At 40.4% G+C, this 144,179-nt stretch overlaps 2 protein-coding genes and 2 long non-coding RNA genes across 11 annotated transcripts in view; 2 read left to right on the top strand and 2 right to left on the bottom strand.

The window, feature by feature from the left end:
• Positions 1-2,152: 2,152 nt before the first annotated feature.
• On the top strand, positions 2,153-118,141 carry fam110b (family with sequence similarity 110 member B). The gene is made up of 5 exons (XM_044367205.1): positions 2,153-2,253; positions 68,349-68,495; positions 106,118-106,723; positions 108,490-108,899; positions 114,044-118,141. Exons 3-5 carry the CDS (start codon positions 106,601-106,603, stop codon positions 114,939-114,941), a joined length of 1,431 nt encoding a protein of 476 aa, XP_044223140.1. The 5' UTR covers positions 2,153-2,253; positions 68,349-68,495; positions 106,118-106,600; the 3' UTR covers positions 114,942-118,141.
• On the bottom strand, positions 76,734-91,948 carry LOC122993230. Its single transcript, XR_006406360.1, has 4 exons — positions 91,822-91,948; positions 89,348-89,350; positions 77,971-77,978; positions 76,734-76,744 (listed from the first exon to the last, which is right to left on the bottom strand). It is a non-coding gene; the product is annotated as an uncharacterized LOC122993230 (long non-coding RNA).
• A 9,896-nt stretch (positions 118,142-128,037) lies between the features above and the next one.
• The window catches only part of LOC122994251 (hypermethylated in cancer 2 protein-like), an 18,262-nt gene continuing 2,120 nt past the window's right edge, over positions 128,038-144,179 (bottom strand). For 2 of the 5 annotated variants that reach the window (XM_044368842.1, XM_044368840.1), the window contains exons 2-3: positions 142,805-142,980; positions 128,038-129,927 (exon numbers count right to left, since the gene is read on the bottom strand). In XM_044368842.1, the coding sequence (XP_044224777.1) occupies positions 129,116-129,927; positions 142,805-142,955 (963 nt within the window). In that variant the 5' untranslated portion in view covers positions 142,956-142,980 and the 3' untranslated portion in view covers positions 128,038-129,115. Of the gene's footprint in view, positions 129,928-136,218; positions 137,047-137,567; positions 137,666-142,804; positions 142,981-143,124 lie in introns of those variants that run through there. The other 3 variants (XM_044368841.1, XM_044368843.1, XM_044368838.1) reach the window with 3 other exon arrangements.
• On the top strand, positions 134,378-136,479 carry LOC122994252. 4 transcript variants are annotated; one of them, XR_006406537.1, is made up of 3 exons: positions 134,378-135,646; positions 135,963-136,177; positions 136,392-136,479. It is a non-coding gene; the product is annotated as an uncharacterized LOC122994252 (long non-coding RNA). The 4 variants fall into 4 exon arrangements; XR_006406539.1 differs by having other exon boundaries at positions 134,378-135,126; positions 135,449-136,177; XR_006406538.1 differs by having other exon boundaries at positions 134,378-134,913; positions 135,021-136,177.

A 144,179-nucleotide genomic window follows, 5' to 3' on the forward strand; every position in this document is an offset into this window, starting at 1 on the left:
TCAAATAATATTTTTAAATGTAGATATATCTGGAATCCCCTTAATCAATTCATTTTACTTGTGTTCTGCCATAGTCTTTCTTTACCATCATTTCATGCCATATGATCTTGAGTTTTCATTGAACGCTTTTGCCGTGGCGGCAAAGTTTGACGTTTCGCCATGAAACAGGAAGTTGTCATAACTTTAACGCACATCGTCCAATCTGCCCTAATTTTAAAGGTCCCGACCTAAACACATCTATGTGTCCATAATAAGTCATAGTCATAGCGCCACCTACTGGCAACAGGAAGTTACAGGTGCTGTACTTTTACAACCTCTGTCTAGCAGGTTTAACAGATCCACTTTAAATTTGGTCAGCTTTAAGACGTTGGTTATGCCATATTGTGAAGCTTGTGAGTTTTCGTTGAACACTGTTGCCGTGATGATGCAGCAAATTTTGATATTTCGCCATTGCAAAACAAACTCTTGTAACTTGACTCCACATAGTCAGATCTTTTCCAAATTTCACATTTGATAAGAGTCTACAGCTTAAGACATGCACAGTACAATGTTGAATCATAGAAATAGTGCCACCTACTGGCAAAAGGAAGTTATATGCCCCCCACTTTAACTACCCTTGACGTGGCAATGCGTCGAATTTCTCTGTGAAACAGGAAGTTGTTATAACTCAAAAGTACATCATCCAGTCAAATGGGGGTTCAAATAAAAGATGTTATGAAGTTGCATTATTGTAAAACCATTATCTAACCATTTTGGAGCCTCAATATTACTTGGAAGTGCAATAAATGACTGGAACACTCCTTTAATTGGAGCCATGAGGCCTAGCTGAAACCACAAATAGCCCTAGACCAGAAATAGCCCTATGTGGACATTTAGTTTAATTTACACACACATTCGTTTCTTGGTCTTAATCACTGCCTCACACTGAAATGTGCACCCAAACCATGAGATAAAGAGACAAGATGTGCGAAGCATCTTCTTGGTAAAAAAAAAAAAAAAAAAAAAAGGCTAGCTGAAAAAGCTTTATGTAGGTATCCTCTCAGCCTCCAATCTCATTGGAAAGATGTACCCTCTTTTGCAATGATAAAAGAGAAGCTGTTGAGCTGTCATAGACAAGACACTGGCCCTTTAATGACCGGACCACTCCATTCATATTCACAGGGGAGAACTGACAGGCCAACAATGAGATGTACTTAAATCTCACAAAAAATATATAGAGTCATGAGGAAGTCCCAATAGGGAATTCCATTGAGGATTCATATATCAGATTGAGAATGCATGAGGTGCATGTAAAATGCAGTACAGGGACGGTCAGTCTGTCTGCTCTCCCGTTCAGCTGCAACTATCTGTCTCGGTGCAGACTGGCCTGCTGGCAGCTGCGCAAAGCTAGCATGAGTTTGGATGATAACAACCGGAAATAGACACAATCACAAGTATATTACTGTTGTTATGCTTTCATTTACAGCATATTCTTTACACACAGCTGACAACCCTCCCACTTGAGAGCTCTTTTATTTCCATTGTAATATCTCATAAAGATATAAAGAGATAACATATTTGATGAATATAGGAAGTTTTATTTATGAGTGTTTCACTTTTCTTTCATTTTGGAGTGTATTTAGTGGTTAATGTCTAAAAGTTACATAGCACGTGAATATTTTTTTAATTAACGGCATATTTTTATTGTACTGGAGCGTTCATTAGGACTACACAGAACACACACAATTATCAAACAGATACAACAGATAAACAGGCTGCCAGTCTAAAAGTGATTATAGGAGAATCAAACAACCAGAGACACTTAATCAACTGAAGACAGCTCTGTCAACTGGTTCGTTTAAAATGAATATTTATAAATAGATAGATAGACAGACAGACAGACAGACAGACAGACAGTCAGACAGACAGGCAGACAGACAGACAGGGAAATTAAATCTTATGAAAGTAAATGTATGCTTTATATAGTAAAAAACAACCTCTAGCTTACTTACTATTCTGTTGGCCAAATTTTCACGTAAATCTGTGTACCTTTATTTAAATGTCAGCAGAGTTATTGTAAGCAAGATTCAAGGGTATTTCAGACAAATTCGACTGTTATTGTAAACGGTGTGAGCGGAAGCATTTGTCCTCATGCTATACGGCTTGACAGCGGTGCTGCTGGCTGTGAACAGGATGCTGTCAGGCCGAACAGACACCGACCTAACGGATACAAACCGCAGCAGCATCTTTTATTTTCTTCAGCTGGACATTAAGGTAAGAACGGATAATTAGCTCAGGTGTGATGATAACCTTGCTGTCTGCCATATCTACAGTGACTGAAACGTCAACTGCGCGGTTGACGATACGCAGGACTTATCTTTTTGCTTCATTTCCAGTCATGTCGAAAACATGGCTATTGTTCGGCATACTGTCTCAGAGGCAAGAGCAAAGTCACATGTATTCAATGCAGCAGTCGTCGCTTTAGCTAGAGAGGTAATGTGAGTAGTTGGTGTGTGCTGTTGTGCTGTATGAAGAGTTGTTATAGTGTTAGCGTGGCGGGACAGAGCTAGCTTCCAGCTGAGGAACACAGACACATTCTGTGCTGTAATAACGCTGCATCCATGGCTGTCTGCTGTGTCGGTGGGGGTTTGGCATTGCATTGCAGCACCACCAGCGTGCTCACGCACACATGCATAGACGCACGCTGTAATAATTGGTGTTTGTGTCATGTCTATCCTGTACTCATCATGTGGATACTGTGTTTTGGTGGTGTGGTGACTATAGATTGTAGCAGTGGCTTCTCTTGTGTTTTAAACGAAATTTTACATTTTCAGGGGTGTTTTACAAGTGCTTTGTTGACTTTTGTGTTTAGTCTCTTCTATTTTCTAGTTTATCTTCTATGTGGCTGTGACTAGGGCAGGTGACAGTTTCAAGATGTGACATAGTGGTCCCAATAAGGGTAGGAAGTTAACTTTTTTTTTTACAAAAGCTTTTTTGCCCTCATGAAATATGTTTCAGGGGCATTGAGGATAATATCTAGGGCATTTTTTTCAAATGATGGGAAATACCTTAGTTCTATGTTGCATGACAGACCAATATTCAAAAGGTAGCAGCTGAATTTATAATGCAAGAACATTTAATGGGTAAAAATTGTCCCACTGATTTATAATCCCAGTAATAGATAATATCTGTGTGAGTATTTTTACCAATTTAATGCATATTTTATTTGTTTAAGTATACAATGTTACATCACAATTCAGCATCTCAACAATATTGCTGATTGTCTGACATGTTATTTACAGCACTCTATGGCTAAAAATAACATGCTATTGATAACTTTTTTTAGGCTCAGGGCAGACCAGGAGAGGGTCAGCCATTGTTGAGATTTCTAATGTGCTTTGATTTTGAACTGATTGTGACTCAGCTGGACGTGTGACAGGTATGCAAATTTAAAAAATGCCCAATTTTAGTAATGTAAAGGCCAACTCATACTTTTAGCAGCGGCATGGCTGTGAGGGTCTGCGTTGGTCCGCGTGACGTAAATGTTGTCATCCGCCCATGTCCACGAGTGTCTGCGCGGATCCCTCGGTGGATGTCCGCAGGCAGCTCAAAATTTATGACCATGCACTGTATACATTGCAAGCATGCCAACTACACGTGCTAGAAAAGCAAATAGAAATACCTGTCTTGTCTACTGTATGTACTGTATTCCTGTTCTCATTAAGCTGTTGCTTTTCGTTTTTCAACATTTTCTTGTTGTTCAGGAACAAACAGGAACTCCTCAGCTGCACTCAGACTGAAAACAGCCCTGTGTAAAGCAATACAAGAGGCTGTGTTGGTGTGAGCGTTTGTTTTTTAAAGTGCCAGTGAGACATTGAAATGCGATCCAGCAAGTCTTCCAGCAAGTCTTGATGAAGTAAGATTATTGTGTCTAAAGGCTCATCAGAAAAACACTGCACAGCGGTCTGTAATATTCACAGACTGGATTTTACAACTCTGGAAAAAAATCACGCTGCAACTCTGTTTACTAGTGCGCATATGAGGAACGTGTCTGTGTCTGAACGGACTCCCAAAAAGTATGAATGGAACCACATCTGCATGCAAATCCATAGCTGTCCACGGACGTAGAACACAGAAAGCATGACTTTGCCTTTAACATTATTAGATGCCGCGTCTGCTTCACAATAGAGCCCTATGAAATGCGTTTTAATTTTTTCCAGATTCTATTTTATTTTTTCCCAAATCCTGTGTTTTCCATTTAAATTTGCGGAATCCTGTGTTTTACGATGTAAGCACATTTTGTCACCAGAAAGAGTGTCTAATCATATGGTGGATGAATAAAATTTCAACAATTCAATAAGAAAGGTACGTGAGTTCCGGTATGTGAGTCAACCTCTGTGTCGTTGCCTGGGAAACCACTGGTAGCATGGCTCCATTAAGGAGTATGTTTGCGTAGCGAGTGCGAAAGAATGAGGGGCAGAGAAGTGACGGTGGTTGTGAGCGGGCCAGAGGAAAAGGTCAGCAGTAAGTTGTCAGTCTGGCAGTAAATGTACAGTACAGACTACAGTGTGTCAGTAAATAAAAAGTCACGTCTGTTATTTCCCTACATGCTGGAAGAGTAAAGGGGGTTAGCTCCAGAGTTAGCAACAATGGGTTAGCCTAACCTGAAGACAGAACAGAGAAATGTGTGGCTGCCGAGTGTCCTGTGCACTCTGTCCCGTTACATGCTTTCTGCACATGAGCCTCATTTGCACTCCCACAATGAGCCAAAAATTGATGAAAACATGCACTGAACCAGCTGTTTTCATATCAACATGATGCCTGCTCCACCAGTCTGTATAGCTATCAATGAAACAAACTGGAAATAAAAAGTGCAGTTTAGGTTATCCAACAGCAGAACAGCTGTCATTACGTGCGACCATTACACACGGCTGTGTGGCTCTTTTAAAGCATCCATATTGTTAATCCCTCACATGGACTGTAAACCATTGTTGGCAGAGATATCTCAGAAATGTAATCATAGTTTGCTGCGCTCATATCTAAACTGACTTTACAAGATGTGACACAAGTATGGCTAAAATTAAAATAATATTAACAGCAAAATAAAATGTTGACTCCTGTGTAAATTAAAAGATTGATCAAATTAATCACACAGTAGTTAATCAATGTTACCTTAATAAATGTGCCTTTGGCATTTTACAAATCTGTGTTAACACAGAAAACAATCACACAATTAGTGCCGCTGGTTATCAACCTAAACAATGTTTTACTAAACCGTTCTCTCACCTTATATTTCATATATATGCTGCAGAGGTTTAACTGAAGGAGAAGCTTTTCATACAGTATAAGCATATACTTTAAGAATTACCCACATTCATTTACAGATCAACACAGATGCTTTGACCACATTAAATGTTATTTTCCCTGCCAATTTTGGTTGAAGACTGTTTAATTGAAATAAAGTACTTACAGTGCTGCTTGAAAGTTTGTGAACCCTTTAGAATTTGCTCTATTTCTGCATAAATATGACGTAAAATGTGATCAGATTTTCGTGCAAGTCTTAAAACTAGATAAAGAGACCTCAATTAAACAAATAAAATAGAAAACTTAAACTTGTTTATTTATTAAGGAAAATGATCCAATGTTACATATTTGTGTGTGGCAAAAGTATGTGACCCTCTAGGTTTATCAGTTCATTTGAAAGGGAAATTAGAGTTGGGTGTTTCAATCAATGGGATGACAATCAGAGGTGAGTCTGGGAGGCCCTGCCTAACTTAAAGAAGAGAAATCTGGGTCTTCACTATCAAAGTTTGACTTTCACAACACAGGTTTGTGGAAGTGTGTCATGGCCCAAACAAAGGAGATTTCTGAGGACCTTAAAAGAAGTGTTGTTGATGTTCACCAAGCTGGAAAGGGTTACAGAACCATTTCTAAAGAGTTTGGACTCCACCAGTTGACTGTCAGGCAGATCGTGTACAAATGGAAGACATCCAACACCATTGTTAACCTCCCCAGGAGTGGTCTAACAACAAAGATCACACCAAGAGCAAGGCGTGTAATAGTCCAGGAGGCCACAAGGGACCCCAGGGTAACATCTAGGAAACTAAAGGCCTCTCTTGCAGTGGCTACAGTCAGTGTTCATGAGTCCACCCTCAGGAGAACATTGAACATCAATGGTGTACATGGCAGAGTTGCAAGGAAAAAAGCCACTTCTCTGCAAAAAGAATATTGCTGCCGTTTACAGTTTGCTCAGTCACGTGGATGAGCCAGAAGGCAATTGAAACAATGATCTGACTGGATGAGGCGGAAATTTAACTTTTCAGCTTGAATGAAAAGCGTTATGTTTGATGATGAGCAAACACTGCATTCTAGCATAAGAACCTTGTCCCATCTGTGAAACGTGGTGGTGGTGGTGGCAGTATCATGGTTTTGGCCTGCTTTGCTGCCTCTGGACCAGGACGGCTTGCAATCATTGATGGAACTATGAGTTCTGAGTTATACCAGCATATTCTACAGGAAAATGTCAATGTATCTGTCTGTGAACTGAAGCTCAACAGAAAGTGGGTCATGCAGTAAGACAACGACACTAAACGCACAAGTTGCTCTACCAAAGAATGGTTAAAGCAGAAGAAAAATAATGTTTTGGAATGGCTGAGTCAAAGTCCTGACCTTAATCCTGTAGAGATGCTTTGGAAGGACCTGAAGTGGGCAGTTCATGCATAGAAGCCCATCAACATCCCTGAGTTGAGACTGTTCTGTAAGGAGGAATGGGCTAAAATTCCTCCAAGCCTGATAAACAGTTACCGGAAACATTTGGCTGAAGTTATTGCTGCAAAAAGGGGTCATGCCAGTTACTGAAAGCAAGGGCTCATATACTTTTATCTCACACAAATATGTAAGATTGGATAAATTTCCTCAAGAAATGAATGAATAAGTTTAATGTTTTTGTCTCATTTGTTTAATTGGGTTCCCTTTATCTAGTTTTAGGACTTGTGTAAAAATCTGATCATGTTTTAGGTCATATTTATGCAGAAATAGAGCAAATTCTAAAAGGTTCACAAACTTTCAAGCAGCACTGTATATTTCATGCATTAATCTGTTATTGCAGCACATGTAGAGCAATGTATTTAGTTTGCTCTTCTTGATAAAATCACCAAGTGGCAGCGGAGTGACTTTGCTCCAGAAACAGATGTTGCTCTGAGACGTCTAAGACCCATTTTCCACAAAGACCAACAACTCGCTTTGCGCTGCCTATTTTTTGCGTCTCCTGCGCAACACAATACCACACAGACGGGCAAAGCAAATTTCGAGGTCAGGAAAATACCAGATTGTCCCTGTGCTGCTTGCACTGGTCATTGCACTATCATGAAAAATAGGGCCCGATGTTTGTCATGTGGTGGTCAAATTATTTAAACTAGTCTGAACTGGAAGCTATAATAGGCTACTCACAGTCCTCTGTGTTCTGATTACGATTGGACTTATTGTTCCTACTTCTTAGAGTAAGTTTAGACATTATCGCTGTGACCATAATACCTGACTTCAGATGCTACCGCTTTATAACAATAACACCGGAAAGTGGGGAAACAAAAAGTCTCACTGTCCCCCTTACTCTGGAGCCAGTGACTCAGACATTAGCATGAAGACGTGAAGCCCTATGGCCTGAAGTAATCTGTCACATAAAAAATAATAATCACAAAATAACATTGGTAAAACATGGCTTATACTTTGGATATTGCTTTGCTCTAAATTTAGCTGTTAGTGTTGAATTCTTCAGTTTTTGGATGATTTAGCCATGTCAGAGGGCCTCATCAACAAAGCAAATAGCAATGAAATATACTTCACTAAAACCAGTACAACTCAATTCAGTTTTCAATATTAAATCAAGCAAGCATAGCAACATTGGTAAGTGTATGCGTGTGTAACTCATTCCACAGTCAGTCAGAGTTCAATCCACTCGATAAAGAATCCGTTTTGTTTTCCCTACAACCCCAAATCAGTTCAGTTCAATCAAGTTTCTGTTCATTCGGCTTAGGCGCTGTGAAAAAAGCTTAGGTGCTGCAGGGAAAACCCTGATCTTTCTAAATTGCTTTCACATTTTTGCAAATTCCACAATATTCCACATTTTACAGTTGATTCCATTTTTATTATCAAATTCCTCCATTCCATCCTTATCTTCCGCATTGCAGAAGTCGTAGGACCCTACCTCACAACCTCACAATGCTTGATCGAGGGGGCAGGGGTTGTGCAGGTATGGAAAGCTAGCTGTCCCAGCCATTTCCAAGTTGCACTTTGAATACAGAGCAAAATCTGGATACACTTTGAAAAATGTATTAATTGTTTGTTTCATTTTATTTTAGGACCTTTAAAAGCCCCCTTCATCTCAAGTCCAAGGGATATTTGACATTTTTTAGGGGCATTTTGACCCGAGCTCCCGTTAATTTCCGACCCTGGTCCCTATATAATATCTAGTTTTTAAACATCAAAGTAATTTCTTTCAATGATAGATTACTTTGTCAAGTTAATACATGTTTTTTAGGCATTTAACAGTACACAAAATCCATGGTTTGCTGTGCTTACATTGACATTGAAAGGTGCCTCATTGGCCATAATTCTTATTTTTAATTTTTTTGAGGGTTCCAAGACCCGCATATTTTCAAATATAAATGGCATATTATAAATAGAGCTGTCCCAAATACCATTTTTTGGGCTTCGAAGCTTTAGCAGCAATTATTTGAATTTATTTGAAACTCGGGGGGCTTGAGGAAACGGCAGTGGTGGTCCAATAGGAGCGAGGGGTGAGGAGAGCGAAGAGAGTGAAAGAGGGAGAGACGATGGAGGCAGCAGGGGAGAGGTGAGTCATGGTGCAGGTGCCTCCTCCTCCTCTATGCCCCGCTGGCTGCGTCAGTGTTTCTTGTTCTGCTGGTGTTTTGTTAGTCTGTTTCCAGCTAGCACTGAAGCTGCTGCTGCTGCTGCTGCTGCTTCTTCTGGTGGGGAAGGAGCAGCAGCTGTCTCTCTCTCTGTCTGTCTCTGACAGTCTCTGACAGACAGAAAGAGAGACAGTTGTAAGCATCAACACATAGGTGAGAACAGGCAATCAGGAGCGCGGCATGGGGACCCGCCGGAAGAAGCAGCAGCTTCAGCACAAGCTGAATGCAGAACGACAATGTATATGCAACACCACAGCCAGTGGGTTTGAGAGGAGGAGGAGGCACTTGCACCGTGACTCGCTCTCCCCCACTGCGTCCCTTGTCTCTCCTTCTCTCTCTTTGCTCTCCTCCCCCCTCTTTCTATTGGACCACCACCACCAGGGGAAAAAAAAAATATATATATATATATATATATATATATATATATATATATATATATATATATATATATTCACACAAGTATATATGGATGGATACAAATATTCCAATACTGATTTTGCTGTTCAAACACCATTGCAACAAATGGTGAAAGCATTGCTTGAAAGCATTCCGTACAGCCCTAATTATAACTATAAATTACATCATAAAATTCAATTAAGACAGGTTAATCATATTTAATATCAGCCTAATTGAGATTGACCATTTGAGCCAACACAGCAGTTTAAGCATTGCAGCAGCTGATCCTTATATATAGTCAAGACTCATTACTGTTAAGTTTGTATGTGGATAATACTTTTTTTTCTTTGTGTTGTAGATTTAGTTTTAAATGGATGAAATTGTCATTTTGCCCATCAATCTACACCCAATAACCCATAATGACAAAGTGAAAATTTTGTTTTTAGAAACTGAAATCTCACATTTTATTCAGACACTTTGCTGTGGCACTCCAAACTGGGGTCAGGTGCATTCTGTTTGCTTTAAATATCCTTGAGATGAGTGTAGAACTTGTTTGGAGTCCACCTGTGGCAAACTGAATTGACTGGACATGGTTAAAAAAGGAACACACCTGTGTTTATAAAGTCCCACAATTCACACTGCATGTCAGGACAAAAGCTAAAGCTTTGAGTGTTCCCAAGAGCACAGGGGCCTTAATAATTGTCAAATGGAAGAAGTTTGGAACCACCAGAACTCTTCTTAGAGTTGGCCATCAGGCCAAACTGAGTAACCAGGCAAGAAGCGCCTTGGTCAGGGAGCTCCAGAAGTCCTCTGCAGAGATGGGAGAACCTGCTGGAAAGACTACCATCTCAGTAGCACTCCATTCCATCAATCAGGCCTTTATGGCAGAGTGGCTAGACAGAAGTCAATCTCGGCCTGCTTGAAGTTTGCTAAATGGCATTTAAAAGACTCTGAGAGCATGAGGAAATAGATTCTCTGGTCTGATGAGACAAATATTAAACTCTTTGGACAGAATTCCAAGCACTGCTCATCACCTGGCTAATAGCGTCCTTATGGTGAAGAATGGTGGTGGCAGCAGCAGGCTATGGGGTGCTTCTCTGATAATCTGCTATTGAATTGTCAACATAACGTTAGTCATGGTATAAAAATCATACGCACACATAGGCATGGGACAATATGAGAATTTCATGTCATTATTATCCTGGCCAAAATAATTGTGATTCTAGGGATGTAACGGTGCACTAAGTTCACAGTTCGGTATGTACCTTGGTTTTGGCATGATACCTTCCTCTTTCAACATAGTAGTGAATGAAAAAATAGCCTATGTCCACATCATCAAAACTTGATAACTTACAAACATGAACACACGTCTTGTCCTACAGCTTAGTCTGTTGAACGAGCCACCAAACAAACATTCACCGCTAACATCAGTTAGCAGCTAGATAGCTAATTATCTGCTCAGCACATTAAAGGGAAGTTTTTCCTTACCACTGTCACCAAGTGCTTACTCATAGGGGAATTGTTGGGTCTCTGTAAATTAAAGAGTAAGGTCTAGACCTGCTCTATGTGAAAAGTGCCCTGAGATGACTTTTGTTTTGATTTGGCGCTATATAAATAAAATTTGACTGATTGATTGATTGACATAAAAAAGCATGTAAACATACCTGCAGATGTCACTACGGACCCATTAATGCTGGTTTGGTTGTCGCTCTTCAAAATCCCTGTTAGGGACACATTGTCTGTCCATGACTTGCACTTACAACAGTTTGTTTACATTGTCATAAATGAGACATTAAATTTTGCAATTAATCCATGGTTCACATGCGTGCCGAACTGTGGGGGGCGATCCATACGGATTGCGGATCAACTACGATCCATTGCACCACTAGTTGCAATGGTATGAAATTTTCACGGTATGATAACTGTCTCTGCAAATATCATGGTTTCACGGTATCGTGGTACACGATATTTTACAAATATTATTATTATTATTGTCAATTACAATGAACCTTAAAAGTGTGTGTCTGTACCTGTAACTCTCACACACGCTCGCTTATGTCAACCCCCTGAGCCAGGATAGTTTGTGTGCGTTTTTTTATGGGGTCGGTGCAGTGTGTGTTTGTAAATCAGAGGTTACCGAACGGACAGACAATGCAGATGTAGCCGGGATTTGGTAAATTATTTCAACAGCGCATTTTATTATCAACGTTCAAATGTTCACGCTTTTTCATTAGGGATTAAAGTTATAAACAGGACACTGATTGATCTGCATGGAGCAAAGTGTTCCCTCCTTTGGCAGAGCTTTGTGTCCACATTTTTTACAAATTGGTTATCTGTCCTCAAGGACAACCTCATGTTCATTTTTGCGATATCCAAAATATTCCCACGCTGCTGATTTCAACTTCTTTTTGGGGGAATGGAAATTGGTGGCATCAATCTCGCTTCTCCCTGCCATTTGCTCCGCTGCATGTGTGTGTTTGTGGTGCCAGTTGCTGAGTTTGACTTGCAGTTGAGGAGAAAAGGAGATGCACAGCGAGGTTCTCCATTCGGTTGTTTTTTTTTTTTTTTTTTACAAAGCCGGTAATAAGGAAATGTACATGGTATGATAACCGTCAATTTTCATACCATGGTATACTGTGAAACCAGGATACTACTGCAACCCTAATATAAAGTAGTTGAAATTAGCCCTCTGTGTGTGTGTGTGTGTGTGTGTGTGTGTGTGTGTGTGTGTGTGTGTGTGAAGTACTCGACAACAACTACACTCATTAAATTACTGTAAGTGCAATAAAAACTCTGCAAGTAAACAGCCAAGAAGAGTAATTTAATTTAGGCCTAATCCATGCAAAAGATGGACAGACAACAGGGGAGAGGGGGAGTGACCCGGACCAGAAACTATTTAATCATGGGATTTACAGAAAATGTGCTATATCGTGATATATATCGTTATCAGGATATGAATTGACCTATATCGGGATATGAAATTTTGGTCATATTGCACAGCCCCACTGTCAGTACCTTTTTATAGAGAGAGCAGTCAACATAAAGCAAGTAAATCTAGAAATCTAGTGTTAGCAGCTAATGCTAATTTCAATGTGTGGGACTTGTGTCCATACAGTGTTGTAAAAAATGCTTCATTCAGATGACACTGATCTAGGATCTGAGTCAGCTCCACTTGATGGTGGCCTGTTTATCTAGACATGAGTGGAATTGTCTGATAGAGAGATATACACCCCTGATCTACAATGTAGATTGCAACCACCTGAGTGATGATTGTGTATGTATGCATATTGCCTGCTCTGCTCTGTTCTGTTTATTGGACAAAGACTATAGAGAGTTGCTCTGTGAAAATAAAGTTAGAACAAAAAGTAAGGAAATTTGTTTTTGGAAGATTATTTCTTTGTTGTAACAAAGCTTCTTGGTAATAAATCTTATACTGTTGGAAAGCCTGTTATTTCCCTTTTAAATGGTGCCACATTTGTAAGGAACATGCATTTGTGGGATGAGCAGCAGAGCTGAGTATGTGGGTTGCACCCATGAAAAATTTGCCAAATCTTCTCTGCCAATGCCCAACGTTAAAATACACTCATGTTCTGGTCTGTTCAGAACAAGGCTGAATTCACACCAAATCAGGCGGTGCAGTGTTCAGTTGCAGGGTCGAGCAGAGGTGTGTGGGTTTGTGGGCGTGTTTATTTGTGCTCTGCAATGTAACCACTGTGAAACAATCAGAAAATAATGTTTATTGATCTGATTCACCGTCTTGCTACCAGTGCTCCCTCTCTTCATTCACTCTCTAGCTCACTCGACCACAGCTGCTCTCTCTCTCTCGCTCTCTCTCTCTCTTTTTCTCTCGTCTTTTTTAAAATGAGTCGGGAAGCCGACAGCAAAGTCTAACTTTACTAATGAAGCAAAGAGAAATGTCCTCCCCTCGTCCTAGTAAAGTCTTTGTCCTCCCTCATGGCAGAGTTTACAACTCTTGTCAGTCTGATCTCCCGCTGTGATTGGCCACCACAGCCTTCAGCCGCAGTGACGTCAGGATGCCTTTCTCCAAAAGTTGACTCTGGCTCAACTTTCCGGCCACATTCCGGTGCGGCGCTACAGCGGCCAAAACAGCCGCAGCCGAACCGTACTACCCCCATTCAAATGAATGGGACGACTGGCGTTTTCGCCGCACCGCTCGATTTGGTTTGAATGCAGCCTAATGGTAACTATACTGCACAATACTGAGCATGCTCAGAGTCATTATGTAGTCTGTCACAGGCAATGTGCTACCGAAAGAAATATTTAAAAAAAAAAAAAAAAAAACAAGTCAGCAGTCTCTTTCATATAACCATTCTGCCCTTACAACAGTTAATAATTGCACTATTCTAACTTCTATCTGCATTATAGCTACCTTGTATAATGCAACCTGTTATTACTAAGTTATAGTATAACTCCCACACTATGTTGAAACTAAGCTAACATAGCTATACACAAGGCATGGAAGCATATAGATGACTGGTCCTGTTTTAAAGCAGGATTTTTTTAAGCTGATCAAAATCACAAAGATTTCAGAGATACTCTGGTTGTATGGTGGTATCATGCTTGTAAAAATACATTTACATGTTGTTCAGAGAAGCTGGTTAAGTTGTGTTTGTATGTCACACAGCACAGCTCTTTGCTTCTCATGGCCTCTCTCCCCTTAAGTCTTTGGCAGCCTGTAAAATGAATTCAAGGAAAAGTCATGGCATTTTACATCAGGGCCACTGTAATAACTGTGCTGACAACACACTGCTTCTGCCTGCTGTCATGATGAGTAATACTGGATAACTTAGTGGAGGCAGACACAAACAGTCAGGGTTTTTCCTGACTGAACTTCCTGACTTACTGGAGCCTTAGTGTTAGGCCTAGGGCTGTCAATAAACTGTTTTTGTAAAAAATCATAAACAGATTTGTTCAAATTTTCTAGAATCAATTCCATTTTCTAGAAAAGTGATTTGCCTTATTTTGTCTTTTTAGAAGGCACTGATGCTCATTTATGGAGAGAGATTTGTTTCATAATGATTTGTGTAAAAAGATCGACAATCTGTGTGTAAATATGTAATCTGTAATAAAACACCTTCCACAAATACAAAAAAAAAAAGATTTGTAAACTCACAAAAATATTTTGCAAATATAAAAAGTAAGAGCATGCAGTCTTTCCATGAGCTGCTTTTTTTTGTATAGGCTTTTTTTTTTTTTTTTAAATAATCAGCGATAAGTAATGTGCATTCATTGTTTTATGTTAATATCATATAATGAGTATTAGTGTGTGTTAATTTGTTCTATGTATATTATCTAGCACACACTTTCATATACATTTCTTTCTGAGTATGAAACGCACAAGGATGCTTGTGGGCAACATTCAGCTCTCTAAAGTGGTGGCTTGGCTGCTTCTTCAGTTGGCAGTTATCAGCCACCTCATCCTTTATATTTTTTATTTATTCTTTCAGGTGGGAAAAATCATTATTCTGCAGAAGTGTCTTTCTCTCCAAAACCAACAGACCAGGTGATTAAAACCTGTAAAAACAGTGAATAGAGCAGTTTTTCATAAAAAATTATTGTTTTTCCGATGCCGTTTGGTCGATATAGGACGTAAGGAGGGGCTGCAAGCCAACCTGCTGATAACGTTTGCTCAGTTTGTGTCACTGACAATTTAAGATCCAGATGTTCAGGGTTTTTTTACTGGGAGCCGAATTATCTGCAGACGTCTCCTCCTCTCCAAAACAAATGTACACTGGGATTAAAACCGGTAAAAACACTGAATAAAGCAGTTTCATATAAAAAATCAGTGTTTCTCCAACAGTGTTTGGCAGACACAGGACGTAAGGAGGGGCTGTGAGCCAAGCTGAGAGCTGAGCCGCTGCTGTTTGCTCAGCTTTTTTCTCAGATACTAAAATCCTTCATGTGGTTAAAAGATATACTTAAGAATTTCCAAGATCTAAAAAGTTTATTGTAAAAGTGTCACTCAAAACTGAATAAACGTCCATTTATGACAGCGGACAATTTATTCCTGGTGGACAACGTATTATCTTTTATGCGTATACTCTTTGGTAGATGCCATTGTGGTGGACAACCACAATGCTGACTCATTGGTACTCTTTTATAGAGGAGGTAGGAGGATGAACATCACATTGTGGTCTTGTATCAACATTGTGATCAACCAATCACAGCCCTCTGACATCATCAGTGTGCTGCTCCTGTCATTCTCTCAAAATTTCTTTTTGGCCCCAGAGACAGTTGTGCTTCTTTTCTTCAGAGGTAAGCTAAGTTTTCCTAATTGAATTTATTAATTTATTAATAGTCAGAAAACTCAACAAAATCCTTAACTGCATGTCTTTAAGTCATTAATATTTAATATTTATCCTTACAGACTAGTACCTACCTAGAGCTGTGGCTGTATGAGCTACTAGCAAGTTAAGCTAGAATATTGTTCACTAACAATAAAGGGTAAAGATAATAAAAGAGCCTTAATTTTGCTGTGGTCAGAATAATTCATCAATAAAATGAACAGGAACATTGTAGTTTTTCTGGAAACAACTTATGATCTGAACTACCCCTGGTGGCTAGTTAAACCATACTTATTCATAAGAGAAAATGTCTCTGGGGCCAAAAAGAAATTTTGAGAAAATGACAGGAGCAGCACACTGATGATGTCAGAGGGCTGTGATTGGTTGATCGCAATGTTGATCCAGGACCGCAATGTGGATGTTGATCCAGGAACACGTTCTACTTGGCTAAATCATGTGCGGGTATGAGGCCATGGACAGGCGACCAAATTAAATGGACTGGTACCTTGATTAAAATAATGGATTTCTCTGGGTTTGAAAATTGTTGGAAACATTTGAGATGATGTAATGTGTAATGTAAGTACACAACTCAACAAAACATATAACATAGACATTTTAAAATAGACATTTTAATGGGGAATAGTTACATATTATAGCTTTTTGAAAAATTCAGAAGCAACTGAAAAACTAGTGGCTTTGTTTCTTCAAATGTGTGCTGAGGCACATTTCTGAAACTAATGCATAGAAGGACTGGAACAATATTGAGGTTATAATAATACCCTGTATTAGCTATGGAATATGGCTTGTTCACAGGAAAGTTTGAGGCCTGAAAATACCTAGCCTAATACTTCCTTAATACCTCTTGTCAGACCGATTATTTTTAACTCCTTTATATGACGTTTGTCATGTTGTAACTGAGACAGGTCTGGCAGTTAGAAATCCCTCTGAAGCTACTACTCTGCCTGCTCTGTTATTGCTGTTAGCTTTGCAGCAGAGCCTCTGCCTACTGAATTCACACCCTGTTTTCCTCACCAGTTTGTTTTTAGCATTTTTTTTAGCTTATCTGCCATCGGTCAGCACAAGTGTCTGATAATTGTCTTCACAATTGATTGATTCTCTTCCCTCCTGCCCTTACTGTTAATCACAAATCCATATTAGTGGAACTAGTGGTGGGAACATAATTGAAACTAAAAATTTTATGGGAAAACTCTTATAGTCACTTATCTCGCCTTCTGATTTACTCTGTGATGGGAGACATGGTACTTGTGATGCAGGAGTAGTGTTAGCCCCCCTAACACACAAACAAACAGACACATATACAGTCCTTCAGTCCAGACCAGCTGTGTATTCCTGGGAGATACATCCTACAGATGCATTTTTTATTTGTTTTGCAGTTGATTTATATTTAAAGTTGAAGGAAAACCACTGTTAAAAAGAGAAGTTTTTCTTAAAAGTTCAATAAATGCATGATGTTTCCAAAGTCAATGAGCAATCATGTTAAATAATCATGATCTCAGTATTGACCATTGCCATAATTGAGCAGCCCTAGACTGCATTGTATTCATACAAATTTTAAACTGGAATATTATTTAAGGACAACTGTGGTGATAAGTAAAAGCATTTTCTAGTTTGCAAATTTGTGTCAAAGGAGAGGGAAGAGATTCATTGCATAAATTCCTGTAATTGCAGGAAATCTGCAGCTCTGCCTGGCTGAGCTATGATGATTGTCTGGTCTCCAGGTCAAGCCAAGTGTCAAAGCCATCATAAAGACGCTTTGCCTAGGCTGGTGACATGGCATGAGCAGGACTTGAAGCTCTCTGCTGTAAAATTCTTCTTTTCACATTCTGATAACATTTTTGTGAATGAAACCAGCCCACAAATGGAGCAGAACAGGTTGTCTTTATATGTATATTTTAGGGGCAGGAGCATTCACCTCCTCATGAACAAGTATCATTCATCAGGTTGAAACGAGAGATTAATGACAATTTTGTGCAGTTAAAGAGAGTTTGGTGAATCTGACTTGGAACACCCGCATGAACAAACCTTACAGAAAAAAGTCAGAGATTTAGGAGAAGAATACGAAAATGTGAGTGCATGAGGCCCAATGTTCCCACAGACTTTGCCAGTACTTTGTCAGTACTGTCAGCACTGTGGACAGTGTACTGAGCAGCTCCTTTGTGAAAGTGTTGAATAAGCTCAGTTGAAACTGAGATTTAAATGAGCAAACTAAACATCCAGGAAGAAAGAAGGCTTCCCATTGCATGTAAGAAACCAAGTCAGATTCAGCTATGTTAGCCTTCCTCCCACCCTGTCCTTCTCCTCCGCCTCCTCCTCCTCCATGCTCACTTCCCTGGTATCATGAAGAGCTGGAATATCTATTCAGTCAGCTCTATGTCTTTTTTAAGCCTGATAACCCAGATAAACTGTCTGTGCTGCACAACTGTCGGACTGCCATAAAGGACTGGATGTCAAACAACTTCTTACAGCTTAATACTGACAAGAAAGAAGTTCTCATCATTGCCTCTGACAGTATAGCTCCCAAGGTTGCTAAGTGTATTGGATCCCTTTCATCAGCTGTTCAGTCTAAATTAAGAAATCTTGGTGTCATTTTTAACCAAGCTATGCATTTTGATCAGCATATTAAATCATTGACCCGACATGTTTTTTCCATCTACAAAATATCTCAAAACTCAATGCTGCTGCAAAGCTGTTAACCTGGTCCAGCAGGATGACTCACATTACACATATTTTAAGTTCTTTGCATTGGCTTCCCATCCATTTTAGGATTCATTTGAAAGTTATTGTTATCACGTATAGAGCCCTGCATGGACAGCCACCTGAGTACATCATTGATCTTATCCATCCCTATATCGCCAATAGGTCACTTAGGTCTTCTGACCAGGACCTACTGGCTGTCCCTCACCCTCAGCTGATAACTAAAGGTTATCATGCCTTTGCAATTGTGGCTCCAACACTATGGAACTCTCTTCCTTTACATATTAAGTCTGCATTCTCCATAGATGCTTTTAAAAAACAATTGAAGACCCATCTTTTTAAATTGGCTTTTGTGTCATCTTGAGTTGTGTGTGATGTGTAATGAAAGTTTGTCTGTTTGATTCTCCTTGAGGTACCCTGCTGCCTGTGTTTTGTGTTTATGTTAACTTATGGTATATGTTTTTATTGTATGTATGTTTTTATGGTCTTAATTTAATTTTTTTCCTGTGAAGCACTTTGTGAATTTTATTTGGTATATAAGGTGCTATACTAAATAAAATTATTATTACAACTGTGCCCCCTATGTTCATTCTTCACGTATGTGGAAATGCTGTAGCAGACCCGGGCTTGACCTGTGTTGTTTCCATTCATATAAGACACAGGTCCAGCCTGGGTCCGCTGATGAGTGTCCAACAGTCTGATAGGAATGGGTCCAGCGTCGGTTGGACATGCGTTATACATGCTGTTGAAAGTGGTATTAGATTGCTGAATTTATTCATATTTACACTGTAAAACATGACAGCTCCATTTAGTTATGTCCTTTTATTTCTTTTCTTTAACTCAATGCCTAAAAGAAAAATGAAGAAGGAAAGAAAGGAAGGGTGAAGTGGAGGAAACAGACATTGCTGCAATTTTTGAGTAAGAGAAAAACTATTTCTCAAAACCATGACACGATTGACGCATTGGACTAATCAACTAACCTTATCAGCAGAGGATAAGCCCAAGTATTTCAACAGCAATGTATTGACTCAAACAACAGCGGACTACATTGAGAGACAGAGGGAGTTAATGAGCCTGACAATGGACTACAGGTTGAGGTGGAGTGACTTAATGCAAATGCAAAGCGGATGACAATAAATAATTTGTTTCCCGCTGAGATACACAAGGACAGTGAGGTGAGTTTCCATCAATTTCTTTAAGTATTTTCTAATGTTATCTTTCAAGCTAGTGTTTTTGAATTTGTGTTTATAAAGGCCAATAGCATTGTGGCTTTCTGGTGTCCTGAGAAGGCAAAATTGAGCATAGTAGCCATATTAAACTAACCTTTTTTAATGTAATGACCATGGCTGTAGATGTCTCTAACTTACTAAATTGTGTTGTACCAAAGAACACCTTTGGTGTATGCATTCCATTAGCTAGTCATACTTTCAGAAAGAATAAGAAATTGATAAGAAATGAAAGAATAACTAATTAAGATTAGCTTGTTTTGCGAATGTGAGTGTGCAGTGCCAGGGTGTTTTTTTTTTCTTGCTCAACTCATCATGAGACACTGAAATTCTTTGTTGTCTCAGTTACAGGATATTTTAGTCGGTGGGTACATATGTAGATTAATTGTAAAGGTACAGATTCACTAATTGCTTGTATGGGAGTGGAAAAACTGTTAGCCTTTGAGCAACACGTTTGCTTGCAAGCTAGTGTTTGCAAGGTGGTGTCAGCTAGCTAGTTGTTGGCTATCCAGCTGCACAGTAGAGGCTAAGTACTCCCTTCTGTGCCTGGGTGTGCGCACACAAATGTGAGATGCCACCCAAATTTTTTGTTTTCTTTTGCGAATAACTGTCTAGATGTAGATTTTTTTGAGAAACTCAATGTTTAAAAGAGAATAGTTTGTGGTGTGGCTAAACACATGACATCTGCTCTGTAGGGTTTTGGGGCACACTTTTATTTAAACACGACAAAGAACAAAACTGAGCTAAGTTAATACTGTTGCAATACTGGAGTAACACGACCTCTGGGAATTGCTCAGTGAGGTATGTCTGTGTGGCAAACGCGTGTGAGAGAGACGGTGCGACTAAGGAGACCGGTGTGTGGCCCATCAGAGCAGAGTCAGTTTAGCAGCAAGCTGTGAATTTTCAGTATGAGCTACAGTTTGTCACAAAATAAATGATACAGCTCCTCAAGAATCAAGCCGAGTTGCCAAGCAGCCAAAGAGTTAACATTAAATACAACTTAATCCCTGGAGCTGTAAAGGAGTCTCCCCTTTGCTCTCCAACCAGTCAGCCAGTTTTTCAAACTTGAGCAGGTTGTTTCAGACATGGCAGTCTGAAAACAAACAACATAAAACAAATAGAATGTGTTCTTAACCAGTGAAAGTCTTAAATAAATGTTACTCCGAGTCATAATCCAATATTTAGATTAATTGTTCAGTTACGTTACAGATAGTTCCAGGTACACTTTGAGCACAGAGAATGTTGTGTTTTTTTCAAAAAGCTATTGTTTCATTAAATGTTACTGATGTATATGTGACAATTATTATATTGATTTGAAGTTCTAGTACTATTCCTGACGGGGCTCGAACTAATGATTATTTTCATTATCAATTAATCTGTGGGTTATTGAATAAATCATTTGTCTACAAAATGTAGGAAAATAGTTAAATGTCAATCACAATTTTCTAAAGCCCAATGTGACATCCTCAAATGTCTTGTTTGTCCAAGATCCAAAGAGATTCAGTTTGATATCTAGCTGATATCATATCCAAAATCACTGCCTATCCAAGTAAAGACCGTTATGAAAGTGTATCCAAAGCTCTTGTAGCAAAACATTGAAAGGATACTGTAGCTGGGTTTTTAGGTTGAAACTCAAGATGGGGGATTACTGTTAGAGATTGACAGCAGCTGGATAACCTGAAGCTCTTGTAAGTAAGTGAAAGAGGGAACAGACAACAGCAAGACAGTCTAGAAGTCAAATAAGGTAGAAATCCACGAAAAAATGCATTTAAATCAGAGGAGAATCAGAAAACCATGCTTCTAGAGGTGCAGAAGCGGGAACCAGATAAAGTGAAGACAGAAATCACTGATAACGAGCCACTCGTCTCTGTAGTCATGGACAGATGGCCTGCATTGTTTAGTGAGACAGGTAATCAGTGCCAACTGAGACATCCACAGAATGATAGAGAACACCATGGATATGCTGTATTTGCTTACGCTCATGACCCTTTTCACATTTCTGCCTTCTTATGTGTCTATTTCAGATAGGTGAGATAACCAAGATGTGGGATGTAAGAAAATGTATTTACAAGGGCTGTCCCTTAACGTTGATGATTCGATACATCAGTCAAGAAGCCCCTGAGTCGATTTGTGTTTTTTGCCAGTCAAATCAATGCCTCAATACCAACACTCACCCCCACAGAGCGGGGTTTCGTGCCAGAGTGACCAACACAATCACGTTGGCTGACTTGCGAAAAAATGCTGGTTGAAGAATGGGATGCCATTCCACAGCACTGTGTGACCAGGCTGGTGACCAGCATGAGGAGGAGGTGCCAGGCTGTTTTGGCTGTGTGTGGTTCTTCCACACGCTGCTGAGGTGAGCTCCTGTTTGTTAAATGAATAAATTGTTAAATTGCCAATATATCTTCTTTCTTCAAACTTTAATCATCCAATCCACCAAACACCAAACAAGAGTCAATGGCAGAATAAGCTGTTTGGCACTGGCAGAGAAGATTTGACAAATTTTTCATGGGCGCAACCCACATACGCAGCTCTGCTGCTCATCCTACAAATGCATTGCGCATGCATGTGGAACCATTTAAAAGGGAAATAAACAGGCTTTCTAACGGTATAAGATTTATTGCCAAGAAGTATTGTTACAACAAAGAAATAATCTACCAAACACAAATTTCCTTACTTTTTTTGCTAAGTTTTTATATGTGTACACAACAAATTAAAATATCAACTTTGCAAAGCCCTCCATGTTTCTACTCTGTCCCTCAGCACCTGTGATTTTTCATAGAAAATAAACAGGTGGCAGTCCTACCTAGCATGCTTTGTTCAGTCTGGTTTGACCCAACTGAAGGGTAGAAAGAGGAGTTACTATGGCTACAGCATTTGCCTGAGCCAGGGTCACTGCTCCATCCAAAGGGAACAAACAATTCTGTGCAAACTGTACACCCATTGAATACTGTTCAAATGATATGAGAATTGAAGTTAGACATAATGTAGTTCAGTTGAGTGTACTTATTAGAATAGTTTTTTCTGTTAATTTTTACTGCAAAGGATGAATATTAAGCTCTACAATAAATCAAAAGAAAACGTAGGCACTGGTCAATTTCAACTTTTTTCAAAGTAATTTTAGTGTCCATATCTTGACCATTTATTCGAATGGCATAAAATGTAAATTAAGATTAAATTTGTCCATTTGTTTTAGGCTCATGGTGAAAGCCTGGGTGTCGTCATGACAGGAATGCAGGTTGGACTCCTGATTGGACATGAAGGTGTCCTGCATGATGCTTTTCCTCTTGAAATTGTCAATGTGGCTGTGGTGGTAGAGGAGACAATCATCCTTCATGACCTCAGAGATGTGCCACTGGTTTTGCTATGCCAATGGGCACCATCTACTGCCTTAATCTGGAGTACCCTCGCAATATGAAGTACTCCTTTGAATCCCTGCAGAGTTGTCATGAAGATAAAACCTGACCAGTGCTCAGCTAGGATACCTGGTCTTAGAAACAAACTGCTGAGGTATTGTTTATAGAATGATGATATATCAAGCCTTAACTTGGAGGAAACTGGTACTCTGCACTATTTAACACTGCATCCAAAGAGCAAGTAATGTATGGACCAGATGTTGCTGAAATAATTCAAAAGTGAAAAACAATGATCTTACACATCATGTCAAGCATAGACCAAGAGCTACTGAAGTACAAACACAACAATATAGTTTGAACATTGGTAAAATAAAAAGTTAAATGAGCGTGTAAAGCCTATTTCCTGGAAAGAAACTTGTTCATCTGCACTGTTAAACATTGCTCTCGTAGAACAGAGACATGATTACATGGGCTTGTTATTATAACACAGTAGTTTGAATGTGGTAAAGAGTTCCATTAACATCTCAAGCCTTTACTGGGAGGAAACTGTTACTCTGCACTGTTCACATTGCTTCCACAGAGCAGTTGATGAGCAGTTACGAAAAACTGAACTGAACAAAAATGATGGCAGTGTTTTTCTTTTGAATTGTGTTTTAGGATTTAGATTTATAGATAGCTTTTATTAGACATGACAGTGCAGTTAACTATGATTATTAAGCTGTTGTCAGTATCTCACATTTTGTCCCATGGTACACCTCCTACCCTACCGTATCATTCACTCTCTCTCTCTCTCCCTCTCTCCATCTCTTTCACTCACTCTCTATCTCTCCTTCTCTCTCTCACTCTATCAAATTCAGATAGCTTTATTGGTTTGACCATAATGAAATACAGCATTGCCAAAGCACTGTACAAATAATGAATGTTGACAATTAAAATATAAAGAAATGTATACATATACATTTATGTATATATAGATTGGAACAGTGTACGAAGCTTCAACAGCAGATTTAATGTCTTTTCTTTACAAGAACGCCAAAGTGCTTTTCAACCAACAAAAAAGAAACCTGATGTTCTCAGCTCCAGTGTTGAATGCAGCATTGTCATCTCCACTACATTTGATCCAGGGGCTGGTACGGCCTCCTCTACAGTCCAGTGTGATTGACTCCTTGACTGACAGCACTGTCAGCAGCCAGCAGGAGCAACACTCCGTGGTGCACTAGTATTCCTCCACACTGTTGGCACTATTACTTCTCTTTTGGCAGCCATGTTTTCTTATATCTACCTGTTTCTATGGCCAGGCTGTGAGCACTTAGTCTGTACACTCAGTCTGTCACAGTGTCTTTTAGGGACAAATAACACTGCACTTTGTGTGCCATTAAGTAGGGATGCATGATATTATCGGCACGTCATCGGTATTGGCCGATAAAAGCTTGAAAACGAAATATCGGCATTGGCGAATTCTGCTGATTATGAGAGGCGGATATGTCGCCTTCTCCTCCACTGCCTGACTATGCTTCCCTCGACGGACTGTTTCACCCTGACGGTCCCCGTGCTCCCTCCGCAGGCTCCACTTCACTCAGCTGCCCGTCAGACCAGCTGCTTCTTCCCTCTTTAACCTGAATAACAAACCGGGGCTCGATGCTCTGGTTGGATCCACGTAGAGAGCCGGGGCTGATGGGCAGCTGAGTGGAGTGGAGCCTGTGGAGGAAGCACCGGGACCGTCAGTTTGAAACAGTCCGTTGAGGAACTGCTGATCGGCTGCACAGATAGGAAACACGTCGACTGACAGGATGTACCACTCTGTTTGGAAAAAAATAACAACTTCTATTTGGTTTATAATGATGGTTGGCAACTAGCGTATTAGGTGCATTACCGCCACCTTCTGCTCCGGAGTATGGACTAGAGATTAAATGTTACATATTAATCCTGTCTGTCTAATAAACTCAAAGAAAACTCTACTGCTCCGCCCACTTGGCAGGTTCATTAAAGTCTTAATGCTAATCCAGTCTTCCTAAGTTCCTCCTCCATATATTGTCTTTCTTGATCATACTTAGTACAGTCGATGCTTGCATGCATAATAGTTTCCTCAGCCAGCTGGAAAAAAATATGTGTATATATCAGTATCGGCAATCGGCCACAATGAGTTGGAAATATTGGCATGTCGGATATCGGCAAAAAATCCAATATCATGCATCCCTACCATTAAGTAAGGTAGTATTGTTTCTTTTGTGTTATAATTTGGCTGACAGTGCTTGTCTCAGACTGGTCCTGAGGCAGAACACTGCTTTCTGGTTTCGGAACAAAGTGTCAGGACCAGCTGAGTGAGGCAACTTTTGTCATTGCTCATCTCTTGGCACTGTAGGGCTTTGTGTTGGTAGGAGTGGAGGTCCTTTTGTTTTAGATGAAGCCAGTGTTTAAATAATCGTTTTTGGATTTTCAGTAAAATTGGCCTAATTCAGGTCTGCAGGCATTGTTATTTGTCCTGTGCACTTGCTGGATGCTTTTACAAAATTCAGTGTGGGCATTTTCAGTTGGATGCTTCTCCCATTGGTCATAATTGAGGTTATTTTGTAGGCCCCGCACTTTACTACCATAGGTCAGAATGGGTTCCATAATTGATTGAAATAATTTGAGCCAAATTAAAATTGGAATTTGAATGTGAATTTGTCTTCTGATTGCATAAAATGGCCCGCCTGCTAACTTTTTCAGTTGACTGACTGCTGGATTGAAACTTCAAGTGAAACTTATTTTCAGGCCTAAATAATTACATTCCAAACAGTTTTCTATTTTATTTGTTCCGATTGTAAAGTGATGTGGTTTTCTTGACATCTGGATCTCTTTTTGAAATATAATTGTTTTGGTCTTTTTTGTTGTTATTGCCAGGTCCCAGGTCTGACAGTAACATTCAAGTTCAAACTCTGTTGAAGTCCATCTTTTGTCAAACATGACAGGATCATCTGCGTATAGCAGGAATTTGATCTCTGAGTTGAAGCATGTGACCAGGTGCTGTGGACTATCTCAATATGGTGGCCAAGTTGTTAAAATAGATGTTGAACAGGGAGGTGAAAAACAGCAGCCTTGTCTCACCCCACACTCTTGAGAAATAAATGTTGTTCTCTTGTGTTCAATCTTGATACCACACATGTTGTCTGTGTATATGGATTTTATGAAGTCATATGTTTTACCCGCTACATCACGTTGAAGTAGTTTGTAAAATAAACCAATGTGCCAAATTGAATCAAATGCTTTTTTGATATCAGTGAAACATGTAAATATTTTGTTTTTATTTTGATTAACATATTTGTCGACTCAGGTTATGTAGGATGTAAATGTAGTCTGATCTGTGATGATTTGGTATGAATCCAAATTTTTGATTAAAGATAATGAAATGTAGTTTGTAGTCCCTTAATGCTACTCACAAAAACAAAAATGATAAAAATGGATTAATAAATAATGAATCATAAAAGTAAAACTATTTTTTATATTGGAATACAGAGGATGAATTTAGGAGTCTCACAGCCTGAGGAAAGAGGCTGCTCTGTAGTCTGGTGGTACGACAGCAGATACTTCTGTATCGCTTGCTAGACGGCAGCAGGGAGAACAGCGTGTGGTTGGGGTGCGTATTGTCTTTTATTATACTTTGGGCTCTGTGCAGGGACCTTACCTCACCATTATCACAGATGTTCGGTAGATGGGTACTGATGATGCTCTGAGCAGTTTTAATAACCCGCTGCAGAGCCTTCCTTTCTTGGGCCGTGCACATACCATGCCAATTTGTTATGTTTCCAGTCAGGATGCTTTCTATTGCTCCTCTGTAAAAGTTTACAAGAACTTGGGACGGAATTTTGCCTTCTTAAGTTTCCTTAAGACGTACAGTCGTTTCTGAGCTTTTTTTTACTAGGGTGGAGTTGTGTGATGTCCATGACAGGTTCTCTGTGATGCTGATATGCAGGAACTAAAACTGTTCACCTGCTCAACTTTAGCTCCACTGATGTAGACAGGGCTGTGTGTCTTTTTCTAAAATCAACAATCAGCTTTTTGGTTTTGTTGACATTGAGCAGTAGGTTGTTCTCTGTGCATCATTCTGCAAGATTGTTGATGTCCTCCCAATATGAACTCATCATTGTTTGAAATCTGGCCGATGATGATGGTGTCGTCCACAAACTTCACAACAGAGTTCTCTCCATGTCAGGGGTTGCAGTCATGGGTGTGCAGCATGAACAAGAGGGGGCTGAGCACACAATCCTGGGGGGTCCAGTGTTGAGCACAAGAGTGGAGGAGGCATGACCACCAATCCGAACTGTTGGGGGTCTGTTTGTGAGGAAGCCCAATATCCAGTTGCAGAGTGTGGTACTCAAGCCCAGAGTGCTAAGTTTTCTAATCAGCGTCATGGGGGAGATTGTGTTAAATGCTCAGCTGAAATCAACAAACAGCATTCAGGTGTTGTTATTTTCAAGGTATGTAAAAACTGAGTGGAGGACAGTGGAGATGGCATCCTCTGTGGATCTGTTGGTTCTGTATGCAAACTGGTGAGGGTCCAAGCTATTGGATGTTGGAATGAGGTTTTGAAGTCTCTTTTTATCTGGCAGAGCTGATCTTTAATCTGCTATAAAGACTCATTGAATGGTGGTTGAGAGAGCATTTCCTTAAGTTCCAACAGCTCTACCTCCTGTAGAAACAAACTAGTCTTCAGGGTGCTGCTCCTGCTCCTCTGTTTGTCACTCCTCTGACAGTGCTGCTGTTGCTGCTAGCTTTGTCTTGACTTTGTGTCTCTGTCTCTGTCAGTGCCATAATAGCACTGATATCCTGTTGGACTGAGGTCAGACTGGTGTGTCTCCTTTGGAACATGATGGTTCCATTGTGGTAAATCTTAAGTGTTGTCACAGTCTTCCTCTCCAATTATCACCTGTCTGCCATTGCAGATTGGTGACAATAGTGCGGTTGGCTCATTCGACCTGACCAGAGGACTGGGCGTTGTACATAATGTGGAACTTGGCATCCACACCTAACATTTCCCACATTGTTTTCATCACAGCAGCAGTGAAGTGAGTGCCTCTGTCTGAGTCAATGGAAAGGGGTAGCCCCCAGTGGCTGAACAGGTGGTTCATCAGCATGAGGACTGTTGTTTCAACTGTGTCGTGTGTCGTCTCAGCCCACTTTGTGAAAGCACATGTGACAGTGAGGAGGGGACTGGTGCGATCCAATCCACCTGAAATTGGACCAGGGGAATGTGATTCCCTTGACCTGCAGAGGAGCCCGATTCAGTGGTTCGGATGACCAGAACTGGCAGCAGATCAGGCATCATTTTACATATGCCCTGGTGTCTTTGAGCATGAATTGCCAATATGTTACCTGTTAGAGGGTTTGGTAGGTAGCTTTGTAGCTCCTGCCGGTGACCTCTAGCAGGAGCATCATGGGTATATAACAGCCTTATCACTGGGTCTCACTCCTGCATGGTGATTAGGTCTGCATCACCCGGTTGTTGGCCCAGATGTTGGCCAGTGAAGTTGGGCGTGGTTGGAATCAGAGCAAACCACCAATTGGGCAAATGCCGACCTGGTGGCTTGTTACATCATGAGTACTGTCGTGATTTCCGCGTACTGGCTAGTCTTTGTGCCAAGTTTGTTTGGTTCACTGAAGGAGTAACTGACCCAAACAGTACCCACTCCTGCCCGGACCTGGCTCTCATGGTGAAATGAGCAGTCATCCACATAGACCTTTGGGAGGTCCTGGCAGACATTCTCATCACAGTAATGATGATTGGAGGGAAGTGAAGGAGTGGTAACAAAGAGGGACGGGGAGCTTGGCTATCCTTCACAGTCACATTGTTGATACTTGGCTAGACCCTGGCCCAGAGCCATCTTATGGTTCTGAGTGTACTTGACATCTGTTTCGTAACCTTGCTGTGCCATCATCCAGGAGACTGGTTGATGGCAAGTCTCAATGATTACCTTCTGGCCTCCAATGTAGCTATGGAAGTGCTCCACAGCCCAGACGGTGGCCAGAAGGGTTTCTCACGGTCAGAGAATGTCAGTCCTACGCTGCTTAAGGGTTGGCTAGCATAAGCGACAACCTGGTTTTCTTTGTTGTACCTCTGTGACAGGGCAGCACTGAGACGATGGGAGGAGAAGCTTGCTTTCAAGTGAAATGCTTTGTCCTAGTCAGGGTAAGCAAGGCAAGGTGCAGAGCAGAGCTTTTGTTTCAATTCGTGGAAAGTCCATGGTTGAGGTTCTTCCCACTGAAAGGGTCTGTCTTTTTGGAGGAGGGGCCTTTTCTATAAGGGGCCTGGCTATCTCTGTGCAGTCCTTGATGAACTGTCTGGAGTAGTTACAGAAACTCGGTGCCATCGGCACCAACAAGCCCATGTAGTCAACTTTGGTGCGACCCCACTGACTTGAATATCTGAATGGGCTACAGTTCCATGTGAACTGGCAGTTGCAGGCAGAGAAAGCCAGCTTGTATTGATCAACAAGGTCAACCTTTATTGTCCAAAAACCATTGGACATGTCCATGAATGAAAAGAAGCAAGCTTCTTTCACTTTTGCAAGCTCTTGATCCAAGTGGATTATAGGCCAGCAGGAGAGTGGGACCTGTTTGTTCAGCTGACGATGGTCAAGCACCACTTGCCATCCGGTTTCAGCACTGGCCACAACAGTGAGTTGTAAATGGTAGATGGACTGTACTTGTGTAGGGCCTTTCTAGTCTTTCCAACCACTCAAAGCGCTTTTTACAGTACGAGTCACATTCACCCATTCTACACATTCATACGCTGAATGAGTACAAGGGCTACCATGGTAGGTCCCAACCTGCCCATCAGAGCAATCTAACCATTCACACACATTCACACACTGATTGCACAGCCATCAGGAGCAATTTGGGGTTCAGTATCTTTCCCAAGGACACTTTGGCATGCAGACTGGAGACGCGGGAATTGAACCACAGATCTTCTGATTAGTAGATGGCCTGCTCTTCCTCTTGAGCCACAGCAGCATTGTACATGGAGTTACACTTCTGAATTATTTGCCTCTTCAACAATGTGTGAAGCATCTCTTGGATTGACTCATAAGCGGCCAACTGGATTTGTACTGGTGTGCAAATGTCGGCGGCATGTTTGGATCAATGCAAACTGTATGGAGGTTGGTGCCTTCATAAAGTCATGAAAGTAGCTGTTGACCAACAGCCCGAGTGGCTGACGTGCCGTCACAAGAGCTGTGGTCTTCATCAGATTTTGTACCAACAAGTAAGCTGAATGGTTGTTCAGTTCAAGCATGGGTGTACCACAGACTTATTGATATTGATGATTTTGAGCTCCAAGAAGTATGGCAAGGGTTAGAAGAATGCCTGTGAAACGAATATTTTCTGTCCCTTGAGGATCATGAGGCGGATAGGAACGCCTACTGTCCTGGCAGCAATAGTCAGGTCAAACTGGCTTGCTACCTGACATGCCTGAGGGATGGTTATACCTGACAGCATGTGTTCCAGGTCAGCAGTCAAACTGTAGTTATCAATGTTTGCCCTAGACCACAGGACCTGATTGACTGTGTCCAGGGGAGCGCTTAGCCTGGCAAGTATGTTGGCCCCCACAAAGAGTGAGGGTCAAGCTCCTTTAGTTTTTCCACCTGTTCTGCTGGTGTGGTTCAGAGGTGCAGCTCCGCTGCTCACTCTAGGTGGAGGCATTTCACAACCTTCTTGTCTTAACTCTGTCTTCTCAGAAGATTGGATGCCCAGGACTCTGAAATCGTCTTCCTGTTTATCAGTTGGGCCCACAACTGTTTCCCACGTCATCTGGGCCATCTTCCTAACCTCTTCCTAACCTACCTGCATGGTAGGTCTACCCTTTTTACACATCAGTGTAACGTAAGAGTAAGCGTCCCTCAAGCACCTGTAACACTCTCTAGGAGGCTCTAATCACCTCTGATTGATTTGGATGGCGCTGATGGTGGCTTATGTCTCATCAGTGTATGGTGAGTACTCCTCATGCAAGACCCTGCAAAGTCTTGAATAACTGTCTTGGACACGTGACGGTTGCGTTTCCATGAAAGTGTGCATGCTCCTGGATGTTGTTTTCTAGATGAGTTTTAACTTCTCACGCGATGAGGTTGTTGAAGAAAATTCACTCAAGTCCTTGTTCAAAGTTTGCTGTGGTGGAAGTGTTTTAATAGCATTCCGGAAATGCGGTGAGCATACTGACACAGAGCTGGTCTGATACAGTAGAATGACCCAGAGCAGAAGAAGTGGAGAGACTTTATACAGTAAAGATCAAAGCACCAAATGGTGAACAAAAGCTACAGTATGGATCACAGTAGTGATCAACAATTGGTGAACCAAAGATAGGGGGTGAGGGCATTTACATACAAGATCATGGTTTGCCAGGGGCACGTCGGGAGGGGTCAGATCAGTAGAGGTCAGGAGGGTGACTAACAAATGGTAAACAAAGAGGTAGAAAGGGAGGGCATTTACATACAAGATCAAGGCAAATCCAGGGGCAATACAGGAGAGGTCACATCAGCAGGGGTCAGGAGGTGGAAAGGACACAAACTTGGCATATGTTTGATCAAAGAGTTGTCTCAGACGTTATTTGATTATCAGGTCTCCAAACTAAATGTGTTCTCCTTTGATGATTGAGTCTGCTCCCAAAGGGTATTCTTCTTCAAGGTATAAGGCAAGTTGGCAAGACCGTGTTCGTTTTCCCGAAGGTAGTCATTGACATTAGAGTGTCAACTCCCTGGGTCAAAGCGATCTACATCCTTTGTGAAGGAATTGAGCTGCTGCATACGCAGACTGGTGGGACAGTCTTTCTTTGACTGGTGTAACCGTGGATGTCTGCTGCTGTCAGAGCTGTCAGAGGAAGTGGCTTTGCATGAGCACTGAGACAGCTGAGGTGTGGCCTCACCCCTCATCCTAAATTTTGGTATCCCAATTAATAATTAGATTATTAAAATAAAGGGTGAAATCTGGTTTAATACCCAAATTCAGTCATAACATTTTTATGGTTGAGTTTATAGCATCAATGAAATAACAATGCAATGAAGGGGATTTGGGGTACTTTGTGAAGCAGAGGTTGACTTCTACAACATTCAGGCAAAAACCACCCATGTTACTTCTTGTTATGATATAACAGGGTTTATTCTACTTCAACAATAACTACGGCCGATACTACTCAAGTACAAAAACCGTCAATATAATTGGAAATCCTGCCTAGTGTTATAATTATATACAGTTTGTATGTGCATGTGTGTATGTGTTTGTTTGTGTGTCGTGTAAGATGAAGGGGAGCTACACAGCAATATGGCTGACTCAACCACATGGGGTGGGTGAAGTCACGTGTGTATAGTGAGAAGACGCACAAAGCAATATGGCTGACTCAACCACCTAAGGTTAAGTCTCTCTGTCCATCTCCCTCTCCCACTCTCTCCCTCTCTTTTGTTTTCTATATCTCTATACATTTCCCTCTTTATCTCCCTTTCTTTACAACATTACGTGGGAAAACTGAGATCATTTTGACCAACAACAGGCAGTTTTATCCTTAAACAACTTTCTTAGAAAGAAAGATCCTGCCAGGACTGCTTTTACAAGTGGTATTGAACTGTTAATATTTTTGGTCCATCTTTCAAATTGTAACAACTCTCATCCCATCATCTTACACCCCCATTATCATCATTAGGTGGGGGACGCTATTTGTAAAAAATTACCAAAAACCAATATTAAAGCTTGTGCAACATTGGTCTTGTTCAAATAAAATATCTCAACAGATGAGTTGTAAGTTGATTCAGTGTAAAGTTTAAGAAAAAACAAACAAACTTGCCATTATTAATCAAAATAAGAAACAAATCTAGAAACAAATTAAAAACATACAAACAGACAGGGTAGTCTTCTTAACTTAAAATGGCAATTGATATGAAAATAGGTTTAGGTAAGTTATTTTGACTTGAAATTGTGAGTTGAAATAGTTCAGAAATGTATGTTAAAATAATGCGAGTTTTCTTGCATTGATAGTGTAACATAGTTCATTGATTGATTCAGAGTATCAAGTTGAAACAAAAAATAATCATTAGTTCAATGAACTTTTACAACCTAAAAACAATGTTGAGACAATGAACATGTTTTAGTTAGATCAACTTCTATAACTTAACTTTTTAGAGTTCATACAAAGGTAATCTTCAATTTGAGTTTACTTTTTTTAAAGCAGCAGGGGATGTTTTTTTAAGTTTAACCAACTTGAAATGTCTTTCAGTGTAGATTTGATCAGTTCAACACTGCGTGTATCAATCTACAATCAATTGTGAAATGATTTATAGCAATAAATCCTGATCAGGTTCCACAGTTCACATCATTACTGTTATGAACCAGGGGCCATGCTCACAAAGTTTCTTATCCTAACACTAGAAGTCCTCCTAAGTGGCACTAAAGGTTCCTAGCTAAGAGTTTCCTAGCTAAGAGCAATTCACCAAGAGTTGCTGAGAGCAACTTTAGTAAGAAACTGAGAGAATTCCTAAGCTAAGAGAATGAGGCGGGATTGGCCCTGTTGCTATGGATGACATCATGCTTCACCAATGAACACTATCACTATGTTTAAGGAGGGTTGAATTGAGGGCACCTGAACTTGGTTGTAGATACTTTCGCTTCTCATCCAAGGGGCTTCTTCAGTTCTATCTGACTGGCAGAGAGTCCCAGGTATTTAACCAAGTGACCTAGTGACAGTCATTTAGACTTGGCCTCAGGTGAGTCCAGCAACTCTAATGACTCGTAACAACAGCCAGGAGCACTAACAAACCATTACCTTTATAATGACCTCACAGACTCCCTGCCAGTCAGTTAGAACTGAAGAAGCCCCTTGGATGAGAGGCAAAAGGTATTCAAGTATCTGCAACCAAGTCCAGTTACCCTCAATTCAACCCTCCTTGGATAACTTGTCAAGTAGATTATATCTAGCATAAAATACCACCTGCTTGTTGATATGGTGTGATTTTTTTTTTTTTTTTTTTTTGATCGAGCAGGTCTTCATCCTTTTGATGAGTTAAGTGAGTTAACACTTTATAGCACCAGTTTTACTGGGTAATGCAGCAATGGCCATAAAATCAGCTTTATATATTGATTGCAGTCACAGATTAATGTACACTTAAAGAAATTACAAACAATGCTCTGAAGAGCATTCTCGGTTTAATAAATAATTCTGGCAGATGGAGATTTTCCAAGATTTCATAAATGCATTTATGTGTATATCCAACTCGACTTCATGGATTGTATTTCATTGTCTCACTGGTGCCTTAAACAACCAAGGCAGCCCCTTGTATTGTTTTAACACAGGGTTGATTTAAGTGTGAATGCAGCCTTAGTGACTTAGTCTGAGACTAACTTCTCTCAAACTATAAGTGATAAAATATTTTTTGAATTACTCTTTGACCAAAAATTCCTACAGTTATCAATTTCAATTCAATTTATTAATTTATATAGTGCCAAATTATAACAAAAGTTATCTCAGGGCACTCTTCATATAGAGCAAGTCAAGACCATACTCTTTAATTTACAGAGACCCAATATTCTCTCATGAGCAAGTATTTGGTGACAGCAGCAAGGAAAAACTCCCCTTTAACAGGAAGAAACCTCAAGCAGAATCAGGCTTTAGGTGGGCGGCCATCTGCCTTGATAGGTTGGGTTGAGAGAGTAAGAAGCAGTGAGGGGGAGAGAGAGACACAGAGAAGCATAATAACAACAATAATAACAATAGCAATAATAAGAATAGAAATATGAGTAGTCACAATGATAGCAGGAGTGGGTGTCAAGGTGAATCATATAGATGAAGAGGAGGAGAGAGGAGCTCAGTGCATCATGGGAAGTCCCCCGGCAGTCAAGGCCTATAGCAGCATAACTAGGGGCTGGTCGAAGGCAAGCCGGCTATAAGCTTTATCAAAAAGGAAAGCTTTAAGCCCACTCTTAAACATAGAGAGGGTGTCTGCCCCCCAGACTGAATCTGGAAGATGTTTCCACAGGAGAGGAGCCTGATAACTGAAGGCTCTGCCTCCCATTCGAGACTCTAGGAACCACGAGTAAGCCAGCATTCTGAGAGCACAGTATTCTAGTGGGATAATAGGGTACTATGAGCTCTCTAAGATATGATGGTTCCTGACCAGGAAGGGCTTTGTAGGTGAGAAGGATTTTAAATTCTTTTCTATCCCAACTCAGCCAGTTAGGAGCTAATTTTAGCCTCTGGATGTTTTGTGAATATGGCCCCAGAGTGAGCTTTGTTGGGCTCTAGTGTCTGAGAGGTAATGAGTTGTGTATGGGACAGCTGATCTAATGCTTTAGCAGGTTGGTGTTGTGTGTGCTTTGCTATGTAATGTTTCATTTGTGATCAGTGAGTGTGGCGATGTGTTCAAGTCAGCATGGATAATGGATAATGGATAATGAATAATGCGCAGACTAAACTACACCAAGTGGTGACACAGCTTCAGTGTCAAGCTAATTCCAGACCTGTATATGGGTTTCCCCAAGAAACTGATCAGCAGAGGTGATTCTGGGGGACCTTTTCTACTGCTGCTGCCACTGCTCCTACTATTACTGCTATTGCTGTTGTAACTTAATTTCTCTCTTAAGATTTTCCATCGTCATCATTCTAAAATAAGTTGTCTAGTTTGACAGCCCTGTATGGAAACAGTTTTGTCTGGCAATATTTTTATCGCCCATTTATTTAATGATGGAAGTTTGAGGTAACAGTTGCTGAACTGTGAATTACAATAACAAATGCAGGGATAAGGTGTGGTTGGGTGTGGGTGGGTGGGTGGTTGAGGGGTGTCTTCCAGATGGCTGCCCCAGTCAGATAAGAGATGTTAAACCTTTCTTCTTTGCCACCCCTGAGAACAAAGGCTGAGTGTTCACATCATTCTGTTGTACAGAGCACTACACTAGAACACCAGATTTTTAGTGTAATCATCTTTCCTGGAGATAAATGCAACAGTTGTCATTATTCCTTCATAAGAAAAGCTATTCCCCTCTCAGTCTTCAGGGCCAGTGGCCTACATTACACAGGTCAACTGCAGCTGTGCTCCTGTGCTGATTGTGGCTGAACTTCCATGTCACTGACTTTAAAGCCAGACTATGTAACTTTGGTAAGAAGAAATAACTTAGTTTTTCTCAAAAAATAAAAAAATGAATTGATTAATTCATAGGCAATAAAACATACTGTCTGCCCATAAGTATAATATGGTCACAGGAAGTATTTGTTAGTTCAGTTTATTACATATATTTATCAGGGACCATGTACAAAAGAAAACATTCATCTCACACAAGGAGAAGAGATGTGTTGTACCAGATTTACAAGCAAATTCTCAAACAGCCTTATTTGGTGTGGCATGACCAATAGACTAATTCTTAAAAATAAGGGGCTTGTCAGTCCTAACTTCAGAGGCTGTATTCACAAACATTCTGAGAATACTCTCAAAGCTGCTAACATAGCCGAAACATTTCTAGCAAGGAGTCCTAGCATAGGAGTGATATAGGAAAATTCTCAAGAGCAACTTTGAGCAAGGGAGGGACAGAAACTTTTACCTTAGTGAGGAGGTGTGGTTGACCCCATTGCCAGGTATGACACATTTTTTTAAAATTTGTGATTGGTTGATCAAAAAGAAAAAGAAAAATTTAAAGAAAAGAAAAAGAAATAAAAAATCATTATTAGTGATAATGGGCATTGAATGGACAGGAAAATCAATAGGCCTAATCATAGTCTCTTAAGACATGGTGTAATTATGAATACTATTTTATGTAATGAACATCTCTGTTGAATAAATTGTGAGCCATATTTTAAAAGTAGCTTTCAAAATGTTTGAAAACACAGGCCTACCTTTGCAGTAGCTTAGCTGATAGTTGTTATATTTATTCGCTTATGCTGGTAATTTTAGCACTTCATCTGTTTGATATTAACAGGGGTAGAAATGGCTTTCATAATTTTCTGTGAATGCTAGCCAGTCTATATAAGTAGCAGCATTGGTTGTATATCTTTTTTTCCAGTTGCCAGCAAATTCTTAAGCCTCTTAAAAGTCTTCCTCCCTATTCCTAACAGTTTTTCACCTTGGGAGCTCTCTTAAGGGTACTTTGTGAATATCTTTTATCTTTACCAGGATCTAGTCTTAACCGTAAGGAGAAATTTTAAGAATTTTCTTAGAATTTCGTCACAAGGAGCAACTCTTTATACTAGGAAGCTTTATGAATACGGCCTCAGCACTCCTATATTTTGGGGCTAAGAGTAATTCACAAAGCATTTTAGTGCTAAAAGTAGCACCTTAGTCTGAGAGAAGTTAGAATAACTCCTAAGACCTACTCACAAGGTGTAGGTAGTGTGTCTCGTTGGATCGGGATATTGGAAAATTCAGCAATAATGAGCTTTGTAAAGCATATTTTGATGGCAGCTGAGATAATAAGGACCCCAACCAATGTACCAAACTATTAACACAATAGAATAACACCAGAAATAATGGTTTACATAATTCTCCACCAGAAATTAGTTGCAGTGTAGAGTACTGGTGAACTTATAACAGAATATAACTGCTGTTTGTCAGGATTACCAGTACCAGTTGCACCACAACACCCATTGCCTTTCCATTGGAGGAAGCTTTGCTTTCTCTGGGAACCAGTTTACTAAAGGAGGTAACCCTGTGCATGTTTACTTTTTCCCCACCGACTGGAAAATTCTCCAGCTGAGACTTCGCCCTGTGTTCACATGAACACAATCACTGGATACAAGAGACAGACCGCTGCTGCAACCCAGGGCTGTCAATTTGCCTGCAGAAGGAAATGGATTTCTTCATGAAGACCCGGATAACTTCTATACCCTGCTCGTCTTCAACTAAGTTGACTCCACTGTTTTCTCCGCCACACTGCCAAGGATTAACTTGCTGTGAAACCTGCCAACAGAGCGCGAGAATGACCCCGTCAGCATCCGAGCCGGACCCAAATATGGACTGAAACACACCCTACTTGCTTTCTTAAGTGACACAATTTAAGAGGCTTAAGTCTGGGCAGAAATAAGTTATGAAAGTGTTTTTTCAGCTTCAGTGTTGTTTGTTGTGAATTGACAGACCGCCAAGTCCCTTTGTTCTGCTATACTGTGAGGAGTGGTTTAAGTTTGGTGCCTGTTAAGTTGTGTTCACCATGCTAGACTGTCTTGTGTTTGTCCCACTCAGGACTGCTGTGCTTGTGCCACTGTGAATGAGAAAGTAAGTTGTTTGTCGATCAAAAGTCAGACAACGTGCGTTACTGACTGCCATCTCTAGGCACACTCTCTGTGGACAAAGAAACTACTTCTCTCCCCCCCACGGTCACTTTCCCTCCTCTTTCTTACCTCTCTTGCTACTAACCCACACACATATACACAACACACACACCTCTCTTACACATCTGACACTCCCGCTTGCATGTGTTTTCACTTTACATAGCTGTTGTTATTGCTTAGGTAGAATTAGATTTTAGGATAGTGATTTATTGATCAAAGCATCAGCTAACTTTGTTAACTTTGCTATTGTTTAATGAGCACTGTTATATCTTTTAAAGAGAAGTCTTTTGTGAGCATTGTGCTCATTTATTGTGAAAAGTGGCTGATTGAGAGAGTCAGAGCTCAAACTCAAACCTTCTTTGTTCACCTATGAATGTTGATATCCCTCAAATATTAGCATTCTAGGTGAAGTCTTTTATGATACTACCTCACTGCCTGGTTAATGGTCCCAGTTTCCGGTGGTGCCCCGTTGTTGTTAATTCAATAATTTTCTCTGATAATGATTAATTATTGTAACCAGATGTGCACCTCCCAGATCCAGCAAAACCAAAAGTACACTCTTCAGGCCTCATTTTGTTTGACAGTTGAAGTAAACATTAACTAATCACCAACTGCATCAAATAAGTGATTAAAACTGATTTCATGGCCGTCGCTTGATCACCTGTTAAAATAGGTCCTACCAGAGTTATCCATCAGAGTGAATATCATTTTCAGTCAACTGGAAAGAAAATACATCTCAGTATCAGCATGTAGATAGTGTTTGATGTCAGATACAATCTAATGGATAAGTCAGTATTTTACTTTGTTGCATAGATTAAATTTGTGACCATTTATAAACTACTCAAAATATTGGTTGATGAAATCTGTCCTTGTGTATTGATGAATATTTTCTTAAACATTAACTGACACGGTCACCTGTCTGCAAATCACTGTGGAGGTTAAGTTCATTGATGAAACATGATGTCATCATTAGCGACAGGGTCAACCCCGCCCATTCTCTTAGCTCAGAGGCTCTCTCAGGTCGTAACTTAAAGTTGACCTCAGCAGCTCTGTGAATTAGTCTTAAGAGCAAACTCTTAGCTAAGAACTTTTAGCGCCATTTAGGAGAACTAGTGGTAAGATAAGACTTTATGAATATGACCCCTGAAATGCCCCTAAAATGAATGATCTCAGTGCAGACGGATGCTGCTGGATCATCCACAGGCTGGGACTGGAACAGGGATCACTTAAATGGATGTGTTCATCAGTGCATGTTACTGCCTTTCATGTCATGAGTTAATAATGTTACGTAAACCAGATTTTTCTCAGAAGCATGAACATCTGCATTTTAGACTGCTGCTGTTCACAATATCATCCATAGTTAATTTAAGCAGCTGTGCTTAGGCTTTAGTCTCCTCCTGGATGATTTGAGGAGGCAGTCCATCATTGTACATCAGCATTTAACCATATGTATTATCACACAGATGGATACATGGCCTACATGGCATGGAACCGTTTTAGATTTGAAAATAAATAATTATATTACTATGAAAAATATAATTGCGTATTTTCTTTAACTGTCATGTAGCAAGAATATGGCTGTATATGTATGTATGCAGCTACAGGGAACCCTATATTTTGTATTAATATAGTAGACCTACTTTATTTATAAAAACTTTTGTTAATACTGTGGCTCAGCGAAGTAGCATGTAGGAGAACAACAGTGCCGACGCAAAAAAGTGAAAGGCCCTATCTAGAGCCAGTGTTTTCTTTGTCTGTTCTGGGCTACTGCAAATGCTAATGAGTCTACAAGCCCGAACATGAATAGAATTCAGAATGTTTTGGTTTGATTTTATGATGATGAGCTTGGAACAGTTATAACGCAGCATCTAGCCAGCAGGAAAGTAAATATTGCTGATGCATCAGCCCTTATGCTGGAACTAAGAGATATCCTAGAATCTAATGGTCTGTGTTGGAAGCAAGTCATCAGTATTCTGCTGGACAACTGTGTAGTGATGAGGGGCAAGAAGACTGGAGTGGAGACACAAACAAGGCCTCACCTGCTCAACATCAGTGGAGCCACCATTCATATGGTTTCCAATGCCTCCAAGGCCGGTTATGCTCTGATGTCTATCACCCAATAGCTTGATCAGACCCATACCAAGCAGACTTCTTCAGACGCTGGATGCGTGCAACAGGACACATGAGCTCATGGATCCGTTGGTTGTGCACTACTACAGTCTATTGGGCCTGTCTGAGCACCATAAATACAGGTAATGCAAATTATTGTATAGGCTAGTTAAATTCATAATTTTGGTTTCACCTCTGATCATGTGATTTATATGATGTATGTGTGTGTCTGTTTTTGTGGTGCAGATCGCTTCTTGACCAAGTGCTTGAAAGGCATGCGCTAACATCTGAAGAAAAGGCCAAGGTATCGGTTCTGCAACAACAACCAGCAGCATCCAAAATGGGAACAGCAGTTAACCAAAATCTGAGGGTACAGATCTCTGTACTGTTCTCAGAGTTTGATGAGTTGACTGCCTTGATCGACACATTCTGAGGTATATTTATTAAAACTGTATTAAAACTAGTAACTTGTAACAACATCTCCTGTAAATGTAGAATAGGTCATAAGTTCAGGGCACTTCATGCACATACTTGGCAGAATAATAAAGCTAAAATAAGTTAAAAGTTAGTGTGATTGCTGGCTGTTACCTGTTTGAGTAGAGCGTGACATCTTTCTGTGTTATGTAGTGTTTGCTTTTTTATATAGCATAAAAAGCATTACTAATGTGTTAATGTGTTTTACAGGTATCCTTCCAAACCTTCAGGGATTCCTGAAAAAGCTTCAGCACGAAAAACCCCTAGTACACTTGCTGCGATGGAGATGGTGGTCCTGGTCAGAGTTACTATCAAAATTCATGAAGCCTGAGGCCATCCCACTGTGTGCTAAGGAGTTACTGACGGTGAATGTCTGGAAGAGAAACCTGCAGCTCCCTGAAAAAAGGCTGTTTGTGTTTGCTACCGTGCAATGAACAAGGCCCATGTTGAGAGGAAGACATGGGTAGAAAATGTGTACACCTCGCTCAGAGAAGTATACACGAAGGCAGCGGAATTTCTTATGAAAAACCTTCCTCTTGATAACCTCATCATTACTTCCATGTCTGCATTGACCCCATCCTTGATTCAAGATCAATCTATCAGCGGAGCTTTCATCACATTAGACAAGGCTTTTGCCTTATGTTGTGCAACCAGAAGAGATTGGTCTGCTGGAGGAAGAGGTGCAGGCGCACCAAATAGATGTGGACCCGATAGCTTGTGCCCAGACCTATACTGAAGAAGAAGTCTGATTTGATGTTGACTGGTTGGAGTGGAATTGTATCCATGAAAAACAGAGAGGGAAATTACAGATTTCTTATTCTGGGTAAGCTGATAAAAGCACTTCTCAATGTCTTGAGGGGCCCCTTGGTTGAGGGATCATTTAATTTGATGGATGACATCCTTGAAGCAGACAGATCCAGCATGACTGAGGAGACTTACAAGGGCCTTGCTATTGTGAAATCCACAATTAAAGCAAGGGGATGGACAGCCTCCACAATGGCAATAGACCAGCCATTGAGGTGGTCCTGCATGTCTTAATATGGAGTGGCTTAGATTGGCTCAAGGATTACATTTACAATCCCAGACGAATCAGGAAATTTTTTGAGGGAACACTCTAGGCTTTCATTGATGCATATCCCTGTGGCACAGAGGTTTGTATCATAGCCTCAGTAACTGTAACAAGCACAAACCTTAATTCACAACTGACTAACTCAATCATGAAAAGCCCTGAGTTGGTTGCTCAAGGTTAGACCAAACAAACTGACATTCGGGGCTCTATCTCTGTGTTAGCACACAGCACAGAGTACAGCTCATATTTCTGGTACGCACTGAGGTTATCTCCTCAACTGCGCTGGTTTGGTGTCTTGGTAACTTGCCATATGCACAGTCTTCTGTGCAGTCTTGTGCCAAGAATGAGTGCATCTTGCGCTGTCCACCGCCTGCCTTCTCAAAGCAGGTCGAAAGCTTATGTTCCTTTAGTATTTTGTCACTTTATTTGGTGAAGGCCAATATTTATAAACCTCTCTGAAATCACACAAACACCTTTATTCATGTTGGGCTTGTCTTTCCACTTTCATTCTACCTTCTTTTTCTTCTACCCTCTACCAGCTTACATGTGATCACACAGAAAAAATACATTTTATTCTAATCATGGTACTAATGCCAATCATTCACAACAGCTAGCCTCCTATACTGACAGTCTTTCGATTACTCTGGCGACACTCTTTACAGCTGTCTGAAGGTGGCAGACATCTGTTCCATCTGTAGTCTCTATGGGAATGATGTTCCACATTTGTCAAGGCACAATTACACAAGCTAGGATACATTTTGTGCAACCAACATGAGACTGTTTCAAAAATAACCACAGAAACCTCCATGCTTATGTGCACATCAAAGTTTTTTGTTTTGATTAATTATTCATCATAGCTTCTACTGCTACTAGATTCTGTCATAAAAAATAAAAAATCCTAGATCAATAAAAAGTTCTCTCCGCTAATAACTCCATTCAAATCAATCCTCTCTCGTTGTCTCTGTCCAAAACACAGAATAACCGGGGACAGCCACACTTCTTTTTAAGAAGTCTGACCAAAGTGTCCCCTGGCAGCTATTTCATACCTAGATAGATGTATGCAAAACTGTAAAGTCTAACTGATCTAAACTTAAAAATAACGTCAGAAATAAAAAATATTACAGGGGCTCCAGGTGAGCCAAGTACTAAAAGTGCACTTGGTATGCCCCTGACACACCAGGCAGGGAGCCTGAGTTTATGAAAAGAGTGGTGTGACAGACCATACAGTTTATACAAAGGGCATTTAAAAATATATTTTTTGCAAAAAAAATACAAAATTTCAGCTATTATGACTTACTAGATACTAATGTTAAATTAAGAAAAATAAATTATGGTTAATTTCTTGCTACTCGATCAGGGTTGTTTAGACTGTACTGTGTTTACGATGTTGCCTGTAGTTACATCCATCACAGTCGAATTGTATTTAACCTTTCTTGTATGGGGTGTGTGTGTGTGTTTGTTTTAGATTAGTGTGCTACTGTAGTAGCTGCAGATAGTTCTCTCTCTGTGTTTCAGTAGTGTTATCCATCTCTGAGTAGAGTTGTTTAATTAATTACATATTTATAGAGGATTTGATTAGTATGACACTGACCATTCTCAAAACATGAAAAGATGGCATGCGAGCCTGATAAAGATATCAAAAGTAGCAGAATTTGTTCCTCCCTTCCACATTTTAGCAGTTGATTTGAGTCACAAAATATTGACTGAATAGGTGAAGGGAATCGGTCCAGTTAATAGAAGATCCTCACCAATGTGTGTTGTGACTGTATTGAGGCTAGCAGACAGCATGTCTATCTGTGGCATTCAAAACCTTGCCAGGATTGACCTTTGTGTTTTGTCTGATCAATATACTGACTGACTCCTTGCAAGAAATAGAAACTGTTTCGGTAATAGTTATGACCAATTCAGCCATTGTTGGACACAGTATTTCAGCCATTATTGGACATTTACATTTTTCAAAATAAAGGACCAAAATGTTATTTTCTACCTTTCTTTGTTTTTCAGCTGTACCAATAATGTACCGAACCATGACCCCAAAACTGAGGTACATACTTAGATCGAAAAGGGTATGTTTTAGAAGAAATTTTGTCCCCTCTGCTATGGCAGCTTTAAATTGCATTGCCCACTAATCACGAGACCAGCTATGTATTACTCTTTTTGTCTGCATGTATGTAATGACTGTAATTTATTGTTCTTGTATGCAATGTTTTTTGTATGTATCTATTTATGTTCTGGAGGAATGTACAACACATAACATACTGTGGAAACAAATTTCCCCTTGGGGATAATAAATATCTATCTGTCTAATCTGTAGCCTAACTGGACTTTCTGGATCGTGTTTCATTGTCATACTGGTACCTTAAACATAACCTCCTCACCAGCACAGCCCCTTGCATTGTTTGAACACAGGGCTGTTTTTGGTCTGAATGCAGCTGAACACCCACCTTATATGTTATACCTGCTGATTGACAGAAAAATTCTCTCTCAGATCAGGTTAGAAGATCACTGTCAGAAAACTGCAGTGTGGTGCAGTGATGCCCAGTTTTCTTATTATGCAGACTGTCATCACCAAAAAAAAACTCTAGGATTGGTCATTTGTCCAAACACTATACATACAGACCGTGGTTCATGTCATGCTGCGTACCAACAGTCATCGTTGGTTTTCTTTCTGCTAACCATGATGCTGATGTTTCCCTGACAAGCCTTGAGTAATTTTAGTTGCCTAAAGTTAACAAAACCTTAAAATTCATATGTTAACCTGAACACCCATACAAGACTGTCCTATGGGTTGTTTTAAAAGGTATTGACAGGCAGCCTATTATGTTGTTTATCTATCTGTATGAGGATTTGACACTTTTGTTTTGAGTTTGACAGGTGGTGACATCACCTTGCACCTGCCAGTTGCTTTTGCTTTTCATCAATGCATATCAAGCTTCACACAGATTTTCAGTAGGAGTGTGGTTACTCTCTGGAGTCATCATAAAGTTATTGTACATATAGTGTGTATGCATGTATTTGTGATTGCTTCTTCTCAAAAATCTGTTGTTGAAAAGAACAAAGCTTTTACCTTACTTTATACTGGTAAATGTAGTCTGGGCATTTTCTTACTTCTTACCTTTCATTGTTTTTCCTAGTATTGCCTTGGAGTGGTGTCCTGCCAACAGGAACCCTGCCCTTCCTGAAAGAAACAAATAAAAATAAATGTAACTTATACTAGCAGGATATCAGGAGTGTGATAGGCTTGCATGTGACAGGCACCAAAACCTGATGTTAATATTTATTTACCTAATTTATGTGCACTCGTTTCAGTTTAGCTCAGTTTAGGGAAATACACCACTGAACAACCACCTTATTACGCATGTCTATGACAACACTGTTGACAACATGCATTCGTATCCATGACTCATCTGCCCTGCGACAGAAAAAAAAAACATGCTGAGAGTTCACTACTGCATTTTGCGGTTGCACTAGCTTCTCTGTCCTCTCCTCTGCGCTCTGTGTCGATGTTTGACAGAGGGTGGGGATCAGCTCCTCCACACACACACACGCACAGTAGAGCAGAGAGGTCGTGGTGGAGACAGTGAACCAGGTGAAGTGAAGGATAACGTTTTACTCGAGTTGACGACAATTACACTCATCACTGTAAGTGCAATAAAAGCTTTGCAAGTGAAAAGCCAATAAGAGTAATCTATCACTGGTTCAACAAGCATAAACATGTAGAAAAAAGATGTTTCCATATGCTTTGCCTGTAGTCTCCCAACCACTGCCGGTATGGTTTACACAACCACAGCACACTGGTTAATAGGCTAATAAAACAAAAGCTGTCTGTATGTAGCCAAAGTGTTTAGCTTGGTTTGTACCATATATGAAAACTAGTCAAATTCTTTAGACGGCAGCCCCCTCCCAAACCAGTCCCTCCTTTCTACCAGCAGTACCTGCTGGCAGTGAATCACATCAGCAGCAGAGGGAGGAGCACAGATTTTGAATTTATTTCCAGTTAGATATTATTGAGCTCATATAGTGACTTTGCTGTGGTAAACATTACTGTTGCTGTAAAGTCAATTCTAATCCTGTTCAGCTCAAAGACAAGTCATGTGATGATATCGGTGTGCTGGGCAAAGTAGGAGTCAAGTTGCAGATGATAATTGGACCTAAATTGTGCTTTAACCAAACCCTAAAGTCTCCAAAACTAATCGCCGTCAATTTGGTAAACTACATAGTTGCATCTGTGCTTAAATGAGTGGCAAAGAACATTTAACTTAAACAATGGAGATCCACCAAACAGTCGGGATATGATGGACAAAAAGAGTTGCCTAGCAATGTTGGTGACATGGATGATACCCCTTATTGGGCTTGATAGACTAACTTATCAGTGTTAACTTGAATGCTGCAGTTTTGGACAAATTTGTGCAGAGATGTTCATGATACTAACCATGAATAATCTCTGGATTGATTTGGCCAGCCGTCTTCTCTGTGGGGAAAAGTTGGTAAAAGCCAACAACCGTATATACACCTCTCCTCTTCATCTTCTTTAGTTATACTGGTGGACTACAAACCAACATTTAAGTTGCATGCCACCTCCACAAATCAATATGTGATATAATGTTGATATTGTGGTGGGCCGCCACAAATAAATGAATGTATGGGAAACCCTGGTGTCTGTCAAAGGCAAGCTGACATGAGGAGCAAAAGAACTTCACTTGTTCCAGGACTTCCCAATGGAGCTGCAGCATCAGTGTGACTCATATAGAGCTGCGGATCATACTGTGCAAAGAGAACTTACCATATGGCATCTTATATCGTATATCATCATGACTATCGGCCAGGAGACCCTAATTTTCAGAGACCACAAGGAAGCTGTTCAGTTTCTTAAGAAAAAGACCTGACCTATTTGGAGACTGACAATATCATAGGAAAAGAAAATACGCCCCCTGTAATTACCTGGTCAATCATGAGGAAAATATTCTTTATAGCCTACTCTTTGTAGATATGAATATTTCATTATATATAATATAATATTTCATTACCTTGATCTATTTCAAAGCTACTATGATCACCAGGGTTGTGTATGACTGCTTTAAATATTATTTCATTGAGTTTTTGAATTACCATTCTATTTTTGTTAAAATACTAGGCATGTGTAATGGCCATTAGAAGAGCAATATTCCTGTTAATATTGTGGTTATGGGGGTTGCGGCCTACTTATGAATCCATAAAGAATTGCTACAAAACTTGGTTAAACAAGATAATTGGATTTGACATTTTGATTGGTTGGATTACTTTTCTGCAACTGAGCATTGGCTCCTCTTCTTTTTTTCTTCACGGATGGATATGGACCCACTTATAATTCAATGTACTTTTTGTCGCTTTGCCTTTTGGCAATGTCTTTTTTTGTCGCATTGTATGTATTCACTCCCTTTTATTTTTCTTTGTTTTCTTTTAACCTTTCACTCTTTTAACCTAACCTTCACCCTTAAAAGCACTGATAAGAATATTGTACAGGCTAGCTCTTTATGCTTCTCTTTCATCCATTATTTAATCATGCCTTTTATATCCCTTAGTAACCAAGTCTCACATCAAAATGTGTAATAGCTATGTTGGTCCACAGTTCAAAAAGTATTAGTTTCACAGATGCCTACATTTTTTTGGCTTGTTCTTTTCTTATGGCCTATGTCCAAGTCACGTCATGGCCACGTCAAGTTTCTGTCTGCGAAAACAAACAAAATGGCTGACATTCCTTTTGTTCTCAGTGGAAAATGCAACATTTTAAGACCGTTTCAACATTAAACTGTGAGTTTGATTTTTTCTGGCGAGAAATCTGCATTTTGCTTTTATAATCTTTGTTCAGTGAATGTATATGATGTTTAGTTTGTTAGTTATTACAAAGATTGTTTCAGGTCTCGGCAGAAAATTGTTGGAATGCACCGTTTTCTGTCGTTGCTGTGGAGGTTGCTATGGACACAGCTATCGCTTGACCCACGTAGCTTGCTTGTTTTTTGAATCATTGTCTTTGCGTTGTGTAGTTATCTGAGCTGTTATGTTATTTGTGTTATTTTATCTGTTTGATGATGTTCTTTCAATAAAAAACAAAGATTTTACATTGCCCCAGGGATAACTTATTTCTTCTTCTTTGGATTTCCCCATTTCCCCATTCACACACACAAAACATTGGCTAAACTAACATTTTGAATCCATAACAAACAAGCTCCTTAAATACAGTTTGAAGTGCTGCATAGCTCCCGCTGACAATGAACACCAACCCAAAGCCCCATGTCTAGAAACTAGCTAAAATATCTGAAATAAACCAACATCTTAACTTTTCTTAACAATGGATCATCTAGATGCAGTGTAATTACTAGCTCAGCTGTACTAGCTATTTGATATATTCAGTAGATAGCCTATAACTTTTCATGACCCACCCTACTTTGAAGACTGGAAGAACTACAACTGTGGTGCTGATTTGTATCAAGCTGTATGGCATGGGTCTAGGGAATTAGGGACTAGGGAAAAATTTGTGTTTTTCCTAGAATTTGAAGTTGTTAATACTGAATTGAGAGTACAATGTGCAGTTTAAGGGGATTTGTGTAGATTTTAAATATCTAATTGTTAAATGGGTGAAAATTTTAACCATATTTTACCCATATTTGACAACACCCCCAATGATAGCAAAGTTCAAGAGCTCTCTATAACAGTCAGTCCCATGTCCGTAGCCCCTTTTGCTGCTGAATTATAAGCCCTCAAACATGCACTAAGGTCAGGGTTCAAAGGTCAGTATTTCAAAGCAGGAGTCATGTAGAATCTTCATACTGACATATGTTACTCTCAAGGTTGAAACCTTTCCAACAGTGTATTTGGTTTAAGTTAAAATACATTGTAACTTAAAGTTTTAATTTTCTCATTTCATGGACACAAGCCATCCCAGGCCTAGTTTCAGAGAACACTTTGAAGGCCCAATTTATAAAATGAGTCCCCTTCAGAGATTGAAATATTGCTGACAATCTAGGGCATTACAACAGGCTTGGAGGAAAGTCTGGTTAGGTTAGGCTATAGTAAAATTCAATTGAAATTTTAAAATGTACAGAATGGAATAGTAATAGTTTTGAAATGGGATATAGAACTTGAAATTAAATATTGAATGTGCAAAGGAAATATGGACTGTCAGTGGCACCAGAATAAGTTTTAAAGTCTGGGGACATCCAGCTTTAGATGACGTAATAGTCGCTATTTCAGCCATAACCAGCCATAATGTAACCTATCTCACATCATAAATGGTCACATAGTTTAATAACTAATGTTACACAACAGCGTTTGCATGGCAATGTGTCTCAAGAATAAAACATGAAATGCTACTTTTGCTGAAAAGAAAGTTGGAAAAGAGGCTATGATGAGCCCTGCTAACCCAACATCTCATTCATAAAAAGGTTATAACCGATGGGTCTGATGTGTGTAGAGGTGTGTGTGGTTATTCTGCGGAAGCCTGGGGCCAGATGCATAAAACTCTGCATAGATTCATGAAATTGTCTATGCACAAAGTCAGAAATATGCATACACATTCTTTTAGTCAGATTTATAAAGCCCTTCGTACACATGGTTCTGTTTTATAAATCTCAGTCACTGAGGAACTGGGCACACGTGCACATGCTGTCTGCACACGAACCTCATTTCCACTCCCACAATGAGCCATAAATGGATGAAGACATGCACTGAACCAGCTGTTTTCATATCAACATGATGCCTGTTCCACCACTCTGTACAGCCATCAATGAAACAAACTGAAAATAAAAAGTGCAGTTTAGGTCCTCCAGCAGCAGAATAGCTGTCATTATGCTCGACGCAGCTCTTTATAGCATCCATATCGTTAATTAATCATATGAACTGTAAACCATCGTCGGCAGATATATCTCAGATATGTAATCACAGTTTGCAGTGCTCATATCTAAACCGACTTTAAAGATGTGACACAAGCAAGGATAAAATAAGAAATTATCATATACTAACCCCTGTGTAAATTAAAAGAATGATAAAATTAATCACACAAAGTAGTTAATCATTGTTACCTTGTTAATCATTGCGCCTTTGATTGGCATTTTACAAATCTGTGTTAACGCAAAAAACAATCACACAATCAGTGCAGCTGATTATCAACCTAAACAATGTTTTACCAAAAGATTTAGTTTCTCACCTTATATTTCATCTCCACCTCATCACATCAGCCTCAGATAGCTTTAGAAAAACGTGTACACCTGGTCTGAAGAATGCGTGAGGTGCGCACATTTTCAGCCTACAGAATGAAGATAAACACAGTGAATGAACGTGCTTAACAGCACTGCCCTCTGTTGCAGCATCTCAGATGTTGCAGATTTATCAACATATCAGTGCTGCTGTTTTCAGATGCTGCAAGAGAGGCTTTTCATACAGTATAAAGCATATACTGTAAGAATCACCCACATTCATTTGCAGATCAATACAGATGCTTTAACCACATTAAATGTTATTTTCCCTGCCAATTTTGGTTGGAGGGTGTTTAATTGAAATAACGTATTTATATTTCGTGTATTAATCCATTATTGCAGCACATGTAGAGCAAGTATTTAGTTTTCTCTTCTTGATAAAATCACAAAGTGGCAGCAGAGTGACTTTGCTCCAGAAACAGACGTGGTTTTGAGACGTCTAAGACCTGTTTTCCACAAAGACACCAACAACTCGCTTTGCACTGCCTATTTTCACGTCTCAGTTCACTGTGCATGCAGCACTGTGCAACAAAATACCACACACACTGGCAAAGCAAATTTTAAGGTCAGGAAAATACCAAACTGTCCGTGTGCTACTTGCACTGGTCATTGCACTATCATGAAAAATAGGGCCCAAATATGATTGGACTTATCGGTCCAACATCTTAGAGTTGGCTTAGACGTTATCGCTGTGACTACCTGGCTTTAGATGTTACCAATCAATCAGTTTTATTTCTATAGCGCCAAATCACAGCAAAAGTCATCTGAGGGCACTTTTCACATAGAGCAGGTCTGGACCATGCTCTTTAATTTACAGAGACCTAACAATTCCCCCATGAGCAAGCACTTGGCCAGAGCGGTAAGGAAAAACTCCCCTTTAACGGGTAGAAACCTCAAGTGAGTAAGTATGCTCCACTGGTTCACCACCCTCCCATCTGCAGTGCATTGATCTTGCTGTCTCTGACCATCACTCCATTCTCTTCACCATTCCTGTCTCCCCGGCCAGACTCCGTCCTAAACGAACCATCATGTTCAGGAACATCAAGTCCATCACCACACCGGCCCTATTAGACCTGATAGCAGCCCACTTGGTCCCTGACCGTTCCAACACCACGGTGGATGGTCTGGTGGCTCTCTACAACTCAGTCCTGTCCTCAGCCTGGACACTCTTGCCCCCCACAAAACCAAGTCTGTTTCCTTCACAGGCCCCGCCTCCTGGTACACCTCTGAACTCCGAGCCATGAAGGCTAGGGGTTGTTAACTGGAGAGGCTCCATAAACGGACCGGCCTCATGGTCCACCTGCTGGCCCTCAAGGATCACGTTGCTTCCTACAAGGAAGCATTCTCCCGGACCAAGACACAGTACTTCTCCACCCTGATTGGCTCTCAGGAAAACCACCACAAAACTCTGTTTACCACCATCAACAGGCTATTTCGCCCCCCTCGTGGATCCCGTACCCTCAGACGCCAGCGACTTCTGCTCCAGGTTCCTGGATTACTTCCAGGCAAAAGTGGCTTCTATCCACCAGCAGCTCCTGACGCCTGTCCCTCCTCCCTCACACCCAACCCAGTCGCACGATGCCCCCCCTCTTCCCCTCTTGCCCCAGCCACTACCCGCTGCCCCGCCCACAACTCGCCCTCCCCAATCTCGCTTCTCCTCCTTTTCCCCTGTGGATGTTCTCTTTGTTACCAAACTGATCACCAAAGCCAAATCTTCCACCTGCTGCCTTGACCCCATGCCCGCACCTCTTGTTAAAGCCTGCCTGCCCACATGCCGCCCCCTCATGGCCCTCATGGTTGATATCATCAGTCTCTCCATGGAATCTGGCTATGTACCCACCTGTTTCAAAACCGCCTCAGTCACTCCTGCCCTCAAAAAGCATGGTCTGGACCCTGATGTCTACGATAACTTCCGGCCAATCTCAAACCCTCCTTTCTTCAGTAAGCTCCAGGAAAGAGTGGTCGCCGACCAACTCCATCAGCACATGTCTAACAATATGCTCTTTGAGACCCTACAGTCCGCCTACAGGAAACATCACAGCACAGAGATTGCACTCACCAAGATCACAAACGACCTCCTCATCGCTGCTGACTCTGGCTATATCAGTCCACTCATCCTCATCGACCTCTCAGCCGCTTTGTTATACCAAACCACATGCTTGAGAATGTCATCAGCTGTTAAATTCAGAACCTACTTTTTCCATCAATGAGATGTACATGGAAGTTTAACAACTCTCCTCTCGCAGATGAGGAGTTTGTGTCTGTTATTAAAAATAGGATTTCTGAATTTATGACTTTAAATGTATATTCAGTTTCGTCTATACAAACAGTGTTGGAAGCATTTAAGGCAACTAGCAGAAGATGTTTAATCAGTTACCCAACAGCCAAAAAGAAACAAAGTATATATAAGAAATACAAACTGCAGTTATCACTTAAAGATCTCGTAAGTAAACTGATGATGTGAGTCTGAAAACAGAGTTATTTATAGTGAAATATGAACTTCAAACCATTATTCACAAGTCAACGGCTTATGCGTTATATAGGTTGCTGAGGAGAATCCTTGAACCAGGCAATAAAGCAGGCAAAATGTTAGCCTTAAAACTGGAACAATTAGAGAATAGTCAGGCTATATCATCAATTAGAAAGAATGATGGGTCAGTCGGGACCCAGAGGTATTCTAAATTATTTGCTTCAGAATGTGAGTCGAATACTTCAGAAATGAAAGAGTTCTTCACTGATTTTCTTCCCGCTATAAAGGGGCATGAAATATCAGTTTCAGAAGCTCCCATTTCAGAAAGCGAGATACAGCAAGCCTTAAAGGAATTATCTTCAGGAAAATCTCCTGGCGAAGATAGTTGTAAGTTTGAATTTTACAAACATTTTCAAAGTGCACTGTCTCCTCTTCTTTGTAAAGAAAATAATGACATAGTTAATTAACATGTAAAGACTGTACCCATTATCTATAAAGCAAGCTCTCTCTGTGGCTCAGCTGAAGCTGTGTCACTGGATACAGAGAGAGCCTTTGACAGGATAGAATGGCCTCACCTATTCTTTGTGCTGTCTGAAATTGGTGCACATATTTTAAAAGGGGACAAAAGGGCGGCTGTGGCTCAGGAGGTAGAGTGGGTCGTCCACTAATGGTAAAATCGGTGGTTTGATTCCCGGCTCCTCCAGTCTGCATGTTGAGCAAGATACTGAACCCTGAATTTCTCCTGATGGCTGTGCCATCAGTGTATGAATGTGTGTGAATGGTTAGTTCCCTCTGATGGGCAGGTTGAAACCTAAATGTGTGTGAATGGGTGAATGTGACTCATAGCGTGAAAGCACTTTGAGTGGTCAGAAGACTAGAAAGGCGCTATACAAGTACAGTCCATTTACCATTTACAAATCATTATATAATGGCACCATGTCTTCTGTGAAAACTAATGGTAATAATTTTGTCTAAACCGTTTTGGCTTACTCACTCTACTTGCCAGGGTTGTCCAGTCTCACCAATACTCTTTGTTTTAGCCTTGGAACCTCTGGCATGTGCCATGAGCAACCAAAAAACAGAGGGCATTAAAATAGGAGGTTATGACTTAAAATCTAGTTTATACATAGACAACATTTTGTTAACATTAAGTAAACCTATGCAGTCTATTTCATCAGTGCTAAGGCTTATCAATACATTAGTCAGTAGGTTTTCTGGATACAAAATAAACTTGGGTAAATGTGAGGCAATACCTCTTACTTGTAATACTTTTGCTGACTTGGGTAATGCACCATTCATGTTGAAACCTAATGGAATTAAATACTTGAGTATCATTATCATCGCGCCTATTTCCAAAATCTGTGAATTGAATGCCCCAGCTTTATTGAGGAAAGAAATAGATGACATAAAGAGATGGTCTTCTATGCCAATGTCTCTTTGGGGGAGGGCTGAGGTGCTGAAGATGAATATTCTCCCAAGATTGTAATCATATCAACCTTACCCATGCAGTTTCCATCAAGCTGGTTCAAGGAGTTAAAATCTTTGTTCTCACTCTTTTTGTGGTGCAATAAGGAAGCTAAAATAAGCCTAAAGAAACTTTCACTGTCTAGACATAAGGGTAGTCTGGCTGTGCCAGACATTTACCAATATTATTTACCTCATAAAACTAGATATGCTACCATATGGGGTTATGGTAACCTTAATTCCATAAGCAGTTGGGAATGGCTGGAAGGACAAATTATTGGTAATCTTAACAACAAAGTATTTTTGGCTTCTTTGTTGTTTTATCCAAATCATCTGGCAGAACTTGATAATCCAGTTCTTAATTTCTCTTGTAGAATTGCTAAATTAGTCTAGAGGCTCTTGCCCTCTTTGGCACAATCCTTTATTTTCAACAGGAGGCAAACCATTAGTCAGTGCCAGGTGGCAGTGTTCTATCATTAAGTTTCTGGGAGATATAGTCGGTGATAGAAAATGGATTCATATAGTAATCTAAAAGAATAGTATAACCTAAGTGATTCCTCCTTCTTGCCTTCTCAACAAATATACTCCATAATTAAATCCAAAATACATAAAAGGGTGCCAATGGTGACAGAGAAGAGTATAGACAATAAATTATGGGATGTTGTTGCCAGGAAAGGATTTGTCTCTTGTATATATAAACTTGTGAGTCTCTGTACAGCTCAGAGTAACCTACCAACACAACTTTGCTGAGAGAAAGACATAAGAGATCCCTATTCCACAGGCAGCTGGCAAAGAATATGGAATACTTCAATAAAATCAAACGGTTTCCGATATAGAGTCGTTCAAATGAAAATTTTGCATAGGGCGTATATTACCCCAGAAAAATGTAATAAATGAAAACTGTGGTCTCAGACAAATGCAGGCATGGCAGCAGTAAAAGAGGCACCCTGATACATTGTCTGTGAGAATGCCCTGCAGTGAACTCCCTCTGGTCAGTGGTAACAAATGCCCTCACAGAGATCTTCTAGGTTGATATTCCTAAATGTCCTATACTAGGATATACTAGGAGAAAAAATAGATGGGTTATGATGAGATTTGAAACATCAGGTTGTCTTGCTGCTAAACAGAAAATTTTTATGAATTGGAAGATGATCAACCTGTTTTAATTTGAGCAGTTGGTTGGAAGAGTTAAAGGACTTAATAGGGATGGAAAGAGTTGCTGCCACACTAATGCACCTTGATCTGGGCCTAGAGGGATTTGTGGGATACAATAAGGTCATATTTGAACTCCTTACCGGATTATGTGTAATATATATAATAGGGATGCACGATATTGGATTTTTTGCTGATATCCGATATGCCGATATTTCCAACTCACTTGCCGATTGCCGATACCGATTTATGCACTAATACCGATATGCACATATTTTTTTTCCAGATGGCTGAGGAGACTATTATGCATGCAAGCATAGATTGCACTAAGTATGATCAAGAAAGACAATATATGAAGGAAGAATTTAGGAAGCCTTAAAACTTTAATGAACCTGCCAAGTGGGTGGAGCAGTAGAGTTTTCATTGAGTTCATTAGACAGATAAGATTAATGTGTAGGATTTAATCTCTGGTCCACACTCCAGAGCAGAAGGTGGCGGTAATCCACCTAACACACTGGTTGCAAACTGCCATGATAAGCCAAAAAGTTTTTTTTTTCCAAACAGAGTGATACATCCTGTCAGCCGAGGTTTCCTACCTGTGCAGCCAAACTTAAAAGCTCCTCGACGGACTGTTTCTCCCTGACAGTCCCGGTGCTTCCTCCGCAGGCTCTGCTTCACTCAGGCTGCCCGTCAGACCCGCTGCTTCTTCCCACTTTAACCTGAATAACAAACCGGGGCTTAGTGCTCTGGTTGGATCCACATGGAGAGCCGGGGGTAACGTTAGCTGAGAGGCTAGCGGAGCGTTAGCCGCAGCATGACCATAGGGAAGCACAGCCAGCTAGCTTCTGCTTGCCTCCCAGCTAACGTCATCCCCGGTTCCGCATGTGGATCCAATCAGAGCATCGAGCCCCGGTTTGTTATTCAAGTTAAAGTGGGAAGAAGCAGCAGGTCTGACGGGCAGCTTGAGTGAAGTGGAGACTGCGGAGGAAGCACCGGGACCATCAGGATGAAACAGTCTGTGGAGGGAAGCACAGTCAGGTGGCGGAGGGGATGGCAACAAATCGGCCTCTCATAATCGGCAGAAATTGCCAATGCAGATATTTCATTTTAGAGCTTTTATCGGCTGATACCGCTGACGTGCCGATATTATCGTGCATCCCTAATATATAATATGATGAGCTACAACAAAGTTCCTTTGTTTGCTTTTGTGCACATATGTCAGTCTGTGTTTTTTATATGTCATTTGTGTATGTACAGTATGTAATATATGTATTTAATGTCCAGCCTGTAAAATAAAAAAATTAATAAAATTTTTAAAAATCTAGTCCTGTTCTGAAGGAGCGGGCTACAGAGGTCTGATAACTTCACTTCTTTCTAACTCCACATCCCCAGATTGTATTTTATTTACAAACTTATAGTCTTCAGGCCCAACCTACACTGACTCAAGTGACATAACTTGAGGCAATTTATCAGATTTCACACAGCTCCCTCTGGAGCCAAAAAGGATTTATACTACTTTTTAAACATATGCAGTAGTACTCCACAACACCTGCAAACAGACTCCAACACCCCCTTTATTAATTTAGTCTATTCACTGTCTGAAAATAATAAAAAATGCCCACCAATTTTTTCCAGAACCCAATCATCAGTTTGCTTGTTTGCCATTTTTGCAAGAATAAATTACTTTAAAAAATTAAGTATTTTCAGTCAATCAACTAATGATTATGAATAGTTACATTAGTTACATTAACATTAGCACTGCTTCAAAAATAAAACACAGCCCCTTCATCTATCTACTAAAGGAAGGAATCTCTGTATGTCCTTCATGTGTCTCTTGAACCGTTCATCAGATCAACTCCACACTTTGCGGGTGTATGGGCGGGGAACAAAGGGATTGCAATGTCAAATTTGGTGTAATTTGGACTGACTCCTGCATGTCAGGGAAAGACCTGAGACGAGGCATGACACAAGTCAGAGAAATATAAACATTGAAAGCAGAGCTTTTAATCAAGAATGGACCCTCTGACCCCATATCTAGAGAGACATTTAGCAGATCAGCAGCGAGTGACTACACAGAAGGTGTTCAGGTACATTGTTGAGCATAGGTCACCCGAGTTTTGGCTTGGTCGGCACGGCTTGGTCATCTGACAAAACCCTGGATCAACTTTTGCTGCAAAGCAATGAAACATCATCCAACAAGGCACTGTGATGCCCAGTGAAATACACGATCAAGCAAGCACAATTTCCTGGTAGGTTACAAAAACATAAACTCTACTGTTTAGCCTGCAGTTATTATGACATCATCATGAAATGATTGTCACTGTAGGCTAGACAGAGGGCTAACTGAGAGTTGTTTTAGTTGCCGAGATCTATGTTAGAGGTGTTACATACGACATATGATCTTAACATATCCCCCCTTGACCATCGATCTCAAACATTTTTTTTTCATGGCCAAGGTATAATGCTTCACATGGAAACAATATGTTGCCTTCCAACTGAGCAGATCCTCCTTTAAGAAACCTTTCTCTATTTTTCATTTGTGTAGAATCTTCCAGCCCTGGAGCAGATCAGGGAAATGAACAGACTCTATGAACTTGTTTGAAACGTTTTTAAAAGTATTTTTACAATATTGTCCCTTCCTTGTTTCCTTGTTTGCTCCTCATAGGGATTAGTCCCTGAACTGATCTTGGTACTGCTTCCTCTGGCATTCCAGCTAGCATCTCATAGCCCTGAAGCACATAACAGGTCTAAATACCAAGCTGCTTCTGTAGGCCTACTCTTCTCTCTTGCTCATCCCTTTTTCTAGGGATATCAGCCTCTGTCTTTTTTCTGGTTAAAAAGAAGAAGCAAGTGCCAACATCAGCTCAGAAATTAATCCCTTGGAGGAGTAAACAAGAAGTGAGGAACAGACAGTCTTGTCAAAATACCTCTAAAGTGGTTTCAAGGATGTGTACTGAGACTATTTATTTCAGAGCAGTGATTTTATTTGACAGTTCCTCAAGGGGGGCTGGTAAATAAGCCAAGGAAAAAAACTTTCCTTGGCTAGTATGGTGATTAAGGCAGTAGTGTACTGTAGTGTAAGTCTGTCTGTAACATCTGATCTGTAGCTCTGTGGTAAACTCATTAGCATGGGCAGACATGAGTTTAGCTCTTGAGCTTCTTAACTTCAGGACTTCGTCATTGCTCCACTGCTCCCTTGGGTTGCTCTCTGAATTTTCCGACAATCTTCTGGCACATTATTTCTTGATATTCATTTATACAGCTCTGCAGGCACATTTTTTGCACAGAATATGATGGCAATGGTGCGCTAACTTTTAGTTTATTGAAGGTACACCGTCTGTTGCCATGGGCAACAATGTGTACTGTAGTCATGTGCTTACTCATTCGGCAGGTTATCAAATGTTTGATAACTGTGTGGAATTCCAGGAACTTCTCTTGTGGTAAGTCCACCTGTTTGACTGTAGTATGAAGGAGAATAACCTTAACTTCAGTTTTCTTTTATTTGTAAAGATTTTCTTTACTACACATGTCTAAGAAGTGAAAGAATAGTCAAACTAATAGCTTTGGAATCAGTCCGTTTAAGAAGCAATGATCCAGAGTTAGATTGTACCATGAGAGGCTTAGTATGAAGGTTTCTCACGCAACACAAGCACTCTATAAGATGATTTCACTGATCAAGAAATGGGTCAACATCATTGCCCTGCCATGGTTTATTTCAATAGTTAATTGATTGATTCTGTCATTTAACTAGACTAGTTAAATAAGAATCCATTTCTGTTTACAGTCAAGACCTGTGAGAATGGTGGTTAAAGGATTCCTCTGGTGTTTGTGGAAGTTAGCCCCGTATACACACACACACACACATATATATTGCTGTCAGTAAATCTAAATGCAAAGGTATGTCTCTTTTTGTCTATGTCTAGTACCTTTGTGAGACATTCTGATAAGCCAAAAACAACCATTCTCATGTAGTATTTTTATCTAAAGAGTTTCTCAATTGATATATATACAGCATATCTGTATCGTGACAAAGATTACATGAACATTTGAAGAGGATTTTACACATATTGCCTACTCTTAGTTGGTCATTAATGAAATCAAATCCAAATCTCAGATACTTCCACAGATAATATATATATGTATAAAATGTAATGGTTAGATATGTTATTGTCAATCAGTAGTATCAAAGCATACTGATGCTTACTGACTGACTTGCACAAAGCTTTAGCTGGCAAGTTGATATTGTTTATGTCAGATATCCAGACACAGATTCATCAAGCTGTTCAGCTGTAAATGTGTGTTTATTCAAATGAAATAATCTCTCTTTATCATCCCATACTAGAAAGAATTAATCATTTTCCAGTATTATGCTGTTTTCCAGAGACAGTTCAGACACATATAATGTAGACTGTGTAAATCACTTGTATTGGTTTGTCTATTTCTGTTGAAGACACATTACATTTCTTGTGTCTTCCTATTTGGATGTCCAGACAGGGCAGAGATACTTATATAGAGGGTTGGCTTTCCATGAGTTATTGTATATGTGTATTACTGCAGGATAGGAGAAAGTTGTGCCATGTCCTTCTCTTGTCAGTAAATCCAGTAATCTGAACAGATGGTGTCTCTTCTTGCACCACAGAAGTAAGCTGAAAGGCTAAAAGCGCTGGGCAGACAATTCAGCTGTGACACATGGACACAGTTAATATTACTAATTAGAGATTCACACCCAGTCATGCTACAGTACCCCATTCCCTTTCTTTTTAGCTAAGCCTTTTGTTTTTCATGTAGCAGTCACTTGTGTCACTCTAACATGTTCTACTATTAGCCATTTAGTTGCTACTCACTGGGTGCATAGCTGCTCAGAGTGTAACTTTAAACTTACTGCTGCGTTCTGTCAGTGGACTGGCTTTCAGTCATTGAGTAGATGTGGGTTGCCCCACTTGTCCTTTGTGTGGTCAACTTCACTGTACTGTTTGGCATTGCAGTATTATGTTTGGGCCTGCATTCAGAGGTAGGGTGCTCATATGAACACCTGTGTCTGGTGCTTGTGTGAACATGTTTGAGGTGAGAATTTCCTTCTTTCTGAGGCTTTCTGGATTTAGAATGAAAATATATTACATAGAGCAGACTCATAACAATGTTCTCCCTGTATGCTTTCAACAGCAGCGCAGCACCGCTGCTAAATGATGAGGGCTTACGAAAACTTAAGGACTGGCGAAAATTGCAAAGTTCTGTAGTGATTGGGCTCAGGCATGGCCAGCAGGCTCCATAGCACCCCCACACACAGGGCCATTTTGGAACAGAAGTTTCTTTGATGTTCATGAGATTTGGTGGATTCATTCTCTCATCATTCTCAACATAATACATATTTTTGTTCAACACCCAATCCTTAGAGTCATATCAGATATCAATTTTCACTACTTCTGTTCCATGTGCAAGGTTTTGTGAGTTTTCCAGCATCCCTAGCACCACTAAAATATGACTGAATGCATCAAAAAATAATAACAATAATAATTATTATGATAATAATAATAACAATAAAAATAATTCTTCCAACTAGAATTAAAGCTGCAAGCAGTGATGAACAGGCCCTTGCACCTGACGTGTGTCAGACGGAGCGGCAGCCGTGGTATCACTTTTGGAGGTCTTTTGACGTGGCTCTGAATTGTCAGGATTATCAGACACTGTGTGAATGGGTAAAATACTTCCTGTGTGCACTATGTGGGGCTGGAGATAAATGCAAATGACAGGAATATACATTTTCATGAATATTGGACATTGCATGTAGGAGATAATTATCACTTCTTGTGTCCACTATGTGGCGCTAGGAAACACCCACTAATTATATGTCATGTTGCTGTATATCATGGATAAATTACACCAAGTAAATTTCATGTATATCGGATTATGTTTGTCATATATAGGCCCTAATTAAACCTGCAAGCAGTGATGATTGGGCCCCCGCAATTCCATGCACATCAGCACATGCCGCAGTTAAAGGGCTTTTACTGTGGGCATGTAGAGTTAAATCTCACTTCCTGTGTCCACTACGTGGCGCTAGACAACACCCGCTAATTATACATCATGTTGCTGTATGTCATATGTCGACCACACCATGTGAATTCCATGTAAATCGGATGATGTTTATCATATAAGAATGAATTCCTGTTGTCAGTAGGTGGCGCTATGACTCAATATTGACGTGGATGTGTTCAGGCTGAGACTCTTACAAACATGAAATTTGAGGCAGATTAGGAAAAGTCTAGTGGAGTAACAACAACTTCCTGTTTCATGGCGAAACAAGCAAATTTACTGGCACACCACACCAAAGCTGTTCTGTGAAAAGTCAAGATTTTGATAACTTTTCATCATAAAAGTCCTAAGATGACACTGACCAAATCTCAGGCAAATCAAATCTCTAGGAGGAATTTGTTAAAATACGACTGCAAAATTTCTCTGGGTGTCCTCTGATTTTAAATGGGTGGTGATGTCACAGCTGTGTCATCATGACGCTCCTCTGTGCAGGAGCTGTTTCAACTGTTTGTTGAGACTATTTCCTGTTAAGCACCTTGGTGCGAAATTGGTGCATGTTGGGATATGGAGTCCGAAATGGACTCTCATTGTTCTCAACTGGCCGCCCTTTCTTGTTATCAGGCATTGTGACTTGCATGCAGGCCTGCCTTTGTGTGACCCCATGGTTGAGGCCCAACAATGTCTTACAACTTAGCTGACCAAATTTTAGGTGGTTCTGGTTAACCTGCTGGGAGTAGGTAATAAAAGTATGGGGCGTATAACTTCCTTTTGCCAGTAGGTGGCACTGTTACTATGATTCAACATTGTACTGTACATGTCTTCAGACCAGGACTTTTATCAAACGTGAAATTTAGGAAAGATCTGACCATGTGGAGTTGAGTTACAACAATCTGTTTTGCAATGGCAAAACATTAGAATTTGCCATGTCGCCACGGCAATAGCGTTCAATGAAAACTCACAATAGTCATGAATCATCAAGGTCTTTCTCACCAAATTTGAAGTGGATCTGTTCAACCTGGTAGGAGTAGTAAGTACAAGTATGGGGCCTTTAACTTCCTGTTGTCGGTAGGTGGCGCTATTATTATGGTACAATACTGTCCTCTACATGTCTTAAGACCGGGACTCTTATGAAATATGTCAAATTTAGGAAAGATCTGATGATGTGCAGTGGCGTAACAACAGTTGCTTTTAATGGGCGAAACATTGAAATTCACTGCATTGCCACAGCAACAGTGTGACATGAAAACTCACAATCTTCACAGTATAGCATCATCAAGGTATTTTGGCTTTTCCAACCAAATTTGAAGTGGATGTGTGCAACCAGGTAGGCAGAGGTTGTAAAAATACAGTACCTGTAACTTGCTGTTGCCTGTAGGTGGCGCTATGACTGTGAGTCAATGTTGACATGTAGATGTGTTCAGGCTGGGACCCCCATCAAGCATGAGAAATTGGGGGCAGATTAGACGATATACATCTAAGTTACAGCAAGTTTTGTTTCATGGTGAAACAACAAAATTCGCTGCATCACCACGGCAAGGGTGTTCAATGAAAACTTTTCATTGCAAAGGTCTTAAGATGACACTCACCAAATTTGTAGTCAGTTGGGTTAAATCTCTGGCAGGAGCTCATTGAAGTAAAACGCCTGGAAGTTGCAAAAACTGCACAAAAATTGCACAGTAAATTCAAAATGGCCAACTTCCTGTTGTGGCTTCAAGAGGCTTTTTTGTGCATCTGGCCCTGATACATGTGCCTCCCAAATTTTGTTCAATTTTGTTGTCAAATTTAAAGGAGGGACTTCAAATTTGAAATTTTCTAGGGGGCACTCTCGAGCCATTTTGGCACACCCATGTCCAAGACCCATAAAATATTAATTTTTTCACCACTTCTGACGCATGTGCAAAGTTTCCTCAGTTTTCATGCACGTTTAGGCCCGCAAAAATGCGTTTCTTTCAGACAAAAAATAATAAATAAAGTTGCATGCAGTGATGATCGGGCCCTTGCACCTTTGTGCACATCGAGGTGCGGTGCAGTCGAAGGACTTTTATTGCAGGCATGCAGATGTGTTCAGGAAGTTCAGGAGTTAAATATCATTTCCTTTGTCCACTATGTGGTCCAAGAGAACACCCATTAATTATACATCATGTTGCTGTATATGAACTGTAGACCACACCTTGAAAATTTCACATGAATCAGATGATGTTTGTCATAAAAGGCTGGCTTCCTGTTGTCAGTAGGTGGTGCTATGATTATCACACAATACTGATATGTAGATGTATTCAGGCCTGGATTCTTAATAAGCATGAGAAATTTGGGGCAAATTGGACAATGTACTTAGGATTTATAAGGACTTCCTGTTTTATGGCGAAACATCGAAACTGGCACAGCGCAACGGCAAGGGCATTCAGTGAAAACTCTTGATTTTAATAACACTTGAACAATGATCAAATCAAATCAGTTGGGGCGTCAAGACATTTTTACGCACCTCATAACGCTTTTAGTGTGTGTTCGGCCATTAATAACAATAGATTACTTCAAAACACGTGCGTCAGACACTTCCAGTACATTTAGGCCTTTAGGGTATGGCTCCAAGAGGCTTTTTTTTAAGTCTGGAGATGGTACATCTACCTACCAAATTTTGTACATCTACATCAAATTTAAAGGTGGGGGCTTTTACTTTGAAATTTTCTAGGGGGTGCATTCAAGCCATTTTTCCATACCCAAACCCAAGACCCATATCGGATATCAAGTTACACCACTTCTGATGCATGTGCACTGGAAGCAACACTTTCGTGCTTGGGCCCTAATAATAATCTTTACAAAAATAATAGACTCCTCGCACTTTCAGTGCCAGGGACTGTTTGGGCCCCTGGCACTTTCATGCTTGTGCCATGATAATAATAATAATATTTCAAAAAACAATAAGGCCTGCGCACTACTTGGTGCTTGGGTCCTAATAATAATTAAAGCTGCAAGCAGCATTGATCAGGCCCTCGCACCTTCGCGCATGTTGGGGTGTGCTGGAGATGTGCTGTGATGTGTGCACTACATGGAGTCAGAGATTGCATGTTGTGTATACATTTGATGAACTATGTGTCATTTACGCTTCACTTCCTGTTCCCTGTAGGCAATACTACATAAGAGAAATGTTAATGCAGCAATACATTTACCAAAGGGAAACTGACATGGATATACATTTTCATGAATATTGGACAGTGCATGAGGCAATTAATATCAGTACCTGGGCCGTATTTTCGTGGAGATGCAATGACCAGAGCAAGCAGCACTCTGACTGGTATTTTCCTGACCTTGGAAGCGCAAAGACAGTTCTTGTATTTTGGTCTAGACGTTGCCCTGAAAATTAGTGGTGTGTCTGAATACAAATGTTATTTGTCAAAACACAAATTGTGGGGTTTTTACGAATATTTGTATTATTTTTTTATTATTTTAAATCATTTGTTTTTCGGGAAGAAGAAAAAAAACATCAACTACTAGCATGTAGGTCAGTTACATTGCTATCTCAGTCTCTCTCTTCTGCTCTGCTGTTATGTCTATCAGCAGGTCTCAACGAGGGGAGACACACCTGCTATGTGATGCACATTTCCTAATTTGGACAGCGATAAAGCTGAGTACTGACACACACAAAGTGCTCACAAGGGACTCTCCATAACCTGTTGTTCCCTTTCTCCTTTCCAGTTAGGTTGTAAAAAATAGGCAATAAATGAAAAGAGCAAAGCAATTGCCTTTGAAGTTCTTCCCTACATGATACATGGTGTGCTGTCTCTGTGTTATGGGTGTATAAATAGGTAGAGGTCAGTCTGCAATGAGGTGATGAGGAAAGTTTTAGCTCAATTGTCTGCGCAGTCGTCTTTGATCTGGGAGACTCCAGTTCGAGACCCAGTGTTGGGACCTCTTTTGTAAGGTAGTTTATTCATGAACACTTATTGTAACACTTGAATTTTCTAAAATTAAAAGCGTAACAAAAAGAAAAACAGGATTTTTAAGCCTCTCTCCACTTTTATTCAAATTCAAATACAAATAATTGCTGCCTCAACAAACACAGATACAAATACAATTAAAGCTGCAAGCAGCAATGATCAGGCCCTTGCTCCTTTGTGCATTTCGGGGTGCACCGCAGTCGGAGGTCTTTTATTGCTGGCATGCAGATGTGTTCAGGACCAGACTCCTATCGGACGTTGCATGAACGTCTTACATATCACTTTCTGTGTGTACTATGTGGTGCTAGAAAACGATCCCCTAATTATACAACATGTTGCTGTATATCATGTGTAGACCACACCATATACATTCCATGTTAATCAGATGATGTTTGTCCTGTAAGGTTGACTTCCTGTTGTCAGTAGGTGGCGCTATGACTATCACCCAATAATGACATGTAGACGTGTTCAGGCCGGGAGACTTTTCAAGCATGTGAAATTTGGGGCAGATTGGACAAAGTCTAGTGGACTTACAACAACTTTAGGTGTTTAGATGACACTGACCAAATTTGAAGTCACTCTGGTTAAATCCCTAGTAGGAGTTCGTTAAAATATAACGCCCACAAAGGGCAAAAACTGTTCAAAATTGGGGACTGTTGGGCTTAAGGTATGGCTCCAAGAGGCTTTTCTGTGCGTCTGGACATGATACATGTGCCTACCAAATTTTGTTCATCTACATCAAATTTAAAGGTTGGGGCCTTTAATTTGAAATTTTCTAGGGGGCACTCTTGAGCCATTTTGGAACATGCAAGACATATTATAGACATATATAGACATAAAAGCCATATTCGATATCAAGTTTCGCCACATGTGCAATGTTTCATGAGTTTTCGAGCATTCCTAGCACCTCAAAAATGCCAAAAGTAATTAGAGGACACTATAGAGCTGCTGTGCCACGCCCGAGTTTATTTGTAATATCAAATCGAACTACTTATTAATTTGAGCAAAAAATTTTGTGAGTTTTTGAGCATGTTTAGCCCCTCAAAATGCGTTCCATTGCAGATAAATAATAATAATAATAATAATAATAATAATAATAATAATCACTACGGATTCAATAGGGCCTTCAATAGGGCCGCATCGCTAGGTGCTTGGCCCTAAAATACTGGGCCCTCTGTACATCCCTACTGAAAACAGACATAGGTGACTATAGGTCTCCATGCGATGTTGTGCCTAAGTGGATGCATATGTTAGTTGAACAGGAGTGGGCCAATGATTGAGCACTGTGTGACCCCACAGGTCACGGTGACTTTATCAGATGCAAAGTTTTCAATGGAGACAAAGAAATTCCTGTCAAGTACATAGGTTCTGAACCAATTTAGAACAGGAACAGACAATCCCACCCAGTTTTGTAGTCTAGAAAAATCCCATGATTAATGGTGTTGAACGTGGCACTGAGATCTAAGAGTATGAAGACTGAGAGTTTACCAGAGTCCGTGTTTATGAGGAGATCGTTTACAACTTAAACAAGGGCAGTTTCTGTGTTGTGGTGGGATCTAAAACTAGACTGAAAAAATAAAAACGGGTCATTTGTCATTAGGTTGATCATATGTCATTCAGTTGATTATACACATTTTTTTCAAGGATCTTACTGAGAAATGATAGATTTGAGATTGGTCTGTAGTTACCCATTTTTGTGAGTAGGTAACACACCTTCTTTGCCACACACACACACACACACACACACACACACACACAAACACACATTTCTCTATACACATACATACACCACATTTAAACATCCATAGCTACACATACAACTCATTGAAGCTGTAATACACTTGGCAGCAGTATCCATAATAGAGAATTAATGCCCCTTGTGGAAACAAGAAAAATAGCATGCATTTGGCACAAAGGGTTAAAAAAGAGGAAATGGCTCAATCTGATGGAAAATGTAAAAAATTGCAATTTTTGAGGAAATTCTCCAGCTTGAAAGCTTGATATAATGGTAAATGGGGTGGCTGTGGCTCAGGAAGTAGAGCGGGTCATCCACTAATCAGAAGACCGGCGGTTTGATTCCCAGCTCCTCCTGTCTGCATGTCGAAGTGTCCTTGGGCAAGATACTGAACCCCAAACTGCTCCTGATGGCTGTTATATCAGTGTATGAATGTGTGTGAATGGTTAGTTCCCTTTGATGGGCAGGTTGGGACCTTATATGGTAGCCCCTGTACCCATTCAGTGTGTGAATGGGTGAATGGGACACGTAGTGTAAAAGCGCTTTGAGTGGTCGGAAGACTAGAAAGGCGCTATACAAGTACAGTCCATTTACCATGTTACATATACCTTTCAAAGGATAATTTTCATGATACATAAACTGTAAATCCAGTAAGAAATTCAACCTGCAACTTGCTTTTTAAATTAGAAGATGATATTTCCTGCTTATCACTAGACTTGAGAAGAGTCAAAAGCTATACCAGCGGCTCTGTGAGTCTGTACTTAGGCACAGCAGATGTACTTTGTGCTAAAAGTTAAAATGCTACTATGCTCACACTGACCATGTTACTATGTTGATGTTTAGCACGTAAAATGTTCATCACCTTAGTGTATAGTGTTAGCATGCTAACACATGTGTCATGCTATGTGTCAGCACATAAACGTAAGCCAAAATGGGTTATGGGACCTTGAATATCTACACAAAATGTAACAGTAATTCATCCAGTTGTTGAGATATTTCATTTTGGACCAAAATGGTGGATCAAGAGACGAGGGATTAATCTGGGATGTTTGGCAGCTCATATGACGAATTCCAAAGCTCAAGCACAGGTTCAGCTCATGTTTATCAAATATCTGAGAAAGAATGTGGCACTAAATTGTTTGAAATTACCATGTTTGGTCCTGTAGTAGTATAAAATATATATACATACATATAATATATACATTTTTGATGAGCAATTGATGAACTTTCTCTGACTCTTTTCCTGTAGCTTCTTTACTGCTTGCCTCTCAGATGTTTCTTGTGCTTCTGGTTTCTACAGTTACCAGATATTTAATTGTGAAGTCATTATGTTTCTCTAAGACATATGCTAAATTGTCTTTTTTCATCAGCTACTGGTTGTAATTTGACCATAAAACAACCATCTTCATCCAGAGCAGAGTCTTGGCAAGGTTAATGTACCACTGACAGACCGACTTACTTTGGATCATCCTTTGTTAATGTTTTTCCATTTTTGATTCTTTGACAGCTGTGACACCCACTGACAACCTGCAGCACCTGGAGGAGGAGGGGGAGGTGTCTAGTTCCAACAGCTAATAACAAAGCTTGGAACACAGAAGTAGCCAATAGGCTGAATCCAGACTGCTGTGCTAGCCCATGGGAGAGCTCCAAACCAGTAAGACCTATTACCTATTATTATTTATTGGACGTAAGGAGGTATGACGTCACCCATTGTTTTACATTGGTGCCGGTTTGAAGCCCAGAGTTTCAGTTTATGGTCAGCGCCATCTTTTCCATTCGGAGCCAGGACCTTCCAAATAAGATGTTGCCTTTTCCCACTATGGAAACACATCCCACTACCTTGGAAACACTGAGCAGTGCACACTTGGGCCAATGTTACCTAACTAACACAGCGGGTATCATTATCAAGTAACATTAAACTTACAGAAATATTGCAACAATAGTCCAACTCAGTGGGATTCCCGGAGCTGTGGAGAGCAGCAGGTTAGTGAACTGTCAATCAACGCCCATATGGCAGACATCAAAACTACTATACGTCATCAAATCTTATTAATGGAGCAATAATTTCAAAGTGATCACCAGCACACTTATTACAGGGCCAAAATGTAGTGATTGAGACCATAATGACTTGTTGAAAAAAATGACTGACTTGATATCTCTAGAGAGTTGATGCTTTTTGAATGGCAGTCTATTGGAGCTGGGGATATTTTGGAGCCAGTATTTAGCGGCTCTCGGTGGCATTGCACTTTAAGGGACTTCCGCAATGGCTTCAGCCTCAAGTCAAGGTACTTGGTCTTAACTAATAGGGAAAAGAGTAGTTTTGCTTCCCAGAAGATACCGTACATGTAAACTTCTCTGTGAACCTACGTAGTATAGGACGTTAACCAGTGTTGGCTGGTGACTAAAAAAATTGGGGAGGACAGGAGGAAAACCAACATGGAATCTTACAACAAACCCCATCATACTATATCATTGTCCCCCACCTGATAAAATCAGAGGGGTGGGGGACAATTTTATATGCCAATAAAACATTTTGCTTTCAAAAACAAAAACCCTGAGTGGTGAAAAGACTGCTTCTTTAAAGACATTTAGCATATACATATTGTTTCTAAACAAAGAAGTGCTCATTTTAGCTGTGGAGTGGTTCAGAATGTGTCATTTTACCAACAAAGTTCAATTCAATTCAATTCAATTTTATTTATATAGCGCCACATCACAACAAAAGTCATCTCAAGAGAGAGAAGGTAACATGTAACATGCAATAATAGTATATGAATACATTGGCCCTAACTGTGAGCTTTATCAAAAAGGAAATTTTTAAGCCTACTCTTAAACATAAAGAGGGTGTCTGCCCCCTGGACTGAATCTGGAAGATGGTTCCACAGGAGAGGAGCCTGATAGCTGAAGGTTCTGCCTCCCATTCTACTTTTTGAGACTGTAGGAACCACAAGTAAGCCTGCATTCTGGGAGCGCTGTGTTCCAGTGGGGTAATAGGGTACTACGAGCTCTTTAAGATATGATGGTGCCTGACCATTAAGAACTTTGTAGGCGAGTAGGATTTTAAATTCAATTCAAATTTATAGTGTTGTTCTATTGTGACAACAGATTTAAATTGTCATCAAAAACAGCCAACATATCACATGATTTACATGTGTTTCCTATATATGATCTTAGTATACAGAAATATATAAAGTACACACAAAGTTTATAATCTGATACAGGTACAGATCAGTGCTGAACACTAGAAAGACTGAACACTAAAAACATTCACAGATCTAAAAGTGTAGGTTCACATCAAAAAGTACTAATGCATGTATCAAATACATGACTTACACACTCTTATCTATATGCACAACATACAAAATATAGCCTACAAAGCTGTTATATAACACTTGTTATTCTAGTTACTTTAAGCTTGTTACTCAATAACAACTCAGCTAAAAAACGAACTGAAGAACTTGTCACAAGCAAGCAGCCAGACCTCCTGTACACTCATATCAACAGGTGACTGAACAACTACTCAATTAAAAACTGGATCAATTCCAAATGAATGAGTGAGTCCAGACAGCTCACTGGAACTTCAACAAGCAAACTACCAACTGCACATGATATGATCTCTTTGCTGCATTCTTGTTAAGGAGATAAATTCACACAACAGCCACAGAGAGACATCTAACCATCAGAGATGAAATTGGCGACCAATGAGACATAGAGAGAGAATATGTATCTGATTCATGTTATTTGACATCTTCTTTCTTTCATGGGGATGAAGTATCCATGTCATAACGTCCATTTGTGGCTGTTGGTCATCTTGTTTGTTAGTTAACAGAATTTTGTTGCTGCTGGTTAACCAGCCTGATATCATTAGCAACAATGACAAACAAGCTAACTCTCCCGGTTGTTTCATTTAAATTATGTTGTTAACTTTCCATTGTTATTGAGAGGTGTTCACTTCAGAGCAGTGGTATGTCGTGCCACAGCACATCACTGTAGTCCCGCTGAAGGTCCAGCCCAGACAGCTGAAGCAGCGAGGCCCTAGGCTGTGCCAGCAGAGCGGAGCTCTCCAGCCACTCCCTGGCAGTGTCCTGCCACTGCTGCGCCGCCCAGTCCAAATCCATTCTCCTGTTAGCTTAACAACAGTCTTTAACAGTGCTTCAGGGCTGCTAGAACAAGCCAACTGTTGTGTTAGCAAGCAGAAGCAGCTATCTACTGCTCGATAAAAGTGAATCATAACCTAAATCTGAAAAAAGGAAATTTGGTTGTTGAAAGGGCCTAAATAAGATGTAATGTTTTACCAATGTGTTTAAAAATATACTATATTTTCTCTAATAGTGGCCTGGGCCTTTATTTACCTCAACTGCAGCGGGTACCAGGCCTTTATTGGAAGCAGGCTTATATTAGAGAGAGGCCTTTATTCCTAATTCCCTCTGTTTGATAAGTGTATTTGTTCATATTTTAGTACGAAGCCTCCCTGTTTCCCGATCTGCTTCCGTTTGCTTTGTTAAATTTCTGTTACTGCATTATGCTATTAATAAAATTAAAAGCAGTCATTTCCCGACTTTTATTGTGAAACGTTATACAAACATTTCAATGTAACTTGTGTGAAGTATGACCGGTCAAGTACGGGAGGGGAAATATGGCCAGTGTTAGTTAAAAACTAAACAAATCTGAGGTAACATTATGCTGGATATAAACATTAATAGCCAGTTAACAGCACAGTCAAATATCAAATATCAATCAGCTGTCTCTCTAGCTCCAAGCTAACTTTCTTCCTCCCACCTCCAGCTAGCCGTGCTCTCCTCTTGTCAGCTAACAGCAGCTCACGCTTCTGTTTTTTTCAGTATCTGATTCTTTTCAGGTCAGTGTCAAAAGGTCTTGCAGCTTTCGCTCCTTAATTTTCCTCCGCATATTGCAAAACTCTCTCTTTGAATTTGACGTCAAACTTCCGTCTAGTGGGTGCCATGTTCACTCTCTAGTGTTGTGGCATTGGTGTTATGGAAAATCTAGTCACTGACACTTGCACAGGACCTATATGGTACTTCAATTATAGCTACCACCATCTTGTGGCACTTGTACATTACTACAAACCACAGTCACATTATAACAGGCACCAAGAGGAGGGGGGTGGACATGTCTTTTCATTTGATTACGTTAAAAGTAAAGTTAGGCTTTGCTGTAGGTTTCCCAACTCATTTTAAAAAAAGACGAGAGAAAAAGAGGAAGAGGGGGCTAGAGAGTGAATGAAGAGATGGAGCTGGTAAGAAAGCAGTGAATCAGATCAATAAAAAAAATATCTAATTGTTTCACAGCGGTTATTCTCTAGAGCACAAATAAACACATCCACACCCCCACACACCACTGTACAACCCTGCAGTGGTGCGCAGCAACACCTGATTTGGTCTGAATATGGCCTCAATCCATCCTTGTTTTTTCCCTCCCCAGCCTGCATTTGGGGCCGGCCTTTATTTGTTCGTGTCGACCACACCCCCGGCCATTACTGGAGACCTGGCTGGAGACCGGCCACTATTAGAGAAAATACAGTAGTTCGAAATTTGCAAGTTATAAATTGTTTTCTAATATGCTACTCTATCAATTTATCTATATCTTACCGGTCTTCTTCTCTTGCCAGTTCGTCACACTTATGTATGTTACAGTGGTTGAGAATTGAAGATGAAATCTGGAAACTATCATTGAACCAACGTGATGTCAGTATTGCGTTCTGGTTGTTGACTGGTTACGAAGGATGTCTTCCCTTGGAGCATCATTTTATGTGTCTTGGCCAATCATAGATTAGCATGAAAAAATGAAATACATTAAATTTATGTAAGAGATCCTGCCCTGAGGAGGACAGCAGGAGCCCATCTTCCTCTGCTCCCTACGGTCCCCCACCACCACTGCACACAGACTGCCCTTTCGTCTCCTGCCCTGCAGGTGTCGCTGTTGAAACATTTTAATCAGAATTTAAATAATGGATTTTTTCCAAAGACGAGAGAAAAGATATGTTAAAAATGAGATTTGGTAATGGTTTATTTCAACCAAATATTCTTTTTTATATTTTGATCTTGTGTATATATATATATATATATATATATATGTATATATATATATATATATGGTATTATTTGAGGTTCTCGTGTTCCTTCTTCCAGATGTTGCTGTCGCTTGGGACTGCTACATCTATCACCACTGCCTTCTTCTGTTGTTTGTCAGTCAACACGATGTCGGGTTGGTTAGCCATCACCAGTTTGTCAGTCTGGATCTGGAAGTCCCACAGGATCCTAGCTTGGTCATTCTCAACCACCTTAGGAGGTGTCTTCCATTCTGACCTTGGGACTTCCAGCCCATATTCAGTGCAGATGTTCCTGTAATCTATGCCAGCCACTTGGTTATGGCGTTCCATGTACGATGTTCCTGCCTGCATCCTACACCCTGCTATTATGTGCTGAACTGTCCTAGGAGCATCTTTGCACAGCCCGCACCTGGGGTCCTGTCTGGTGTCCCTTCCTGATGTATTCCTGGATCTTGGTTGTTTCATCCTGGACAGTGGCTCTAATGCTCACCAGTCCTCGGCCTCTCTTGTTCGGCTTAGTGTACATTCTCAGGGTGCTGGGCTTGATATGAAACCCTCCATACATTGTGAGGAGCTTCCTTGTCTTGATATCAGTGGCCTCTATCTCCTCCTTTGGCCAGCTTATTATGCCAGCAGGGTATCTGATGACTGGCAGGGCATACGTGTTGATGGCTCGTACCTTGTTCTTCCCATTCAGCTGACTTTTCGGGACCTGCCTTACTCTGTGTAGGTATTTGGCTGTGGCTGACTTCCTTGCAGCCTCCTCATGGTTTCCATTTGCCTGCGGGATCCGAAGGTGTTTGTAGCTGTCCTGAACTACTGCAATGCTGCCTTCTGGTAGTTCAACCCCCTCAGTTCTGATCATCTTCCCTCTCTTGGATACCATCCAACCACACCTATCTAGTCCGAATGACATTCCAACGTTGTTGCTGTAGATCCTGGTGATGTTGATCAGTAAGTCAATGTCTCACTCATTCCTGGAATACAGCTTGATGTCATCCATGTAGAGGAGGTGACTGATAGTTGTTCCACTTCAGAACTGGTATCAGTAGCCACTCTTTCTGATGATCTGGCTGAGGGGGTTCAGGCTTATGCAGAACAGCAGTGGGGATAGTGCATCACCTTGGTATATGCCGCAGTTGGCTTTGAGTTGGCCACCAGAGTTGTTTTTCACAGCCCCACTGTGCTCTTGATGAAGGCTCTTAGTGTCCTGTTGATGTTGTACATTTCCAAGCATTCCAGTATCCGTGTGTGTGGCATTGAATCGTAGGCTTTCTTGTAGTCAATCCAGGCAGTGCACAGGTTGGTCTGCCTGGTCTTGCAGTCTTGGGTGACTCCTCTATCGGCCAGTAGCTGGTGCTTGGCTCCCCTGGTATTACTACCAATTCCTTTCTGGGCCCTGTTCATGTACTGGGCCATGTGTCTATTCATCTTCGCTGCTATGATGCCTGACAGGAGCTTTCACGTTGCACAGAGGCAGGTAATTGGCCGGTAGTTGGATGGAATTGCACCCTTCTGGGGATCCTTCATGATCAGGACTGTCTGCCCTTGGGTTAACCACTCTAGGTGGATGCCATCTGTCAGCAGTTGGTTCATTCGTGCTGCCAGGTGTTCATGGAGTGCAGTCAGTTTCTTTAGCCAGTAGGTGTGGCCCAGTGCTGTCCAGCTCTTCATATCTGACACTTTTTCTTGGATGTCTGCCATTGTAATGGTTAATGGATCTTGCTCTGGGAGATTGCTGTGGTCTGCTCTTAGCTCCACTAGCCACTGAGCATTGGAGTTATGTGATGCCTCCTTCTCCCATATGCTCTTCCAGTATTGAAGCAGTACATATATATATATATATATATATATATATATATATATATATACATATATATACATGTAGTCAAAACATCATCAAAACTATATATATATATATATATAGTTTTGATGATGTTTCGATGATGGTGGTGGAGAGCGTTGTCTAACGTGTCAGACCAAATTCTCACATAGGTGTTCAATTGGATTGAGATCTGGTGACTGCGAAGGCCATAGCATATGATTCACATCATTTTCACACTCATCAAACCACTCAGTGACCCCTCATGCCCTGTGAACTGGGGCATTGTCATCCTGGAAGAGACCACTTCCATCAGGATAGAAATGTTTCATCATAGGAAAGGTAATGACTCAGAACAACTTTGTATTGATTTGCAGTGACCCATCCCTCTAAGGGGACAAGTGGACCCAAACCATACCAGCAAAATGCCCCCCACAGCATAACAGAACCACCAGATCCACTCACTGTAGGGGTCAAGCATTCCAACCTGTACCGGTCCATAATGTCCCAGAATCTGAACTTCCACCAGGAAAATTATAACAATTAATGCTGATCTTTATTCGATGTTTTCTGTTACTTAAAAGGCTTTGTGCAGTACATCACATGTACTCCTATACATAGATATGGGAGAAATGCAATTCTAAACCAAGTTTCCTGTAACTTTAGTAATGAACCAGTAACAGGGCCGCGGTTTGTGTAACCTGGTTTATTGGAATGGAATGGAACAGAGCCTCATTAATGTTATTAGTAACACCTGTGTTTTTCCTGCCATAACAAGTAAAGATGTTTGCCATGAAAAAGGTCTATAACCTTAAAGACCTTATACTGTGAATATTCATACACAAAGAGACCACGTCGTTCAGTAGAATGAACTACATCAACAGATTCATGTCAGTATATTCTTCCCCTCAGTACGTCTATTTGTAATAATATAATAGTATAATAGCATGTTGTTCAAGCTTGTGTTAATCAGTATTTGTGCTCATTATAAATGGAAAATTCAGCCTTTGAAAGGGAAGACTGAAGTATGAAGGAGGGGTTGGGAATGTGGAATGCATTGGCTCCTGCCTGCTGAGAGCATGGTTGGTTTCACAGCAGTACTCTGCTGCCTCTGCTCAGCATGCTGCTAACACAGGAAATAGAAAGCTAGAGGGAGTGAGTGTGTGTGTGTGTGTGCGTGCATGCAAGTGTGCGTGTGTGTTACCTTGTGGAGACCGTTTCTGGTATAAACACTGACCTTGTTGGGACCAATAGTCCTCATGGGGACCAAAGCCCAGTCCTAATGCGGTGTGTTGCAGTGTATTGTTTCTGTCTCTATGCCCAGAGGTGATACATGGGAGAGAGACCTAAAACAAGAGGAAATAGAGGAGGTGGAGAGTCGAGGAGAAACACTAAAATGGCATTGTACACACTGTCTACACTTGTAGATTAACCAGAAACAACTCACCAAAAACAGTGAAGATGTATGAAAACAGTAAATGCCTCAGCTCTTGAAAAGAGAGTAATGCAAGGCTCATGAGAGTTTTAGGTCATTTTGATACATAATCCCAAACAATTACCATGAACACAAACTAAGGGTGTTTTCAAATCTATACCTACCCACAGCAAATTAACTATTTGCTGTTGTCTGAAACAGTGGATGACTTGGTTCGTTCAGTTCTATTTTGTACATGTTATGCCATCTAATAGGCTCCACTATTGGTATATCCCTGTGAGGCTTTGCCTCTTCACCCTGAGCCAGATCCTTCAAGCACTCACCACCCAATCAGGAAGTAGCAGCCACTTGCTATAAAGCACCAGCACACCTGCTGTTCTCCTTTTTTCACTCAGCCACCTTGAATACAGTGCACAACACTCAGCAAAAACTTCATCACCCAAACCTTGCTCTGCCTCACTCACCTCCCTGTGCATGATTCATATCACTATTTCACATGGATATGAATCAGCGATTCACCTTCTCCCTGCAGAATGCTGTGGAGGGAAGATAATCTATTATTTTGCTACCAAATTTCTACATTTTGTGGCATTATACCTTTCCAGCTCCACTAGGATGGTGACACTGGAGGAGAAATTGGGGAAAGGACCCATATCACTATAAACTAAGTTTCCTCACATTAGGACCTTTGGACAGCTATGTCATGAAACAACTTATCCCTGTAGCATATCCTGATACATTCACTTGTGACTAGATGATTTCCACAAGTAACAGACATATCTCTACTTCTGCTTCATCACAGGAAATGCTAGTTTTCCTCCTGGGAGGTTTTCAGCACTTCTGCCTCCTTTTTTTGGCTATATGCACATGTTTTTCCAAATGTGTGGAAAATGTGCCTAACCCTCTCAGAGACAGGGTCAAGAGTTCTGCCGTACATTGACCACATTGGCTGATTCTGCCACCACATTGAAAGCGCCTCTCCAGCCAAGCCAGTGAATTCTGTCTTTTGGATTCCATCAAAATAAGACCACAAAGCATTTCCAAGTGGCATTCAGTGCATTATGATGTGAAGCATGAGTTAGACTAAACAGGCAAATCCAGGTCAAAACTTCTTTTAAGTTCCTTCATTGATTTCACATAACAAACCCACCTCAGCCTTTAAGGGTGATTTCAAACAAACTTTTGTGTGTTTGCCTGTTTGGTTTGCCTGATGATATTTGTGTGGTGTGAAAGCAGACCAGACCAACCACAACACATTGTGATAGTAGATATGGGATTTTAACATGAATACAAAAGCAGAATTTATTGAATCCATCTGGTGGTCATGGGAACTGTCAAGCAAGTGACCTTTTGATTTGTATAAACAGTTTACATATTTATGCAAAATAATTCGGTAAACATAGTAATTTGTATGTGCACCAGATGAAAAGGAGTTCAAACAGGGATTTTTTGTTCTTTTGTTTAACTCCATGGATTTTTTTGGCAGTTCTTTAATAAAAAGTGTATGAAATATAGGCAACCGCATAGTAATCATCCCACAATAATTTTACAGTACAAAGTGCCCCTTTTTCAATGCCACTTGTTTGTACCTGTTCATCATCATTTATCACACATGAACTGCAGATGCAGTCTGGTCTAATAATGCTCATGATCAGTTATGTCTTGGTGAGCTCTTCATGACACCAAAGACAATAAATAAACTAATCAGGTTCAGTAAAGTGCTTCATAACTTACTGTAAGTCACCGGAATTTGATTTTCCCCTGTGGGTCCATGTAGTACTGATGAGGCATGATGACTTTACCCTGGATTCTAGAAGTCGCCCCTCTGTCAGCTCAGCTAAATTTGTGCAGTTCTGTGAACTTTTTATGAATAATATTGGACATTATTGGACAATGATAACATATGAGTATGAGTCACTCATCAGGACAGGGAAATGGTCAGCTCACCCTCCTGCCAACCTGCTACCTGACCAGTCGAGGTTTTCAAATGCAAACATTGGAATAAACATCAAGGAAAAGGTGGGGAGGATAAACACCAGCGGCAAACCTGACCACATGGACAAGCAAGACCACTTCTACATCCATCCATCCATCTCAACATCAAAAGAAACACCAGGGTAAACATGGGGGGATTAAAACATGGTAGACATTTTAACATCAGAAGCATTACTGCAAAGAGCAATCAGCTAACTCATCTTCTGTCTGACTCAAATCTGGACTTTCTCTGTCTGACTGAAACATGGTTGAAACAAACAACCCCTGCCAATATGTTCACACACCAATGTTTTAGAAGAAAGGACCTGATGGAAGAGGAGGAGGGGTGCTTTTTTATGTGAGAGACAACATCAAATATGAACGTATGGTTTACAATGCGGATAACATGTTGGAATATCTTGGGATAAAAATAATCTTGTCATAACAAATGTCTTTTGACATCATAGGTGTCTATAGGCCCCCCTCTACAGATGACACTTTCTATGATCAACTCACAGAAGCCTTGAAATAGTGCATTCTCAACAAAGAATTATTACTTATGGGGAAAAACTAAAAGAAATTCCAACTAGAACATCTAGTAAAAGGCCCAACTGGGATTGCAAAATGCTACAGTGCACAAATTTTATATTTACTATAAAACCAGAAAGAATAACTAAAAGTAATAATTTAATCACTGGCGTATCAGATCATAACCTAACCCTATGTGCAAGAAGACTGACTAAAAATAGATTTAGGACCACAGCAACTAAGCCAATGATGCTTCAATGCATACCCAGAGCTTACTTCTCCTTTATCAAGTCTTGCTTTAATTTGCAATTTAAAGTGAAAGGTAGTTGTTTCAGTGGAATGATTTGCTGTAAGCCAAATTGCATGCGATGTACACCAAAATTGCTTGTATTAAGAAATGTTGTTAGTTGTTCAGTGACAACTTTCTAAGCAACCTTTGAGAGTACTGGCAGTATACTTACTGGTCTGTAGTTACTGGCTTCAAGGCAATATCCAGATTTAAAAATAGGCGTGACAATGGCACATTTCCAGTCATCAGGAAAGGAGCTGTATTTAAAAGACAAGTAAATTAAATGAGAAATGGGGGAGTTAAAATATCTTTGTGTGGTTTAACAAACATGGTATCAAATTGGAAAGCATTGCTACTTTTGGAGATTTTTTTCCTAGCTCATACACAGACTCAAGAAAAAATTATTAAAGACAGAAGCAACAGCAAGATGATCTTCAATTAACTTTCCCTGTACTTTGAGTTTAAAATCTCCTAAAAATTTTGGCTCCATTATGAGATTATTGATGTTTTTCCAGATCAATTTACCGTTGCTTTTTGTCTCTTTTTATCTCAATATATTGAATATTGAGATAAAAAACAATGCTAGATTTCATTAGTTTCCACAAATTTTCATTAAATTAAATTGTTTTCATTTTTAGATTTTATCTGTATCCTCATATTAAACCTTTCCTTCACAGAGTTGATTCTGTGAGTAAAGGTATTACAGCCATAGTCCAGATCATCAGAGGACAATACATCATCCCAGTTCAAGCTGTTAATTTCACTGACAAATTCTTCTTACTTAGCTCTGGGTATGCATTGAAGCATCATTGGCTTAGTTGCTGTGGTCCTAAATCTATTTTTAGTCAGTCTTCTTGCACATAGGGTTAGGTTATGATCTGATACGCCAGTGATTAAATTATTACTTTTAGTTATTCTTTCTGGTTTTATAGTAAATATAAAATTTGTGCACTGTAGCATTTTGCAATCCCAGTTGGGCCTTTTACTAGATGTTCTAGTTGGAATTTCTTTTAGTTTTTCCCCATAAGTAATAATTCTTTGTTGAGAATGCACTATTTCAAGGCTTCTGTGAGTTGATCATAGAAAGTGTCATCTGTAGAGGGGGGCCTATAGACACCTATGATGTCAAAAGACATTTGTTATGACAAGATTATTTTTATCCCAAGATATTCCAACATGTTATCCGCATTGTAAACCATACGTTCATATTTGATGTTGTCTCTCACATAAAAAAGCACCCCTCCTCCTCTTCCATCAGGTCCTTTCTTCTAAAACATTGGTGTGTGAACATATTGGCAGGGGTTGTTTGTTTCAACCATGTTTCAGTCAGACAGAGAAAGTCCAGATTTGAGTCAGACAGAAGATGAGTTAGCTGATTGCTCTTTGCAGTAATGCTTCTGATGTTAAAATGTCTACCATGTTTTAATCCCCCCATGTTTACCCTGGTGTTTCTTTTGATGTTGAGATGGATGGATGGATGTAGAAGTGGTCTTGCTTGTCCATGTGGTCAGGTTTGCCGCTGGTGTTTATCCTCCCCACCTTTTCCTTGATGTTTATTCCAATGTTTGCATTTGAAAACCTCGACTGGTCAGGTAGCAGGTTGGCAGGAGGGTGAGCTGACCATTTCCCTGTCCTGATGAGTGACTCATACTCATATGTTATCATTGTCCAATAATGTCCAATATTATTCATAAAAAGTTCACAGAACTGCACAAATTTAGCTGAGCTGACAGAGGGGCGACTTCTAGAATCCAGGGTAAAGTCATCATGCCTCATCAGTACTACATGGACCCACAGGGGAAAATCAAATTCCGGTGACTTACAGTAAGTTATGAAGCACTTTACTGAACCTGATTAGTTTATTTATTGTCTTTGGTGTCATGAAGAGCTCACCAAGACATAACTGATCATGAGCATTATTAGACCAGACTTCATCTGCAGTTCATGTGTGATAAATGATGATGAACAGGTACAAACAAGTGGCATTGAAAAAGGGGCACTTTGTACTGTAAAATTATTGTGGGATGATTACTATGCGGTTGCCTATATTTCATACACTTTTTATTAAAGAACTGCCAAAAAAATCCATGGAGTTAAACAAAAGAACAAAAAATCCCTGTTTGAACTCCTTTTCATCTGGTGCACATACAAATTACTATGTTTACCGAATTATTTTGCATAAATATGTAAACTGTTTATACAAATCAAAAGGTCACTTGCTTGACAGTTCCCATGACCACCAGATGGATTCAATAAATTCTGCTTTTGTATTCATGTTAAAATCCCATATCTACTATCACAATGTGTTGTGGTTGGTCTGGTCTGCTTTCACACCACACAAATATCATCAGGCAAACCAAACAGGCAAACACACAAAAGTTTGTTTGAAATCACCCTTAAAGGCTGAGGTGGGTTTGTTATGTGAAATCAATGAAGGAACTTAAAAGAAGTTTTGACCTGGATTTGCCTGTTTAGTCTAACTCATGCTTCACATCATAATGCACTGAATGCCACTTGGAAATGCTTTGTGGTCTTATTTTGATGGAATCCAAAAGACAGAATTCACTGGCTTGGCTGGAGAGGCGCTTTCAATGTGGTGGCAGAATCAGCCAATGTGGTCAATGTACGGCAGAACTCTTGACCCTGTCTCTGAGAGGGTTAGGCACATTTTCCACACATTTGGAAAAACATGTGCATATAGCCAAAAAAAGGAGGCAGAAGTGCTGAAAACCTCCCAGGAGGAAAACTAGCATTTCCTGTGATGAAGCAGAAGTAGAGATATGTCTGTTACTTGTGGAAATCATCTAGTCACAAGTGAATGTATCAGGATATGCTACAGGGATAAGTTGTTTCATGACATAGCTGTCCAAAGGTCCTAATGTGAGGAAACTTAGTTTATAGTGATATGGGTCCTTTCCCCAATTTCTCCTCCAGTGTCACCATCCTAGTGGAGCTGGAAAGGTATAATGCCACAAAATGTAGAAATTTGGTAGCAAAATAATAGATTATCTTCCCTCCACAGCATTCTGCAGGGAGAAGGTGAATCGCTGATTCATATCCATGTGAAATAGTGATATGAATCATGCACAGGGAGGTGAGTGAGGCAGAGCAAGGTTTGGGTGATGAAGTTTTTGCTGAGTGTTGTGCACTGTATTCAAGGTGGCTGAGTGAAAAAAGGAGAACAGCAGGTGTGCTGGTGCTTTATAGCAAGTGGCTGCTACTTCCTGATTGGGTGGTGAGTGCTTGAAGGATCTGTCAATCATGATGTTTTAATATCGAAATTCTCTAAAATTAACTTCTCTGCTAGAGCACTAGCATCTGTGTCTTCATATTTATCTAATAGGAGACAATGTGTTAAAGTTTGTGACACACTGTCCAGTAACATGAAGTGCACCATGGTTGTTCCAGAAGGGTCAGTGTTAGGTCCCCTATTATTTAGCCTATATATTAATGATCTCCCTCAACAGTGTCATGATGTAGAACTGCAAATGTATGCAGATGACACATGCAAAAACAGCTGAGTTAGCAGTTGCTAAGCTAACAATTGTGTTGGAAATGATCACACATTGGCTTGATCAATCATGTCTGAGTCTAAATGTAAACAAGACAAAAGGTATGTTTTTCTCTAAAACCATGGTACAATGTCCTAAAGCTTTCATCAAAGGTGAAAGGATTGAAATAGTCACTGATTTTAAATATTTTGGTCTGACACTGGACCCAAATTTGCACTTTAAATAACATGTTTAAAAAACAGTTAAAACCTAAACATAAAGTACAACTTAGCAAACTTTAGACATATTAGAAACTCTTTCTTATATGTCTTATTGCATTACATGTTGGGCACAGGCTGGAGAAATGGTCATAAGACCTCTTGAGTACTTTTACAAACAAACTCTAAAAACTCTAGACAAAAAGCCATCACTGTAGGGTACTAGAGAAATACAATTTACTGAGCTTTGAGAATTTTAGATTATTTTCAAATTCGTGCCTTGTTTATAAAATTTTAAATGGTTTGGCCCCTCCACCACCACCATGCCATTTTATCATACTGCATTCGGGCAGTCAGCATTCTCTGTAAAAGTCACAACTCAGTGGAATGTCCTGCCTGACGATATTAAGAGCTGCAGTTCCATAAGTACCTTTAAAACCAAATTAAAAAGTCTGCTAAAAGTTACTCAGCTCTGTAACCAATTTTATATCATGGTCTTCTCATGAACACAAATAATCTTGCTTTTAATTTGACAAGCTTACATTATTGCTTGTTGACACCGTGGGTGCATGTGATGTGGTGCTTTTATGTGTAGCTTTGTATTTTGTATTATGTGTCCTGTGTGTTTTTTGCTGTGTACTGTTTGTTATTCTTTTGTTACATGTTTTAATTATGACCTGCCAAAGGGACTGCAGATGAAAATTACCAATAAGCTAACTCTAGTACAGTACATCAAATGGTAACATTTACGTTTAACACTGTACGTGGCCCCAATAAATCAGAAAAAAAATAAAATCAGATCAAAACTGTCCAATGAATGAGTTACCTATCAGTCCATATGATATGGACTGATAGGAATTTTTGGGATGGGGGATAGGAATGTCAATGCCCATAGTGATTGCATCACTATAGACACAATCACTTTGACTAAGGTGGTCAGAGATATTGAGATTGAGGCTGGAAAGTTAATGTATTCTAAGACCAGTGGTGAAGACCAGATCCAGGATGTGACTGTGGCTGTGAGTGGGAAGTTGTTGTATGTTGTGTGAAGTTGAAGCATTCTAGCAGTTCCAGGAATACTGTCAGATTTACAGTCAGTATCATCAGTGTGTATATTAAAGTCACCCAGGAGGAGAGCGGAGGGTGAAATGGCACATAGCTGGGTCAGAAAATTAGAGAAGTCAGAGAGAAAGAAGGGGTTCAGCTTGGGGGGTTGGTAGATAACAGTGACCAAAGGGGTGGGACCAGAGAGTTTGACAATAAGTGTAAGGAATGGAAATGATGATTGTTTTAATGTCCTTCCTGTAAACAGCAGAAACACCACCTCCCCACCCCTCAAGACGAGGTTTATCAATGTATTCCTGTGGGTGTGTTTTGTTTTAATGAGAAATTATACAGGGGTTTATGTCAGGTTTCGGTGAGGCAGAGGAAATGTAGGTTGTTCTCAGTTATAAATTCATTCAGAATGAGGCTTTTATTGTTGAGTATTGAACAAAGCCAGATTGTGATTGGTTGTGAGGACTGAGGAAAGATTGGAAGGATTCACATAATGTTTGTTGTGGTGATGTAATGAGGAAGTTGGGGAGTGACAGAACCATAGGGATGGGATGGAATTAGAGGACGTGAAGTTGTAAGTAAACATGGCCAGAGCCCCTGTGTAGAGGACAGCCTCAGCAAAGTATTCCAGTTTCTTTGAGAGTCCATCCAGTCCAGATGCAGATGGTTATTGAGATTTTGAAGATCTGAGGTGGACAGTGGTAGCATGGTCCAGTTGAAGAACACTAGTACAGAGCTAGTGTTACCTTATGACCAGGATCTGGGTGTCCAGGGAAGGAGTAGCATTATGCACCCCAGGAGAATCCACTGGATAATCCACACCATAACAGCGGAGGAGCTACCAGCCTGTTAGCCTTACGATCCTGTTCGGAGAGTGAAGGTCAACCTGGGGCAGTGGTGGCTAGCAGAGAAGAACAACCCAAGCCTGACAAGGCTGACCACACTGGGACAGAAAGGATAAACAGGAGGGCTCCTGCTAGCTAGTGATGTGGCAGGCAGAGCCTGAAAGGTTGACCACTCTGGTAGCAGGATGATGAAGTAAAGCTGTGAATCGGTCCTGGGAGTCCTGAAGTTGGCAAGAGAGAGAATCTCTTGGCAGGTAAGATGGTGAGCTGAGCTGGAGATGCTAATCCAGTGAATGTGCTTGTCTGGATTGGAGGACAGTTGGTAGCATGTAGCCAGAAACACGCAGGACAAATTTATCGGAAAAGTTTAGATTGACAGAGGCAACGATTAAACAGTGGAACTTAGGTAGAACTTACGTTAGGAAACAGAACGGCAGCCAAAGTGCCAAAGTGTGCCACCCAAAGTGTGCCAGCATCCACCAGTGTTCACCATCTTAGTTATGAAAACAATGACCTATACTTAGTGACCAGAAAAATAGAAACCCCTGTACAGTGTAATGTAATTCAATATACTGGCCCTACAGTAAATACTATGTCAGAGATGTGTTGATTCAACTCTCTGGTCACTTTTGAGGCTGCAGGTAGAGGTGGTTTTGTTGCTTTATATTGAAAAGTGAGGTTGGAGGAGTTTATGTTTGGCTGCATTATTTACATCCAGCACTGGTTTTTTTCCTTAGTCTAGTCCTTGACTGATGACCTCTTATAAATTTAAATGCCTGCTAAGAACACATGGTCACATTATTATTTACTGACTTTATGAATTGATGATGACCTCCTGAACAGTTGTTGAACTTGGACCCAACCAGACTCCTGTCTTTGCAGACACAGCTGACACATGAGCCAATTTACTTATCTCACCCATACTCAAGCAAAGAACAGAGCCGACTGAAAAACAAAAAGAAAATAATTACCACAGTTAAAGCAGGTAAAGAAGTTACAAAACAGTGTTAGAAACGGCACAAGTTGAAAAACAATAGAGCCAATTTTGTTATGTTGCAAATATGTGATAATTCAGTCACAATCTCAAGAAAAAGGGATTATGATATTTTTGTTAAAGCTGTGTAGAATTGGAAATGTCCTTTTTGGTGCCCCCAGTATCATTATCAAAACAGTGGTAAAGTGCACCACTACTCTCCAGACAGGCCATATGTTTGGTGGCCCTGAGGTGCAAAACACAACAACGTTTCAGGAAAATGTAAAATGTCATTGTGTCAGAAATGTTGTGTTTTGCACCTCAGGGCCACGATACATATACATCATGTAGACTGCACCAATTCCCATCTGGATTGTCTCATCTTTCTATTGCCAAAACTGCCATTAGAATGTAAGCATTTTACACATTCTGTAGATGTTTTAAGGATTAATAAAACATGCAGTCTAATTGTACCCAGTGTGAGTACTGTAGGTGACCTCCAGCCTTCATCTGATTCTTGGTAAACAGAATAAGACATAACCAGTTACAAAGCCATATATGAACAACAGCCAAATAATATATGGGAAAGAATGAGCCTGCAGGCATCTAGGACTGGAACCCACTCTCTCTCATGACTATTGTGTGTGTGCGTATTTTTGTGTGTGTGTGTGTGTGTGTGTGTGTGTGTGTGTGTGTGTGTGTGTGTGTGTGTGTGTTTGTGTGTGTGTGTGTGTGTGTGTGTGTGTGTGTGTTTGTGTGTACAGGTAAGGAAATAGATGAGATAGAAAATTGTTGTAGGATATTGCCAGTAAATTGAGACTTTTCACTTTCTCTCCTTTTTCTCTCATATTGTGTTCTACAATGAGCAAGATGCATGTTCCTAATCAAAAGGAAATCAGCCTTTCAGAATGTGTATGTCTCTGTGTGTGTGTGTGTGTGTGTGTGTGTGTGTGTGTGTGTGTGTGTGTGTGTGTGTGTGTGTGTGTGTGTTTATCTATGCTCATGCTCATGCTAAACCAGAAACATTTGGCTCACAACTGGGATCACAATGTAATCAAATAAAACTTATTCACAGATCCTTAAAAACCCTACATCTAAACTTTAAAAACTGTAGACAGTTTATTATATAGTTCATTTCTGACTATGTTTCAACAAAAACACAACAAAATATAGTTACAGCATGGTTATTGGTTAATTTGTAGGACACCTTCCTTTCCACAAAAAGAATAAAGCACCTATGAAAAATGTGTTTCAATGCTAACCCCAAAGAGAAAAAAGAATAAAATTGGGGTTATTTCAGGATGGGTGCACACACTGGTGAAATGCATTCTCATTCCTTCACTGTTTGTATGTTTACATGCACATGAGTAGCCCACTTTGTATTAGGTTGTGGAGTATCCTGTTTGGTTTTGAGAATCCTGAATGTGCCATCTTGGTTATTCTGAAAGAAATGGCACTGGCAAGTACTGTGGCTTGAGTCCACATATCTTCTGATCACTGTGTGCTAATGTATCTTCACAAATGCTTCTTCAACTCAAAGGCATTCAAGAAAACATAAAACAATACACATACATCTGCACTCTGAAGTGGATGTGAAAGAGTGACACTGGTGAAAAAGAGGTGTAAATGAAGCAAAGCCTGCAAGCTAGCTCAGGCAGTTTGAGGCTGCTCCATTCACACTTTGCTGTGGCATATCTATACTGATACTAACACCTTTGGTTTGCTGAGGAATGGAGAGAGGAGATGTTCTGTGCACTTGCGTATTAACTTTATTGACATGCGCTAATCTGCATGTGAGCTTGCATGTGAAAACTGTCACAGTCAAGACTGACCTACACCACAGCTGCCACACAGCTCACACAGGCTATGCTGCTACTATGGCTGCTGCTGTTCATAACGCGTTTCAAAAGCCCCACCTCGGCCTTATAGGGCAAGTTAGTGTCGCTCTCCACTCCCTTTTGTGCTGAGCTCAGTGTTTCCTTAGGGGGAGTGATGAGGTCAGAGCCTAGATGGCAAAGATTAATGCTGTATTGCTGCTGCTGTTGTCTTGTATTAATATATGAAATAAGATACAGAAAGCCCATCCAGCACTCCATATTAAAATACAGCAGCCAGAAGCCAAAGTTGGATAATCCTCAGCACCTGTACAGGTGCAGACAAACATAGACACAGTAATGTGTCATGCAGTGTTCATACAGGGAGATGATAAACTAGGTTACACTATACTATGGGGCGGCTGTGGCTCAGGAGGTACAGCGGGTCGTCCACTAATCGGAAGATCGGCGGTTCGATTCCCGGCTCCCCCAGTCCACATGCCAATGTGTCCTTGGGCAAGATACTTAACCCCAAATTACTCCTGATGGCTGTGCCATCAGTGTATGAATGTGTGTGAATGGTTAGTTTCCTCTGATGGGCAGGTTGGGACCTTGCATGGTAGCCCCTGTACCCATTCAGCGTATGAATGTGTGTAAATGGGTGAATGAGATTTGTAGTGTAAAAGCGCTTTGAGTGGTTGGAAGACTAGAAAGGCGCTATACAAGTACAGTCCATTTACCATTTACTATTATGTTCTATGTACATAGCATATTCAGAATCAAAATCAGGCTACTATTGCTATAACTTGGATACTAATGTGCACATAAACTACCAACATAGGCTGTGTGACTGACTGTGTTTTGCCTTTTTATTTTGCCATGTTCAAACTTTTTTTGTGACATATATTTGACCTTGGTATACAGAGTAGGCCTTTAAATAAGAGCAGTGATTTTTTTTTGCTCCTCTCATTCTTAATAAATAAATCAAATCAAACTACCTTGTTGAGCCATAGGACGTTTGTTAAATCCTCATCACATTTCAAACTGAAAATTTGATTACAAATGTCACCAATCACTGTGCGCTTCCACATATAATGATCAAATTAGGAACCACTATTACAAATCTGGGTCAAGTAAAATTAAAGTCCAATTTTGGCCTCGCAAAACTAACTTCCCTCCAAAAGTATGAAGGTTGTAGTTTCTCTCTACTCTTCTTTCCTGTTTGCTTTTGAGTCAGATTTATGTTTCTCAAGAGAGGCACAACTGTGTGTGTGTTTGTGTGTTTGTGTGTGTGTTTGTGTGTGTGTGTGTAAGCCACCTCTGCAGGGGATGGATTTGAATCACCGATTAGAGAAGATCTCAATTAGTCCAACACACTCATACACACAATGTGGATTATGTGTAGTCTTTTCTAATCTGGGAATATGAAGCTGCTGATATTGGATCAAAAAATCTGGGTGGAATATTAATTATGAATATGAATGGCTGATGGTCCGTTTGTGTGTGTGTGTGAAGCTGTGGCATAACTTCAATAAGGATGATCTCTTCCCTTGCTTTCTGCCTTTACTCCACTATGGGTCTGCCATTTCTTCCTGTTCTATTTCCCTCTGTCACTTTCACTTTCCCACAGAATTCTGACGTCACCATACCTGACTAATGATCTTTCTGCCCGCGTCCCTCAAGCCAATTAGTCCCTAGGAACTGCGACATTATTTTCTTTAAATTTCATTCTGCTGCAATACATCAGCTTCTGTGAGGGCTGCAGTATACCACATGCACCAAGGTGATTTACAACAATGACAAACCCTAATTCATAGCTAAGTTCATATGGCTAAGGTTGAAAAAGGAAGAGGTGTTCACGAGTGAGGGCAGGGCTAAGTTTATCACCTGCCAATTTTTTATGTTTCTAGGTCTTGCAGACAAGACATTTAGAAGAGAAAAATAATAAGAAATTTTCATGAGGTCATAATAGACAACCTTCGACTTAATACGACCTCAGTAAGCACAACATACCACATGCATGAATTAATACATTGATGGAAAGTAGGACTTGGCTACCTGGGGATTTGAGCCCTGGACCTTTGTATTCACAGAGAAGGTGACTTATGGCTTGATTCCAGTAGGTGCGGCTGTGCCACATTCCAGCTGCAACACGGCTGCCGGCGCTTAATCGCAGCTACTCTAGTGAATGCTTTTGATCCCACCAGACGTGCCACAGCACATTTCAGATGTGTCCCAAAAGCAGCTTGTCCACTCTGCTCCGCTAAACATACATGCCTTATCTATTTTTGATGCGAGCTGCATCAATCAGAGGATATTTGTCACTATGGATGATGAGAGGTTCATCTTGGAAGTGGAAAATCACAAGATTTTATGACACCACTGCTGCCATGACTGCCCAGGTCCCTGGCTTCCTCTCCAGGTAGAGGGGTGGCTCTCTTCTCTCTGGCACTGCTGGAGCAAAACACTCCACTTCTGAAATGCTTCCAGTGGGGTATGATGCTGTGCCGAGGATTGAACAAAACCATGTTACAGCTGTAAGGTGACGCAGCCATGAGCAGTGGAATCAAGGTGACTGCACCACTGGGGAGAACACTTACAATAGTCAAAATGTTGGTGAAAAAATTCAGAAAAAACCATGCATCATTGTGCAATATTTTGGTGAAATTCAAAAATTCAATGAAATAGAAAAAAATTGGATGAAATAGAAAAATGTTGTGCTTATGGTACAAATTACAGCAAGATATTGGATATAACAAACACATAATTTGACATACATGCATTGGACAACATTTAAACCACAAGAGTTCACAACAGATTGGCAGAAACCAGGAGATACACACACCTTGGTGCTAGACTGGGTTGGAACAGGTAACCTTACCCTTACAAGGTCTGTGCTTAAACCACTAGACCATCAGGACAACACATGATATGATAACAGTTGACACTAAATATTAACTTATTTCTGCATACAGTTAGTAAATTACTGCATTGAGGTCAATGAGAGTGAATAACTTGAATGAATAACGTGTTTGTGTGATGCATGCAACCACAACACAAAATCCTAACCCATCTAGCTGGTGGATGCTTGGGAGGAAGAGAAGAAAAAGAGGTAAACAAGGACCTGGGCCTAAACCAACCAGGTGTAGCTAGTTTCCTGACACCTTCTCCAACCCCGTCCACCAGCTCCTGAGCAACAATTTAACTGTTGGGAATACAATTTGCATCAACTTACTTTTCTCAAGTGTGTTGTCAAATATTTTGGTAAAATTAGTTTAAAAATTAGAAGAAATAAAAAATGTGCATTCAGTGAAAATTACAGCAAGATACTGGATATCACTCCAGACTCATTGTTTGACTGAAGTGAACACCATTTGAAACACTTAAATATAAGTACCATCTAGAGAATGTCTGTGTCAATTTTGGTAGCATATGAATGAAGAGATATAGATGTTAATTGATTTCTGCATATTTTGAAAAATAGTAGGGATGCACGATATTGGATTTTTTGCCGATATGCTGATATTTTCCAACTCATTGCAGATCGCTAATGCTGATACTGATATATGCACATATTTTTTTCCCTGGCTGAGGAGACTATTATGCATGCAATCATAGACTGTACTAAGTATGATCAAGAAAGACAATATATTAAGGAAGAACTTCAGAAGACTGGAGTTCAGGAGCCTGTCAAGTGGTTGGAGCAGTAGAGTTTTCTTTGAGTTTATTAGATAGACAGGATTAATTGGTAGAATTTAATCTCTGGTCCACACTCAGGAGCAGAAGGTGGCAGTAATGTACCTAATACGCTGGTTGCCAACTGCCATTACAAACCAAAAAGTTTTTTCAAACGGAGTGGCACATCCTGTTGAGGTGTTTTCTATCTATGCAGCCAAACACAAGCAGGTCCTCCTGTTTCACCTGGTGCTTCCTCCATAGGCTACACTTCACTCAGCTGCCCGCCAGACTCACTGCTTCTTCCTACTTTAACCTGAATAACAAACTGGGGTTCGGTTCTCCAGTTGGCTAGCCTAGCACCGAGCCCCAGTTTATTATTCAAGTTCAAGTGGGTAGAAGCAGTGAGTCTGTCGGGCAGCTGAGTGAAGTGCAGCCTACGGAGGAAGCATCGGGACTGTCAGGGTGAAACAGTCTGCAGAAGGAAGCACAGCCAGGCGGCGGAGAAGAAGCCTGTCATATCGGCAGAAATGTTTTGGGCTGATGCTGATTTTAACACCTTTATCAGCTGATACCGATGATGTGCAGATATTATCGTGCATCCCTAAAAAATATAGAGTGACGGACTTCTGAACTGACCATAGGCTCAGTGGATGTGCTGTAAAAATTTTAGCTCTGTAGGATGTACGGGTGATGTATTTAGATTTTTTGATGTTGGGAATGTGAAATGTCTATAAATGTAGATATGTTGTGATAAGCCATGCACACTTTAATCAATCATTACTTCAACTGAGTCATGACCCTAGATTGTGTGAACCAAATTTCATACAAATCCATGTAGCTGATTGTGAGATATGAAATTTTCACATTTATGACACCCCCTACTGGCAGTATATCCCAAGGCTGCATAGTGAAGTTCGGACCTAGCATCCAAACCCATGAACCAAGTCTGGTTACAATTGCCTAAGCCAGTTTTTATTTATGAGCGTTTATTGTTGGGTTTGGCAGGAGAGTGTTTGGTTATTAGTGATAATTAATAATTATCAGAGATAATTATTAATTAATAATTATTATTATTATTATTATTAATTAATAATTATTATCTAATTATTAATTATCTCTAATTATCTCTTATCTCTAATTAATAATTATCAGAGATAATTATTAATTAGACAATAAAGAAATTATTAATATTAATTAATAGTACAGGGCACCAACCCTCAGAGAGCCTCACACTGGGACACCAACTGTTAGAGAGTTGCAATAATTAATAACTATCAGAGTTAATTATTAATTATAAAATTAATCAAATTATCAATATGAATTAATAATTATGGGGCACCACCTCAAAACTGGGACCATTAACCAAACAATAAGGTAATCTCATGAAAGAGTTAACCTAGAATGCTAATATCTGAGGGATCAACATTCACAGATGAATGAAGGTTTGAATTTGAGCTCTGACTCTCTCAATCAGCCACTTTTCACAATATATAAACACAAAAAAGACTTCTCCTTAAAGAAAATAGCATAATAAATTTATTAAACAATAGCAGAGTTAACAAAGTTAGCAGATGCTTTGATCAATAAACCACTGTCCTGAAATCTAACTCTAAGCAATAACATATGTTGGGACTACATGTGGACCACATGTTTCAAGACTCCAAGAAACCTGAGCCCTGGGGGTTCACACCCAAAGCGTGAAGCTCCACCCATGGATCCAGGTTATCAAAACTAGAGATTCCCCCTTATCTTTCTCTTGTCCCCCCGAGCTGCAGCAGGAGCAGCTCCTTGCTCTCTTTCTCCTTCAGCTGCAGGTGCAGCTGCTTGCTCTTTCACACCTCCAGCAGCTGCTGGAGCAGCTCTCTGCTCTCTTGTGTGGCCTGCTCACAGCAGACACACACAGTCTTCTTTATGGCAAAAGATGTGAGAGCCTGCCTAAGACTCAGAAACTAAGTTTCCTTGTGCCAGCAGCTAACACACAAGTCTGCTGGCCAGTTTAACAAGTACAGGAGCCGCGAAATGGAGTTAGTTTGCCTTCTCAGCCTGACTCACCCACGGATTCATCAGCTACAAAGCAGAACGCCACAAAGCATCTCTTCCTTCATGGACTGGTAACAACTGGGCATAGCCTAGCAACACAGTGATGCATAGTACGGCTAAGCAAGAATGTTTAACTCAAACAATGTACTGTACGTCTATTGATTTGGTTAAGGTTATACATTGAACTGTTGTTGTGATGTCCTTGTTGCTTATAGTCAGGTTACTGCATAGCCACACCGCTAGGTTAATGTTAGCATGCTTAACACATGTTACATCCAGTAACTAGGCCTTGCATGCAACCTCATTTTAACCTTTAACTTTTAGCATACACGAATTGGCCTTGAATAGAGAACCACACAGTTAAAAGGTTAAAACCTAGTTTGGCAAACTTTGGTTCAGGCAGCACATGTGGTTCAAGACACCACATGGTCTGGCCTTTTATCTCTGTAGTTCCCTTTATCAGCCAAATTCTCGGCATGCCATGTGCTCAGTCACCAGGTGACTGCAGCCATCTTGCTATTGTCTTCCCTACACACATACACACACACACACACACACACACTTGTATATAGGTACACTTAGCTAGATTAGTATTGTGTGTTTTGTTAAATAAATGCTTTTGGATATACATGTTGTCTGTTTTAATGTTGCACAAGAATGAGTTTTGCCAACCCCTGCTCTGTAAAGAACTCCAAATCCTTTAACCATAACTAATTACTGATATGGTGATTTTGTTTATAGTTATTAAATTAATTTTTAATCAAAGTGCCAAAGTCATAGATTAGTACACTTTGAGACTGAATTGGCTATCTTTTTCCCTGAGTCCAGGGTGGTGCTCCGTTATTATTAAATCTTATTAATAATTTTATTGATTTTAATAATTAACGATTATCTTCGATAATTATCTTTGATAATCGTTAATTATTGCTGAAAGCCAAACTCTTGGCCACGGCCCAACACATACATAAAACAGCTATGTACATTGAAAACACATGCAAGCGGGAGAGTGTGTGTGTGTGTGTGTTTGTGTGTGTGTACGTGTGGGCGGCAAGATGGCAACGTGATCTGGCACTCTCATCGCACGAGAGTTTAGATGCAGATGTGACTATGGGAGGAAGTCACGTCACACGAGAACCAAATGGCGGAAGTGACCGCGGTGTCTTGGTTAGAACAATAGCCAGATGGCAGATAAGGAGGGCAGAGTGGCGCTGTGTCCCATGTTATCTGACCGTCAGATGTGTAAGAAGATGTCTGTGCATGTGTATGTGCACATGTGTGTGGGTTAGTAATGAGAGGGAAGAGAGAGGAAGGAAACCGGAGTGGAGAGAAGCACTTACTTTGTCCACAGAGAGTGCGCATATGGACGGCAGTCTGTGATGCACGTTGTCTGATTTCCGATTGATAAAGCAACTTAATTTCTCTCTCACAGTGGCACAAACACAGCAATCCTGAGTGGGACAAACACAAACAGTCTAGCGTGGTAAACACAACGACAAACAGGCAGCAAACTTTAAATACTCCTCAAAGTAAAGCAGCACAAAGGGACTCGGCGGTTCGTCAATTAACAAAACAAAAACAACAGCACTGAATCTGAAAATAATATACAATATAACCTACCTCTGCCTAGTCTTAAGTCTCTTGCTTGGTCACTTCAGAAAGCAAGCAGGGTCAAATTTAAAGGTGGGGGCTTTGAATTAGAAATTTTCTAGGGGTGCCCTCGAGCCATTTTAACACATCCATACCCAAGGCCCATGAAATATTACATTTTTCACGACTTTTGACGCATGTGCAAAGTTTTGTAAATTTTCGAGCACGTTTAGCCCCTCAAAATTGTGTTTCTTTTGGAAGAAGAATAATAGAGAATCAAAGCTGCAAGCAGCAATGATTGGGCCCTCGCACCCTTATGCACATGGAGGCGTGGCGCAGTCAAAGGGCTTTTATTGCAAGCATGCAGATATGTTCAGGACGGGGCTCTTATCAAACATTGCACGTAGGAGTTAAATATTATATAAATATATATATACACGCACTAATTATACATCTGGTTGCTACATATCAACTGTAGACCACACCTTGTAAATTCCACGTGAATCAGATGATGTTTGTTATATAAGGCTTACTTGTTGACAGTAGGTGGCGCTATGACTATGACCTGATATTTACATGTAGTCTTTTCAAGCATGTGAAATTTGGGGCAGATTGGACAAAGTCTTGTGGAGTTACAACAACTTCCTGTTTCATGGGGAAACATCGAAATTCATCGAATCACCACATCAAGGGCATTCAATTAAAACTCAAGATTTTGATAACTTTTCATCACAAATGTGTTAAGTTGCCACTAACCAAATTTGAAGTCACTCGGGTGAAATTTGTAGGAAGAGTTCGTTAAAATACAACGCCTGCAAAGGGCAAAAACTGCGCAAAAATTACACAATTTATTGAAAATGGCCAACTTCCTGTTGGACTTAGGGTGTGGCTCCAAGCTTTTTTGTGTGTCTGAACATGATATATGTGCCTACCAAGTTTTGTTCATCTACATCAAATTTCAAGGTGGGGGCTTTTAATTTGAAATTTTGTCAAATCACCAAATTTCATGAACATCAAAGAAACTTTTTCAAAAATGGACCTGCATTTGGGGGTGCTATGGAGCCCACTGGACACGTCCATGCCCAATTACTATTCCCCCTACTTCTGATGCATGTGCAAAGTTTCATGAGTTTTTGAGCACATTTAGCCCATCAAAAATGCATTTCATTGTGGATAAAAAAGAATAATAATAATTAAAGCTGCAAGTAGCGATGATCGGGCCCTCGCATTTCCGTGCACTTTGGGCTGCGGCGCAATCGAAGGGCTTCTGTCACGGGCATGTAGATGTCTTCAGACCCGGGCTGTTTTCAGACATTGCAAGAAGGAGATAAACATCACTTCCTTTGTACACTATTTTGCCTGCTGCTGGGGCTGCTTCATTGAAATTTTGTAGGTGGCGCTATTGAGCCAGTTTGCCTCAGTGACTGCATATTGGCATGCAGATGTGTTCAGGCCTGGGAGTTTGGTGCAGATTGGAGCATTTACACTAAAGTTATAGCAATTTCCTGTGTCATGGCGAAACATCAAAATTCAACGCCACATCTAGGCCACATGCTTCAATGATAGCTGAATCTTTTAATAACTGTTGATCACAAACTAGTCTAGATGATACACACTGTTTTGAAGTCGTTATGATGAATTCTGTAGGAGGAGTTCGTTAAAATACAAGGCATGCAAAATCACCAAAATTGACCACTAAATTCAAAATGGCCGACTTCCTGTTGGGTTTAAGCTATGGGTCCAGGGGACTTTTTTGTGTGCCCTGGCATGATACATGTGTGTACCAATTTTCGTACATGTAGGTTTAACGTGGCGCAGGGCTGCTTCATCAAAATATTGTAGGGGGCGCTGTCAAGTCATTCTGCCACACCCATGCCCACCACCTGTACAATATTACAGACTTTAAAACCTGTCATATGTGTGCAAAGTTTTGTGAGTTTTCAAGCGTGTCTCGCCGCTGAAAAACAGCTTTGCACTTTGTGGCGAAGAATGTGTCACCATGGCAACGGCATTTGATTATGGGTCATGAGCTGCAGAATGTAGCCATGGCCATTTCAATTTTCATGGCAAAGGATCAAAATTCAACACCCAGCCACACCCCCCTGGGAATGTCAAAAACTCACCATTTTGAGAACTTTTCATCTCCAAGGTCTGAAGATGATACTGACTGAATTTGAAGTTGCTGAGGTCAAACCTCTAGGAGGAGTTCGTGTGCGGGCTGGAAATGGCAAAATCGGCATCAAAATCACAACTTCAATCCAAAATGGCTGACCTCCTGTTGGACTTAGGTTATGGCTCCAAGAGACTTTTTGGTGCGTCTGGTCATGATACATGTGCATACTGAATTTCATTCTTCTACGACAATTTGTATTGAGGGGCTCAATTTTCTTAATTTTCTAAGGGGTGCTATTGAATCATTTTGCCACGCCCATGTTTGGGACCGATAAAATATTAAATTTTTCACCACTTCTGATGTATGTGCAAAGTTTAACAACTTTTCGTGCACGTTTAGGCCCTCAAAAATGCAGCGACGATCAGGCCCTCTCACCCCTGCGCACATCGGGGTGCAGCGCAGTCAAAGGATTCATCAAACATTGCATGAAAGAGTTAAATATCATTTCCTGTGTCCACTATGTGGTGCTAGAGAACACCTATTAAGTATACATCATGTTACTGTTTATGAACTGTAGACCACACCTTGAAAATATCATGTGAATCAGATGATGTTTGTCATACAAGGCTGACTTCCTGTTGTCAGAAGGTGGCACTATGACTATGCTTCAATATTAACATTTAGATGTGTTCAGGACAGGATTTTTATCAAGCATGAGAAATTTGGTGTGTGACAGGTGTGCCAGGTTTCGCAAGTTTCCAAGCATCCCTAGCCCCTAAAAAACAGCTTCGAGTTTCATGGCGAATAATGTGTCACCATGGCAACAGCTTTTGATTATATCTCAAAAGCTTCACTATTTAGCATCATCAAGGTCTTACAACTTAGCTGACCAAATATTAGGTTGATCTGGTCAACCTGCTGGCATAGGTCATGAAAATACAGCACTTTAATTTCCTGTTGTCAGTAGGTGGCGCTATGAGTATGAGTCAATATTGACATGCAGATGTGTTCAGACCTGGACTCTTCTCAAGCATGAGAGATTTGGGGTAGATTGGATGATGTACAATTACCTCTTCCATGGCGAAACATCAAAATTTGCCACATCACCACAGCAACAGCGTTCCGCAAAAACTATATGTCCCACTAATTATACAGAATTTTGCTGTATATCATGTGGAGACCACATCATGTAAATTTCATGTAAATCGGATGATGTTTGTCAATCAATCAATCAATTTTTATTTATATAGCCCCAAATTGCAACAAAAGTCATCTCAGGACACTTTTCACATAGAGCAGGTCAAGACCGTACCCTTTAATTTACAGAAGCATTTACAGGAAGCCAGTGAAGCGAAGCTAAAATGGGAGAAATGTGATCTCTTTTCCTAGTTTTAGTCAGTACACATGCAGCTGCATTCTGGACCAGCTGGAGTCTTTAGAGACTTGTTAGAGCAGCCTGATAATAAGGAATTGCAATAATCCAGCCTAGAAGTAACAAATGCGTGGACTAGTTTTTCTGCATCTTTTTGGGACAGGATGTGCCTGATTTTTGTGATATTACGTAAGTGAAAAAAGGCATTCTTTGAAATTTGATTTATGTGGGAGTTAAAGGACATATCCTGATCAAAGATAACTCCCAGATTCCTTACAGTGGTGCTGGAGGCCAGGGTAATGCCATCCAGAGTAGCTATATCATTAGATAATGTGTTTCTAAGGTGTTTAGGGCCAAGCACAATAACTTCAGTTTTATCTGAGTTTAGTAGTAGAAAATTGCAGGTCATCCAGGTCTTTATGTCCTTAAGGCATGCTTGGAGTTTGTTTAACTGATTGGTTTATTATCAGTTGATTTATTATTAATTTATGGAGTGTTTCCTAATAATATTACCTAAAGGAAGCATATACAAGGTGAATAGAATTGGTCCAAGTACAGAACCTTGTGGAACTCCGTGCCTTCACGGACGATTCATCATTAACATGTACAAACTGAAATCGGTCTGATAAGTAGGCCTGAAACCAGCTTAATGCAGTTCCTTTAATGCCAATTAAAAGTTCCAGTCTCTGCAAAAGGATTTGATGGTCAATTGTGTCGAATGCGGCACTAAGATCTAACAGGACAAGTATGGGCCCCTGGCACTTTTGTGCTCGGACCCTGATGATAATAATAATAATAATAATAATAATAATAATAATAATAATAATAATAATAATAATCTTTACAAAAACAATATGTTCCTCACACTGTCAGTGCCAGGGACTGTTGGACCCCTGGCACTTGTGTGCTTGCTTGGCCCCTAATAATAATGATCCCAACAATAGGTTCCTCGCACTTTCATAAATGGCGCTGATATCCTGTTATCAGTAGGTGGCACTATAACTATGACTCAATATTGACATGTAGATCTGTTCAGGCCTGGACTCTTATCAAACATGAGAAATTTGGTGCAGATTGGAAAATGTCAAGCCGAGTTACAACAACTTTCTGTTTAATGCCCCAAACATGTTTTGGGCAAAATTGTCCGGCACACCACACCAAGGGTGGCAAAATAGATTCAAAATGGCTGACCATTTTCATAATGCCCATTGAAGAATGGTGTTCCTCAGCCTTGGCATTGATTCTACATGTCTCCAGAACTCTTCTGGAGGGATGAACACCATTCTTCAAAAGACCATCATCAAAACACCAGATGATCCTTCATTTGGTGTTTTGATGATGGTGGTGGAGAGTACCATCTAACACGTCAGTCCAAAATCTCCCCTAGGTGTTCAACTCATCAAACCATTGAGTGACCCCTTGTGCCCTATGAATTGGAGCATTGTCATCCTGGAAGAGACCACTCCCATCAGGATAGAAATGTTTCATCATAGGATAAAGGTGATCACTCAGAACAACTACTTTTCATAACTGTTACATCCAACAATGAGGGAGTCATCAGAGAACTTTTGGAAGTGGCAGGTTCCTGAGTTGAATTGGAAAACTGAGGTGTAGAATGTGAACCAAAATGTTGCTAGTATGGTTCCTTGGGGTGCACCAGTGCTGCCCATCACCACCTCCGAGTGGCAGCTAAGGGTTGGGGAGCTCTTCCTTGTCACTTGCCATAAACTCCCTCTTCTTTCTGTTGAGAAAGTTCTTGTCTTTGTTTGTCCATGGTTTATTGTTGGGGAAACAGCGGACCTTTGTTGGTACAACGCTCTTCTCACAGAAGCAAATGTAGTCAGTTACACAGTGAGAGAGACCTTTAATGTCCTCACCACAGTCCTCCAGAAACAGATCCCAGTCTGTAACATGGAAACATTCCTGCAGGGCCTCCACAGCATCCTTAGACACAACCTTAACACACCTGTTGGTATATAAAGTTAAATAATATAAAAATAATTATATAAAGTTAGTTTGGTATTATAAAGTTGTGGTCTGATCCATCCAGTGGGGGGAGGGCAGTGGAGCTGTATGCCCCCTTCATGTTGGCATAAAGGAGGTGCAGGACCTTTATAATCCCTTGTTGCACAGTCCACATATTGCTTGAAGTTGGTCAGGAGTCCAGAAAGAGAGACATGATTGAAGTCACCACTGATTATTATGAGGGCGCTGGGATGTTTGGTCTGAAGTGCCACGATGACTGAGTGGATGACATCACACATGCTCTGTGCTGCAGCTGACAGTAGAATTTACACAACAATGGCGTGTGAGAACTCCTGTGGCAGCTCGTACGGTCTCAGTCCCACTGCCATCAGCTTGATGTCGAGAATGCAGATGCGTTCCTTCACTGTTAGCAAAGACAGTGAGACCACCTCCTCTCTTCTTATGTCTTTGTTTTCCCCTGTCTGCCCACACTAGTGTGAAGCTGGCTAGTTCAGTGGAGCAGTCCAGTATATTCCCATTCAGCCATGCCTCAGTGAACCAGAGCAGACTGCACTCCTTGTACTCCCCCTGACTGTTCACTAAAGCATGTCTGCCTACAGAGCTCCAGCTCTACACCAGCATTCCAGTAGCTCATCATGGGTGTATTTATTCATCGTCTCTATGTAACTTCTTAGGATAGAACACTTAGCAAGAACTTACCCACGTGGCTTCAAATGCACCAGGTGAAATTTACAAATAAACACAGCGTTTCTGGTAGAGGAAATAGGAAGAAAAAGTCAAAACTAGGGTGAAAAAGAAGGGGTTGCTGCAACAGGCTGCCGCCAGGTCAGTGCCATCTTGGTAATGGGCAAGACTCCGAGGTATATTTCACATATCAGTTGCCACACCAGGTAGAGCTATCACAACACTAGCTAACTGTTGCCTCAGAATGTGCCTCGCACACAGAGCTGCTAGTAGCATTAATAAGGCTGATAAGAGACGGCAGAGAGGCATCATTGTGCTACTCAGAGAACTATGGTTATACAAATAACCCAAAGATTTATTCCTCTTCTGTGGCGGTAAACAAAACACATGGGCCCACTAATAACTAATTGTACTATATTCAGAGCTTTACAAGATATTCAGGACTGACAACAGTAAAGCTAACCATAATAAATGGCAGGGCTATGGCTAAGTACTGACACTCCCCCACACACTGGAGAGCCTCTCGTAGTAGAGTTGCAAGCTCAGCTTACAATGCAGATACCACACAGTAACTTTTACAAAGGGCCATGAATTTGCTTCTAGTGACTGTCAAAGCTCCAGCGGACTCTCTGTGTTTCCAGCATGGACACAGAGAGTCTGACAGCAGATGCTCATGGTTGGTTAGCTCAGACTATCTGCTAGTGCTAGCATAATCCAAAATGCAAATCCAAAGTGCCAATCCAATTCATTTGTGAGTTCAATACATATCAGGTCTGTACCATGGATGTATAAGAACTGGATACTGAACTTAAGGATGGTGCATATTCTGTGAAATGAGAATTGCTCACCTGGTGCATGAGCCAAAAAAGTTTTTAGCTTCCGGGTTTACTTCCGGGGATATGTGGCTCACTGAATATGTGCAGTAGTGTTTCTCCCGCTGGCCTGCCCGCAAGTTCCCACATGGCCCATAGACTGCATTGGGATGACGGATTAAAATCACTTTTATAGGCTCAAGGAAAGTTTAACAAATATAAAACCTTCATGGATCAAATATTCTCAATAGAAAGAGTCATAACTGACCTTATTTGCATTTGGCGGTGTCCTGTCAACAGTTTTACTGACAAATGCTTTTTGGGCCACAGGGGATTTTTTTCATTGCAATGCCACGAGTGGCCGCTGGGCAAAATTTGCAGCAGGGCTGAGCGGTGGCTCCGTATCCAGGTCTTATAATACGTCCATGGTCTGTACTGGTATGTTGTGCCTCCAAGAAGTAGCCATATACTCACAATCTAAAGTCTGACACTAACAAAAGGCCTCACTTTCGCTCCCATTCTTTGTTTTATATGTCACCAGACTAGCTTCCAGCAATAAAAATAGAAGCATTACAACCTTAAACTGTGTTAAAAACTAACTTGAGTACTGTGTGATAATGTTTAGCTTGCTTTAAGCAGTGCAGATTTTGACTGACTGACACGTTTGTCCCTCTGGATTTACCATAGCTGTATGCACTCAACTTGCTGCTGTGCTGAGACCGTTTAGTACTAGCGGTACACTATAACAGGCCTGTAATTAAGTCATTTTTAGGGCAAGGCTACTTTGGCCTTTGATAAATACAAATTTATTGGGGCATCATGGCCAAAATGTAGGGCACCAAAGCCAAAACCAATGGTGCAAAAACAATAAGTGAAAATTACATTGTATGAAGACAAAACAGTATACAATCAACAATTAGTAGACAGTGTACTGAAAAACAGCACTGAGTTTATAAAGACTGTACACTGAATGTTTGACTTTTCCGCAAAATGCTGTCTGAAAAAACGTGAACAATTCATTATATTAATTGTTATTGTTATATTTTAATGATGAAGTCTATAAATGGGTAACGGTGATCAAAATTAATCTGAACAAGTTTCAATACTTGTGCAATTATTAGCATTTGAGTCTGAGATCGCGCATGCATGTGTGTGTCTGTTGACATTGCATTGCGCTGAAAAAGTAGCAACCCATCAGGTCTCACAGCAAGTTATAAACACTATGTACATTTGTAGTTAGCAATATCCTGGTTTGGATGTCAACAGTTAACTGTGAGAATATTTTGACGGGTTACACGTCGGTCTACAGGTTAATTTGCGCACACACTCCACTAACGGCTTGTTAACAACATCAGATCTTCTTTTTCAATGGATGAAGTCCCAATGTGAAACTGCCTTCAACATGGAGTTTTGAATTATGGGTTGTTTGGAGCATTAATGTTGCTAGGCTAGCGAGTGTCATAAAGTTTGTCTATAGTGAGTGTGTTAGAGTCAATCAGCACTAAAAGTGTTTTGTTAGTCTAGTTTAATCTGCAGCAGTTTCTGAAGGATCGTATAACATGTTTTTTGCCACGGAGGAAATAAATTCATGACGAGTGAAAAGGAGTCCAAAGTGTCTTCCAACGTCTCTACTGTAGAAACGGATTACATCAAGCTGCCAGATGAGTTATCACTGTCACAGACAGGTGACACAGGCAGTCTACTACGTTAACTGCCAGAGAAAATAATTTTTGACTGCTTCCGAGGCCGGTTAGGAGAGTGTGTGACCGTACTTTAAAACACAACGTGTATTAATACACTGTACAATGATTAGCTGCCTGTGCTTATCACATAATTTTAATTGTTAGCTAATGTAAGCTAGCAGGCTAGCTGTTAATGTGTATGTTAACGTTACACATATATTTGCGGGAGAAATCTTGCGCTACTGTTGATGCTCAGCGTGATGACGCTGGGAAACGTTCAGTCTGTTAATTTGCTTTGTCACGTGTAGTTTTAAATGAGGAAATGCGCAACTTTCTTTTAGGGGCACCACAGCCAGTTCAAAACATTCCAAACTGGCTGTTTGTGTAGTTAATTTTTGAAGGGCATTATGGCCACACTCCGGGGCATCCATGGCACTGGCCGTTTGGCTGTGGTATAATTCCTGCCCTGCTAAAACAAATAGAATTGGCTGTTAAGTTTTCAAGGCTTTCGAATGAGTTAGAATTAAATATAGGTCTAGGGTTGATAATTAGGCTTGAGTTGAAAATGGCTGCAACTCCACCTCCTTAGCTGGGACCTTGAGGAATGTGAGAATTAATATGACTGGATGAGTGGATTAATTTAGGCTGACATATTCTTCATGACACAGCCAGGTTTCAGTAAGACAAAATAAATTAATATAATAATCTGAGATTAGATGATTTACAAATACGGCTTTAGGTGACAGAGATCCAATGTTTAAGAGTCCACATTTAATTCTCCCCTTTTTTGTTGTACTATTGCAGTGGTGGTGTTAATTTTTATTTGATTTTTATGAATGAATCGTCTTCTATTTACTTTGGATTTAATTGATTTAAGTGGTTGGGGGACTGACACAGTTTCTATGTGGTTTTGGGTGGGTAACTGCTCTAATGGAAGCACAAAGAAGCGTGGTAGGACTGCAGCTCTGCCTCCTGTTCTCAACTTTGAGTTTTCATGGTTTTGGTCTACTAATAAAGTGGGAAGTATGCCATCTCTCCTAATCAGACCAGGTCTTCCCCAGAAAGTCCGCCAATTGTCTATGAAGCCCATGTCGTTTTCCCTACTGCTGATACCAGTACCTGCACTCGTACAGACTCACTGCCCTAGACACATCCCATACATGCTGATCTACTACCTGTATGCCAAAGAATACTGAACACCAACTGAGGCTCAGGGGCTCACCAGATTCGTTCATGTGCCAGAATCAGACACAGTTTGTTAGCCTTTTAGCCTGGTAGTAGACTCAGTACTTGTTAGCCTGTTAGCTTGTTAGCCTTTGGAGAGTAGACTCAGTGGTTGTTAGCTTGTTAGCCTGGATTCAGTAGACTCAGGCCCTGTTTACACCTGGTATTAATATACGTCTCGGGTGATCTGATCACAAGTGGACTGCTTTAAGTGTGTCTGTTTACACCTGGCATTAACATGCGTCTCCACATGCATCCTGAGTGACCACATGTGATCGGATCTCACGTCCCCGCTCTATATGCAAATAAACACAGACATCATTTCCGTTTTCAAAGACCAAATTTGTTCGTTATTCGTCTAAAGCTGTGTTCAACTTGTTTGATAACAGGATAAATATTCAGGATATATATAAATATTCCATGTCGGGAGATAGAGAGAGAGAGAGAGATGCAGCGATCTCCCCACAGCTGTATTTCTCCATTATTTAAATCTCCGACGTGCCGACAGGATCAGTCAGGATCTAATGTTAATTAATGTTCTGTGTTCTTCTACACATCCAATAGGTCAGCTGTTTCATACGCAGTCCAGGTTCATACAGTGAAACTATTTGGAATAAAGCAGTCGTCCTCCTGATTGTGCTCCATTATGGTGAGCAGCACAGCGAAACTAAAAATCAATATCAGTTTGACAGGACAGAGGAAACTATCCAGCTAGGTTTAGCTTCTGAAATATTTTTTTAGACAGACAAGCGAAAAATTAATAGTTAAATTTCTATTCTAATTTTCAATATGAGGAGGGAAACCGGTCAGGGGATCGGGAAAAACAGGAAAAAATGGGAGGTGGATTACATTTTTAATTCACATGAAAAACAAAATAATTTGTTTATCCTGTTATTAAACAAGTTGAGCAGCTTTGGACAGAGGGTCCTGTGCCTAGTACGCCCGAAAATTGAGGACGTCAGTTGAGTAGGCGGTCCTTCAATGTGGCCCAGGAGGCATAGTGTTTACACCACTAAATGAATATGACCACATGCAGCTTAGACTACCTCCGAATGTGGTCTGAGTGATCAGATCTTAATCCATCCTCAGTGTGTCTTGGGTGCGTTTACACCTGTTTTTAGAGCTGACCACTTATGATTGGATCACCCAAGAAGGGTTTTAATACCAGGTGTAAACAGGGCCTCAGTGCTTGTTAGCCTGTTAGCTTCTTAACCTGTAGAGTATTTGTTAGCTTGTGGACACTTCATTGCTTGCGGACTTTGCCATTTGGTTGATACGATAGTTAATTAATAATTATTTTGTTTTTTGATTGAAATGTCTTTTCTCCAGGTCATTTCTTATTTTGTCATTATGCAAATATGAGCCCATATTTTTCTTTATACACACATTTATATATGCATATATAGATATATATGTATGTATATGTATGTGTGTGTGTTTGTGTGTATATGTATATGTATTCTTTGTAATGTATGTGTGTGTGTGTGTGTGTCTCCTGCAAGCTATTCCTGCTATTGTTGCTGGGTGCATGATGTCACAGCCTAACTCTAACCCAATTGGTTGTTTCTTTTTCTCTATTTCAGATAGTGTGGCAAGCTGAAATGAGAGCTGAAGCGAGGGTGGAGAAGCAGTGCGGGTTGATCTTTCCTTTCCCCACATCCTCTGCTTTTCCTTCAGTCCTGTGGAAGCACTCATCCACACCACTGCACTGAAACACTCTTGTCACTCTTTTCCATTCTGTCACTGCACTGGTTCTTTAATTTTCCATCCATCTATCTTCCTCTTGCTTAGTTCAGTAGACCATCACAAACCAGAAGAGACCTCCCAGTAAATACCTCCTAGTATTATTTGACTATAGTTATCAGCCCCAGCCCCTGGCCAGTGTCAGACTCAGTCTCACAGGGTCCCTCAGACGATGTGGAGGGCCAGGGGGTTTCTCTCTTTCTAGGCTTTCTCCTCTCCACCTTGTGTCTTCATGTTTTGGGGGTCCTCCAGTGCCCCCACCCTCTGTCGACCCCCCCACACCTTCTGCCACCACGGCCGGCCACCCCAATCGCCTCGTTGCCATGCCGACAGAGACACTGGCCCCAGCCCTGCCAGATAGCAAGGCCGCTGGCCCTGCAACACCCTTCAGTTCCACTGTACCCCTCCGCATCCTTAACAAGGGCCCTGACTACTTCAGAAGACAGGTACCATTTGATCCCTCTGTGCAAAGCTGTGTCTGCGTGTGTGTGTATGTGTGTGTGTGTGTGTGTGTGTGTGTGTGTGTGTAATGAACTGTTTACTGTATATACACATTCTCATGGAACTTGAACTGATACAATTAGGGCTGTAAATGAGTGAGAATGTTTTGAGTCTTCAGGGACTGTCTGCAGTCAGGATGAAGAACTAACTTTGTAACACTTCAGAGCTTGCATTCCTGTGATATTAAGTGTACTATGATGCAGCAAGAAAGTCAGATGATTTGACAAACACCATTTTTAAGTAGAAATTAGGTGTTTGAGCACTACACAAACCAGACTAGATAAGGATACAGAAAAGAGAGCAAAGTAAAGGTAAATAAGTAAAACTACACCATCAAATTGAATAGTTATATACTAATATAAATTAGAATAGAACAGTAAACAATAAATAGAAGAAAACTATACAATAACTTGAAATTGAATAAATTGAAAAACTATAGAATAACTTGAAAATAGAATGCTTTATACAGTATAATATTTATTTATCAATAGATAGATAGATATCTGAAATATAAAGTGAAATTAGACGGTTATATGCCTTCTCCAACCAGACAAGTTGCACTTTACATACATGTCTGTCCAGACTCATATAATATTTGTAGTGAAGACTTTGAAGGAATTTAATAAAAGGTATTAAGTGTATTTTCCTTGTATGTGTACACATGCTTGGCCAATAAAGCTGACTCTGATAGAACACAAAGTTGTAGCATGACAGCTCAGACATGCTTCAGATATGGATGTTGCTGCAAAGAAGCTACAAATTCTAAAACGTGCATGCTTTACACACATCTTCAACATGGCAGCACAGGTGATCTACACAATCACCACAGTTGCAAGGTGGGCATCCAAGATTAGTGTCACCAATTCAATATCCGACCAAATGAGTGAGTTATGGCATTGAATAATGACCAGCAAAGTGTTTTGCATAACATTATGATGTCACAGAAAAATTCACCTTTGACCTTTTGGATATAAATTGTCATCACTTCATCATTTTATCTTATAAGACATTTGTGTGAAACTTGGCCAAATACCATTTTGTGAGGTCACAATGATCTTGACCTTTGACCACCAAATTCTAATCAGTTCATCCTTGAGTCTAAGTGGATGTTTGTGCCAAATGTAATGAATTCCCTCCTGGAGTTCCTGACATATCATGTTCACTAGAATGAGATGGACATGAGGTCACAGTGACCTTGACCTTTGACCTTAGACCACCAAAGAAATCCCCTCAAGTGTTTCCTGAGATATCACATTCACAAAAATGGGACAGACGGACAGACAGACAATCTGAAAACATAAGACGACTCGAAGGATAATAGAATAGTTTACGATAGAATAGTAGAGTACTAATAGGATAAGTGTACTGTAGTATCGGAATGACAGAAATAACAGATATTCAATGTGAACATTGCTTGACTTTACCCATTTAGCAATGCAGCATGTGCAGGAATATCTGTGGTTTGTTTTTAGGATAAATTATTGTTTAAATCAGGTAGTGGAGACCCTTTCAAATAGTCACAAGATAAACCAGAGGAGTTGTAAGATAATTAACAGGATAAAAAAGACATTTCTGCTACACAAAATCATATATGTTTTCTGACTCGCTAAACTAGCTAAGAGTAGTTCTCTAAAAGTGGATGTGAGCAAAGAATGAGAGGAAGTGTAATAGTGAAGATATTTCACATAATTTTGAACTGTGTTTGTTTCAGGTTGAACCTAACCCAAAGCGCCTCAGTGCTGTTGAGAGACTAGAAGCTGACAAGGCAAAGTATGTCAAGAGCCAGGAGGTAATCAACGCCAAGCAAGAGCCAATCAAACCACCTGTTCTGGCCAAGCCTCCCGTAGGCCATACCCTTCTGTCCAAGATGGGCTCTGGGATTGGTGGAGGAGGAAATGGAGGGGGGATGCCTTTCAAACCGTCCAATAACAACGCCAAGTCAGACACGTGTGCAGCAAGCAGCAGTAGCAAACGGGAAAATTTAAACCTGGAGATCCTAAAAAACCTCCTGAACTCATCTTCCTCTTCAGGAGCAGGTTCTGAAGGGCTTGGGGGTGGAGCTAAGAGTGCTGTGCTGATGAGGTCATCAGGGGGCATGGCCAGGAGTTGGACACCATCAGGGTAAACTGTCACACCATGCTCAAGTCTCATGTAAATTAATCTGTGAATTGGATAAATGATTATGTACAGTACCAGTCAAAAGTTTGTGCACACTTCCTCATTCGAGTGAATGGGAAGGTGGATCCAAACGTTTGACTGGTACTGTACATGCGATGGACAGATATTAGGGCTGCACAATTAATCAAAATATGATCACATAGTTCTGAATCATAATCTAAATTCAGGCCTCTGTGTGATTTAATTTGTATGTATAACATTGATGCCGTCAAGATCCAGTGCATCAGGATGAACGCACCTAATTTCTCCCTAAGCAGCATCACTAAATGAGTGCATGTTACTGCACATGACAAACTGTGTGGAAGTGGGGGCAGGATATAGATGTAAATAAATCTTAACAAATGTGAGAGAGTGGTGTAAAATGTGAAAGAAAAAGTTCCTTAGGAACAACAAAAATGAGTGATTGTGGAAACCTGGCAATGGGGAGGAAGAACAAATGCACTTATCCACCCCCAGTTCTGACAAAAGTGCAGTGCTTGTACTGTAAACAGTTGTGCAGTCTACTGTGTGGAACTTGAACTGATGACGACCATCAAAGGCACCTACATTACTTTGCAACCAAAATTAATATTGTGAATTCATACAACCACTTGAAATGTCAGCAGAAAATCCTCATGACCCGACAACTCAAACATCCAGCCGAGATTAAAAAGACTATGGAAGCTATGCTGTATTACCTAATGTATTGTAATGACTGGTCACCACAGCAAAACAAGTGATTAATGCTTTGGTAAAGAAATGTTACTCAATGATTTCCCACCACTGTTCTTCATGTTGTGCCACCTGCTCTAACTTCACACTAATGTTAAGTGTCCAGCAGCAGTCAAGGCAGAAATGTGGAAAATGCATCACTTATGATCAAGCTGAACTATGGAATCATACATGAGCCTGATTAGGGATGCAAGCCACGTTAACAATCAATAGTTGGTTAATCATTAACAATTTATCAAATACAGTGGATGTTTTTTCATAATAAAACCACTGATGTACAGTACTGTGCAAAAGTTTTAGGCACCCTAAATGTTTAGATTCCATCATGCACTACCATCAAGGAGGTGTCTGATCGGTCCCAAATTTATTCATGACATGACAATAACCCCAAGCATACAGCTAGAGTCATAAATAACTATTTTCAGCAACATGAAGAATGATGAGCCCTGCAACAGATGATATGGTATGTCCCCCACAGAGCCCTGATCTCAACATCATGGAGTCAATCTGGGATTACATGAAGAAGCACCTGAGATGGCGTAAATAATAAATCCAGAGAAGAACATTCTTTCTCCAGGATGGTTACAACAAGTTACCATTCAAGTTACCATGAAAAACTGTGTTAAAGTGTACCAAGGAGAACTGCTGCTGTTTTAAAGGAAAAGCTGCTCACAGCAAATATTGATTTCATTTAGGTTTCTGCTGTTTTCTCAACTTTGTAAGCAGTTAATTTATAGATTAAAATAATTTATAGCAATATTTTTGTAAGCATTCTCACTTTACTTTTAGTGCCTAAAACTTTTGCACAGTACTGTACTTTGTTCACCACAAGATAAATTAGGAATTTAAAAAATAGGTTAAATAAATACTAAGTTACTTGACTTATAATTTAAATAACACAAAATAAAGATTTAATTTAAATTAGCGGATTGGCACCACAAAATCCAAAGTATTAAAGCTAAAATATGTAACTATTCTGCATTAAAATGTCTAAAAACAACAAGACCTATGTTATATGTTTTGTTGAGTTGTGTACTTACATTATCCCAAATGTTTCCAACAATTTTCAAACCCAGAGGAATCAGTCATTTTAATCAAGATAATGGTCCGTTTCATTTGGTCGCCTGTCAATGGCATCATACCCCCTCTACCAAAGTGTATACGCATACAAGATAATACATCGGTGTTGTGGTTGCCCACCAGAAATGGTCATAAATTAACTTCTTCAGTTTTAAGCCACATTTTTATGATAATCTTTTTAGATTTTGGTCGTTTTTAACCGTATCTTTTCAACTGGATGAAGGATTTTAGTCATGGATGTCTGGATCCTAAGTTATCAGAGAAACGAGCTGACCAAACGTTAGCACCAGCTCGGCTAGCAGCCCCTCCCGGACATCGTCTTTCCGCTGAACAGTGTCAGAGAAACACCGATTTTTAACGTTAAACTGCTTTACTCACTGTTGTACAGTTTTATTCCCTATGTACATTTGTTTTGGAGAGGAAGAGACCTTTGCGGATAATTTGGTTCACAGTAAACAGAGAAACAAGCAAAGCAAACGTTACCAGACTTACTGTGTCCACCGAACAGACTTGGAGAAACACTGATTTTTAACGTGAAATGAAGCTGGACGTGCAGCTGTTTGCTGTGTTTAAACGCACAATATGTAATTTCTGCCACTGGGGGTCTCTCAGTCAAAACAACAACAGACAAATATCTCAGATAGTTGCACATATCTAACAATTCAAACGAAGTCTGACCCATTTTTCCTTTATCAAAAGTGCTGCAGCCTTCAACAGGAAACAACTTGTAACGTTATTGAATAAACATAAAACAACTTTATGCTACAGTGTTCATAAACATGACTGCCACAGCAAGCAGAGAGAGGCATGCTGCGACTTATATATTCCTTGGATGGAAAGGAGGTGCGTTCATTCGTTGTGTGGCCTTTACAGCAAACATGTGTAACTTCATCTCATTAAACAGTGTAAGTGATTTTAAATATCTTGGTGTGATACTGGATCCAAATTTGAACTTTAAGAAACATGTTAAAAAAATGGTTAAAAACCATAAGGTACAACTTTAGCAAATTTTAGACATATTAGAAACTGTCTCTCTTTGGACGCAGCCGAGATATTTATGCATGCTATGATTCTTTCCCATATGTCTTATTGCATCACATATTGGGGACAGGCTGGAGAAACAGCCATAAGACCTCTTGAGTTCTTATACAAACAAAGTCTAAAAACTGTGGACAAAAAGCCAATGCATTTGCATCACTGCAGGGTACTGGAGAAGCACAATTTACTGAGCTTTGAGAATTTTAGATTACTCTCAAATTTGTGCCTAGTTTATAAAATTTTAAATGGTTTGGCCCCTCCTCCACTGTGTGACTCTCATTAAGTTCTATTAGATCCTTCAGAATATCTTCTATACAAGATGGTACCATACCATTTTGTCACACTGCATTTGGGTAATCAGCTTTCTCTGTGAAAGCTACAACTCAGTGGAATGCCCTAACTGATGATATGAACTCAGCTCTATTCAGCAACATAACCACTGACTCTAAATTTCATCTCATAGTCTTCTCATGAACACAAATAATTTTTAATTTGACAAGCTTACATTGTTCATTTCTAGCTGACATTGTAGGTGTATGTGATGTGCTATTGTGTGTACCTTTGTATTTTGTATTGTGTGTCCTGTGTGTTTTTTTACTTTTAACTGTTTGTTATTGTGCTGTTTTATCTGTTTTAATTGTGACCTGCCTAAGGGACTGCAGATGAAAATTAGCTAAAAGCTAAAAGGTACCACCTAGTGGTGTAACTGGGCACTACAGTATATATACAGTTCATTTTCTGCATGTCCCTTGTCAGTTAATATATTTTTAAATTATTAATGGCAATTAATTGACAATCAATTAATCATTGATATCCCTAAGCATGACAGTTTGTTTTAATCAATAACGTTTTCATCATGAACGGTCTGACTGTATTTCCCTTGAGGATCACACAGGACTGAAGTAGCTCTTACCTGGTGGAGGTTGGAGGTGGAAAAATTGTTTGCTAACAACAGATCAAACATTGGGAAAACAGTCTCCCCTCATAACTGGACTAGATTGTGTTTCTTATTTTGACCAGAATCCTAACATATACCCAATTACACAGTTACAAGGAGTTATTGCACAATACCTGTGCATACACACTTGCACAAAAATGAAAATGGCTCATATTTTAGCTTTAATGGCTCAATATTTGGCTGCTGAGCATTTTAGACTCTGATGTTGTATTGCATTCTGCAATTCAACCTGTTCTATTAATTTGGAATACTCCTTGTTAGTGCTGTTACCACAAAAATGTCCATGTCATGTAATAGCCATATTTACAGGATGTACTGTATGCTATTTTGTTTAATACGTATTTTAAATCCAAATAAAAATGACCAGTAATATGGAGTATGCAAGATAAAAATATAAAATTTATTCCCATGAAACACAATGTATTAATATGACAGTATGAAACAACAAATACTGTAGGTTACTGCACCTTACCGTGGCATAGTTAAGTTTTGAGACACAGTTTTCCTTGTTAGAAGGATCCTTTCTTGTGGACCAAACCATAAAAAAACTGAAAGAATATTACGCCACTGACTTGGGGAAATTTTTGAGTTATCATCTTTATTCGAACTTGCACAGCTCCTTTGTCATATGACATACTTCTCATATAGTCTATGGCAGAATCCAAGTGTTCATCCTTTAGACTTGCTTACTTAGGCCTCATGGAGCTTGGTCATGCACAACTTCAGCACATGAAGTCTGCAAGGGCAGAGTCCACATGATTGCCACTTGATAAATTTGGGATTTGGACAGCCCAAGGCCCCTGCAGACTTTCAGTTGCTTCATCAGAACTAGTTTGTATTATGTTGTCTGACAATGTTGCAATAGTGTTTGTAGTTGTCGTGAGCGGCTACACTCAAAGGGTGGAGTGAAAAGTCGCTCAGCAGCGACATCTCTCATAGACATCCATAGTGTTGCACTCACATGAAAAGTGAGAGAAATAGTTGTCAAGAATAAAAAAGAGAGCTAGAGAGAGAAGTTCAAACTATGGATCCTTTCTCACCTCCACACAGCTGGCCAATCATGGCATGAAGTGGATGTCGATGTTGGATTGTCTGTTTCAGAAAGATACAGAAATGATCTAAACAACTCCTTAATCCTATGTCAGAAAGATGCAAGGGTGTCTTGATGTTTGGATTCAGCTTAATATTGTTTCTCCATAGTCTCTGAATCAGTCATCATCCCATACTTAATTGTTCAGTCTTCCTGCTTTGTGGAACTTCACAATGTTCATGTATTTATCTTTTTATTTTCTGCTCCTAGGATGCCATTAACCTATCGATCCACAATGACACTCAATGAGCAACCACCAGACTCTGCTCAGAGTCCAAGCACATCACACTCCCTGCGATCCTTCTCCCATTCCTTGAAGGTCCCTCCAGTCAACAGCGGGGGACGTCGCAGTCCGCAGTCAGGAGGAAATCTCAACCTCAGCAGACGGGTGCTGGATGAGAGAGGAGGTGAAGGAGGAGCTATGGATCCCTCCCACTCCCCACTCTTGCCTCTGCTCACCTCCCACTCCTCTTCTGACCTCCTGCGACTCTGCAATGGCAAGCCGCTGCGTACGGCCCGATCCAGCAGTTCCTCAGCTCCTCCTCTACCCCCAAAACCAAACCCTGCTTCCCTTCCTCCTCCTGCCCTCTCATTGGCGCTGCATCCTCCTTGTCCAACTCTGTCCCCCGCAGCCTGTGACAACACCACCCCTCAGTCACTATCATGTGATTTTGGAGATCCTTCAACTGATCCCAACCTTGAGCTAGAGCTTGGATCATCGGTGGCTCGCCGCTCCTCGCTACATAGGTCTAAATCGGACCTGTCAGACCGGTATGCCCGGGCAGGAGCTGACGTGGAACGCTTCTTTAATTACTGCGGCCTTGACCCAGAGGAGCTGGAGGCAGTTGGCCCAGAGAACTTTGCACGGGCCAACTCCGACATTGTCAGCCTGAACTTCCGATCAGCTTCCATGATCTCCTCTGACTGCGACCGATCACGGCGATCCTCCAATGATGGGCTATCAGACGGGGAAGAGGGTGAGGATGAGGAGGAGGCCGGGGAGCGAGTTCCATATGGCATTTCGGCTGTGGAGCGGAATGCAAGAGTCATCAAGTGGCTGTACAGCATCAAACAGGCGAGAGAGACACAAAAAGTCTCACATGTTTAGGAGAGGCACTACAGTAGATTGGATGTACTATAAATTACAGACAAACTGCCCCATGTTTCAGAATTGATAGATGGACCAGAATTTCAAACAGGTTTAGAGACTGAGATCTTGAAATCTTTAATTTTGTCAAAATGTGTAGATGGATGGAAGAGAAAGTATGACAAGGGTTAGGGTTAGGGTTAGGCTGACATGAATTCGATAAGAAAACAGACATACATCCTCCTAGGTTTATAACAAATAGAACACAAAGAACAGAAAGGAATAAAATGTGTACAGTCATGAACAAAATGTTTATCAAAATCAGTCTGGACAGACAAACAAACACAGGACGTATGAAAACTAACTAGTTGATAAAAAAATTTCTCTATGGGCACTGTATAAACCAACAGACAAAGTCTGCCCATTTGCTTGAGCAACAGGAACAAGAGCAAAATGCACTATGATTGTCCAAGGACCCATGATGTGGCTGCTCCACTACAAGGGGGCCTTTCTCATAGAGGACATTTTCATTTGTCAAAAATACATTTGACTAGCATTCCATTTAGGTATAGCTTGGTTAGGTATAGCTTTGATTCACCTCCCACTTCTCTGATTACTCCAACAATTCAGATAGGTCTGATGGGCTCATTGATGGCTAATTCCCCAGTTTGAGAAACAGTCAACCAATCAGAGCTATGTTGGTGGGATTAAAAATGTGGGCACCATAGCTACTTCTGTGAAAAAAATAGCAACATAAAAATCACAACAAAAATGGCAACAGGTGACTTCAGATTTGTTGTTGTGGAAATGTAAGCCTGTTTAAAGCATTATTTTTTTCTCCATCTATGGTGTTGAATCCAAAATGTTTCCTCACATTACTTCTCAGGTGATTCGTTCAACACGGCTTGCTAGTTTCCTACGTTTCATGAAGAACTTTACTAAAGTTTCAACTTTACTAATAGGACAACAGGCCAGCAATCAATCAAAGTGAACACCCCCCGCTGGAGTACTAGTAAATAGAAATTGCTAACATGAATATGATGTCAGACTGAAACTGAATAAATGAAGTGAAACAAAATGTTATTTCAATCTGAGTATTAGGCTAATTTAGGTGTCCTAGGTTCATACTTTTAGTATTGTTCATGCTGGCTCACTGGCATGGCTTACTAGCTTACGTGAAATGAAACACAGCCATCACTGACATCATTAGTTCTGCCTGTGCTTTTCCTGCTATTACAAGTGAAAATGTCCACTTTGACAAAAGCCAATGTCACAGTGTTGATGTCTCCATTTAAAAAAAACTTTGGTTTGGTCCTGACATTGTTACAAAACAGATACTGAACTCTGTCGAAATTTAGAATTCACTCTGGAAAGTCAAAGATGCTGGTACACTGTGCAACCATAATTAGTTACTTGATATTTGTTATAGGTGACTGTTAGGAGGAATAATAGATCAATTCAGCACCAACTTAATGGGCTACAAATACTCATTAGGTTGATAATGAATCAAATAGTTCACTATGACATTTGAAAATGTTAAGAAACTCATGAAACACAGATTGTGGTCAACTAGCTTTCACTAAGCTTCAGTTAAACTAGATTTTGTAATCACTTAATAAAGGCCTTGGAGTGTGTGATGACTGAGTGAAACGGAGGACACAGAGTGGTTCGGACAGATGCACACATAAAATAAAATATATTCTCTCTAGCTTACTCATCCACACAACATTAAGGTTACATTGGCATACCATTTAGCTGATATATTAGGTCAATGTCGGCCTTTTATGAAGAAATATATCAACAAACTGTTCATGTCAGCAAATATTTCACAGCAGAATTTCTGTGCTCTGTATTTTTTTTTGTTTAATTCAGAGGCTGTTCCACCCAGACCAGAATTTTTCAAGAATATTCAAAGTATATTCAAATATCAAATACATGTCAATTTTTGGCATTAAAATAGTCAAATTTGGGAAAATGTTCAAAGTTACAAAATATTGTCATAGAATATTAGATATCATTAAAGGTGCTGTCTGATGGTGCTTTACACCTAACATGTTTTGTATGGTTCAACTGAACTGAACAACTTAATTTGTTCAGGCTGTTGTGAATGCTGTCATTAGAACACTGCTGCTTCCAAGATTTGATATGAATTTAGAAGCTAAATTAATTTACACAATACATACCTTTTCAGGTCCACACAGCTTTAAGCTGTATAAGCAAGTAAGCTGTCTGTTCCTTTACAACATTCAACATTTGGAAGGACCCTTTGCTGTTAAGTTTGTATGCCACTCGCTAACTTTAGCATTTATTCCCACTAGACATTACTAGTCATTCATGTTTTTCAACACCTGAGTCATTGGCAGCTCCTGCACACTTAGTTCTGTGTTTGTCCTGCACTATAGAAAGGAAGGGGTCTAACTAACATTAGTGTAAGCTGGATTTGTGGTTTACCTTAAGACACATGTAAATGTCTCTGTGAACCTGTGCAGAGAAGGGTGTTATGGGTAACCATTAAATTGCAAAGGAACACGAATGTCCAAATCCCAAAAATGCATAGTCCAGGCCTGCGCGTCATGCTAGCTGGTTGCTGGATTCAGTTGTTGTCAGGAGGCAGGACCGAAAGGGGCTGCAAACAAGTATGAAAGACACGGCCAAACAAATGTCTCAGAGCAACCCCGTGCACTTTCATTTATGTGCAGCCAGGAGAAACATAATTCCACCTTTAGTCCCACTCATAACCTCAGAACTCTGTATGTTATTCTGTGATTTGGTCACAGCGTTCCCTATGCAAACTTCAGGGGAAAACATTGTATCATTACACTCAGACAATAGATATTTGTGAGATCACAAAAATACATTTTAAAATTTAACTTACTGCTGGATAACATGTAAAATGTGAAGTTTTTACCATACCCCCAAAGTTTGCCTTAGGAACATTTATTTGACAAAATCATTTAGTGTGGAGTAGTGGATGGAGTGCAGTCACAAATGGGGATAGCATCGACCATCTCTCTTAAATGGGTCCAAATGTGGTGATTGCAAATGACTAGAATGTCAAAACTCATGACAACGGTTAGTTTATCCCAGATAATTTGGCATGGGAACACATACAGACTTCAGCACTTGAGTGTATGATACATCAGAAAAGGGGTTTAAGCAGTGTGCTTGTGCCCTACTCTATGTATTTTAGCAGTTCATTATTAAAAAGCTTGTGAAATGTAGCGACCACTCAGTAACTTCCTCCACATACGATTACAGTACAAGACAGTTTTCTACTTGTCCATTATGATTTATGACAGTCTTTACTATATGTAATACTGCAGACTATCAACTAGATATACTTGTGCTCACCTTTACGCACTGCATCGGCTCTGGAACCAAACACCTTGATTGGGGCTGGACTCTCTTCTTTTCTGTGTGTGTAGGGATACTCACAAGCCCCCCCAGCTGAGCCCTGCTGTGTTGAAGTGGAAAGGCCTGCCTGATCTGAACCTGCTGCTGTGCTTTGTTATGTGACTTCTTGTGCTAGTCATGGCCATAATGACATGTTCATAAGTGTACCTGGTACCAGAACACCTCAGGCCAAAGATTGATGAACGACTTGTAGTTATATCATCAGATCTTTGGCCATATGTCTTGGACACTCAGTCAACTGATCACCATGTGGTGGTGAGTTGGATCAGGTGGCAGGGGAGTCTGCTGGACAGACCTGGTAAACCCAAACGTGTAGTAAGGGTGAATTGGGAATGTCTAGTGAATTCCCCTGTCTGCTGGGTTTTAAACTCCCACTTCCAGAGGGATATTTCCTATCTATACCTTACAGCAGGTGCTCTGCATTCTCAGCAGGAAGTCATACATGTGTGTGGGTGAACCCAGCCGCTTCTTTGTTTCGAAAGGAGCTGGCTGAGGTGGTTTGGGCATCTGGTTAGGATGCCTCCTAGATGGGATTATATATCTAATCTGGTCTGGGAACGCCTCGGGATCCCTGGAGGAAGTTGCTGTGGAAAAGGATGTTGCCTTACTCAGTGTGCTGCCATTGTCACCCAATCCCGGATAAACGGTGGAGAAAAAAATATTTTCCCACCTGAGGGTTTAGGTAACCTGATAATACAGGATTACCTTGCGAGGCAGCTGGATTCGCGAGATCACAAAATTTACAGGATCACGTTAGAATCCATCTTGTCTGGCTTCAAATTATATGCTTGTGGACTGGTGGTTTGGACACAAGCTGTGGTTGGTTTATTGGCTGATTGGTCCGAACTACTGGTGGTTCCACAACAGGTGTGCTGTTGTGCAACCACCAGTGGTTTGGACCAATCAGCATCCTATGAAGATTCTTGTATGATCTCACAATCTCACAAATCCAGCTTCTTTGCAAGGTAAGATGATGATAGACGGTGATAGACAGATGGTTCATCCAATCACCTGCCAAGTATTTTTTCAAAGTGCCTGCCCTTTTCCAGACAGTTTCCAAGGACAACTTCTCAGATGAGTATGTGTAACAAACTATCTGACACGTCAGGTTCAATGTATGGATTGCAAGTTACCAAAACTATCCAATGAATGAATTACCTGTCAGTCCATATATCTCATCTATCCATACATGTATACACCTGGACGTCATGAGTTTTTTCAAGTACATGGATGACAATGTTAGTGAAAGTCTGTGATTTTAGACCACCAGACACTTATAAACATACACTGAAAGCAATACTAATGAAGTTGTCTGTTCACTATTACAGTACATGTTACAGTGCAATAGAGGATAGGAACATGAAAGGGAGATTGTGGTCATGTTTATGGTGTTCTCTCCAAATGCCACTTATAGTTTAGGGTGTTTATGGTTGCTTATACTGTATATGACATCCTACAACCACACGCACACATACACACAGAATGAACCCCAGCAGTGCTTCTGCATTATGTCAAAGAACACCATAGACTGCATTTAAGATGAATACCTTGTTGATGCCCTCAGCTCTTACTTTTTCCATGCAGCTCTGCTTTCTCTCTCAACCTCTTTCTCTCTGAGTCAGTCCCAGGAAGAAGCCTGTTGCTTTCCCTGTGATGTGTTTTCTCTACAGAGTTCAGCTCCACCCTCACCCTCGCTCTATGTCTACATGTCTGCACGTTGCTGACATAACTCAAGGCCCGAAGCCATATTTACAATAGGTGTGAATGCAGCGCCTCAGTCAGCATTCAACTGTCAGTGTCTGTGTGCCCTACCACCAGCCTTCTCCTCAGCTTAAATCTATGGTGCAGGTCTACTTCAGTGTGAAAAAACAACACCACAGCTGGGCTTACTTCGCTTTCACTTCCTTGCACAATAGGATAGGTCAGACAAGACACAACTTAAAAAATGTGTCCATATGTCCAAATGTCTACTTGTTACCAAAATGCTGATGATGGCATGAATAACATCAACATTATCTGAGTCAACTTTGTATATGGGGGAGTTTGGTAATATGAGCCACTTTTTAGTCAAAATATCCTTAGATACAGGTGTGCTGTTGTTAGCTATCTGATTTCAAGCTGCAACCAAGCTGTAGAACTTCGAACTTTTGTCTCACTAGTAGTCCACCCATACGAGTCATTTCTATATTTGGGTCGATGGAGTTGGTGGATAGTTGTTAGCTAGCAAGCTAAACTGTTTTATGCACTCTAAATCATCTTCATATGTGGCAATCTCCAGGGCTGAAAAATGAAGCCAATGCGGAAGTGCCAAAAACTGCAGTTCCTTGAATGGCCACTTGAGGCTGGCTCCAAGACGCCCATGTTAAAATGCCCAACCTAACAGCAGAAATAAACATGTTTACAGCCTGGTACAAAAAATGGTTTTAGTCTCAATAGCTAATTCCCCCTTTCATGACAACTGTACGGGGGTGAATTTTTTTTATAACTCACATATTTAAATTTTATGAAGCTGTAATGTTATGTATAACTAAGGACATGGCCACTTTGAGTGACAGGTTGCTAGCCACTGGGTAGATTGTTTTAGCAACCAGGCTTCATTCAGCCTGCCTCAGCTCCACCTCTTTGCCCATTTTGCATTAGCCTGGAGTTAGGCAGAGTCAGGCACTGCCGAAATGGCAACGGCAAGAGACGCCCACTTTGAGCTTTAAAACCACTCTTCAGAAACCAATGGGTGATGTCAAGGTGGCTACGTCGCAAGACAGACACAATCATCAGTCTGTGTGTTTCTTCACAAATGGATTTATGATCTTACTAATGTAGACAGGTATACGTGGATATGTGTATTAAATAGTGCATTAAATAACACCTTTTTTGAGGGGGATATGACACATTTAAAATAACAAGTATAAATCGGGCCTTATACAAAAAATGAAATGTAACTGCTCAAATGAGGAGGTGCCTTACTGTCCAGCACAATAGTAGATACATTTAGTTTAGAATATGGCCAGAAAACTCCAGCACCAATGGAGAAAAATTAACCAGTTCCTAAACTTAGCTCTGGGCTGTTAGACTAGTTTACCCCAAAGCCACCATTTTTAAAAACTGTTAATTAACTAACGTTTAGTGTGTTATGTAGCTTTAGGTAATTTGTTGTACAAGCACTTCAACATACTGTAGCTACAAATATATAGACAACATCTTTTCCTAAGCAGCTGGTTGCATTACAGGTTTTTCATGGTCACATGACACAAATTTGACATCACTGTCAACACTGACTGGCTCATCTTTCACCACTCTCCCCTATATGGTACAGGTTTATAGTTAGATTTAAAAACTCAAAAAGAAGAACAACCAAAACAAAACTCAAGCCCACAGAGAAGTTGACATCAGAGGGGACCTGATTATTTTGAGGAAATAATGAGTGTCACTCAGAGGAACTGCAGTTCCACTGCTGCTACTTCCAAGAATGAATTTTCACACTGAAGCCTTGAAATGTCTTGAATGCACAGTGATCTCAGACCTGCCACATTTGTTTGGAAACAAGGTAACTTGCTTTGGTGAAGGGAAAATCTTTCTTCTTTCAGCTTAACAGCTTTCTTAGACATGTAGGAAGTTTCAGTTTTTGTGATTTGATGCAATTGTTCCCCCTAAATTTGAATAAAGTGGAAGTGAAGGCAGTGAGATCTTCCTCCATCTTCCTGCTCTGAGCTCAGGGCCGTGCTAGCATGTTCCTGTCCAGTACCCTGATCTGTCATTCCCATGTGTCTTTCCAGTGAACTCCCAGAAAACCCTGCTGCTTCTCACTGTCAGCATTAATAAAGACAATATTGTATTGTTCTGACATTGTCGCCATGCTTCGAATTCAGTTCTGTCTACATGGTGTTTTTTTATTTTATTTATTTATTTTTTATTTTAATCTTTGGATTGACAGAGTTCTTCTGTGGTATTTGCTTTGTTTTGTTTTTCTAAGTGTAAATGCTGTAAGACAAAAGTGTATATATTTGATTTGAAGAAGCAAGTCTGTTTTGGACTTCTGTTTTTCTCTGTCTGAAGGTTTGTGTGTTACAAAAGATTCAGAACAAAAAAAAACAACAAAAAAACCCCCACTGTTTTGCTAATTGCCCACGGTACAGAGCTGTCTGATCAAACTCGGGCGGGATTGTTTCCGAGATTTAGTGTTGACTGTGTTTTTTGATGTAGAAACCGTTTTGCTTGATTGAAAAAAAAAGACAAAAAAAACATGTCCATGTTTAGTTTCTTTTGCATTATTTCAATAAATGGCTTCTTTTGCCATTTCTTGCCACTGTTTTTTGAATGTTAATGTGGCCACACTCACTCCCTTGTTCACTCATTCACCATTCCCATAGACACTATTCCCATAGACAATTGATAATAATAATAATGATAGATTTTATTTATAGAGTGCTTTTCAAGGTACTCAAAGATGCTTTACATAACTTAAAAGGATCATAAATTTAAAAAAAAACAAGAAAAATAACACACTTAAAGAAGGTAGCACACAACATTAATCACACATTAAAAGCAGTTCTAAAAAGGTGATTTTTGATTAGTGTTTTGAACATAGATCGGTGCAGTTGCGGATGTGTCTGGGGAGAAAGTTCCAGAGGGAGTGGGCAGCTATGGAGAAAACTCTGTCACCCCAGGTCTGGTGCTGGGTCCTGAATGGTGGAGACAGGAGGTTGGTGTCAGAGCAGCGTAGGCTGCGGGAAGGAGTGTGGCTGTGGAGCAGGTCAGTAAGGTAGGAGGGGGTCTGGTTATGGAGGGCTTTGTGAGTAAAAAGACCTTTCAATTGTATCAATTATGGGACAGGGAGCCAGTGTAGGACAGGGCTGATGTTGCCACGGGAGCGGGGGACAGAATTTTGGATGTACTGGAGTTTATTTAGTACTTAAGTATGCTGTTACAGTAGTCAATTCTGAATGTGATGAAAGCACGGATCAAAGGGTCGGGCGGTGACAAGCTGTTTTTCAGTGGAAAAAGGCAGTTCCAGTGATTAGATTGACATGTTTAAAAGAGAGGTTGCTACCGAAAATGACTTGCGGATGTGTGGGGAAGGAGACAGGGTGGAGTTGTCGATGGTGTTGTTGTGAATGGTTTTGGAGAGGGATTTGGGACCGATCATTACCCTGTCAGATTTACCAGTTTAGTTTGAGAAAGTTGGCTTTTATCCATGATGCAATACAGCTGTCTACATAGCCTGTTTAACAGCTTGCATTTGACTAGTATAGTCATATGAATTCAAAAGTTATGAAGTAATGGTCTGATAAAATAGGATTTTGTGGAAAGACTAGTAAATTGCAATGTCATATCAGAACAAGGTCCAGGGTGTGGTTAAAACAGTGAGTGGGTTTATTTACACTCTGAGAGAAGCCAATTGAGTCTAACAATGAGATGAACGCAGTGCTAAGGCTGTCATTATCATCATCCACATGAATATTAAAGTCACCTACTATAATTATTTTTTTCTGTAGGAAGGACTAAACTTGATGAAAACTCTGAGAATTCAGATAAAAATTCAGAGCACGGGCCAGTACACTTACAAGTAGAATTAGCTGTAAAGTTTTCCAGGTTGGGTGTGAAAGACGAAGAACAAGGCTTTCAAATGAGTTATGATTAAGTTTAGGTCTAGGGTTGATTAATAGGCTTGAGTTGAAAATGGCTGCAACTCTACCTGCTCGGCTGGTGCCTCAAGGGAAGTCAGTATTAATATGACTGGGGGGAGTGAATTTATTTAAGCTAACATGTTCTTCATGACACAGCCAGGTTTGAGTACAACAAAACCAATATGATAATCTGATATTAGATCATTTACTAATACAACTGTAGATGACAGAGTGTAGATCTAATGTGTGAGAGTCCACATTTAATTCTCCTATTATGTTGTACTATTACAGTGTTGGTGGGTTTCACAAACCATACCAGTTCCCAGATAGGTTTGAAATCTCATCCATTACTCAGACAAAACAAAAAAGTTATGTAATTATGTAACTGTAATTGCAGAAATAAGATTCTTTTTTTCCTGGATTCTGTGGGTCCAGATGAATCTGTCCATATAAGCTACATCCATTTGTGCCTAGATATATTTTCCACCATTTTGAATTTTGTCCAAATTTGTTTTTTTGCTGCTATCACTCCTAAAAATGTTGAGCAATTGTCACCAAATTTGGCACATAGCATATCTGGGCCAAACTGGGAAAAGGTGCTTTTGTGGATTTTTTATATTCCATACGTTTTTGTAATTGTACATTTTTAAATCTGTCTCTAAGTTCAATTTTACATAAACACTCATAAATCAAAATTGGCTTAAGCTATTATAACCAAACTTGGTGCACGTTTGGTTAGGTCCAAGCTTGGCTGCACAGTCCTGGGACATTCTGCCACTAGGGGGCACCACAAATGTGAAAAGTTTATATCTCATAATTAGCTGCACAGATTTGAGTGAAAAATGTTCCACATTCTACGGTAATTTTCAATTCATTGTAAAAAGTTTGGTCATGACTGGCGAAAAGGGGAGTTGTTTATAAGTGTCTAACTGCAACCTATGGTCAATTCAGAAGTCTGTCACTATATTATACAATATTTACAATATTTTTTAAAATATGCAAAATCGATTAACAGTCTTCATTCAAATGCTACCAAAACTGACACAGACATTCTCTAGATCAAGTGTTTCAAATGGTGTTCAGATTGGTCAAACGGTGAGTCCACAGTGACATTTAGTGTCTCACTGTAATTTGTAATGTATGCACATTTTTTATTTCGCCAAATGTTTGATCAAACTTCACCAAAGTCTTTGACAATACACCTGAAACCAGCAGAATGATGTGTGTTTTCTTTCAGAATTTTATCAAAAACATTTTGACTGTTGTAAGCATTTTAAGTTTAAATAGACAAAAATACCAGTTTTGCATTACCTCAAGTTGTGAGATGTGTGGAAACCATGTCTCCCCAGTAGCACAGTCAGTAAGTCACCTTTTCTGGGGATACAAAGATCCCTAGTTTGAGTCCTGGGATATCCAATTCAGACTTGCCAACCTGCATGTGACATGTTTTCAAATTCTTCTGAAGGTCATATTAAGTCAAAGATTGTTCATTGTGCTTGGACCCCATTCATTGCTGCTTGGAGCATTTTTTTTATTAGATTTTTATGTATAACTCCTCTTGTATTTACTTTTGATTCAATTGATTTAAGTGGTCAGGAGACAGACCAGCCCATTCTCATTCCAAGGGCGTCAAATAGAGATGTTTGTAACACCCCTCGGCCTCTGATACCGGCGCACAAGATGCCCTTTAGCATCTGTATGAGACCCACTGGGCTTTCAAGTAACTCCAATGTAAACCCATATGCGTCATTATTTGGCGGGGCGGCTGTGGCTCAGGTAGAGCGGGTTGGCCACTAATCGGAAGATCAGCGGTTTGATTCTCGGCTCCTCCAGTCCGCATGTTAAAGTGTCCTTGGACAAGATACTGAATCCCAAATTGCTCCTTATGGCTGTGCCATCAGTATGTGAATGGTTAGTTCCCTCTGATGGGCAGGTTGAGACCTTGTATGGTAGCCCCTATATCCATTCAGCGTATGAATGAGTGAATGTGACTCATAGTGTAAAAGTGCTTTGAGTAGTTGGAAGACTAGAAGGGCACTATACAAGTACAGTCCATTTACCATGAGACTGATGATTTTCCCCTCTCAGGATGAGGTGGGTTGGGTAGATGGCTAGATAGTAAAGTGGACTTTGCTGCGGGAGACAACTGCTCATCTCCCGCTTCTAACCATGAGAGTAACGTTTCCAACTGCAACTCCGGACAGTTTTTTGTCATGGTGTTTACTGTTGCCATTACAATGTTTCAAGTGATCATTTTAATACACACCATGTTCTTTCCCTAACCAGACCATACCAGCTCTGAGTGTGTAATATTGGCACAGATGGGACTACATTGGATTTAGTTGAAAGCTATGAAGACACCAAAGAGTATCTTGTGCGTCTGCATGAGACGCCAGAGGGGCTTGACAAAGCCTCTGTATTTTACGACCTGGAATGAGAAAGTGTTGTTACAGTTTCTTTGGGGTTCTGAGTGAGTGACTGTTCTAATGGAAACGCAGAGAAGTGTGTAGGACTGCAACTCTGCCCCCTGGTCTCAACTCTGGGTCGTCTTGGTTTTGGTCTACTAATAAAATTGGCCCAACTTCTAGATATGAGAGCTGCTCCATCAAACGTGGGATGTAGCCGCCTCTCCTAATAGTAAATGGACTGCACTTATATAGTGCCTTTCTAGTCTTCCAACAATTCAAAGTACTTAACACTGTATGCCAATATTCACCCATTGACACACACGTACACTGATGGCAGGGGCTACCATGCAAGGTGCCAACCTGCTCATCGGGAGGGGAACCAAACACATTCACACACCGATGGCTGTGTCATCGGTGTGTGAAGCGTCATTTGCTGGACACCACCCCAACAGCCAGCAGCTATGATGACATGCAGCTAAACATGTTATCACTAGTCAGATTTGACAGGGGCATAGAGAAAACTATGGAATCCAACATTGTCTTTGCATATGTACAGACAGACTCAACATTAATTTTAGTGACCACCGAATGGCATAATCTGGAATTGTTACTGCCGACATGAATAACAATTGTACTATATTTACGCTTATCTATGTTGCCCGCTCTGGCCCCAGGAATATATTTGTATTTGTATTTATCAGCTCACACCACACTGGGGGCTGGCTAATTACAGTGGTTAACAATTGGGTTTCCATGATACAGAGCCGCGCTTCCAATTCACCGAGCCTTGCCTCCAACATGGTACCATTATCATTAAAGGAGGCAGAGGAATAGCACATATGACACACCGAGCAAGAGAGAGCAGGAGAGAGAGAGAGGGAGACAGATAAGCCATCGCTAATAAGTAGTAATGAAGAATACAACAAATTAATTGGGTTGAGATGCAGAAACACTACCAGTAACACAGAAACTCCAGCAACTACGAATGAGACAATATGCTTACCACAGCACATCAGCAACACGTCTGCGTGCTTGCGTGTGTGTGTGAGTATGTGTGAGTGTGGGCGTGTGAGAGAGAGAGTATGTTCGTGTGAGAGTATGTGGTAGAATATGTGTGTGTGTGTGTGTGTGTGTGTATGTGTGTGAGGGAGGGAAATCATTTGGTGTTCAATTTAATTTTTATTTATATAGTGCCAAATCATAAAAACTTATCTCAGGGCACTCTTCACATAGAGCAGGTCAAGACTGTACTCTTTAATTTACAGAGACCCAACAATTCCCCCATGAGCAAAGACTTGGCGACAGCGACAAGGAAAAACTCCCCTTTCACGGGAAAAAACCTGAGAGAAAGAGGGAGGAGGAGAGGGGGGGGGAGAGACACAGAGAAGCATAATAACAACACTAATAACAATAACAACATCAATAATAATAGAAATATGACTAGTAATAATAATAGCAATAGTACAGTTTTCCTGTGAGACAAGAAAGCACAAAGACTCCGGGGAAGAAGTTAGTAACAGTAATGGTACATGAATGTGTTCACTTTTTCTAGTTTTTGTCAGTACACATGCAGCTGCATTCTGGACCAGCTGGAGAGACTTCAGAGACTTGTTAGGGCAGCTTGATAACAAGGAATTGCAATAATCCAGCCTAGAAGTAAAATGTGTGGACTAGTTTTTCTGCATCTTTTTGAGACAGGATGTGCCTGATTTTTGCAATATTACCTGAGTGAAAAAAGGCAGTCTTTGAAATTTCTTTTGGGGAGTGTAAGGACATATCCTGATCAAAGATAACTCCCAGATCTGGAAGGAGCTGGAAGCCAGGGTGATGCTATCCAGAGTGGCTATATCATTAGATAATGTGTTTCAAAGGGTGTTTAGGGCCAAGCATAATAACTATAATAGCACAATAGCTAGTTGATGAACGGCATCTGCATGTATGTGTTCCCCTTGTCCAGGTGGGACAGAGTGGTGTGGGGGGTCAGGGCAATTATGTCATCTGTGGATCTGTTTGATTTGTAGGCAAATTGTAGGGAGTCTAAATGAGCTGGAAGAGATGAGGTGATGTGCTTATTAACTAGCTGCACAAAACACTTGATGACCACTGAGGTCAAATTGATGGGGCAGTAGTCATTGTGGCAGTTGACAGTGGACTTCTTTGGCATTAGAATAGAGGTGTGATCAGTTTCCCCAAAAGCAGGGCATGAGAGGGGTTTATAACGGTCCTTAATGGTGGTGTAGCAGTGGTAAGTGTGTGCTGTCCTCTTGTGATACTGATACTGATGTGCTAGTAGTATTTTGGTATTTTGGTAGTCAGCAGTTTGGAGACAGGAGAGCAATGTGATGTTAATTTGCCTCTCATTCACCCATTCACACACCAATGGCAGCGAGGTACAATGTAAGGTGCTGTCCTGACCAACAGGAGCAAATTGAGGTTCAGTGTCTTGCCCATGGGCACTTCATGTGGACAGAAGCCAGGGATCAAACTGCCCTGTGATTACTGGATGACCAGCACTACCTCCTGAGCCACAGATGCATGTCTATGCTGTTACTACCTCAGCTATTTGAATGCCCTGATTTGGATGGTAGGAAATTCCAAGTGAGAAGTTAACTCCTTCACTACTATTGAAAACTTTACTTAGTTTCAATGGCAACTTTATTTACTGCTGTCATTGTTTTTTGACATACACTCCACTGAATCTCTTGATATTAATGCAATTCGGTCTTCTCTGAATCCCTTTGTCAATTTCTCACCAACAAAGTTTTTCCCTTGTGTGGACAGTCATGTGTTGTGTCAGATTTCCTCTCTGTGCAAATCTTTCACCACAAACAGAACAACTACATGGTTTCTCCCTTGTGTGGACTGACAGGTGTTTTGTGAGATTGCCCTTCTGAGTAAATCTTTTTCCACATAGTGAACAACTAAAGGGTTTCTCCCCAGTATGACATCTCATGTGTGTCTGCAGATGGTGCTTTTGGCCAAAACTTCTACCACATTTAGAGCAGCTCAATAATTTATTGCCAGTATTACATCCTATATTGTTTACAGTAACTTTATTTTTCATAGTATTTAAGTCTGTCTGAGGTTTCTTGGTCTCCTTCCAATCACCATCATTATCTTCAGTTTCAACTTCAGAAGAGTGTGAAGTCTTGTCATCAGATCCAGATAGCCATTTAAAACAAGATACTGATATCCTGGCTGTTTCTGGTCCTCCACAGCCCTCTCCATCAACCTCTGTTCTTCTCATCTGTTCAGTTGAGCTGCTGGCTGGAGGTTCTGACTCTCTGTTTTCCTCAGTTTGTCTTTGATGAAGCTGTGGCAACTGAGCTTTCTCTTCATCATCATTCTGCACAGGGACATGAGTAAATAGGAACTTGGTCATATCATCTTTCTGCAGTCCTTGCAGCTTCTCATCCTCCTGACGGGTCCAGAAACCTTCCTTCTCCTCTTTAATGTGTGGGTGCTCCTGGTGCTCTTGGATCAGGCTGGGGCTCCACTTCTGATGTTCACAGGAAATCTCTTCTTTAATCACCAAATGCTGCTGGACATCTGCAGAGTATACTGAAATACAGACACATAATCAAGTTAAAGTTAAAACCTTTAATTATTTTAATGAGGTGAGTGAGGAAAGAACTGAATGCCAGGTGGTTCTGTACAACTATTTACTGCAATAAAGACATAATTCTAAGCTTGGGTGAGTTTAACATACTGTACATGTTGATGTTGCAACAGATCACATGCCTTTGGAACTGCATAGTCTTTTATATTACATGGGTTTCAGTCAGTGTTCCTACTAATAAGTACAGGCACACACTTGATCTTATCACTAGAGAAGTCTCTAATCACAAATTGGTCACTGGTGTTGCTGTCTGATTATTTTTGTGTATTCTTCTCTGTGTCATCACACTCAAGAGTAGTCTGACCTTGCAACAACTCTGATGCATACAGATTGCTTTATGTCCATTTTTAATAAGAATCATACTCCTCCCATGACCTCTGTTCCTCCATCATCATTTTAGTTATGTCCCTTAAAATCAGAAAAGACTGGGTCAAAGATCAAAGTCTGGGTCAATTCATTACACTTGTAATTGTTGCACGTGTCTCGGTTCACTATTAATTATTTATTATTATTTGTCCATTGTCAGCTGACAAAGTGGATGTCAGACCCTTTTCAGCATACTCGGAAAGCAGGATTGAAAGGGTGTGCTCACTTAAAGGTATAGTCAGTGATTCTAATCCAATATGTATTCAAATATCTCCTCAGGTTCTGCTAACTGTCTGTTCTGTGTGCACGCTGAAAAAAAATCTGGTGCTCATACACTGCCCAGGCTCTGTAAATGGGTATGTAAACACAGTGGGTCGGAGCGAGCCACACCACACTTCTCCAGCCAATCAGCAACAAGGAGTGTTCGTGCCCACGCACAGGACGGGGAGAGGGAGAGGAGATGGGGTAGAGGAGGCTGTAGGAGTAAGACGGACAGTAAATCTGCTACTGGCGTAGTCTAGAAGGAGAGATGGCTGAGAAACAGCCAAAGAGGAGGAGATCAGTAGAGCAAAAAATAAAAAAGAAGGGCTTTGATCAGGCAAGGGCAAAGACCTGCGTTAACATCGGTGTGGCTCTCCAATGGTGGAGGGAACTCCAGGAGTTGAAAGCCCTGAAGACGGACGCAGAGGTTGCTATGTTTCTGCTGCACAGGTGGGTAACATTAGTTTTGCTATGTTTCACATAACCAAAACCTGCCATTCGACATTCAGCTTACTCACTTTGCCAAGATATACAGTTGTTGTGATTTTGCTATTAGGGGTGCGCAAAAAAATCGATTCACATAAGAATCGCGATTCTATCTCTGCTGATTCAGAATCAATTCAGAAATTCCAAGAATCAATTCACATTTTTCAGTCTTGCAACAATGCTGTTTTCCATTTTTTCCTGACATGAATTAGCTCGCAAAATCCCATAGATGGTGCAATGACGCCGCCCCAGACCCAAATCCGGGGGCAAGAAGGAAGTGAAGTGTGTGTCATGGAGAGGCCGCGAGCAATGGAGTACCTGACAGAAAAACAAATACAACCTGGTCCATCGGCTATGAATGCGATCATTTGGACATATTTTTGATTTTCTTATCTCAGAGGGAAGAAGGAGCTTGACAAGACTAATGCCATTATCAGGCACTGCAACGCACTTCCGCAGGTTTGTGCCATTGTGGGCTTATTTATTAGTAACCGCTGTGAAACAGTCAGAAAATAATGTTTTATTGATCTGATTCACCAGCTTCCTCACCAACGTTACCAGCACTCCCTCTCCTCATTCACTCACTAGCTCGCTCGACCACTGCTTCTCTCTCTCGTCTTTTTATAATGAGTTGGGAAGCCATCAGCAAAGCCTAACTTTACTTTTAACATTATCAAACGAAGAGAAATGTCCTCCCCTCTTCCTAGTAATGTTTTTGTCATATGGCAGAATTCTACAGCGTTACAGGTTGCGTTTCTCCAAAAGTTGATTCTGGTTCAACTTTCTCACTGCGGCCCCTGCAGCCCTCCACCCCCACAGCCTAAACGCACAACGCACAACAGGTCTGCTGCCAGCTGGTTATCTGAGGACGGTAATGAGAAATTAATTTTCTCTCAGTGAAAAACGTAGTCTCCTTGAAGCTTATGACAAACTGCCAAAAATGAGCCAACAAGATGCGGCAGCGAAACAAGCGTTTAAACAACACTTCTGTATTTTGAAACAGTCGATAAAATTCAGTAAATGGTGAAGCTGTCTGTTTCATTACTTTATATTCATGTAGTAAATATACAAATATCAAATAGATGGTAATCTGCATAAGAAATTAAGAAAAAGAAACAAAATTGGTTAGCCTATAATAATCACTTGCTAATAGTGATCAATTTTCTTGTTTGCACTTTGCAGCTAAATGTAGCAGGCAGCTATTGTTTGTTTGATTTTGTGAATTGAAGGAAGAATTTAAGTTATTTGAGGTTTTACACTTAGCAGTTTATCTTTGCAATCATTTTTATTTTTGTATTAAGTATTCGTTTGACCCTTTGTCTCAGGGCCGCTTTGGTTTCCTATTGACTAAGTGGACTAAAGGAACATAAATCTTACTCAGGTTGACATTGAGTAGCAAATGTTTACATTTGATTCACTGTGATCTTTTTTATTTGAGACCTATAAAAGTGTCTACTGCAGGAAAATGGAAAGAGTAACTCTAAACATCAATCTAGAATCAAATCTATGAATGTATTGAATTGAGAACTGATTTTGAATCGCAAATCGAATCGCTTTTGAATCGTGAATCGTTTTGAATCGCAAATCAAATCGTGACCCCAAGAAATTGAATCGAATCGTGAGATTTCCTGAATCGTGCACCCCTATTAGCTATGTATAGTAGCAGGAGAGTTGTGAGTATAGCTGTCTGTCCGCTCTGCATGTTAGCTTCACAACAGCAATTATAGCAACAGTTTGCTAACCCACAACTTAGCTAACCCTAGTCACATTACCTGCTGTGTAGTTGTTCACTCTATATCATGGTATTTGTCCATACAATGTTTGCAAAGTGTTTTATAGCCATGAAGACCTAAAAACTCAGGCTTGCTAGCACAGTGGGATTATTTGTATTGATACACAGGTCGAAATGGTTAGCTTAGCTAAAAACCTACAGTCCTATCCTCAGTCACTGTAGTTTTGTAAAATCAACCTTAACAACTAACTCTGGCTAGTTTTTACTCTGTTGTGTTTTGGCTGCTGTGTTAGATATATAGATTGAAATATTGTATGTTAAAAATTTGTTACTGTTTCATATTTGCAATTCGATGTGCACACATGCAATGAGGTTTGTCACACAACACATTCTCATCTCTGTTACATTTTGTGATGAGTACAGACAAGTAGAGTTACAATTTTTCATATGCCATTTCAATTCTGTGTCGAAAGGTGATGGCCGGCTGGCTAGTCCTGGGTTTTGTGCTCAGTAATGCATGAATTCTGCCATGGAGAATGATGCAAAGCAGATTATCTATGTAGGAGCCATGAATGGATTAATTGAATGAATTGCAAAGTAGTAATTCTTTTGTTTTATATTTTGGGTTATTTTGGTTTGTTTATTATTGCACGATCACGGGGATTGATAATCAGGTCACATGGATATGGGCGGTGGTATCCTATAGTTAATTTAAGCACCTGTTCACCTGCATGCCAGCTGGTAAGAGACAGAGGGTGAGTGGGTCGTCGTATTTTTTGTTGACCGCTGTTTTACACCTGAACGCAGTTTTACACCTGATCGCTGTGATTATTTTGAGTAGCCTATATTTTGTGAAAGTTATAATAAGTTGATCACTTTCATTAATAAAAGTTATTAAAGCTACAGTTTTGATCTCAGCGAATCTTTTTGGTAGCGTGTCGGACAAACGGCAAACAAGGCCCTACCTCAGCCTCTCAGCGACTTTTACGTTGTTGCCAGTAGTCGCTACATTTTTGTCAACAAAAAACGGCATTAAAAGAAACATCAGCGGAAGGCGCATGGGCTCAAGGATCGATTGGAAGGGGCTTAAACAAAGCGATCATCGGGCTGTCAACTATCACAACTTCAGGAGCCGCAGTCAAAGCCAACCACAGAAGCCAGGTAGGCTTACCGGTGTTTATACGCATTAAGCTGTGTATTAATGGAAGGAATGCGGCTTGCATATTCACTGCTGTGTGTCCGCTGGGGACGATTGGCTGATTGATTACCGGTGCTGAATTATCTCCGTGATGCAAAAATAAATAATCTCCGCTTGGTCTCTTTGAAGTTGCCGCTGCGCTGTTGATGTGGAAATGTGATGTTTGCTGGATGAATTGCCTTTCGATGTCTTTTTCAATACATTATTTGTGCATTTAAGGACACATCCACAGACCGAAAGGCACAAATAATGTATTGAAAAAGACATCGAAAGGCAATTCATCCAGCAAACATCACATTTCCACATCAACAGCGCAGCGGCAACTTCAAAGAGACCAAGCGGAGATTATTTTGAGTAGCCTATATTTTGTGAAAGTTATAATAAGTTGATCACTTTCATTAATAAAAGTTATTAAACCTACAGTTTTGATCTCAGCGAATCTTTTTGGTAGCGTGTCGGACAAACGGCAAACAAGGCCCTACCTCAGCCTCTCAGCGACTTTTACGTTGTTGCCAGTAGTCGCTACAATCTACATAACCAACATTGATTCTGTCATCATGGAGAAGGAAGGCTTTGTAAGGGCATTTGAGACTCTTCATCGAGAAGTCAAGCTGACTGAAATATTCCCAGATTTCAGCTCTTTTCAGTAAGTACTAGTAGTGCTTGTGTAGATGAGGTTGATCTAACAGCGATTTTTACAGAAATACATCTGCCTATTGGACTGTAATTACTGTGTTTTATGCACTGGGTTTGTAGCTAGCATATGTGCTTCTTGTATTTGTTCTCTCCATATAGATCCAGCCAGGTGGGAATTCAGATAAGGGGGTGCAGCACTCCCTTGATGTGTGGCACGGTTCAGAAAACCTTTCAAGAGGACTACTAGTGGTAAGTTTATACATTCTCTTTTTTCAGGTTCCATACATTCTTGGTGTATGCTCCTTATAATCTTTTGAGACATGCACGCTTTGTGATGTTTAGTGTTCTATTTACAGGCAAGCCAACAGAAGGGGTGCTCCCATCCTTTTGCAGTGGAATAAAGACATTTGCAACCATTTCTGGTACTGCTGCAAGATGGCTGACAGCTATGACAACTTCTTTGTATGTATTAGTGAAAGTATATTGGACTTTTGGATTGCAACTAACATGTTGAATGGATGATTTTTTAAATGTCATTGATCACATACCGTAGACAGTGCACATTGTCCTGAGACTTTTCAATTTTGTGAATGAGTATTTCCACTAATAGCTAACTGGCATGTAGATGTAAATGTAAAGTGCCACATGAATCACAGCTCAGTTATCACAAATGGTTAGAGGTTCCCTCAAAAGCCTTTACACTTTTCTCTATTCTGTGCAGATCAGATCATGTATTCACACGCCACAGAAGTTGACATTACTCTTCCAATGACTTGCATTTTAGGACATGTATATCAGCCTCCTTCATCATGTCACAGGAGAGCATTCATGGGCACTGGGTAGCTGCCACCATGGTCCCCTAGTTGAGGTCAGGGACAAAGAGTGGATTGAGGCAGATTCTGTGGCCCATCAGAAACTTGTTGAATTAATTATGGATGCACAATGGCTCAAGGACATCCCAAAGTATCTGCATTTCACGTGTGTAAGACTGATCTTTTGTTACCTACAATTTTGCTCTATACTGTGCTTCTGTGCCCTTGTTAAAAATATGTCATCATCTTTGTTTTTTTTTTTCCGAAATGCCCAGATCAACTGTGGAACTGTCATTCCATAAGCATATCCTGATGTACACTAGCTTCAGCTTCAACCCCCCTGTATACAGTGGTTGCATATGCCAGCTGCTTTTTCATATATATATATATATATATATATACACACACACACACACACACACACACATACATATAACCATATTATTGCTGTTAACCAATAATAAAAGATGTTTTGTGTCATTACAGGTATGGGAAGGTGTATAATAAAATGTCTGGGAAATGGCGCTTGCAAACCATAAAGGAGGACAAGGACTACGGCTATGTCTGTGAACTCCAAGTATCTATTCTGCATCCGATGCAGGGATGCCACTTAAAAAAAAAATCAAGGTCTGGTGACCCAAGACTTCTTGGACCTTTTTCAGGTGAACAGCTTTTGAGGACACAGGTCAGAGGAGGAATAGGTGAGGCATGGCTATAATCTTTCAACAAAAAAAATCGGCACTCTGAAAAATGTTATTACAAACACATGTGTCATTTTCCATGTTTATTATAAATACATTTTCAACAAACAGTACCACACAATAAATAAAAGTAGAAAAAGTAGAAAACTACAAAGTGAATAAAATATACTAATAAAATTAGGGAAATACAGTAACATTGCCTACACTCTGCTAGGGATGTAGCCTGCATACTGGCCCTGGGGATCATTCCAGTTCCTTCTGGCCAGTCTGAAGACCCTTTCCTCCAAAATGTAGAGGTCCATGTGCACTTCCTCTCTTTGTCGGAGGGCATCTCCCTGCATCTCTGGCAGACACACCAGGTTGGCTGACTCTGGACAAGGTGGGGTGTGGCTGTAGGGTCTCCAATTGATGAAGGCAGTAGGTCGAACATCACGCCTGGGTCCCTTATCAGACAGTGCTGCAGCAGCTGATGAGACTGCTCAAGGTCCAGGCCCTGAATTATCTCCCGAGATGAGGAAAATGCTAACATAACGTTTCATTAGTGGTCCAAAATAAAATTTATTATGACCAGACACAGTTGCTTTCACATTACATATGGAGCCAGTGTCAATCCAGAGGTAATATTGCTGTTTTGATGTAAAATGGGTCTTATTACACAGGATAGGGGTCTCATGTAGAGAATTGGTGAAATAATTCAAGCAAGCAAGGCAACATATTTGCTCAGCCGCAAGTCTTTGGGCCTGCAGCATCTGCACACGCTGTAGGTCACTAGGTTCCAGGCTACTCGTTGAACTAGTTGCACTCCGACCTCTTCCTCTGCTTTGTCAGCTACTCTTCCTCTTCCACATCCTCGCCCACGAGGAACAGAGCTAAATCATGATAGTAACACATGTAAACATCTGAGATATATCCTTGCAAACTTAGTATAAAATTTTTATTTGCTACCGCAGACATACATCACATTAAGTTCCCTTTGAATTACACACCCTCAACTGTGTGACATTATTCGTCCTGTCTATCTGCTCTTTTATCCTCAACTTATACTATAGTAAGGACAAAATGTAACTAATATCAATAATATAAATAACATCAGAGATACTGTATAACCCTGCAAAGTTATTTTCTTCCTAGTTCTTTTAAAATTAGCAATAAACAGCACTGCTCCATGTATCACTGATGGTAGAGTAGAAGTTACCGTTACTTGTGAAGTTAGTAGCAATGGCTAAGCTACTCCTCGGCCTAGACTTTGGCTTTGATAAGTAATTGGCTTCAACATCTATTTAAATATTAACAGGCTTATTATTACACTTGCTACAATACTACTAAGAACATATGCCACCTGCTTTTTCATAGCGATAAATATTGCTTCCCCTTATTGAGGCTAACTTACCCTTGAGCAGCAGACACTCCAGATTCCTGCATATTGGTCAGTTCGCCCAGTTGCTACTGTGTTGCCTTGGCAATGCGCGTCCATTTTTGGCGGGGCCTCTGAAGGAGCACAAAGGAAGGGGTGTACTTGTTTTGATGTTAATCTCAAACATCAACAACCTTTTTCCAGCATCGCTGACTCTACCTTTAAGGAATCACTCGACTTTGTGAGCATCAAAGGTTATATTGTGGTTGCATATGATTATGAGTGGTGGCTGGGATGTGTTGAAGAAACGATGCACAGCACTGGAGAACTGAGATTGAATTTTCTCTATCCTCATGGACCATCACCATTGTACATGTTCCCATACCGCCCTGATACACTTGTGATGGACCACCAGGATGTGCTACTGGTAGTTGAACCTGTGATGGCAACAGGATGGATGTACACAATTTCGAGCAAAGACACAAATTGCTGCATCAAAGGCTCTGAAGGAGCACAGAGTGTAGTCACTGCTTTGTAACTTCATTACCACCTCAACAGTAAGGTAAGAGTACTTTTGCAATTAAATTGAATTAACATTTATCTTCAGATTCATGATTCCACTTCTGGGGGGTGCTGTCAAGCCATTTTGCCCCATCTTTTTGCAAGACCTGTAAAATATCAAATTTTTTGCTGGAACTGAGGCACCTGCCAATTTTCGTGACTTTTGGGGTATGTGCATCTGAGAAATAGATGATCAAAGAGTTGTAATAATAATAATAATAATAACGATAACAATAATAATAATAATAATAATACCTTTGGATACAAGAGGGCTGTGCTCCACTTAGTGCTCAGGCCCTAATAATAGAGAAGAATTCCTTCAATTACAAGAGGGCCTTCGCACCGCTAGGTGCTCGGGCCCTAATAATAAAGAATAAGAATCACTTCAATTACAGGAGGGCCTTCGCACCATTCAGTGCTCGGGCCCTAATTAAAGGTGCAAGCAGCAATGATCGTCCCCTCGCACCCCTGCGCACGTTGCGTCAAAGGGCTTTTATTGCAGGCATGCAGATGTGTTCAGGACCGGTCTGTTATCGAACATTGCATGAAAGAGTTAAATATCATTTCCTGTTTCCACTATGTGGCGCTAGAGAACACCCATTAAGTACACATCATGTTGTTGTATATCAACTGTAGACCATACCTTGAAAATTTCATGTGAATCAGATGATGTTTGTCATATAAGGCTGACTTCCTGTTGTCAGTAGGTGGCACTATGACTATGATTCAATATTGACATGTAGATGTGTTCAGGACAGGATTCTTATCAAGCTTGAAAAATTTGGTGCAGGTTGGACAATGTACATTCAAGCTGCAGCAACTTCCTGCTTCATGGCGAAATGTCAATGTTTGCTGTGTCACCACAGCAAGGGCGTTCAGCAAAAACTCAATATTTACAAAAGTTTTGATCACAAACTAGTCTAGATGACACACACTGATTTTGAAGTCGTTATGATGCATTCTGTAGGGGGAGTTCGTTAAAATATAAGGCATGCAAAATCGCCAAAATTGACCACTGAGTTCAAAATGGCTGACTTTTGGGTTTAAGCTATGGGTCCAAGAAACTTTGTTGTGCCCCCTGACATGATATATGTGTGTACCGATTTTCATACATGTAGTTTTAACGTGGTGCGGTGGCTGCTTCGTTGAAATATTGTAGGGGGAGCTGTTGAGCCATTCTGTCACACCATGCCATGACCTATACAATATTACAGACTTTAAGACCTGTCATATGTGTGTAAAGTTTTGTGAGTTTTCAAGCATGTCTAGCCCCTTAAAAACAGCTTGGTATTTTGTGGCGAACAATGTGTTGCCATGGCAACAGCTTTTGACACAAACTCAAAAGCCTCAGGAGTTATCGTCATCAAGGTCTTTCCAAATTTTATGTGTTTCTGGCTAACCTGCTAGGAGTAGTTAGCAAAAGAGAGGCGCTTAAGACTTCCTGTTGCCAGTAGGTAGCCTCTACTTGCCTTCAGACCAGGACCCTTATCAAGCATGGGAAATTTGGAAAAGATTTGATCATGCAGAATCAAGTTATAACACTTCGTTTATGGCAATACATTGAAATTCGCTGCGCCATCACAGCAAAAGGCGTCCAGTGAAAATTCACCATTTTCACAATAAGGAATCATCAAGACTAAAGGCTTTTCTGATAAAATTTCAGATGGATCTGTTCATCTTACTTCGTACAGCTCATAAAGGTACAGAACATGTAACTTCCTGTCACCAGTAGCTGGCGCTATGAGTATGTCTCAATATTGACACATAGATGTATTCAGGATGGGACCCTCATGAAGCATGAGAAATTTGGGGCAGATTGGAAAATGTACGTTAAAGTTATAACAACTTCCTTTTTCACGGCAAAACAAAGTTTTGAAAAGAAATATTATCTCCACAAGCACAGGCTTACCTCAAATTGTATTGTATGACATTTTTCACAGTATTGGGCCTCAACCATCGGGTCACACAAAGAAAGGCCTACATGTAAACTCTTGAGGCCTGGCCACGAGGCCACCTCTTTTCCTTTCCCCTGATCAAAGGAACAGCGCCAAAAGCAGCTGACAGACTCCATTTCCAATTATGCTTGGCAATTTTTTACATAGGTGCTAAACAGGAAAAGGTCTCAACAAACAGTCTCTCATTGGCAGGGACACCCCTGCACAGAGAGTGTCATGATGACACAGCCGTGACATCACCGCCCCTTTAAAACCTGAGGAAACACAGAGAAACATGCCTTCATTGTGAGCCAAGCTGGGGGGAAGTTCTATCTCTCCGTGAGCCAGCTTCACTAAAAGTAGGTACCCCATGCACATGTTTTCCCCCATCAATTTGAAGACTCCCCTTGCCGGACGAGATGAGACTTCGCCGTGTTCACTCCAACACTATCCCTGGATCCAAGAGAGATCGCTGCTGCAACTATCTCTCTCACCACCTGCAGAAGGAAGGAATGGATTTTCTTCACAAAGACGTGGACAACTTCTCTACCCCGCTCTTCTTCCACTGAGTCGACTGCTGTTTTCTCCGCCATGGCGCCAAGAATCAGCTTGCCGTGAAGTGGCACCATCAGTATCCAAGCTGAGGAACCAAGCCGGACTTAACACACACAGCCTGCTCGCTTTCTTAAGCGACCAAGTAAGAGGCTTAAGTCTGGGCAGAGGCAGTGTTAGTTTGTGTGTTAGTTTCAGCTTCAGTGCTGTTATTGTGTTGTTAGCGTTCAGCTTTTTAAGCTTTATTGCTATTGTTTTGTCGTGTTACTTGACGAACCGCCGAGTCCTTTTCTCCTGCTTTACTCTGAGGAGTATTTTGAAGTTTGCTGCCTGTTTAGTGTCACCATGCTAGATTGTTTTTGTGTTTTTCCACACAGGACTACTGAAGCATTTGTTAACTTTGTTAATTCTGTTAAGTTTAATAAACACTGCTCTATCTTTAAAGAGAAGTTCTTTTGTCATTATTGTGTTTAATATATTGTGAAAAGTGGCTGATTGAGGTAGTCAGAGCTTGAATTCAACCCTTCTTTGTTCACCTTTGAATGTTGATATCCCTCAGATAGTAATATTCTAGGTGAACACTTTTATGAGACTACCTTGTTAGGTTATTGGTCTCTGTTTCCGCGTGGTGCTCTCGGTCAAGATAGCGTTTGTTTGGGGGCCAAAATTGAGGCAAAGTCTTATACTGACAGGCTAATTGCAGACTCCCTGTTGGATTTAGGTCAGGAGTGTCAGCGTATGATTTGTGGGTCTTGATGAGACGAATAAGTCTGTCTGTCTTCTTTTCCTTTCCTGCATCCACCTAATTTTCAAAGAAAACAGTGAGAGAATCCCACTGTTGCAGCAAACGGTTCACACACTGCCCCAAAGACAGCCATCTTGTGGAGGCCAGCTTGAGGATCTTCCTCATCTCTGCATCACACATGATCTGTATGTCACGTAGACTTGACTTTCTCTTGCTGCTTTTCTCCAGATAGTAATAAATGGTGATAAGGAAGTCTTGAATGTTCACACTAAGCTGCCTGGATGCCCTCTCTCCAGCACGGTGTATGAGGTGGCAGGCACAACCAACTAGGCAGATGTGTGGATTTTGTGCCTTCAAAAAAGCTGCTACACCTTTCCCCAAACCTTGCATAATTGCAGCATTGTCAGCTGCAAAGCTGACACAATTTGACCGTGGAATGTCTTTCTTTTTCCGTTCACCATCAAGCCATTCATATATTGCTCTCCCAGTAGACTCTCTTGATTCACAAATCTTGAGCAACATCACAACTACCCTTCCAAGACTGGCATCAAAGATCCTAACCACAATGGGGAACATTTTTATGTCCTCCATATCTGTGCTCCCATCTGTTGCGAGGCTGTATGGAAACCGCTTCATTGCTTCTGTAATGCACTCATCATTCCTGGCCAGTGTTTTTACTATGGATGCCATCTTGGTTCTGGCACAGCCATACTGTTTGGCTATCTCTATCGGGAAACATCTTCCTAAAGAGTGGTCCAGCGTGGTCTGCAGCAGCTAAAGGCAAGTTGTGTTCCACTATGAATGTAGTGAGAAGGGTTTCTGCCTGAATTGGTCTAGGGACTGAACCAATGACAGCCACATTTTTAAAATGTTTTTTCCCTTCCACGTGATGTCAACAGTCTGCAAGACTCACAAACAAACAAACACACACACACACACACGCCTTTCTTCATAATTCTAGTGTTGAAGTGATCAGGCAAAACTGTATCATCTGACCTGATTCTAAAATATCAATTGCAATGCACTGGGCTATATTATAAGATAGGGTGAAAGGCAAAAGTTTGGGCACAACTGCTTAAAACCATTTTTCCATGATTAATATTTCATTGTATAACATGAGTGCTTATACAAACTGATAACCATAAGTGAATTGCATTCAATTATTAAATAAAAGTGGAAACATTTTATTTGGTATATTGTAACATGTTTTCATTTTTAAGTATTTACTGAGACTTATGTTGTAATGTAAGAAAACACTGTCAATTATGAATAAAACCCATGTTTCTGTTTAGAATTTCTGTTTTATTTGATAATTAAATAATTGAATCAGCTCATATAGGCAGACATCATATAGACCTTATGAAAAATATGTAGCCTATTCAATTGAAAAATGATCTAGGAATGTAGTGCCTTTGTAACTAGAGGTTTAGCTACATTATTACCTAAATCTCCTTGGTGGCTAATGTCAAAATCATACTTGCACAATGTGCAAAATGCATGGTGCGGCACTTTTGAGTGGTGGAGGCAAGGCCACTGCTCTTGATATTTTGCGAGAAACTTCTGGAGGGAATGGACTCGCTTCTTTTTTAGTAGGTCTGCTGTTCTCTCTCTCCCTGTCAGCATCCTCATCATCTGACATCATCCTATTTCCTAACGGCTGGTTAGGACACACGGACACACAAACACACACATCTCCTGTTAACGTTTTAGGTAACGTTATTTCTGCCGTAGCCTACTTTTAATATGTGGATTTAATTCAATTCATAATTTCAACTTTCCACATCCACCCCGGTCCATTTACCTTCGGGAACCAGCAGGCTGGAGTGAGGAGAGGGAAGGAAAGGGATAAACTCAACGATGTGTTCCGGTTGATTTGCAGTCTCTTTAAATGTTACTACACATTTGTCAATTATGTTCATTCCCGCTTAACATTTGGGTGAAGGATATGGGTGAAGGCAGGGGGAATGAATCCGGCACTATGATTGGTCGAACTCTTCTTCGTCTTTGTCTTTTCGGCAGGCTATACGCTGCTGCCTCTTGCTGTTAGACTTGAGTACTGCACAGGGGTCACAGATTTTTACGTACTGATACTGTCATGTAACATCTTTCTCCAAGTTGTTTAAGTTAGTTATAAAGTTGTGAAAAAGGTATGCATCTTTGTCCCCCACAAGCTACAAGATTTTCTAGCATCAAATTGATCTGCATTAACTATAGTAAGTAGTGATGTTGTCATGGTGTTAATGTCAGACATTAAAGTAACACCTAATGTACGTTTATATGTGCAGTAAGAATACGTTTCCTTTCTTTGTATTTTATTTGTTATGTTTGCTCAACAGGTGAATATGTGTAAAAGGACAGTGAATACAGCTACATTTACATGAATGTTGAATGCTAACTGTTTACAAAATGTCATTATATATTTAGGCAAATAGTTAAGTTCAAGCACTTTTTCCAGTATTTTTGGAGAGAAGGAGGGAAGCAATGAAGGAATGTTGACTGTGAGAATCTAACATACCTTATTTAAAGCTTTTGTGTTGCTTTTTAGAATTGTGGCTTAAATGCACAATATCTTCAAAGATATATGTGAATTATATTAAACTAATTTGCTGGCATAGTAATATTATCTTAGTAATTACGTTACATTATCAGCATTTTCTTATTGACCATTATTACTAAAGCAATTATGCCTTCTATGGAGAGGTGGTAAGAGTTTTTTCACATTATCAAACTTATTGGCCCAGATTCATCACCATAAGAGACGGCGTACAGGTAACGACGGCTGAGTTGAGTCACACTGGTGACGGCGTACAAATCCTCTCCTATCACGTAAATGTCACACGACGGTCTCCTTCGTTT

The sequence above is a fragment of the Thunnus albacares genome, chromosome 12, assembly GCF_914725855.1.
Source record: "Thunnus albacares chromosome 12, fThuAlb1.1, whole genome shotgun sequence".
Taxonomy (NCBI): Eukaryota; Metazoa; Chordata; class Actinopteri; order Scombriformes; family Scombridae; genus Thunnus; species Thunnus albacares.

Bases quoted from the DNA above. Each gene is read 5' to 3' on its own strand.
- fam110b (XM_044367205.1), top strand. From the start codon at position 106,601: ATGCCGACAGAGACACTGGCCCCAGCCCTGCCAGATAGCAAGGCCGCT. The intron at 106,724-108,489 runs GTACCATTTGAT...TGTTTGTTTCAG, and splicing joins CTGACTACTTCAGAAGACAG to GTTGAACCTAACCCAAAGCG. The intron at 108,900-114,043 runs GTAAACTGTCAC...TTCTGCTCCTAG, and splicing joins AGGAGTTGGACACCATCAGG to GATGCCATTAACCTATCGAT.